The sequence below is a fragment of the Ochlerotatus camptorhynchus genome, unplaced genomic scaffold (assembly GCF_037179485.1).
Source record: "Ochlerotatus camptorhynchus isolate MF236.1 unplaced genomic scaffold, CSIRO-AGI_Acam_v1.1 ptg000361l, whole genome shotgun sequence".
Classification (NCBI taxonomy): domain Eukaryota; kingdom Metazoa; phylum Arthropoda; class Insecta; order Diptera; family Culicidae; genus Ochlerotatus; species Ochlerotatus camptorhynchus.
In genome coordinates this window covers 13,143,452-13,284,624 of record NW_027040849.1, presented here as the reverse complement: position 1 = coordinate 13,284,624, position 141,173 = coordinate 13,143,452, and the positions used below count along the sequence as shown (strand labels likewise).

General features: G+C 40.7%; 3 protein-coding genes across 3 annotated transcripts; 1 reads left to right on the top strand and 2 right to left on the bottom strand.

The window, feature by feature from the left end:
- The first annotated feature begins 28,392 nt into the window (after positions 1 to 28,392).
- LOC135709469 (serine/threonine-protein kinase meng-po) lies at positions 28,393 to 101,815 on the top strand. Its single transcript, XM_065231826.1, has 6 exons — positions 28,393 to 29,423; positions 87,395 to 87,797; positions 87,859 to 87,958; positions 99,839 to 100,021; positions 100,082 to 100,189; positions 100,253 to 101,815. The coding sequence occupies exons 2-6, from the start codon at positions 87,473 to 87,475 to the stop codon at positions 101,364 to 101,366; spliced, it is 1,830 nt and encodes a 609-aa protein (XP_065087898.1). The 5' UTR covers positions 28,393 to 29,423; positions 87,395 to 87,472; the 3' UTR covers positions 101,367 to 101,815.
- Positions 44,635 to 87,082, bottom strand: Ir93a (Ionotropic receptor 93a). Its single transcript, XM_065231800.1, has 17 exons — positions 86,944 to 87,082; positions 86,727 to 86,879; positions 86,537 to 86,673; positions 86,330 to 86,450; positions 59,840 to 60,001; positions 59,724 to 59,785; positions 59,340 to 59,663; positions 59,191 to 59,284; positions 58,972 to 59,132; positions 58,733 to 58,909; positions 58,604 to 58,675; positions 58,426 to 58,535; positions 58,315 to 58,360; positions 58,079 to 58,241; positions 46,352 to 46,411; positions 46,130 to 46,290; positions 44,635 to 46,072 (listed from the first exon to the last, which is right to left on the bottom strand). Exons 1-17 carry the CDS (start codon positions 87,047 to 87,049, stop codon positions 45,560 to 45,562), a joined length of 2,622 nt encoding a protein of 873 aa, XP_065087872.1. The 5' UTR covers positions 87,050 to 87,082; the 3' UTR covers positions 44,635 to 45,559.
- A 25,982-nt stretch (positions 101,816 to 127,797) lies between the features above and the next one.
- LOC135709608 (uncharacterized) lies at positions 127,798 to 134,690 on the bottom strand. The gene is made up of 5 exons (XM_065231993.1): positions 134,553 to 134,690; positions 134,306 to 134,488; positions 131,796 to 133,000; positions 128,364 to 128,424; positions 127,798 to 128,081 (listed from the first exon to the last, which is right to left on the bottom strand). Exons 1-5 carry the CDS (start codon positions 134,647 to 134,649, stop codon positions 127,798 to 127,800), a joined length of 1,830 nt encoding a protein of 609 aa, XP_065088065.1. The 5' UTR covers positions 134,650 to 134,690.
- Between the last annotated feature and the right edge of the window lie 6,483 nt (positions 134,691 to 141,173).

Sequence of the window (141,173 nt, the reverse complement as noted above, 5' to 3'; positions counted from 1 at the left end):
ATCTTCGTTTTAAGGATTTACGTCTGTTTTTATTTTTTTTAACGCTATGTTTAAAGGGGTGTATCTTGCAGGTTAGCAAGTATCAGCAGCTGATCTCAACGTTATTTTGTTCAGAAACTTATTCCCTACTGTTGCTTGTACAATTTATAGGGGGATCCTATGGGATGCCTAATGAATTTTCAAATAAAGCACCTCAATGTTTTGCTACGTTGTGCTGTTTTCATGACAATTCTTCCAAGTATTTACATTATGGTGGGTTCCTCACTGCTCTTTCAATGCTTATTCAGGTCTCCAACAACTATAATCTTATAATCTCGATTTGCGGGAGAATTTAAAATTTTGTATTGGAAATGTTTGGGAAACGGAACGACCCTATTCATTTGCTTATTAAAAATCCAAATATTGCACAAATTTCGCCAAAACTGACTTAGATTGAAAATATACCAAACAACTTTGTCGGAGCTACAAACCGTTATCATGTACATACTTGGATCCCCTATGAATTGAATATGAAACAGTAGAGCAAATTTCGTTCATTTCGTTGATATTAGCTTCTAATATCTGCTAACCTGCCAGATACACCCCCTTAAATATAGTATTAAAACATTATAAATAGGACTGTAACGTCTTTAAATGCAGAGATAGTGATTTGTTTCCTTCAGCAAAAATGTGCAAATTCAAATAAAAAGTATTGGTAAAAAACGGTTTTCAATGGAGTAATACGTTTGTACTACATTTTCACCCTTTATCTTCGTCCACTTGAGAGATGGGAAATTTTAGTCTTGCACAAAGTTTCTTGAAATGACTTTGTCTACAATGCTTTCAAAGATGTTCATCAACTTCAAGAGACCTTGTTTTTTTCTGAGTGTCTACCCCTGCTAATCAAAAATGTTTAACACTCAAATAAAGTACACCAAAAATGAAGCTTTATTTTAGAAGACTCCAAAACGCTAAACTCAATAGTTTCGTCGCAAAAGGCCATGTTTCATTTTTTTTTGTTTCGACAAACTGTGTGCCGGTGTACCATTGATAGTCAGATTCTAAACTTAAATAAATTCGCTAAGAATTATCGTATCCCTCTTTCGTACACGGAAACAAATCCGATTCCATTTTCATGAATAAAAAATCATGAAATGAAAAAAACTTGCCATCCCATGAAATCGTAACAATAATTCATGATTTCATAATGCAGTGGAATCAAGACCGCTACAAGCGTTACACGTACTTGGAAAACCTGTTCATAAACCACACTACATATGTATCTCTTATACGCCTTTTGTCTTCCATTTTATACAAGTACTGATAGTCTAGTGGTCAAAGTATGGGTTACATGATCCCAAGGTTCATGGTTCGAATCCAGTCTGATGCACATTTTTTGGTTAAAAGTTAAACCCATGAATTTAGCTCATGATTTCAACTCGGATGATTCATGATTTTGGGAATGTTTGCTGCGTTACGCAAAAGTTGCTCACGATATCATGAATATTATTCATGGTGTATTTTCATAACATGAAAATACGCTTTGTTCATGAAATCATGAGTCATATTTCTCATTTCGGAGATCGAATTTTTTTCCCGTGTATCAATCACGGAACTACATGTTGTTCATTTAATATTCGCGATTCGGCAGGTTCTGCAGAAATTCCGGGAATACAACTTGCTTACGCACCATTTGTTCATCGATTTCAAATCCGCATACGACACAATCGATCGTGATCAGCTATGGCAGATTATGCACGAGTATGGATTTCCGGATAAACTGACGCGATTGGTCAAGGCGACGATGGATCGAGTGATGTGCGTTGTTCGAGTATCGGGGCCACTCTCGAGTCCCTTTGAATCTAGAAGGGGGTTACGGCAAGGTGATGGACTTTCGTGTCTGCTATTTAACATCGCGTTAGAAGGTGTGATCAGAAGAGCTGGGATAGACACGAGTGGCACGATATTCAGGAAGTCCATCCAGCTATTTGGTTTCGCCGATGACATCGACATCATGGCACGGAACTTTGAGACGATGGCGGAAATGTACATCAGACTTAAGGCTGAAGCTACGTGAATTGGACTTGCCACCAACGCATTGAAGACAAAATGCATGAAAGAAAGAGGTTCTAGGGAAGACAATGCTAGCCTCCCACCCCGAGTTCAGATTGACGGTGACGAAATCGAGGTGGTCGATGAGTTCGTGTATTTGGGCTCACTAGTGACCGCCGAAAATGATACCAGCAGAGAAATGCAAAGCCAGGGCAGGGAATCGTGCCTACTTTGGACTCCAGAGGACGCTCCGGTCGAATAAAATTCGCCACGAAGCTGACTATCTAAAAAGACGTTGATTAGACCGGTGGTCCTCTACAGCCGCGAGACCGTGACTATGCTCGTGGAGGACAAACGCACCCTTGATGTGTTTGAACGGAAGGTGTTGCGTACCATCTACGGTGGAGTGCAGATAGATGACGGAACGTGAAGGAGGCGAATGAACCACGAATTGCACCAGCTGCTGGGAGAACCATCCATTATCCACATTGCGAAAATTGGGAGACTCCAGTTGGCTGGGCATGTCATAAGAATATCGCACGACGATCCAGTGAAAATGGTTCTCGAAATCGACCCAACAGGAACAAGAAGAAGAGGCGCGCATCGGGCAAGGTGGATCGACCAAGCAGAAGGCGACCTGCGGACCCTTCGCAGACTACGAGGCTGGCGAACTGTGGCCATGGATCGAGTAGTGTGGAGACGACTTCTTCGGACAGTAGAGGACAACAAGGCCTTAGCCCGTTGCAAGCAAGCAAGCCATAAAATTGATCCAAGAACGAAAAAACCGTGGAACTGTGATATAAGAATGAATTTGGGGTCTTAACATAAACGTGGACAGTCCTTCGGAAGATCCGTAAAAGTGGTCCATCCATGAAACTGTTTCTAAAGCTCCGTACTTTTGTCTAAAATACTTCGAACTGTGATAAATGAAAGAATTAAGGGTTGAGAAGTCAACATGAATCTGGATGGCCATTGGACCGTCCACCAGAAGATCCGGATCATCCGTAAAGTTGATCATCGATGAAACTGTGAAAAAATCGTGCTTTTTGAAGATAGAATTTAGGGTCGTGACATTAACATGGATCCAGATGGCCATAGGACTGTCCACCAAAAGATCCGGAACATCCGTAAATTTGTTATACTGTGAAACTGATCCTAGAGCTCTGCAGTTATTTTTTAAACAGTGTGGTATAAGAAACCACTGGATCACTTTTACGGATTTTCTGTATTTTTCGGAGAACGGCCATCCAGGTCCAAGTTTTGGTCACGACCACAAAATCTGTCTTATATCACGGTTCCTAATGTTTTTGGAAACAACTGTGGAGCTCTAGGATCAGTTTCATTGATTGACCTCTTTTACGGATGTTCTGTACTTACCAGAGGATGGCCTCACGGCCATTTGGGTTCATGTTTATTCTTTCTTATATTGCAGTTTCAAATGCTTTCGAAAAAAAAACCGTAGAACTCTAGGATCAGTTTCGAGGATTGACGATTTTTAAAGATGTTCTAGATCTTGCAGGTCCCATGGTCTTCTAGGTACATGTTTATATCACGACCGCAAATTAATTTATATATGACAATTCCAAGTATTTCTAAAAAAAAACCGTGGAGCTCTAGGATCAGTACCATACATTGACACCTTTTACGGATTTTTCGGATCTTCCGGAGGACGGTTCGATGGCCATTTGGGTTCATGTTTATGTCACGATCCCAAATTCATTCTAATATCACAGTTACTAAAGGTTTTCAAGAAAACCACGGAGATCTAGGATCAGTTTCGTGAATTTTCTACTTTCACGGATGTTCCGGATCTTGCGGAGGATGGTCTCATGGCCATCAAGGTCCATGTTTATGTCACGACCCAGAATTCATTCTATCATCTCAGTTCTTAATGTTTTTCAAAAACTGCACAGCTCTAGGATCATTTTCATGGGTTGCTCACTTTTACGGATGTTCCGGATCTTCCGAAGGTCGGTCCCATGGCCATCCAGGTACATGTTTGTGTCACGACCCCAAGTTTTTTTTTAATCACATTTCCTAATGTTTTAAAAAAAAAACCGCAGAGCTCTAGGTTCAGGTTAATGGATTGACCACTTTTACGGATGTTCCGGAATTTTTTAGGACCGTTCCGTTGTCTGCAGGATCCATAAAAAGGAACCTTGACTGTATTCTGGGTAATTGTGAACGTTTGTGCCTATTAATCTAAATAACAGATCGTGCGCCACTTGCAAAACCCTGCAAACACACCTTTAAAAAAAAACGTGTAACAACTCTTTTCGCTTTTTAAAAAAGTAGACGTCTCTATTTTCAATCTTTTTACAATCAAAATCATCTAAAAACCCTAGAAATACCATTGAAAACTTGCCGTTACACGGTTTTCGGAGGCTTCGTAGTCGGCGTAAAGTTTTTCACCCACCGTATTCGGAGAGTTAAAAAAGTGATACTCTCTATACGCTTGATCCTCATCATGTGAAGTAACGTTTAATTAGACATTATTGAACGATTATTCAACTGTGGGAAAATTAACCTGAAAATAAGAGGGGCCAAGGACAGGGAAGAGTGGGGTGTGTTTCTTAAGTGATTGTTTTCATTATTTCTGACGTGGCTCACACCACACAGATATTAGAAAATTTATAAATTAAACATTTATTTACATGTCGTCAGTGATGCAAAATATCACGACACTCACGTGACACTCGTCTTCGCATCAACCGACTATCGCTGACAGATCGTTTTGTTACGCAGTGAGAGTTAGAGCCATGGCAAATTACAATCACCAGTAATGGTCGCTGCTCACAGGCAAAACGTTACACTCTGCTGATAATGAAAAGCACAACGAAAACAGTGAAGACTTCTGCAGTACGATCATGAGAAAAAGCGAAACGACAGAAGAAAATGAATACAGTGCCTACGCATTCTAAGTTCGTCTCGACAGGCGCGAGTGTGTGAGTTACAAACAGAGCCGGCAACATTAAACGGAAGCTGTTGGGCTCCTCACCAACACACTCACATAAGCAAGCAAAGCAGCGACTGCTTCAAAACGAGCACAGATGAGTGTCGTGATTGTCAGGAATGACCAGATCGGTGATGGATCACAACAGAAGACGACATTCACCAGTTGCTTAATACTTCTGTCGTCAACTTTATGGATGGTTATGGAGAGAGTTTCGACGAGCACATTGATAGGAATGAACAAAGCGTTACTACCATCAGCTGTTTGATGATGGTGATTGTGATAGGTCGTAACTCTGCATGTCGTTGCATGGGATTCGAACCATGTATCTTCCGATCATCTCAATATCAATAATCAATAAAAGCTTGCTTGAAAGTAAATACCTATCAGATCTCCCGATCGCAACTCTAGCTCCTCCAATGCCCTGTGGGAATGATTAATTCATTCATCGTTGTTTTAAATGAGACCAATGTTACCTCTTCACCTCTCCAAGTCGAAAGAAAGGATGCTCGGTTGTATTTTAAACTAGATCAATGCATTCATTATCGTGAGTCATGTGATCGATGATTACTATTTAAATTAATTAGACGTAGAACACAAATAAAAAAAGGGTTGAGCTTGGGATTGAACTCAAAACCTTCTACTTGGAAAGGGGAAACGGTAACCACCCAAGTAACAATTTTAGTTTTATGAGGGTTCTGTAGACCATGATTCAGACTTGTAGAATGCTATAAAACCTTTATGAAACCAGCAATGTTACTTGGGTACTACTCTACTGATTTCGTCTTGTTTTTAGCCTAAACCAGTGTTATCGAATAATGAATCTAATACTTTGTTTATAAAGCATTAACAAATCATGTGATTACAACAAGGACGCATAGTGGTATAAGAGCTATTATGCTGACTGTATTCACCTTTATTCAGCAATATTCTAAAGCAATCCAATTAAATCTTATAATGGAGCTAGAGAACATTTATTAGACGTTTAATAAAGCATGTTATTAAATCAATTGAAAACAGTCGAACAGTCAAATTTCACGTATTCAGTTTGTTATTAGATCAAACTTCTGGCGTTGAATTGGGAAGACACTTAACGCTTTTACAGCTTTTAATAAGTAAATTAATCAGATGAGTGGAATAAATGTGCATTCATCGATCTCAATGAGTTTTTTCAGCCCATAATTCGACAACTCGTTTTATTCAGCATTATACACAGTTTAACAGCATTTATTCAATATATATATGCTTATTTGTGACTCTGAATTGTTTGTTGTGTCCTTCTATCATTGTATGTGATACAAAACACCCATCCAATTTACTTTCATTTATTTTAGATAATCATAGGTCAAAAATTATCCAATGTACAGTTTGAAACCATGGGTACGTGATTGTTACTTCGAACAATTGGACATGATTGGTTCTCATTTTCTAAAGGTGGGGCATGGTAAGGATAGGTACTCTATTTTGAAATCTTTGAAAGGCATTCTAGTATCATGTAGAACAAAACGTCCAATGTAACAATCGTTGATTATGTCATTGAGAAATCGTCCAATGTAACATGTCCGATGTACAACTTGACTAGTCAAAACGTCCTATGTGTTTTTTTTTCTATATTGTAGCATGAAATTTAAAGTAAAATTGTGATTTTACCGTTTTTACTGAATTGTCACCGTTATTATTCACTGATGTAGTATTGCAAAATGTGTTGTTTCTAAACAGTTAAAATAATAATCTTCAACTTCGATTTTCTCAAAATGGTAGATATATTACATTGGTCTATTTGAAAAGTGACGCGAGAAATGGTAGTTGCATTACATGGCATGGATCAAAGTAATGTGACATGCAGGTAATTCAATACACTGATGGTAGTCATAATAATTTCACATGAAAAATACACTTTAATTAAATTAATTTTAATCTGAAAACAAAACTTGTGCATATTGCTTAGGCCTTTAGATACCTATGAGAACACGAGAATGATTGTTTAATAAAATTTTGTATTAAATCTCTGTTGTAGCTTTGAAGCATCCCCCGTACTGTTTATAAAATACATTAGCTACGTTTTTTTAACACAAAAGGCTGAAAACCGTGTATCCGACAAAAAAGAAAAGAGTGAACTAAATTGTTAACACAGTATATTTTTTTCCAGAATTCGAAGAAAAAGAACAGATAAATAATGTAATAAAATTATTTATTGAAACATAATTTTGTATGACTGCATTTCACTCGTTCCGATGACGACGAAATTGGAGGTGGCAATTGCTTCACACTGTCGTACGACTGATCTGTCGTTCTAAGAGAGCTGAATGTTATGAAATTACCAAAGACAAACAAAGTCTTGTAAACGATGTAACTCAAAAAATAGAACCTCAGTACTGACATCTCTCGAGCTTCTCGCGGAAAACAAACTTGTCTGCTAAATAGCTAACAATTTAGCATGCAAGGTAAACAGAATATATAGAAGAAAAAAAAACAACGTGAAACGATGACAGCCCTGCGGTAGGTAGTTCGCGGAAATGATAACATTCAATTCAATCGCTTAAGGCGTGAATGATGATCGAGACTGAAGAGTTACGTCTGTTTGTCTGTGGGTAATTAGGTTATCATAATTACTTCTTCGAGAAGCGTTGTGAATTGGCCACTCCCAGCAGCGCGCTGAGCTGTTCCTTATCCAAGTAGAGACAGTACGGCTGGTGCTTGTCCTTGATGGGTCGGGCATTTTTACCATTGTAGATCAAACCCACTCCGTCCGAGAGATCGCTCCAATTCATCAGCAATGAATAAATGGTGAATACGTGTTTATATTCGTCTCTTTCGTGTGGACGACCCAAACTGAGCATTCTGACAATATTCGTTGATAGAAAGATGCTACCAGGGTTGTTATTTTTTTCCCGGATCGCATGCTGCACCAACCGAGCAACAACGGGAAATCTTATCGCTTCGGAGAATGCCACAACAAACGGAGCAACATGCCTCCTTATGATGTCAAAGCGCAAGTTTCTGTCAAACATTTGGGTGAGTTTTTTCAACGAGCTACCGAGTATGTTGATATCCAGTCTAGTATCCACGCCCGCCGGTAAAATGTTTTCGTAGCTGAGTTTGGGGATAGACACAACGCTGATGTTACCGATCACATCCGTCCACGTAGCTGGAACCCGTTTATTCTTATCGTTGTATTCTTCCTCATCCATGTAGAAAACTGACCCGACGACGATTCCAACAATATACATATCTCGGTTGCGGTAAATGAAATCGACCATGGTATTGCCATCTTTGATTCTCACCATGATAATGCCATCTTTACGCTTCGTAACCTTGGTATTGCCGTAGGTTTCACCCGGCTCGGTAAACACCGTCGTCAGCTCCTTGATGAATTTCAGATAGGCATCATTGCTGGACCGGAACTGCTCCAAATCACCAGTCACTGACGGATTTTTCATTGCGTTGAGCTAGTACGTCCTAACGATGGAACAGTGTTGACAAAACTAAAGCCGATTATTTGGTTGCAAAGCGTTTTATAGAATGAGACTTATCGTGCGATGACTAATATTGGCGACACGACGTGACTAGAATAACCCGCACACTGACTGATATGAAATTTCGGCGAATTTTTTCAGCAAATGTTATGTCGGGGTGCGCTGGATTATTGACTTTGATTTGCTTTCATTATCTTTACTGTAAATAATCGCATTTCAGCTTCATCTTATCTTCATTTCCTATTCATATGGGACGGTTATGCGATTATGGAACAATGCAAAATCGACATTTCGCGGTGGCGTCGTGTTCCGACAAATATGTGAAGCTTCACTAAATGCCGTTGCAATTTGCAATTGACTTCTTGCCGCAAGATTTCACCAAAACAACGTTGCTAATGTAGCCGTGTAAAATCGATTTGTTTATTATTTTCAACCACGAAATCAGCTGTCAAAGTGTTCGATCTGACAGCGGTTTATTTTTTTTTATTTTCAACCAGTAAAACGCTTGTATTATTGAAACTGCTCACTAATACTAACGGTGGTAGATAACTCTATACGAAGGGTTAGTGGTTCTTTCGGTGGGTGAGTGTTGATGTTTTTGTCGATACTGAATATCATTGTTAATTTCCGATCGATCGATGATGTTAATGAAGCTCAATTTTTCGGAGAACGAATTAAGCTTGGTGGAGCAAAATCGATATTCTGAACCGCTGAGGCATAACATTTCTGATCACGCCTTCCTTCGGAAGGGAAGTAAAGCCATTGGTCCCCGGTTCATGAGTTGATGGGTCGATAGGTAGGGTCCAGGTGTGGGAGCTGTCTTCCTGGCGTCGGTAGTATTGGTGCACGGAAAACAAGATCGACGGGAAACAAACCAAAGGAAAAAAATCTGAACCACCCTAATATGCTTCTTCTTCTTCTTCTTCTTCTTCTTCTTCTTCTTCTTCGCATTTCAAGCTAATTAATTAATTTATCTTTATTAGGGAGGCTTTCAGCCTTGGGCTGGTTCGCTTCCAACGTTTCAAGCTAATTAGCTTATTGCCTGCTCTCAACTTAGTGTGCTAAACGCACTTCCACAGTTATTAATTGAGAGCTTCCCGCATAAACGCGAACCATAAATTGACCTTACCTAAAATGGTTAAAAATTGTTTATAATCCCTGCTAAACTTTAACTGAAATGGTTATGGAACTTTACATGAACGTTTAATGATAAAGTTTCAACCTTATGTATTATGGTTTTTTGGAACTGGACCTTACAAATAATGGGTTGTTAAGAACCATTACCATTCCAAATTCTTGTTTTCTCCATACATTTTCAGAAAGGGAACTATATAAGAACGTTTTTACTTATGATTTGAGAACATTAATGGTAATGGTTATGGTAGTCAGTAAGGTCCATTGATGGTTTTGTATTATCGCTCAACTTTACGTGGAATATATCGTGAATTGGTAATCAGTAAATTGCAGGCAACCAATTCGCGATATATTCCACATAAAGTTAATCGATGTTACAAAACCATTCGTGGACCTTACTGACTACCATTTTAGGTAAGGTCAATTTATGGTTCGCGTTTATGCGGGTTTCGATGCCAATACCAATGATTTTTTATTTTTTTCCTTTGGTTTGTTTTTTCCGTCGATCTTGTTTTCCATGCTGAGCACCAATGCTACCGACGTGCCAGGAAGGCAGCTCCCACACCTGGACCCTACCTATCGACCCATCAACTCATGAACCGGGGACCAACGGCTTTACTTCCCATCCGAAGGAAGGCGTGATCAGAGATGTTATGCCTCAGAACATCCCGGCGGCGCCGACTGGGATTGAACCCAGGCCTGCTGGGGTAATACCAATGATTGAATTTGTATATTGTGTGGCAACCACAATGATACTCTATGCCCAGGGAAGTCGAGAAAATTTCCAACTCGAAAGATTTCCTCGACCGGATTCGAACCCGCCGCCTCCGGCTTAGTAATACCATAGAGGTAACTCTAAGACTAGAAGGTCCCAAAATAACGTGCTCAACTTTTTGGCTCAGCTGTGGTACTCTCTTCCGTCCCAAGCTAATCGATTCACCCCTCGAAACATAGGAAAAACCAATAACCCCTCATTTTATCTGTCAAACTTTCATAGCGAATCAAAACAAACATTGCGTAGTAGTAGAATTTCAACTAGAATAGGGTACGTTAATCGTTTGCTTGGGACCAATAGGCTAGTCAAGTAGTGAGCCAATTTAAAATCGTAAGTTTCGTATTGATTGTTGGTAATGCCGTGCCTTTACTGAATAGGCTATAAGGCCCCTGCAGTAATTCAAGTTTATTATAGTACGTTCAGACTATAGCTGTTATCATGTAATATAGACTACACAGCAAAAAAAAAAATGTAATATCGATCAACGTAATTCAAGCTGATGTATGAAATAATGCTGTAATAGCAAAAAGCAGATACAATATTACATCAATGGATGTAATTTTGTTCGCAAAATCGATGTACATCGTACAATGTGATATTACACAACCGATGGATTGACCTGGTTGCAGCAGTTTCGATGTAATATTCAACAACTTTTTTTGCTGTGTATCTTGCAATGAGCACTCATACATAAGATTTCCAGTGAAAACAAGATGTATGAGTGCTCATTGCAAGATAGTCTATATTACACGGTATTAAAATATTCCCCAAATTTGGGTAGAATCCACCCAGATCGGTCTAAAGTGAACCTACCCAAAAATGCGTAAACATTGTTGGAAGTGACAAGTTGACAAATAAACAACATTGACATGAATCCGTTCGACGTTGTTCATTTGTCAACTTGTCACTCCGAACACAGTTTACGCATTTTTGGGTAGGTTCAGTTTTGACCTATCAGGGTGGATTCTACCAAAATTTGGGTAGTTTTGAAATAACGTGTACATACATTATCGGAGCGAAACCGAACTTTTTGTCAGTGCGAACCTCAGCCTGAGGTACAGGGTTAGAAAAAAGTAACCAAAATTAAGTTCTTTTCACTCATCTCGACACTATAGTGCAGGAACCCAAAAGTAGGTAAACCCTAATAAAAAATAACCATAAACGAACGATAACCCAAATCATTGAACTATTCCACAAATGGTTTGGATGATACCCAGAACACGTCGTTAAGCAAATTAACCATACAATTTTTATTAGGGAAGCGGGTCAAAGTAATTTTCATTTACTTGTGTGCAGTTCGTATGGAATTTTCCACTGGCTTTTTAACCAAAAGTAAGTTAGTTGTACCCAACAGTAGGTAAATATGATTATACTCAACGTTGGGTTCCCACACTTTACTACCCCTGTTGGGTGATAAGGTATACAATTTCTCAGTGTGTACTCGATGTATTTTGTTTTTAACGCCCAATGCTATTTTTTTTTTCTTTTGCGCGCCAAGCGCTGTTTTCATTCATTCCAAATTCAGATCTCTGTAAGATAAGACACGAATAAAGTACGCGGTTTAGAATTCGTTAATTCCGGTGTTTTTATTCTCCGAAAGTAGTCCGCCCAATAGGTTATGGGCCCAGGAACGATTCCTGGTTGTGTTTTGGTCGAGTGAAGTGTTTTTCGGTCGTAAGTGCGGAAAAATGAGCTTGGAACGGGAGGAAACCATTCGTGTCGCCATTTTCGACGGGTCGAACTTTGTCGCGTGGAAATTCCGGATGCTCACCTTGCTGGAAGAGCATGAGTTGGTGGAGTGCATCGAAACGGAAGTGGGCGATGTGGCGGAGCTCAAGGTCGAGCCGGGCGATTCGGCGGAGGTTAGACTCACGAAATCCAAGGCATTGGAAAAGCGCCAGAAGCGGGATCGAAAATGCAAATCGTTGATAGTATCACGTATACACGATGACCAGCTGGAGCACCTTCAAGGACGTGAAACTCCCAAGCAGATGTGGGATGCGCTGGTGAGGATTTTTGAGCGGAAGAGCGTTGCGAAGCGGCTACACTTGAATCGCGAGATGCACGATCTTCGGTACACGGGAGGTTTGTTGCAGGATCATTTCATCAGATTCGATCGTTTGATTCGTCTGTATCGTAACGCTGGTGGCACGATGGATGATATTGATGTTGTTTGCCGACTGCTGTTGTCGTTGGGATCCGAGTACGAATCGGTGGTGACCTCGATCGAGTCGCAGCCGGAGGAGCATCTTACAATGGACTTTGTGAAGTGCCGGCTGCTCGACGAGGAAATTAAACGGAAGAGCACAACGGCGACAAGTGGCGGTGTTAATGGCAATGTGAAAAGTGAAGCGGCTTTCTCTGGCGGTGCGCAGCGGAGACCAGCGAAGAAGAAGAAGATCTTCAAATGCTTCAGCTGTCAGAAGGAAGGCCACAAGGCGAGTGACTGCCCGGATAAGAAGAAGACCGAGAAGAAGTATTCCGGAAAAGCGCAGGTGGCTGAAAAGGACGATGACGGTGTGATGTTTCTGACCAGTGACAAAATGTCAAGCAACCAGAGCAAGATCCAGTGGTTCATCGACTCCGGTGCCACGGAGCACATTTGCAATGATCGGCGATTATTTTCGAAGCTCGTTCCGTTGAAGCAGCCGATGCGGATCGCCGTTGCAAAGAGTGGAGAGTGGGTAACTGCGAAGTACGCTGGTGATGTTCCGGTGTTGGCGGTGGTTGGTGGAAAAACTGTCAAAGCGACGGTTGCAGGAGCGGTTTTTATCCCGGAAGCGCGCTGTAATTTGTTTTCCATTAGCAAGATCGAAGCTGCAGGTATGCGAGTCGTGTTCGAGGACGGTAGAGTTGAAATCCAGCGAGGGTCGAAGGTAGTTGCCACCGGCCAGAGGCGTGATAAGCTCTACGAACTCAACTTTTACGCAGCAAAAGGTGAGTGCAGTTCCGTTTATTTCTCGGGTCAGATTAGTAAAGCGACAGAGTTGTGGCATCGTCGTTATGGACACCTCGGGGAGCGCAATTTGTCGTGCCTCATCAAGAATGGAATTGTGAATAACCTGAAAGAAAGCGGTAGCGATAAATTTATGGTGATTTGTGAGGCGTGCGTAGCAGCTAAACAAACGAGAAATCCGTTCACGCTGCAAGAAGAGCGGTGGTCGAGTCGGGTACTGGAGCTCGTACACTCCGACGTCTGCGGGCCAGTTACGCCGACAGGAAGGAATGGCCATAAGTATTTCGTCACTTTCATCGACGATTGGTCCAGGTTCACGGTGGTATATCTAATCCATTCGAAAGACGAGGTGGTTCGGCGGTTTGAGGAATACGAAGCGCAGATGACAGCGAAGTTTGGTGCGAAAATTTCCCGTTTTCGTTCCGACAACGGCGGGGAGTATACCTGCAAGGAAATGCGATCGTTTTGCCAGCGAAAGGGTATCAAAATGGAATTCACTGTGCCCTACTGCCCTGAGCAAAACGGCACTAGCGAACGGATGAACCGTACGTTAGTTGAGAAGGCTCGTTCAATGATGTTCGATTCCGGAATCAACCGCGATTTCTGGGGAGAGGCGGTCCAAACTGCTGCGTTCTTGGCGAATAGGAGTCCGGCCAGCGCTATCGGTCAGAAACTGACACCGTATGAACTGTTCGAGGGAAGAAAGCCTGATGTGTCAAAGTTGCGAGTGTTTGGATCCATGGCCTACTGCCACATTCCAAAAGAAAAGCGACGAAAGCTCGACGAGAAGAGTTGGAAAGGTGTCTTCGTGGGATATGGAACGAACGGATATCGAGTTTGGAATCCCGAGGAGCAGAGAATCGTGACTGTTCGGGATGTGATTATTGACGAGATATCGAAAATGAGGGCAAGTGTTTTTATGAAAGACATTAAGTGGACTGAAAGAGTCATCGGCCCCTCAGTGATTGCGGACGTTGAGGATGAAGGGGACTCCGACGAAGAAGGTGTAAATGGACATGGACAACAAGAAGTGTGTAAAAACGAACAATGTGAGAACGAGTTTGATCGGGAAGAAGCGTCCGAAGTGTTTGATTCATGCGATGAAACTCTGGCGGAAGAAGGTGATGATACTCTTGAGGAAGCAAGTGGTGGTGAGACAACTGGTGTGACATCTTCGGGGCGCATCTCGAAGCCCCCAGTGTGGGCGAAGGACTACGACATGATGTTTGCTGGTGTGGCTCTAGGTGCAATGGAGTATGTCGAGAACATACCGGGAAGCATCGCGGAATTGAAGAAGAGGCCGGATTGGCTGAAGTGGCAAGCGGCAATACAGGACGAGATGGATTCTTTGCAGCGGAATAAAACCTGGACACTGGTGAAGCTACCGAAAGGTCGAGTGCCGATTTCGTGCAAGTGGGTGTTCCGGGTAAAGCCAGGCGAAGGAGGTGGTCCAGATCGATATAAGGCTCGGCTTGTTGCGAGGGGTTTCAGCCAGCGGTATGGTTTTGATTACACGGAAACCTACTCACCGGTAGTTAAACTGGACACGTTGCGAACTATGTTGGCTGTGGCTAATCAAGAGCGAATGTTCGTTCACCAAATGGACGTTCGCACGGCCTTCCTCAATGGCGATCTGAGTGAGGAAATCTACATGTCACAACCGGAGGGTTTTGCGGAAGGAGCAGATTTGGTCTGTCGGCTACATAAGTCACTGTACGGCCTCAAGCAGGCGTCGAAAGCTTGGAATGATCGCTTCCATCGATTCATTGCTAGGCTAGGGTTCAAGAGGAGCAGCAGTGACCAGTGTCTGTATTGGCGAGGTGAGAAGGAGCGGAAGATCTACCTGATCCTATACGTGGATGACATTCTGGTCATTGGAAGCAACCTGAAGGAGATTCAAATCGTCAAAGCTTGTCTTTCTAAGGAGTTTGACATGACCGATATTGGCGAAGTTTCCAGTTTCTTGGGTATGCGGATTGAAAGAGACGTCGAAAAGCGGATCATGTGCATTAGTCAGCGCAGGTACCTCGAAGGTTTGTTGAATCGATTCAACATGGCAGATTGCAAACCAAGCAAGGTACCGATGGAGTGTCGCCTGAAACTCCAGAAAGGAGAAGAGTCTTAGTGTGGTTTTAGAGCAAATTGTAAACAAACTCGGTCGCTGTCCCATACAAAAATCCAACATGGCTGAATCATGAATTTGACACATGACATGACACATTTGTGTGTGTGTGTATGTATATATATATATATGTGTGTGTGTGTGTGTGTGTGTTTGTGTGTGTGTGTGTGTGTGTGTGTGTGTGTGTGTGTGTGTGTGTGTGTGTGTGTGTGTGTGTGTGTGTGTGTGTGTGTGCATGTGTGTGTGTGTGTGTGTGTGTGTGTGTGTGTGTGTGTGTGTGTGTGTGTGTGTGTGTGTGTGTGTGTGTGTGTGTGTGTGTGTGTGTGTGTGTGTGTGTGTGTGTGTGTGTGTGTGTGTGTGTGTGTGTGTGTGTGTGTGTGTGTGTGTGTGTTAGTGTGTGTTAGTGTGTGCACAATCTAACCCCCACTGTCCGGCAGTGTTATTATGGAAGAAAACTGCTTTTTAATTTCATTAAATTAGAGCAGGTTTAGCCCGGGAGTTAGAAGGTGTTAGCTCTATTGCAGCTCCAGTGACCCATTTCAGAATGCTTGGTAGTTCACGACCACTCTGACAACGACGATGATTTTGGTCAATGTCTGACATTTACCACTTTTTCAATAGTTTCCTGTTGAAAATCAACAGTCGGGAGCATTGCATAGAAATATTTCTGATCGATTGGTGATGAAATTAGTCAAATTGGTCCAGGGGCAGATGAGTTGTTAACGTTCAAAATCTTTCATAATTTCGTTACATGTTCCATTTTCGGTTTTCACAAAGTGTACCTCCATATAGAAATCACAGACGTAGTCCTACGTAAAAAAAAACATTGGTAGAAATAAAAGTTTGCATTGGTTCTTTTTGGAAGAAATCATTTTCCTTTCAAAATAAAAGTCAGCCAACTGTCAAGTCAAAAGTTTCCCAGCTGCAACTTTTAAAATTTTAAACATTCAAAATGAATTGTACTACTGTCAAACGAAAAGCATGGCAGTGTTGAAATTCAAATCAAACTCTTGGAATGAAAGTGTTGTACAGTTGAAATAACAATTGAAGAATCAAATATTTTAAATTTAAAAATATTCATTTTCACTTTCATTTCAAAGCTACATTTATTATACATTTTGAACAATAACACTAGTTTACAGCATTTTTGAACTCGGTAAGGTTATGATCATTTCCAATGCAAAATCCTACGCTGAATTCAATGCCGTGGTCAGAAAAAAATAAAGTAGAGCCATTTTTGAGATAAACAAAAATTTTGATTTGTTTAATTTTGGACAAAAGTACGATTACTAAAATGTCAATATCTTTGGAACTAGTCCACCAATTTTAAATCTTTTTTTATGAAAATGAAGTCAAATAAATTTTCTATCGTTCACTAGAATATTATGTCTTTATTAAAAATTCAATTTTGAAGTCATTTAAAAATTTACAGCATTTTTTTTTATTTTTCCTGCGAATTTTCCATAAAAATCTTGTTTTAATCAACATTTTTAATGGGATATAAAGATTCAAAAAATCATTCCATAATTTATTCTTCAAGTCCATTCAAAACCGGAGAAAATGAGCCTTTAATGGATGAAATCGGTTGGAAATTGTCGAAGTTATGAGCATTTTTGTAAAACACTCAAAAATGTTGCTGAAATACAACAGCTTTAGAGTTCCTTTTCTAGGTGTCGTTGTAAGCATCCAAATCGCATGTAAAGTTTTCATGGGAGATTCTTTTCTCTACATATCAATTTGATAAGGGCATATCAGGATTTAAAACCGAGTTGATACAAAAGAAATTTATTTAGGTTTTATTAAAAATGATTGAGAATCGAATGACTTTGTCTTCGATGTTTTGAACTTGTTTCTCGAATCAGAAACCAACAATAGTCACCCATCATTGCTTCATCCCAAAACCCTTGGTAACGACGTTCCATCATTTTCATTTGTTGGTGAAAACGTTCGCCGTGCTCATCACTCTCGTCACCAAGATTTTCCGGGAAAAAATCCATGTCAGAATGTAGGAAATGTATCTTCAAAGACATATTCACACCTGTGTTCAGTGAAATAAAAGGATTTGAAATTAATTATATGTAACAAACACAATATTTATACCTATTTTCTCATAATTTTTGAGCAATTCATCGACGGCTTCCTCATAATCTGGGCTTCTGAAATTTCCTAAAAAGGTTGTGACAACACGCTGGAACGATTTCCACGCTTCTTCCTCATCTGGTGTCAAAACTGTATTGAATGCGGAATCATTGAGCAGTTTTTTGATCTGTGGGCCAACAAATACACCTTCCTTTATCTTTGCGTCAGATAAATTTGGAAATACTGATTTCAAGTACTGGAATGCCGGCCCTTCTTTTTGCAACGCTTTGACGACATTTTTGAATAGCCCAAGTTTTATATGTAGTGGTGGAAGTATTATGCGTTCTTTTACCACAAGAGGATCATTTTTAACGTTGTCTTTACCAATTGTGAAATTATCCCGTTTTGGCCAATCTTTTCGGACGTAGTGTTCCTTACGAGCTCAACAGTCCCATTTACACAAAAAAACACATATATTTTGTGTATCCCTGTTGCAATCCAGTCAACATGGCAACCACTTTAAGATCGGAACAAATTTTCCAATTGTGTTGATTGTAATTTATCAAATTGAGCAATAGAGCCATTGATTCATACCTTTCCTTCATATTAACGGCATGAGCTAATGGAATAGAAGGTTTCTCATTCCCTTGGCTTTCAAGCTCAACTTGCTGCTATCGATGAATAAACGCCATTCAGCTGGATCATATGGCTCACCAAACTCTTCAAACAAGCCGTTTACGTCATGGCAAAAACATGCCTTGTCCTTTGTAGAATAATATTTGTCAAATTTCTTGTGACGATTCCTGTGACAAGAAATTTTGACCTCCTTGCTCAGCATGTTGTGTTCTTTCAAGCGTGATGCCAGCAATTCGGATTTCTCCTTCGATAAGTCGAGATCTCGCACCAAATCATTAAATTCGGATTGTGTAAACAGTTTTGGGTTTCTTTCCAATTCCACCTCGAAGTCTTCCTCGCATTCCTCCTTGAATTCCTCCTCACTTTTTGAAACGGTCGATTCAACAGAGGGCGCTCGTTTCCGCTTTGGATAAACAGGATACGGGACCGAACTTGAATGTGGAACAGGTTTTGTCACAGAAGCCACTTGTGGATACTCAACTGTTTGGTGACGTCCTTGTTGCTTAACTTTTGTCAAGAAGAAATAACAATCCGTTGCATGACAAAACGGTCGACGCCATATGGTGGGCATGTCAAAGGACAAATAGCGACTGACAGATAACAAATAAGTGAGTTAGTAAGTAAGACCTTAACACTTATCAAAAATAGATGAAGTAAGATAATGTCGATCAGGAAAGAACAAAGCACTACCATGCTGTACATAAATTGTTTATATGAAAGTTATTCAAAAAATCAATTTACCTTGCGCCTGACATCCACCTAGCCAAGCACGTTTTGCACGAACTACATAATACTTTTGGAATCCACGGTTCGTCAAAGTCTCCAGGATCAATTTTAAAATAAAGCCTGTATGCAGTTTGCAACGAAGCAGTGAAATTGACCGATTTTGTAAATATATAGTTGCCACACGCGTAACAAAACTTTTGAGGATCATTTTTACACTTGAATTCACGTTAAGTCGTATACATCGTTAAGCAATGTTAAAGAAAGAAAGCTGTCAAATTGAGTTGGTTGCGTTAGGTTCTCGCCGAGCGGTCTCACAAACACTAGCGTAAATTATATTGTTGAAAATATCCCATTTAATTTTGCGTGACAGCTGGTAGTGTTAGTGAAATGCACCGTATGCGTACACGTCCGCAGAAAGGCTTACTGGAAGTGGTGCATGAACCTAGGAGCGGGACAACGGCCAATCTTGGAACATTCAATTTCCATGATTTTACAAAAAATTTCATAACTTCGACAATTTCCAACCGATTTCATCCATTAAAGGCTCATTTTCTCCAGTTTTTAATGGACTTTAAGAATAAATTATGGAATGATTTTTTGAATCTTTTTATCCCATTAAAAATGTTGATTAAAACAAGATTTTTATGGAAAATTCGCAGGAAAAATAAAAAAAATGCTGTAAATTTTTAAATGACTTCAAAATTGAATTTTTAATAAAGACATAATATTCTAGTGAACGATAGAAAATTTAATTAGCTTCATTTTCATAAAAAAAAGATTACAAATTGGTGGACTAGTTCCAAAGATATTGACATTTTAGTAATCGTACTTTTGTCCAAAATTCAAAAAATCATATATTTTTTATATCTCAAAAATGGCTCTACTTTAATTTTTTCTGACCACGGCATTGAATTCAGCGTAGAATTTTGCATTAGAAACGTTGGTCAACCACTAAAGTTCACACTTTTTATGTTGTTTTGTAAACTAGTGTAATAGAACAACCTGCACGTAAACGATCCACATAAATATTTGCCTCAATAGAACGTCCTGGCCCTGAACATTGTAATCTTCACCCAACATATCCCGTCATCTGATCCGGTCAAGTCGTTCCTCTGAAACAATGAAGCCACCCGTTTCGTTATCTTCTCGGTGGACCGTATGACCAATGATCAATGACTCCTCCACCGGTGGATTACCAATCCCTGTATGTGGTCCGGTTCCATCTGGGAGAGACATTTATCGTCGAAATTCACGCTACAATAGTGAAATTGGATTTCCACCAAACGGCAATCACAGCTTTTGACCGGTGACCAGATAGTCTTAGAACAACAGGTAAAAGTCTACATCTTAATCCCGCACCATAGATCATTCCGGCGAGTACCTTGTTGGAGACGGAAAGGTTGTTGATGTGGTTACGGTAGTGTCCGCTACCGGCGAAAATTTCGGTGATTTCCTGCTACTTGCGTTGCAACGATGAGTGAAACGATAGGTGCCGGTTCATTCCCGGTTTCCCGGTGATCCCGACGGTGTCGTTGCAGCGTGACCGAGACCGCGACAAACACTAAAAGTGACGGGAGTAATAATCACCTGAAAAATAATGGATTATTTAGTTATTCTACACTATTATCAATCTTACCTTCTACAAAGTCGCCAACAAGCAAAGAAGAGATACAGTAATCAATTCCCGTCGAGGTTCCCTTCGAGGTTCCCGTCGAGGTGCCTGTCGAGGTGCCTGTCAAGCTCACCACGGCGGCTTCCGTTGCATTGAATTCCTTCTTCTTTTTCCTGCTCACTTTGAAAACTCCAAAATGTGGGCCTGTGGTTTTCTTGACAATGTTTTTAAATTTGCTTCCAAGAGGAAATTTTGACAGCAAAAAAATTTTGTTTTGAAAATATGCGCTTTCTCAATTTTGAGTTGATAATGTGTGTGTGTGTGTGTGTGTGTGTGTGTGTGTGTGTGTGTGTGTGTGTTGTGTGTGTGTGTGTGTGTGTGTGTCATCCTCTATCCCTCACCCAGCCGGGGGCGTTTGGCAAGTAGAACTGCGAATAATTTGATCAAATCTCATGCTTCGTAATGGTGTCCTTTATGTTGTGAAGACTAGTACTTCAAAAAGGGTAACTTTTGAGGCAAGACAGGGTGTCCTCAACAAGTTAAGGGAACAGGATGCACTAGATGTCCACAACAGGTACAGCAAAACATCACATAGACGCCCTTATTCACACTTACTACTCAGGGGGTAGAAGAGAAACCGCCGCCAACTAAAGCTTGAACCGGGTACCTGGGACTCCCACGATATACCCGCGGCAATAGTCAGCAGACGATGCCCTGTGCGTATTTAGTAAGTTATATGTTTTATTTTGATATACACAATTTTTGGAGCCATGTTGCTCTTAATTTAATTCTATTGCTAATTCATCATGCTAATTTTATTATTATTTTTTTTTAATTACCCAGTCCATAGTACCCAATGATATTTAAATAATTGATTGTTTCAATTGCTTCACTGCTTCATGGCTCCAAAAATTAATAAGTACTTTTTTTTTTTTCTTTTTACTTACCAACAAACTTGATGAAGTGCACTTTTTCCCTTAACGTAAATCCGTCTGGTTAGCTCAATCATTCCTCAACTCATTCTTGTTTCTGGCTACCTGAATATTATTTTCAATTTTTCTCTTCATCTATTTATCATGGCTTCATTACCTTTAGATTAATTTTTCGTACTACGCTTTTCGTTTTCTTATTGTTTGGAAAAAAATTTCCTCATCGTCTTCGCTACAATACACTTTATAAATTTCTTCCGCTTTTCTTTTTAGACATTCCTTTTCCTCTGCTAACTCGTTCCATTTTCCTATTTCCACTTCCGGTAATTTTTCCATATCCTTCTTAATTGTATCGTTCCACGTGAACGCCGGTCTTCCTAGTTTCCTTCTACCGGTTCTTAGGTTCATTGCTCTTTTCAGTGGATGATCCTCTGGTCTCCTTTGTATATGTCCCCAATAGCAGATACGTTGTACTCTCGCTCTTTTGACTGCAGTTTGTCCTTCTAAAAGATTTGCAACGCATATTTCTTTTGGTGGTTTATTCCTTGCATATTCCCATATATCTCGCACTATTTGGTGTTCATATCTTGCTATTGAAAACCTGTTCTTTTTCAAAATTGTTGCCGTTTTTGTTCCATACGTAATTGCAGGAGAGATGACATTTTTATATATCAATTTGCCTAAGCTCCATGGAGGATTGTGTCGCTTCATAAACTCTATTACCACCCTTGCAGTTTTCATCGTGTCCTTGCATCTTTGTCTCGTAGTCATCGATCTATCCAAACATTGCGTCAAATGAATTCCCAGGTACTTTATACTTGTCCTCACCGGAAATTGCTCGTTGTTTAGTTCTATTTGTTTCGGTATATTTCGATCACTCATCGGTTCTCTGATTATGATGCAGCTTTTTTCTGCATTTATTTCAAGACCTACTTTTGCTAGAGCTTCTTTCAGATATTTTAATATAATTTCAAGTTCTTTTTTGGAGGTAGCTTGTATTAAAATATCATCCGCAAAAGCCAGTAATATCGGAAGCTTCAAATGTTTCTCCTCCAATAGATTCAAGTTTTTCACTTTTTCCTTAACTTCTTTTAAGACATCTTGGATAACTAAAGTGAAAATAAACGGAGACATTGGGCACCCTTGCTTGATCCCCATTCCTTTACACTTTTCAGTTGTGCTTACTCCTTCCCATATGATTTTGGTTTTCTCTAAGTTGATAGCATTACAAACCCTTTGGATAAGATGATGAGGAACCTTCAAGTTTTGCAGAATCCTGTTAATACATTTTATATCGACCCTATCAAATGCTTTCTTCAAATCAATCGATGCTACGAAAGACATTTTTCCTTCATTCCATCGTTCTTCAGTCACTCTCCTTGCTATGAATATTTGGTCATCCGTCGATCTTCCCGGGGTGAAGGCTGCCTGGTGCATTCCCGGTTCTCCTGTGTATCGTTTCAATCGCTCTCTCAACCAAGTTGCATATATTTTGTAGCCTATGTTGCATAATGTGATTCGTCGGAATTCAGCAGCCACTTTAGCCCCTTTTTTCTTAGGTATTGGTACTTGAATTGTTCTTTTCCATTCATCTGGTATCTTATTAATTTCCCATACTTTTTTTACAATTTTCCACATCTCTTCTATAGTTTCATCATTAGCATACCTTAGAAATTCATGTTTTGTTGAATCAGTTCCCGTTGCTTTTTCATTTGCTAGATTTTGTATTATCATGCTGATTTCTTCCTTTGTTGGTCCTGTTTCCGTTTCTTCTCTATCTTCTTCAATGATTAGTTCGTCTCCTATGGTATCATCAAGCTCCTTCTCCCATTGCGCCATTGTTATAGTAGGTTGTGTCAATCTTCCATTTGTTTTCACAAACTTTTTCAGGTATTGATGTGTTCTCTTTATCCGTTCTCCTGGTTCATACACTGACAAGTTATTAAAGAAATTCATAATTTCTTTTTCTCTGTGATCCCTTACTGCCAGCCTATACTCTTGTCGTCTTATATTGATATTAGTTCTTGCAATTTTTATGTCCATCCCTCGTTCTTTTGCGATTCTAGTACTCTTCTGCGCCTTTCTCAATCTTTTCAGTGCTGTCTTTCTTTTAGGAGTTGTTGGTATTCCTGTTCTTCTCAATACACTGTTTGCAGTGGACTTTAATTTATTTACTAGCTGATTGTATGCCTCATTGATCCCTATTTCTTCTACTGACACGTTGCCTTTTTTTACTAATTCTTCATGATATCTTTTCTTTGTTTCTTTAAACTGTAAGTTTGATGCGCTGATTATCGATGTAACCTTTTTTTCTGGTTTTTCAATTTCTTCAATCAATTTGATACCACAGCACGATCATCGACTCTTTCTAACGGTTGCCTGACACGTAGTTTCCCAATCTTGAGAAGAAAACATTGCTTCTAGTGTTTGGTGCATGCACTGTTGTAATCATGAATTCAGCCTGTGTTCCTTCCCATCCTACTATTGCCGATAATATGTTCGTATCTATGGTCCTAATATCTCTTATTCTGATCCCAGAGTATTTATTTATTAGGATGGCCAGTCCTCGAGCTCTGTTTGCATTACATCTATTGGATATATACCACTCATACGACTTAGTATTCACTATACTTGCTGTCAGATTTACCTCTTGGAGGGCTGCAACTTTTATATGATACGAATCCAAGCACTCGTCTATCTCGTTTCTCTTCTTTAATGTACAGCATCCTCTCACGTTCAATGTGGCTATCTTGATGGTTTCCTTTTCTTTATCCTTTTCATCTGTACATTTTTCTGGAACCTCCTTGTTTAGACCTTTTTCATTCGTCCACTTATCATTCTCCACTTCCGATTGTATACACAAACTGTCATATTTAATTACCCGGTGCTCGGAGGTGAGGCCGGCAGCTCAAAATGTTAGAGTCATACTGTACTGGACATATTTCAGCATGTAAGATGAACAACAAAAATGAGCTGTGTTTGTTCACATCGACTGATACTGAGTGGTTGCGGTACAAGCACATATCGTCGATAATAGACGATTGTTGTGTATCAAAGAACGCTTGCGCAAAAAGACTAGGGTGGGGAACGGATTCGAAACTCAAATGTCATTAGCCAAATACATCCGTAGACCATAGGTCCACCGTTGTATAATTGGCAATGCACCCGTGTACTGAATGGGAATTGTGGGTTCGAATCCCACCGGTGCCCTTAGATTTTTTCGCAAATTTTCTCACACACACGTCTCTTACCGATTATATGTGCTTACCTCTCAGTATGTTCAAACTTTCCTATAAACAATTAAATTGACTGCAAAGTCGCTAAACCGTGAATCAAAAAGTAAAAGTAATATTTAATTACATCATTTGTTACATTTCTTATTATGTTACAAGATCTATTCCTGTAACTACTATCTCTTGGATTAACTGTGTAGATTACTCCTTCATTGTTCCAAATGTTGATTACACTATCCGTAATGTTAGCTATTATTTTGATGGTTTCCATATTTCCAATGGTATTGTCACTCATTGGGGATTGTCCTGTGCTTTCGAGATAACTATTGACGTCTTTCCTTAATGCTTTTGGAAGTTCTTGGAATTCTACACTCTCAGGCGGTATTCCACTAATTTGGTGACTGATGGCCGCATATAGACAGTCTTGGTTGTTTGGCATCCTTTGAATAGTATTTTTTTTTTCCCTTTCATTGTATCGGCTACCATCTCTGAGTTCTGTATCTGTTTTCCTTGCTCTTTAGCTTTTTCGTTTTGATGATACTTCCAATTGTGTTTTCCTCATTATTTTCGTAAATCATGATTGAACTAGTATTACTCTTTATGTTATGTTTAATTATTGTTGTCTCCTTGTTGTTATAAAATATTATCGCTCTCCTTCCAATCCTTTCAGTCAACTTAGATATTATCTCTATTGTATCCTTTGCCTCTCCTTTTCTCTTATCAAATCCAATTGCTGCTTCCATTTCCTCCCTACATCTCCATATGTCCACTTTAAGTTTTTCAATTTGGTCCCATAATACATGGCTCATATCTTTCATAGACATCATTCTTTCCGTTAACCGTTTCCATCCTCGTCTCCTGTAAACTTTATAATTGGACAATCTTCTTGATAGACCCAAATATCCCTTTTCAGTATCCTAGCTGCTCCAGCAATGCATTCTGAGGATACCATTTGCTTATCTTTTTTTATCGATTCCAAGTACTGCTGCCATCTATCCGGTGAAGTATCCAACCATATTCCGCACTCCTCAATATTTTGTTCCAAGTAGTTAACTATTTGCTGCCTCAAACTCTTCGCTTTTTCTACAATTGCCTTCTTGTTCTCTGTCTTCAGCATTTGATGTGCCAATGCATAAAAAAAAACAGTTTCCGTCTCCTTCCACTTTTTGGATAGCAATTTCCACCGCCGGTTGTTTTATTGTCTTCTGAATAATTTTTTCCATCCTGTTTTTTTTTCTTCTTTTTATTTCTTTATTGACTTCCTATTACTGTTGCACTATTTATTTACGTGAATGGAACCATAGCATACATACTAGCTAATAATTAGAAAAAAGAAAGAGATATAGAGCAAAAAACAAATATTTCTTATTACTCTGCACTACCTTGTTCTAAACCATTATTGATTATTATCATACTATCAGTCTACCACAGACAAGCATACATAACACTCAAATGTTGTTCATAGAACTAGCATTTAACGATCAATTCAAAAGTTGGTAGTACTGTCACCTGTGGCGCGCATAGTCAATTCCTTTACTTACTACCCACCACACTGCACCCAACCTATGGCTGTAATGCTTTAGGAACGATGCCCTACAATGAGAAACATTCAATGTGTTTTGTCTGTTTGTCTGTGAGTCTACTATTATAAGCTTTTCTTTATTTAATATTTAAGGTGAAATAATGTATTGTGTAATATGAGGTTCACCTTAATGATTATAAATCATTAATAACCCCATTTTTTAAATTTGATACACCCCATTAAAACACTACTCTTAGAGTAATAATTAGTTTTCTTTTACATATTGCTGTTCAACAAAATTAAACTTCCTCAATCAGTTTAACCCTCCAAACAACACGCCCACGGTAAAACATGTGAATGCAGACCATCAACGCCTGAAAATTCACACGAAGAGTCAATAAAGAAATATATATATATATATATATATATATATATATATATAAATTTTGAGTTGATAATGAAAGCAAAACTTTTAAACCAATAAAATTGCTTTCATTTTGAATATTTTAGAGGTTAAAACTACGAAATAATGCTCTCAATATCATGCGTAAATTTAAATGTTTGAAGCTGTTACTTGCTGTAAAATTACGTGTTCAATTTCATTACATGCTCGATTTATTATCGTTTGTAATAGATTACGTCGCAATTACTTTTCATTACTTTTTAGCGTGTAGATTAACTGAAAACTCAATTGGACTTAACGTTAGCTTTCTATATTGAAAAGTAATGAACAATGCTCCAACGAGCGATCTATCCCTGCCTTTCTGAGGTGAATGACATTCTACGGAAAGTTCATGTGCATTTTAAAAATAATTGTGGTAGGAAACATCACCGTTACTTGGGAGAATGATAAAACAAAATAGAAATAGAATCTTAATATGAATTTAAGTGGCACTGGTGGTGTAGTGGTAAGCGTGATTGCCTATCACCCCAAAAGGACTGGGTTCAATCCCAGTCGGCGCCGCCGGGATTTTCTGAGGCATAAGATCTCTGATCATGGGAAGTAAAGCCGTTGGTCCCCGGTCTTATGAGTTGTGATGGGTCGATAGGTATGGTCCAGGTGTGTGAGCTGTCTCCCTGGGAAGCATTGGTACACAGTATGGAAAACAAGATCGACGGAAAACAAATCAAAAGAAAAAAAAAATATTACGAATTTAGATAGGGGAAAAGTTGGCTTCGGCAATACCTTAACCTATTATCGTCAGGGGGTAAACAAAGTCCTAGAGCACTCAAATTTGGCCAATAGTTGCTCTGAAACACAATGTATCCACATGCCAAAATTGAGCTCTCAAGGACGTTGTTTACCCCCTGACGATAATAGGTTAAGGTATTGCCGAAGCCAACTTTTGCCCTAAATTATTAAAGCAGTGCTTCGTGATCTGAGGAATTTCTTAACTGATGAATGATTATTCATCGATTAGTTCATTTCGAATGATTATGACTAATGATGATTAAATTATGTGAGGCATATGTTCAAGATTAATGATTAGTAATCTCTAAAAAAAATAATGATTAGTGATTATGATTAATCTTTAATCTTAATCATTAATCACTAATGCTCTGGTGCATGGTCGGTCATGGAGGCATGGAGTTATCCATGTATCATGTGGACAGTTTAGTAGGAGTAGGTGATTGATTTCTGTCCGCAATTTGTAGGGTGAGGAAGGTCTAAAAACTCTCAGAAGCTGCTGAAGTAAATAGACAAATTAAGTGACACATTTTATGAAAATGTATTTTTTTTAGATCCTCCATCTCTGATACTTCACTCCTCAAGTATAACAATACATTTTGAGAACATCAACATATGCTAGCAAAAATGCAAAACACACCTAAAACATGCCTCCACATTTATCCTTCTTCATTCGTAGACACCGGGTAGCACTATGAATGTTTATCTAACGAACCCGTTCCCCAACCCGTCAGCAACGAAATTAATCATCATGCCAGCCTGTGTCAATTACACGCTTTCCTCCACAACACACAACATCGGCAAGTGTTTGGATATTATCGCTTAAAAATAGACCTCATTTTTTCTTATTTGCCTCCGAAAAGAGCACCACAATGAGAGAAAATTCTGAGTGATCACGATCGCCATTCACACTGCGCAGTACATCACCCAGCTGTGGGAACTCACGATCACCATCTTCTCGCAGCCGCAGCAGCGTTTTGAGCCGATCTCATCCCACAGCTTCGCAGTCTAGATTTTCCTTTCATCCCATTCGAGTCGGTTTCGTCCGCTTGGAGATCGATCTCTTTTTTTTCTCTTCTTGAGCTGTGGAAAAATTTTCCGCTCTAGTGAAACCGCGACATTTCCGAACCGTCTGGAGCTAAGAGGTGGTGTCTGCTGATAAAGTTCGATATTCGTTGCCAGAGTGATAAGCCCTAGGAGTTTGAATTGAGAGCAAAAATTCGAAGAATGTGGCATGCGAAGCCAAAGCCAATGCCAGCTCAGTGAGGAAAATTTCCCATGCCCATATAATTTTAGAATCGCTTCAAGCTCCACCAGATCTACCGAGAGTGCACGCCAAGCACTGAAATGAGACGACAAACCGCGGTTACATATCTACGTATACACATTTCGAGTCTGCATAGTTAGTCGGGACAGTACGTGAAAGTTAATTAACGGCGCTTTGGGCAGGGAGCAGTGGATTTTAAAATTCCCGTCGCGGTGGCTGATGATAGATTTGTGAGGCTGCACTGAACAGCTGAAGCTAAGAAGAATTCGTTAGAAAAAAAAGAAATGGAAACCTGATCTTCAAAACCGCAATAATATTTTGTTCCAAATATAAAGTGCTTTGTGGAGACCCGCCCGTTCCTGCAGGAGGTGATAAATTCAACCAAGGAAAATAATCAAAAGCGTTAACGATTTTGCTTCGCGGGTACGAAACAAGGAAACCGACACTGTTTATTCAGCAAATAATATTCATGTTCGGCGGAAAATTCGATCGCCGTTTTGACAGGGACCGTGCCATAAAGTAAAAGGCGGTGTGAAAATCGGCAGTGATCGCATCGATGACGTCGTCCTACTAGCACACGTTTGCGACTTACTACATACGATTTGGACAAGAATAAGACGACGAAGAAAGTGAGTGAGTGCCTTGGGTGACTGTTAGTGTGAACATTCACCGAAACACTGCAGTCGAGAGTCGAGAAGCTGCTGGTGGGGGAAATTCTTGCCCCCCCTATCGGTGTTCGGGAAATTACGGGGAAAACAACACGCTCGGACAGTTTGTAAACAGGTAGGTTTTTGTGTATAATTTGAACATACGAAGTCAGCAGATTATTAATTTCACTTTTCACATCGTATCCGAGTCCGACACCGAAGCCGGTTGTCAGGGGGTTAGAGTTGGTTCTGGAAAATTTCTCACCGCGGGTGTTTATGGTGTTTGTTGATTTGTCGGGATAAGTGCAATAACTTCGAAACGGACTTGCATCTGCAACGAAAGTTAGATCTGCGGTAACAATAAACAAAGCAAACGATATACCTACCTTTGAATAAATATTACATCAATGATGATGAATTTCCATAGTGGTGATACATTTTTATTTTAGACGGAACCAGCGCTTGATCAATAAAAATCAATTAACATAGTAGGTAGTTGCCCCGAAATGGATAGTAATAGTGATGACGGGGGGACTTCCCTTTCGGCCGTTCCCACTGACGATTAGCAGTCCGATGTGGAAATGAAATCCCATGTGACAAAAAAGAACACCGGAACCATCCCAAATGTTAAACCTTCACCATCCACACCTTCTTCCCTCCTTCTACCCCGTCTAACCCGCCACCAACCAACACCGGCTATCCCTGTAGAACTAACACAAGCTGCCCCCCGCCACAAGGCATACCCAGACGCCTCGAAAGGTCCATGGGTTGTTTTCTTCCGGCCCAAGCAAATAGCTCTAAATGTTAACCGCATCGAAAAGGATCTTTTCAATCGTTTCTCGTCCGTGGCCGACGTTTTGAAGGTGCGGCCAGACAAACTGCGCGTCACTGTTGCTGGTCAAAAGCAGGCGTACGAGAATGTTGCCTGCGAGCTCTTTACTTTAGAGTATCGAGTTTATATCCCATGTCACGATGTGGAAATCGATGGAGTATGATCAGCGACGCCTTCCTGAAGAGGGGGGTTGGGGTTTTCAAGAGCCCCACTCTTCCTGAAGTAAACATTCTGGACTGAATTCAAATGCAGTCAGCGTTCTTGGATGGGACGAAAAAAAACCTACTTCCATATCAGACTTGTTTCGGGTGACCTTCTCCGGATCGGTACTGCCAGATTACGTCAGGTTTGGAAGGGTTCGACTTCCTGTGTGGTTGTTTGTACCGAGGGTGATGAAGTGCACAAAGTGTAAACAATTTGGCCACACCACTGCCTTTTGCGGCAACAGCGAGGGGCAATAAAGTATCCCACGATTTCAGTTGTTCTTCCGTAATATTCGATCTCATAATGAGGGAGTAAATTCAAGGAATACCAGAGCCCCATCGTCCCCATCCATCTTCGCGAACAAAAATACCGCCACGTCAATGCCGAGAAGAGATTTTTCACTGATGGGTCCACAATAAATGCGGCCACTGGTTTTGGTGTATTCAATGATCTTCATAGTGCCTCATATCAGCATCAAAAACCATGTTCGGTATACGTTGCGGAACAAGAAGCTATATTATATGCGTTAGAGCAGATTTCCTCACTTCCCCTGATCACTATTAATTTTTTTCGGATAGTCTAAGTTCTCTGGAGGCTATGCGTTCAATGAGGCCGATGAAGCACTTGACGTAATTCCTGAACGAAATACGATCGTCACTGAGTGCTTTATCAAACAGCTCACATATCATCACCTTAGCATGGGTCTCTTCTCATTGCTCTATTCCGGGCAATGAGAAAGCGGACTCGCTGGCTAATGTGGGCGCTGTGGAAGGCGACATTTACGAGCGACAAACCGCCTACCATAAATTTTTCACATTCGCTCGTCAGCAAGTCCTCATCAACTGGCAACACAAGTTGAATCATGGTAATCTGGGAAGATGGTTACATTCGATCCTCCCAAAGGTGTCGATCAAACCCTGGTTCAAGGGATTGGACGTGGATCGCGATTTTATCCGGGTAATGTCCAGGCTCATGTCCAATCACTTCTCGTTAAACGCACACCTCTACCGCTAGAGCTTGTAGACAGCAGTTTATGTGCCTGTGGAAACGGCTATCACGACATCAAGCATGTTGTCTGGTCCTGCATTCGAACTACTTGATTCCTTCAGAGCCCGAGGAAAACAACCTAATACACCAATTGGAAACGTTCTGGCTTACCGTGATCTCGATTTTTTTTAGATTAATTCACGAATTCTTAAAAACTACTGATTTGTGCATTTAGTAGTATTTTGTGTTTGAATTTCCTTATCACTATCCCAACCCAAGTCCCCTCTTGTATCATTACAGCTGTGCTTTCAATGCTTCGAGATCCATAGCACATGTCCGCCAATAAAGTCTTTCATCCACAATCATCCGTTGAAAGAAGCAGAAAGAAGAAGATTTACCAATATCCCTTTCCCTTTGTGCCCTTTCAATCTTCTAAATACATGTAATTATTAGTCTCGAGTAAACCACGAGTATTCGGCCCTCATTCCACTAACATAAGTTGTAAGAAATGATTATCTAAAGTTACATATAAAGTAATTTGGCTCCGCAAAGCTACCACATTTGAGCCTTGACAAATAAATGGATCATAAAAAAATGTGAACTAGGGGAAATGGATGCAATGTCGGCCTAAATGTTCCTAATTTGGGCCCGTACATAAATTCAGCAATCGACTAAATTTTCAATAGCGACCAAAACTAGTCATAGTACCGTCCCAATTACTCGTTCATCTTAATAGCAGCATCTAAATAGCAGATTTTTTGCGATTTTTTAGAAATTATCCTTTACAGATCTTTAAACTTCCTTAAATGTCTGGACTTTCCAGAAGTTATTGGGGCTGCCCCTAAGATTCCTGAGCTTGTCTGAAAATCTCCAGGTCTAGCTTGTCTGAGGTTCTTGAAATTTATTTAAAGTATCCACAAGTTCTTTGGATATCTCCGAAGTTAACTTGACTTCCCTGATGATCTTAGAACTTCTTAAAAGTTCCTGCAGATTTCATGAAGCTGATGGAACCACCTTGAAGTTCTCAAAGCTTTCCTGAAGTACCCAAAATGTTATAGAAGTTTTCAGATTTTACTTTATTATCCCGCAGTTCCATGAAATTATTTACCCGGAAATCTCAAATATTTCCTTTCATTCCTCAAATGTTTTAAAAATTTATAAAAAATGTGTGAACCACTCTGAAGTTCTCTAATCCATCCCTAAGCTCTTATGTTCTCTGAAAAATCTTTAATTTTTTTAAATTCTTGAAATTCATCGTTATTTTTCTAATTCTTTACTCTTTATTCTTTATTAGGAGCAGGGAAAAGCCCATTTGAGTGCTTTTTTTTCTCAAATGGGCATAAACCTCCTCATCTTTTCGCATCAACAGAACAGTACATTCCAAATGATAGGGTAGAGCGCTACTTCGTCTTAATCGCCCATTTCCGTTCTATCAATCAGAAAAGATCAATAATATCAATGACTTCACCGTCTACAAATCAAAAATAGGTTTGTTTCGATGCGTTAGTTCACTAGTTACAACATAAATCCTGTTAGAGCGCATTGCATGAATATTTACGCTCATTGTTATCAAAACAAAAGAAGCGCTCCTAGCGAATCCCCTTTTTCTACGTTCATGCGTAGGACGAAGAAAATCTAATGGTGTTTCAATGCGTTTGGACGGAATTGAAACTCGTAGAACGAATTTAGAATCAAGAAGCAGTATTAGATTTTAAACAATATCTCAACAATTTGTGGCTCTTTATCAAATCCAACGGTACGTATGGAAAGGTGAATAAATTTAGAAGTCATCTTTGACAGAAATATTCCATTTTTAATTAAAACTCGTCCAGAAATGAGAGGTAAAGTGCGCGTTGTGCTTAGTAGGACAGAAATTAGATCAAAAACCCTACATTATTAGCTTAAGACTAAACAAAATACGACCTTATTCTATTTCTTACTACTACCTATAATTTACTAACTGAGCACTTCACGGAACCTATTTTTATTAATGGAACGTGACAGATGAAAGTCGAAGACATGGTAACAACGGTTGAACACACGACATATACTACTAAAAGGCTCATTATAGCCATAATTAGTAGGGAATGTCGATATGCGCATAAATTGATGAGAACGGAGAGTATGACGACGAATATCAAAATTCAACTCACGTAACACTGTAGGACAATCTATGTGAGATTGAACAACATTAGATATAAAACAAGCCTTAGTGACATTCCTACTAACCTCCAGAAGGTCAAGGTCAAATAATTTACAACGATCTTCATATCTAGGTAGATTAGATGGATCATTCCAAGGCAAACGTCGAAGAGCAAAGCAAATAAACTTATGTTGGATAGCTTTTACTTGCTGTACGCTGTTCTGATAGTAAGGAGCCCAGACCACAACTGCATAGTCCAATGTAGAGCGAACTAAAGAACAATACAGGGTCTTCAAACAGTGAATTTCCGAGAATTCTTTTGCAGCACGAAAAATAAAGCCCATGCATTTAGAAGCTTTGGAGGTTATATATCCTACATGATCTTTAAAAGTAAGTTTCGAATCTAAGAGAACACCCAAATCCTTAACAGTAGATTCTCTCTTTAAATATATTCCGGCAATGGTGTAATCAAATGAAATGACAGAACGTTTACGTCCAAAGGAAATTACTGAGCATTTGTTGGCATTCAAGCTCATACGATTAGTTGCGCACCATTTGGAAAAAAGGTTAAGTTCTTTCTGAAGGAAATGTGCATCTTCTTCACCGGTAATTACATAATAGAGTTTGAAGTCATCGGCATACGAGAGCTTAAAACATTTGTGCACTAGGTTGACGTCATTCAGGTACAGCAAGAATAAGAATGGTCCAATATGACTGCCGTGTGGAGCACCAGATGTGACATGGAATGGTTCTGATATAGTATTACCAATTTTGACCGACATTGAACGACCAACCAGGTAAGAGTTTAGCCAATCTAGCAACGAACCAGAGAAACCAAGACGGTCAAGCTTTGCGATCAAGATTTCATGGTTGATTTTATCGAAAGCAGCTGAAAAATCAGTATAAATGGCATCGATCTGCTTGTGAGCTTCTATAGTCTTGATGATAAAGGACGTGTATGGAACCAGATTGGTGCAGGTGGATCTCTTCGGCTTGAACCCATGTTGTGTCGCGGAAACGTAGTTGAGACAATGATGCTTGAGGAAGTCGAGGACAATCAGCTCAATAGTTTAGCCGTAGCACATAGTGCAGCGATTCCTCTGTAGTTTGAAACCTCTCGTTTATCGCCTTTTTTGTACACGGGAAAAAAGAATGATATCTTCCATGCTTTAAGAAAAGATCCGGATGAGAGCGAGCGGTTGAAAATAATAGCTAGAGGATACGAGAGAGCAGAACTACACTTCTTCAAGATGATAGATGGTATTCCGTCCGGACCGGGGTTTGGTGAGCATTTCAACCGAGTGCAAGCTGATTCAACAGTATTATGTGATATCCGTGGATGAGGACCAATGGCAGAGCGGGGAGGTACATTACCTGTAGCATCAGTCACCAGTTGTAGGTCAAATGATTCGTCAGTAAATACTGCTGAGAATTGTTCTTTGAAAAGGTCAGTTATGGCCGGAAGAGAAGAAGCTTCTTTATGGCCGAGTTACATGGTTGAAGGTAGTCCTATTTCCTTCCACTGTTCGTCGATATATGACCAGAACTTCTAAGGATTTGCTAACTGCTAATGCTAACTGCCTTAAAATTCCCTAAATATAATTACGGGATCAGGGCCGCGTTCGGGATTTAAAAAAAAAACACTTAGCACTGCATTAACTACTTATATTTAGGAAAAAGATGCACTTCTTACTTCACTAACGTCCGAAAAGTAAAAAAGGGAGTGCATCGCTTCGATACTTCCTTTTGTAGACTATAGTTGCTGACTCGGATGATCGGCAACTCTCCGGGTCGATGCCTAGAACTATTGCTGACTCCTACAGATTCATATGGTAGGTGGATGGCTATGTTGCACCCGATGTTGCTAAGGGCGGTGATTGCGGTCGATGTAACTATATATTTGAAGCTCTCAAAAATTTGCTGAAGTTGCCGTTATCTTCCTGTTATTCATAATACTATTTTGAAGTTCTCAGAACAGTCACAAAGTTCACGTAGCATTCCTTAAAATCTTTAAACTAAATTGAAGTCATCTAAAATTTTTAAACTTCTTCTGAAATTTTCCCGAATTTAGTGGAACAGTTCCTTAAATTTTCCTGAAATTTATCGAAAAACCTTGAGACCATTGGAACCTAATAATTAAAACATTTTCGTAGTTCTGGAAGTTTTTGAAGTTTTCAGAGCTATCCTGAAGTTATGAGAAGTTCCTTGAAATTATCGGAATAATCATGAAATTCTCAAAACTATGATTCACGCAACTTTTCTGATGTTAATAAAATGTTTAAAGAGCCTAAAAAACAGCGTTTTGTTTTTTTTTTTTTTTTGAGTATTATACTATATTTAATAAGCAACGGTTTTATTATTTTTTAAAGGAAATTTACGAGTAAAAACATTTTCTCTGTGTCATAAAAGCATATAATTGGACTTAAATTCCACTAAAATCAACCTGTCGATTTGGTTTAGAGTCAAAATATTTTTCATGACAAGATTGAAAACATGTTTTTGCTTGTAATTTTTTTCTCTTTTGAATACCTACAATCTGAAAAAAAGCAAAAAAAACTCTAAAGAATGTATGTGGTTTTTAAGCCTAAATTATTCAATTAAATCAAATTTTAACAAGTAAATTAAAAAAAAAACTGATGGTTTTAGATTTTTGATAATTGACCACAACAAACAAGTATGCAAAGTTTCATTCAATTCAGAGAAGCTCGCTTCAGATCGATTCGTCATTTGGTGTGGTACTGCTCTGCACGGCGAAAGAGAACGACCCAAATTTGAGTGTAGTTATGAAAGATTTTGAACATTAATAACTCAGCTGCTTCTGGACCAATTTCAATAATTTTATCACCAATCGATCAAAAATCATCCGACGCATTTATAACTTTGCTTTCGCATGATGATTTTTAACGTGAAAGTATTAAAAAAGTGGTAATGTCAAGCATTGTCCAATGTACAAATAAAAAGTTATAATGTTATCACTGTTTTCATGACATAAACGTTCTTCCCAAACCCAGTCCTCATAATCGAGTACCATTTGGTAGCACATCATTCTGCTTTAACCTGAAAAGATATAAAATAGCGCTGATGTATGGCATTAGCTCATTTTCGCTTAGGACGGCGTGGTGAGCAGCAATAGCACCAGTAGGAAGGTGGTGGCTAGTCCACTCTTTCACACCCAACAAGCAACAATTGACTGGTCGTGGCAAAGGAGGAAAAGGTCTCGTAAAGGAGGTGCCAAAGTTCTTCAAAATAACCACCATCCGTCGTCTGGCACGCCGTGGCGGTGTCAAACGTATCTCCGGCTACGAGGTGTGCTGAAGGTGTTCTTGGAAAATGAGGTCCGTGATGCTGTCACCTACACTAAACACGCCAAGCGTAAGCGGTCATGGATGTCATCTACACTTTGAAGCGACAGAGACGCACTCTGTACGGTTTCGGAGGTTAAATCATCACCAACTTTGGCAACAAAACGGTGCTTTTCAGGGCCACCAAGCTTATTACAGTAAAGAGTAGGAATAGAATTCATCTGCCTGTTTGTCCATATTCAGAACCACACGCCTTACCCACCACACAAAATGCTCATGTAACCAAACTTGGAAGCAGGGAAACAAATGATGTTGATATGTTTTCTTCATCAACTTTCTCTTTGAATCGCCACGGCCGGATATTTTCGATGGAAGAAGCAACAATCAAGCTTCTTATTCGACGAAGACGGCAGGAAACATTGTTGAAGCCAAGTTATTTACGAAAGAGTGAGAATCGATGAAGAGAATCGATCAATGTAGATAGAACTTATTGAAAAGCGACGTGAGATTTGTTTTCCGTGCTGAGCACCAATGCTACCGACACGCCAGGAAGGCAGCTCCCACACCTGGACCCTACCTATCGACCCATCAACTCATGAACCGGGGACCAACGGCTTTACTTCCCTTCCGAAGGAAGACGTGATCAGAGATGTTATGCCTTAGAACATGCCGGTGGCGCCAACTGAGATTGGACCCAGGCCTGCTGGGGTGAGAGGTAATCACGCTAACCACTACACCACCGGCGCCGATATCTTTCAAGGTGATATCATGGCGAATTATAACGACCCAAATTTGAGTTTAGTCAACTCATAAATCCAATAAAGTGCAGGAACTCAGCGATAAGTAAATTTGCCTCATGTTTTCCCAGGTTTTTCTAGGATTTTCCAGGTCAAAAATCCTGAATTTGAGAAAAGTAAAGATTGGATTCACTCAGTCTATTGATACTACTCCGATACTGAATAAAATTTTCGTCAATTTCCTCATTTTCTGGCAGATTTTTTAGGTTTTCCACAGGAAACCATGAGACAAATTTACTCATCGCTGAGCTCCTGCACTTTTGGCGATCATGAGTGAACTAAACTCAAATGTCGGTCGTTCTCATTTGCCATGTACGCAAAAAGAAAAGAGCCAGTGTCGCTACTTGATAGCAAACTAATCATAATGGGAGGAGTCTTTGTAGCTTTTATACCACTTGGTTGCACATCACTCTGCTTTAACCTGAAAAGATATAAAAGAGCCCTGCTGTATGGCATTAGCTCATCATTCGCTGATTCGCATTCATTGTTGAGCAGTTCAGTCGATTTTTATTCTCTCTCGTTTCGTTCGTTCGCTCGTTCGCAAATCGAATTAGCTCCGCGTTATGTAGTGACGCTCTCGCTGACCCAGCCATGGGTAAGGAATCGCGCGGTAACGCGAGTGCCGGTTTACCGAGAAAACAGTCTCTCCCAGACGACGGCGCAACCACCAAGCCAGCATAGAGGAAGCAGAAGAAAACCCCATTGCCCGTCCCGACGGGCGTTGCGGACCCGCAGCCGGGGCCTCCTGGAACTAAACGACCCAGACCTGAAGACAGCAACGCCACCGCATCGGCAGCAAAAAGCTGCTGAGCAACAATCCGTTCTCCGACCTGCAGAACGGAGCCCAGCCGCAGTCGGACCCTGAGACGGTGCCGAAAAAAGTGAAGTTGCCACCCTTCTATGTGAAGGGCTTTCCTCCCGGGCTATGGGAGCAGCTGGATTTCTACATTAAGCAGAGCCTTCGTTGCACCATTCAACGGTGCACGGAAGGTCCCGGCCGAAAAACACTACAACGCAGTCCAGGCCCTCTTGGACAGGATGAAGCTGGAGTACTTCTCCCACGACGTCGAGGCCACCAAGCCGCTGAAAGTGGTGCTGGACACCTTAATGGACAAGATGAAGGCGAACGGCCTCAAGCCGGTCGAAATCCACAAGATGACCCGCAGCAAGGCCATCAAGTATCGTGACCAGCTCTACCTGGTCCATCTGGAGAAGAACTCCACAACCGTGAAGGATCTCCAGACGACACGCACACTGTTCCACATCGTAGTGAAGTGGGAGCGGTATAAACCCACCCACCGTGGCGTCACTCAGTGCTCGAACTGCCTATTGTTCGGGCACGGCACCAGGAACTGCCGCATGGCCAGCCGCTGCATCAAATGCGGCAAAAACCACAAGATCGACGACTGCGACAGCATCGAGGAAACCGCTCCCACATGCGCCAACTGCGGTGCCGCCCACAAGGCCACGAGTAAGGCCTGTCCAAAGCGGGCCGAATACGCCGAGATCCGGAAGAAGGCCTCGTCCAACAACCAGCCCGGTCGCAAGAAGGTTCCGGAAAAAAAAACGCGCAGAACTTTCCTCCGTTATCACTGGTACAACCACGGCCAATTCCAGTGTTGCCGCCGCTCCCACTCAACCAACAGTTGGCTGCTGCCCAGTCGGCTGCCGCCCAGTCGGCTGCCGCTGCAGTACCCGGTCAAGCCTCCGGGCCATCGACGGATCCCCCTGCTCCGGGATTGGCCGGTACAACCGGCGAAGCTAACGATGATTCTCCGCTGTCAACGGATGAGATCGTCACACTGTTGGCCCAGGCCATCATCATCAAGCGCACCTGCGCTACAAGAACACAACAGCTCTAAGCTATCATCTCCTTCGTCGCTAATTATGGACCGTGAAGCCATTAAGATCACCAACTGGAACGCTCGCTCCGTAGGGGCGAAAAACATTGAGCTTGCAGACTTCCTCCGCAAGCACGACATCGACGTGGGCCTTCTCACCGAGACCCACCTCAAGACCGGTGACAACTTCTGGCTGCCCGACCACAGCATTGTCCGGCTTGATCGCACCAGCTCCAGGGGGGGGGGGCGGTGTCGTGGTCATCATCAAGAAAGGCATCAAGTACTGCACCCTACCCCACTACCACACTTCCATCATCGAGGCCGTCGGCGTAGAGGTGGAAACATCGACCGGAAACATCCGGTTCATCGCCGCCTACTGCCCCCGGTAATGTACCATTAGCAATGGTACAGCACATCAGTTCAAGAACGACCTTGCCATCATAACCCACACCAATGCCCGCTTCGTAATCGGAGGGGACCTGAACGCCCGGCACGAGGCCTGGCGAAACTACCAGCAAAACCAGAACGTCCGCCTACTATTCGACCATTCCCAGCATGGTCTCTATTCCGTCTGGTTTCCGGACGAACCAACCTTCACATCACCGGTGGGCAACCCATCGACGCTGGACCTGTTCTTGGCAAACACCGGATTAGCCAAGCCGGTTGCCGTCAACGACCTGAGTTCGGACCACCAACCGGTGCTGACCGAGCTGGGCTGCAACGTGGCCTCTGCACCGTTCCTGCGGAAGGACTACCATCGCGAGTCAACTGGGTCCAGTTTCAGCGCGTGGTCGACCGCCACATCGTTGACAACCCACCGCTCGACACAGTGGAGGACATCGACCGGGCCCTGGAGGGTCTCCATCAAGCCATATCCGTGGCTGATGAAGAGTGCGTTCGACGAGTTCCTGTGAGGAGTAAGTTTCAAGCAATTGATTCCCACACCAAACTCTTGATTCGGCTCAGAAATGTTCGTAGACGCCAGTTTCAGCGGACTGGGGATCTGCAGCGTAAATACGAAATGGTCGATCTGAATCGGCAGATCGCTTCCAGAATGGTCTCAATCTGGAACGAGAGTTTCGGGCGGCTCGTTCAGAACCTGAACGACCGTTCCAGACCATTCTGGAAGGTTTCCAAGGTGCTGAAGTCTCACCCCAAGCCCATTCCACCACTTAGAGTCAATGACGAACGGCTTATCACCAACGAAGAGAAGGCCAATGCGATTGGGAAGCACATTGCCCAGTCGCATTTGCTTGGCTCTACAATCCCAAGTCCACTCGAGAACCAGGTTGTGCAGTGCGTCCAGACGTTAGATGCCTCCCCTTGTGCCGTCCCTCCAGAAGAACGGATTACAGAGGAACAAATTTGCTCAGCGCTGAAACACAGTACGAACATGAAGGCTCCCGGGTTTGACGGAATATTCAACCTAGAGTTGAAAAATCTCAGCGCGAGGGTGCACTCGCTGCTGGCTGCCATCCTCAACAGATGCTTGGAGCTGCACTACTTTCCAAGCATCTGGAAGGTGGCAAAAATCATCCCGATCCGCAAACCTGGGAAAGACCCTTCACTACCGTCAAGCTACAGACCGATTAGCCTGCTCTCAGCGCTGAGCAAGCTGTTCGAAAAATTGATCCTCAGCCGACTAAACAAGTTTGTGGAGGAACATGACATTCTTCTTCCGGAACAGTTCGGGTTCCGCAAGGGGCATTCCACCAATCATCAGCTAGTGCGGGTGATGAATAACATCCGAAGTAACAAAGCTGTATCCAAGTCCACAGCCATGGCCTTGTTAGACGTCGAAAAGGCGTTTGACAATGTCTGGCACGACGGACTTATATACAAGCTTTGTAACTCCAACTTTCCGCCATACCTTGTGAAAATCACCCGTAACTATCTCCAGCAAAGGTCGTTCAGGGTGTCGTTGAATAGTTCCCTTTCGGGACAATTTCCGATCCCAGCAGGTGTTCCGCAAGGGAGTCTGCTGGGACCACTGCTTTACAGCATCTACACGTCGGACATCCCTCCTCTAGGAGACGGTTGCGTGTTCTTTCTGTTCGCAGATGACACCGCGATAGCCGTCAAGGGTAGGATGCCTCGTAAAATTACGAACAAGCTCCAACGATGCCTTGACACCTTTACTGATTATGCCACCACGTGGAAAATCAAAATCAACGCCTCGAAAACCCAAACGATCATGTTCCTTCACAGACAATCGCCAAAACTTAAACCGTCTCCCTCCTGTACCGTAATAATGGATGGTACAAGGGTCGAGTGGTCCACTGATGTTACTTATCTCGGGATGTTGTTCGATGAGAAGCTCCTGTTCCGCTCGCACATAGAGAAAACCCTAGTTAAGTGCTCCGCCTTGGTTAGGTGTTTGTATCCGCTCATTTGCCGCAGATCCCGCCTCTCAAGGCAAAACAAACTGGCTGTCTACAAACAGATCATAGCCCCCGCGATCTTCTATGCCACCTCGGTGTGGGAATCGTGCGCCCAGACCCACAGGAACAAAATCCAGGTTGCACAGAATAGAGTGTTGAGGATGATCCTAGATCGTCCATTCGACACAAGATTAGCAGACCTCCATCAAGAGGCAGAAATTCCCAAAGTAGATTCCAAAATTGATGATATGACAACTAAATTTATTCAAAAATGCAATCTTTCTGAACATGCTTTAATAAGCAATTTGTACATAGTAGGTTAAGTGTATATAGTAGAAAAGGTTAGTTTTAAGTTGTAAATAGTAGTATTAAGTAGTTTCTCTTCAAATTCTAAAAATAAAACGAACCAATCCCACCAAGGTGGTGGACCGTGTACTAAGTCTAGGACTAATTCTGTCAAACAAATTTTGAATTTTGCCCATACCTAAAGATGAAGAAAGCAATTAAATCACTTGAAAAAATGTATATGGTAATCATCCAAGTTGAACTGAAATAAAGATCATTTAAAGTAAAAAAAAAAATGCATTAGCTCATTTTAGCTTCGGACGGCGTGGTGAGAAGCAATAGCAGCAGTAGGAAGGTGGTGGCTTGTCCACTCCTTTACATCCAACAAGCAACAATTGACTGGTCGTGGCAAATGAGGAAAGGGTCTGGTAAAGGAGGTGCCAAGCGTCATCGCAAAGTTCTTCAAGATAACCACCATCCGTCGTCTGGCTCGCCGTGGCGGTGTCAAACGTATCTCCGGTCTGATCTACGAGGTGGACTGAAGGTGTTCCTGGAAAATGAGGTCCGTGGTGCTGTCACCTACACTAAACACGCCAAGCGTAAGTGGCCATGGATGTCCTCTACAATAAAACGGCCCTTTTCAATGCCATCAAGCTTACATCAGTAAAGAGTTGGAATATAATTTATCTGTGAACAAACAACATATTCAGAACCACAAGCCCCCAACGACCACACAAAATGCTCTCCAGAGTTGTAATCTTGTAACCAAACTTGGAAGCAGGAGTGCGAGTGATTTTGATTGATTCTCTTAATCAACTTTCGCTTTGAAAAAAATACTACAAATTTGGTACGCCTGCAATCCAAAAAGGAAAAGAGTTGAGATAAAAGATAATTGATCAATTAAAAGAACTAAATGCTCTTCACATTTATTCCGCCCACTAGCGGTCCTACGTCAAGCTTCCGTTCGTGCCCCTAGGCACAGACCCTTCTACTTTTTTTTGGGATTCTTGACCCCCCGTCCCGCCCCCTGCGTAGACAATTGTCCATACAAAATTTTAAAATTTGTATGGGCCGTGGATAGTTGTCAACCCCCCCTAAACTGTCCCCTAAGGCCATTTTCTCGTAAACCGAAACCTACATTCGCGAACCGAAAACACAACCGGGTACAGGAGAATTCCCCCTATCTGTACATTATGTTGGTTTGTCTTGGCGGACTCGGTTCGCGACAAAATGGCCTCACAAGGTTTGTTTACAAAATTGAGTTAAGGCCTTTTTAATTGTTGGTCTTGACATAATATACGAGCAATTTGACAGCAAAATTTGTTCGCGTTCGTTTTGAAGCAGAGCACACACACTTCGATGTCGTTTCTTTATTTTTGGCGATTATGAGTGAACTAAACTCAAATTTTTGTCATTATCATTGGCCGTGTATTCAAACTTACGGGGTTCTACGACTCTACAAAGAACTGGACCCGGTACAGCAGGGCTTGTTCTTGTATAATTTCCACAGTGAAAGTTCAACAATTTATAATTGACTCAATTCAATTCAATTCTGTGCTCTCACCCTAACAAGCTCTCGATTCAATCCCAGCCGAAGTCGTTGGGATATGTTGTAGAGTATAATCTATGATCGCCTCTTACTTCGGAAGAAATACGGAAGAAATGTTTGTCTGTGGTATAGCAGTTGTGCCCGGTCCATGTGCTGATGGGTTCGTTTTTGATGCCCCCTCCTTGACTTCGATGATAAGCATTTAAGTGCGGCCCGATGGCAAATAACCAAAACAAAAACAATTTATCTTCCACTTGGTTGAAATATAGATGTCCTTCAATTTCACAAAAATTACGTGATGCAAGGCTAGGGACACCGCGTTTTTTTTCTGTTGATCTCATCACTCACGGAAATCTTCATTCGCTTCGCATGTCTCCCATCGAGTGTCGTATAAATCACGAACCGCACTAAAATTATCGCTCCGATGCTTATTTCGATATCACCTACTCACCCCCAAACACCGAGTTTTGTGAAGCAAAAACAGCCCATTGTAAACAAAACTCTGGTTGAAGGAATTTTAAGCAGGGCACAGGTCATCGCTCAACCTTCGGAAATGAATCGACTCTGGTGATGTTTTGCATTGTGTGATTCTGTATTTCAATTTTCCGCCACCGAAATGACAGCTGTGAATCATTAAAGTATGGCAATCATGTGACGCTAATATAGATCCTAAACGGAATAATAGAATTCCTCAATGGCTAACAAGTAGTGTGCAATATGCAATCTCTGTGGTTTGTCTTAAAATAATCCCATTAGACACAACAGATCTTCGGTGAGATTTTCTTGGCTGAAATGACAGCTTTTTTTTCCCTCAAATAACAATAATTCTTGCTTTTCATTTTTTTTTCTGACTCATTTCTAGCTTCAAGGTGGCCACCGGCCAATCATGTTTCCGACGCTTTCGTGTCGCTTCGGGTTGAGCTGTAACAGAAGCGATTTTTAAACGTTTGTTTTCACTCTTTAATGCGCTTTTCCTCCAATGAATGGGTTGGTTGTTCGAATGTGGGTTTAGCTACTCTCGTGGAAGAGATTTCAGTAAGTGTCCTTGGGATAGTTTTGCGTTTTTCTTGGAGCTGACTATTGACTAGGTTACGACCGATAATCGTTACTCGACCTGAGTTTGGGTGGATGACTATGAGTTTAAGAAAAATGTTGCGGTAGTTTAACGTGACACGTGATGACGTCTTACTTTGAGGACAACTTTAGCAATTCACAAAATGTATGTAAATTGATTCATTTCCACACAGCAAAACATAACGGTGGAGCTCGTCTGATGCAACTGACGTCAAATTCAGCGAGCTATAATTGTGCATGCTTGCCTTTTCGATTAGAAAATAATTTTAATTGTGCATCTACACTTTCCTGGAGTGGGTGTTGCCATCAGCTGTCCCTAACGGTTGTCTACCATTCGTTCTCAAATACTATGAAGATCCTCCACCAATTATGTCATCGTCACAACGACACCCGGTCGCATGGGAAATCTCCAGCTCCGACCGGCCGGTATTACGCAGGGCGTCACAGAATGACGTATTCCGCTATTGCTCAACAGGTGACAGAATCTCCCAGTGAGTGCTAGGTGAATATCATTCCGACTATTTTCGTCGTTCACTTTCCCAACCGCTGCTGACGCATTCACAATGTTAATGCACCCTACTTGCTTGCTTTGCCCGGCTGGGTCTAATGGACTGGTTAACTGAGTTTTCACTTTCTTGATTTAAACCACCTTCGGTTTCGCTATGAACGGGGTAAGACTATCTTATAGCCTAACTTTGAAAGCTGTCAATTTCGACTTTTATGCGTGACACGTGATGACCATTCATGAATTTTCTAGAACCTCCTACAACATCGCTACTACAATCGTTTTACAGTAAAGCACTACCACTATCAAGATGACAGTCAACTTTAAATATTTTCCCATTCTCACCCTGCACATCCCATCCTTCTGATCCTCTCAATTGGTGAACGGTTGCAAAGTCTGTTCCTTCGATCGCTTATACCAACGCCACCCATACTCCACCACAAACATAAACATCCCCAGGGAAAACCCAATCAACAGCACATAGTACGAGCCAGCCATATCGTCGTTGTTCACCGTATGGTTCTCCACCTCGGTGCTTCTTCTAGCACTCGAGCACTTGTCCTCACTCGGCATGTAGCTCGACAGCCACCGCTGAATGAACCCAAACTGGTGCATCTTGATTAACTCCTCGTTGATCACATCCAAATAGGGACTGTTTTTCGGCATGGCCAGTGCAATCTGTTCGTCCAGAAATTCATCCATGCTCAGGACAAAATCGCAACGATCGCTCTTCAGAAACTCCTTCTTCATCAGATACTTCAAGTTGGTTCTCCAATCGATGTGCACGTGATGGCCGGAACGGATCTTATCCACCATCTGTTCCGATTCCTCGCTGACGTACGCGGCGTAATTGTGTAGCTTGACGTACTTCGGGTCATCCGTTTCCTGCAATATGGAAGGGCTTATGATTTAATTCCAACAAGGGTTTGAAGCAACGGGTACCTGAAGGAACTGTTCCAGAAAAGTTCCCCTACGGATGCTCCACGAAACACCCTGCTGATTCCGGATCAAATGGTTAATTGTGGTAATGGGGATGGCAATCTTGGGGAAGGTTAGAAAGGCAACCAGATTTCCACAGTAAGTTGTGACAATTACGAGAACGACTGTGGGCAAAACAAATGGGTTACATGGGCTTAGCAGTTCCTTGAAAGATCGGTTTCTTACCTAACCACCAAGTTCCGATGATGATGCGACCGCTGTCAGCGTAGGGGAGATACAAACCACCTGTGGGAAGTTTCATACTTTCAGTTTAAATGGAAATGTTGCTTTCAATCAGTGCTCGGAAAATCATTCTCAAATCTCAAAAATAATGCCAGCTTAAAACTCCACTCAAACGTCAATATTGATAGCATGCTCATGCAAGCTCAGTGCCGGATTTGTGGGGGAGCAATGGGGACAATTATCCCGGGCCCCACGGGGGAGACTGTACTCGATCACGTCGCGATCGATTGGACGAAGGATCACCCATTACTACATCTGCTGGGATTCGCTCGGGATCTACCTGAAATGATTGTATCGGCAAATCAGTTGTGACCTTTTTCATGACCAGGAACTCTAGTTTGAAAAAGGCATCGGACATGAAGGTAGACCGGATCGTTGCTCTGACCTTGTTCTTGAGTATTTGTGGTCTCCCAAAAACACCTACAACACAGACGTTTACATTTGATCTCGGTAGCTTCAACCCATTCACAATATTTGAGGTGATCAAATTGTGCATTGACCCCAACTCGGGGGCAGCTTGACAACTCCAGTATATTACCATTGTACCCCAAAAATTTGGTGCTGGTGGTTCAGTCAAACTCACAAATTTCAAAAGTGTTATCTGAATAGGGCGAATTCGGAGCAGTACAGAACCAGAAGCATATGATTTGTAAAACGAAAATGAATGATTGTCATCGTCAAATTGTTTCGCTTCCAATGTCTCACGGCATAAATTTCTGCTCACAACACTCTTCACACGTTCTCCTATTCACCACGAGTGATTAAATCAATCGCTAAGTTTCTATTAAAAAGGCGTATAAAAACAATTTTGTAACTTTTTTTTGGATAGAATTCTTAATGCCTCCAAAATTTTTGGCATGCTCCTCAAGCCAGCGTTTTAAATATAAGTCTATGCACATTACCTGAACTCCAAGAAAGGCTCTGATAAGTTTACAGATCTGTAGAAAATATCATACGGCATTAGGAAAGTTCTTAGCACGCACTTCAGGGCAGAAACCTGAGGGAAGTTCCAAAAGTTTTAGGAAATTCCAACGAATTTCAAGAAAATCTCAACGCATTTCAAGAATATACCAATGGGTTTCAAGGAAATTCGACCGAAGTTTAAGGATATTCCAACAAAGTTTAAGAAATTCCTATGAATTTCAAGGGAACTCCTACGAATTTCAAGAAAAATCCTATAATTTTCAAAGAATGTCAAAAATTTAAAAAAAAAATTTCAACGAATTTCAAGAAAATACAAACGAATTTCAAGAAACTTCCAATGAGTTTCAAGGTATTTGCAATGAATTCAATGAAATTCTAACATATTCAACCCAATTCCAACAATTTCAAGGAAATTTCAAGAATTTCACGAAAATTCATATGAATTTCAAGAAAACTTCATTGAATTTCAAGAAAATTCCCCAAACTTTATAGAAAATAACTAAGAATTTGAACAAAATTCAATCAAATGTTATGGAAGTTCGATCAATTTTCAAAGAAATTTCAACGAACCTCAAGGAAATTCTTAAGAATTTTAAGGAAATTTCATGGCTTTTCAGCCAATTTCTAACGAATAACAAGAAAATTCAAACAATTTCAACGGAAATTCTTTTGAAATTCAAGGAAATTCCAACGAATTTCAAGAAGATTCCTATGCATACGAATTTCGAGGAAATTCATTTAAATTTCAAGGAAATTCCAGCAGTTTAATAGAAATTCCAACAAATTCAACGAAATTCCAAAGAACTCAACGAAATTCCAACGAATTAAATGAAATTGCAACAATTTAAAGGAAATTACATCAATCTCATGAAAATTCATACGACTTTCAAGAAAATTTTACCGAATTTCAAATATATTCCAATTTAATGCAAATTCCTACGAATTTCAACAAAATTCTATCAAATTTTAAGGAATTTCCATTGAATTTTAACGATCTTCAAGGAAATTCCAAAGAATTTTAAAGGAAATTCCTAAGAATTTCACGAAAGTCCGAAGAATTTTAAGGAAATTTCTATGAATTTTAAGGAATATCCTTCTAATTTAGAAAAAAAATCCAATGAATTCAATGAAATTTTAACATATTCTACCACATTCCAACAATTTCAAGGGCATCCCAACAAATTCAAGGAAATTTCAAAAATTTCAAAAAAATTCATACGAATTTTTAGAAAATCACACCGAATGTCAAGGGTATTCCATAAAATTTAAAGATAATTCTTAAGAATTTCCAGAAATTCAAAGTTCTATCAAATTTCAATGAAATTCCGAAGAACTCCAAGGAAATTCATAAGAGTTTTAATGAAATGTTCAAGGAAATGGAAATTCCTACGAATTTCAAGGACATTCCTGCAAATTTCAAGGAAATTCATATGAATTTCAAAAAATCCTACGAATTTCAAGTAAATTCCTATGAATTTCAAGGAAATGTATATGAACTTCAATGAATTTCCTACAAATTTCATGGAAATTTCACGAATTGTAAGCAAATTCCATAAAATTCCAAGGAATTCCTACAATTTGACAATTGAAGCTCAAAATCCTTACGAGTGCGAGCATCTAGGCGAGTGCAGGTCAAGTGGATTAAAAATTGAACCGATAATGGTTCAAGCTTCAATTCGAGATTGGCTAACGGTCGAATATTCCGAGTGACATCATTTAGCAGACATCGCAATGCAGAACCAGACTCGCGAACAATGGGCTAGTGGAACGACGCTTAACGAAGGCACAAAACTGATTTTTGAAGCTAATCCAATCTTCTAGCTGGCTGTTGAATCGAGGAAAAGGAATTTCTGGCAGTTTGGGATGTGATGTTTGAGAAGTAGAAGCCACAACTTGTGCTGGAACCGGCGGATCAATTTCTCGAAGCTTGTTCCAAATTAGACAACGCGTTTCATCGAACATCTCCTCCAACTTTGCACTCGTCGTTTGCCACGATTCAACCTGATCTTCCTTGATCACCCCATAAAGCTTGACCTCTGTCTCATGGAGGAATGAACGCATTTCTTTAACTGACTGAAGCTTATCTTCGAGAAGAGATTTCACGTAGTTCTGGATTATTTTCCCAGTACGATTTCGGTTCTAGTGATGAAGAGGACAAGGACAAACCTGAACTAAGTAACCGACACTATGCGACAGCCCGGAAGCAACGATAACATACTGATTTCGATTCGGAGGATTCCGTGGAGAGTAACAGTCACTCAGACAGAGGACATTCGAGGCCGGTGCCAAATCGCCGACACCGTCACAATGATCGACGAGAGCATGGCGTCAGGGATCATCTCAACCGAGTGGAAAAATCAGGTTTCCCGGAGATTCCAGATCAGTTAGCGTAGAGAAATTCCCATACCAATTGGACAAGATTGCGGAACGAGAGGACGTTTCTAAGCGGCAATTGCTGAGGGACATTCATCTACTCTTGGACGGGCTGGCATCCGATTTGTTTTTTTTAACCATTGTGTACAAGCATGCTTGGCATACACAGTTGTACACACCAACTACTCATTTGTTAATAACTTTTCACTCAGTTGTTGAAATTTGTTTTTCTTTAAAGTAATTGATAGATTAGGATCATAGTTTACTATAGATATGCAAATAGTAGGTAAATCTTAACATTTGAATCAACACCAATGATTTTTTACACTTAAAGTACGAGATGTGCAGCGAGCATTTCTCACTTCATTTTTACAACGCAAAAACAAAAACAGTTTATTACTAGACTTAAAATCTACTCGTTTTTACGTATCTATAACAAGCTTAAACTCTATTCTATCTACTGCTTCAAACAGAACTATGTTACGTCAACTGTGTGCGAAGTTATTAGCAAATGAGCAGTTGGTGTGTACAACTGTGTATGCCAAGCATGTGTACAAGTTCTAGGATTGGTCAACGTTCGAGAGACTCATCAAGTATCGATTCGAAAATCCTAACCACACACTTAGAAATAACTAATTTTACACCTGACGGAATCCGTCTTTGACATTAAAGATGAGACGTAAACAAACATGTCATGTTATTTTAAGTGCTCCGAGACTGAAAAGTTCGTTGCTCGACAAAAAGTACGTTTTATTGAGCTATATATCGCGTCTGACGTTGACGCTCGTAAATGTCACTTTCAGAGCACCTAAATTTACATGATTTTTTCTAAGTGTGCAGGATCAGGGAATCCCTCAAAAGATCCAGATCGTCACCGAGATAGAGAAACTGAACCGAATGTGATCGAAGCCACTGTTAAGAACGCAGAAATTCGAAGTGATCTGGGACAACATGAGCTAGCATTATCGCTCGAAGACAAATTTTGACCCTCCAATGAAAATACACCACATTATGGTAAGCTAAGGGGGCCTCCCTTAGCTCAGTCCGTAAAGGCGCAGTTACAAAGCAAGACCATGCTGGAGATGGCTGGGTTCGATTCCCGGTCCGGTCTAGGGATTTTTCGGGTTGTAAAACTTCTCGACCTCCCCGGGGTATAGAGTATGATTGGACTTGCCACACAATTATACTAATGCAACAATGGTACATGCATCGAAAGCTCTCAATTACTAACTGTGGAAGTGCATCTAGAACTTTAAGTTGAGAGCACGCAATAAGCTAATGTGCGATCAGCAAGAAGGTTGAAATGCGAAGAAGAAGAAGAAGAAGAAGAAGAAGAAGAAGAAGAAGAAGAAGTCTTAGTACAGCAGAGGAACATTTTCGACTCCTCGGAATAGTAGACGAACGATTGAGGAAGGGTAAATTAACCATATCGTTGGAGAAATCCAGGTTTTGCAGAAAACATGTGATGAATCTGGGGTATTTGCTGACCGAGCGAGGCGTCTTCATTGACCGTTCAAGGATTCAACCAATCCTGGACTACGCTCGTCCAAAGTCGGTGAAGGACATTCGAAGACTGATGGGTCTTGCTGGGTTCTAACAGGTGTTCAATAAAAAATTGGAATGATTTTGACCAGGGCCCCTTCTCCAGTATTCATTGACGTTTTTTTAAGAATAAACATTATGTTTTTAATAAAAAATACTGAATTCGTTGAAAAAAAAAAAATTTACAAGGTATGGCTGAAAAAAATCTCATTTTTTATTGAACACCCGTTAGCAGAGGTTTATCAAAAATTACAGCCAACTCTCGACTCCAATAACGGATTTCCTGAAGAAGGACTAGAAGAAGTTTACCTGGTTGGCTCTGAACGAACTAAAATCAGTGCTCACATCGGCACTGGTTTTAGCCAATTCGGATTACACGAAACCATCAGATGCCTCGGATAATGCTGAGGGAGCTGCACTGGTTCATCCATATATAGGAATACGGTTCAAGGTGGTGACGCATGCGAGGAGTTTGCTATGGCTCTTCAAGATCGGAGCAGAACCGGGAAATTCGAAACTTTTACGATGGTCTCTTCGAGTTCAATCCTACGATATTGAACTCGAGTACCACAAAGGGAAGAACAACATCACTGCAAATTGTCGGATCTAGCGACAAACATCCAAGCGGACCCCGTGTGGTATGGCGAGTATCGCGTGATAAACGGTAAAATCTACAAAATCATATCCTACCTGTCACTTAGAACGAGATTGTAGAATCGCTTCGCGAGTCTTGCATTCTCAAAAATAGGATATGTGGTGTTCACCTAGGGGCACGCAATAACATTTAACTCCGACGCAGGCAACGGCTGTAATTAATTTAATTCCATTAACTACTGCTTTAATTACAACATTAACTACTTTTTAATTTCATTAACTACAGTTCAAATTTCGTAATTAAAGTACATTAATTACATGTTCAAAACATTTAATAACATTAATTACGGATAGATAATTTTATTTACTTTAAGTACTTTTGATTGCATTTTAACTTCAAGGTACCAGTTCTTTGTAATGCGTGCCCCTCGGTTTTCACTAAAATTTGAAATTTCCTATAATCTTCCTTCAAGTCGTTGTTTGCGTGAGAGGCATCACTACAATTCATGGCAGGCATGTAGCATTTTTTTTGTTCCGTTACCCTTGGAAGTAAAGGCACTGGGTGAGGTTTCGGAAATTTCCTCCAGTCTTTCTTCAGGCTAGCTTTTTCTAAGGCCTTAAGGTTCTTTAGTTCACTCGACTTGAAGTGATTTAAATAAAAATCATTAGAACTCCAATTAATTTTGTCAATTCATCTTTGATCTGATACAGGGATTCACCACTGGGTAGACCATTCAAGACAACCTTGAACAGACCATCAGTTTTGGTGTCGTGAGTGAAATATTTGTGTTGCTTCTCAGTAAGATACTTGAGAAGACGTTTGAATCCGTCCAAGGTCTCCGCCAATACACGGCATTCACCCCGACGGCCAATTTGAAGTGAAAACTTGAATTTAACGAAGTTCAAAAGATCCGTCCGAAGAGCATGGAAATTGGAGGTGGTTATCACAATGGGGGGGGGACCTTTTCCTTCTTGGCATTAGGCTGGAAAAGTTTAGAGGAATTTTAACTGGATGATGGACCATTTTCATCATTAGTGAGTATATAAAATCGACTGCTCAAATAAATGTCATCAGAAGGGGGATCAAGAGTTTGCCCTTTTCTTTTGCGTTTAGGTGGCAGTAAAACGTTTCTCCAAATCGATTCCCAAGCAGATTACTATAAGAATCCGAAGGATCGGAGAGGAATTTTTCAAATCGATATCCAAGCAGTATTACCTCGGGTAGGGTCCAAACATGGATCGAAGAGAAATAAGGGTCGATCAAAGTAGAAAATGCGCAGGTAATATTGAGCACAGAGAAAAGCTTTTTAAAATTGTCGCAACTTTAGGTAGCAGTAACACTTCTTTCAGCAAACAGCAAATAAACCAATCGGCAAGGCAGTGCGATGCGGACTGGCCAAAAAGCCATCATTTTACGTTCCCTACTTTATAATATTTACATTTTAGCAAGTAAATCGATTTGAAGCATGTGGATACATTCTACAATGATACATTTACGATTTTCATAGACATGGGTGATTGAAAATTAAATATAACGTTACCAAAATTATATAAATAATGGAGCAATGTCAACCCTTATTGGGGGGAGATATTTTGCCTAAAACATATATTTGATTTAAATATCTTAGGAGTACACTTAGATACACGGCAAATGAGAACAACCCAAATTTGAGTTGAGTTCACTCATAATCGCCAAAAAAGCAGGAACTCAGCGATGAGTAAATTTGTCTCATGGTTTTCTGTGGAAAATCTTAAAAATCTGCCGGATAATGAGAAAATTGCCAAAATCTTTATTCAGTCTCGGAGTAGCACCAAAAGACTGAGTGAATCCAATCTTTACTTTTTTCAAATTCAGGAATTTTTCCCTGCAAAATTCTGGAAAACCTGGGAAAACATGAGACAAATTTTACTCATCGCTGAGTTCCTGCACTTTTGGCGATTATGAGTGAACTAAACTCAAATTTGGGTCGTTCTCATTCGCCGTGTATGATCATAATGTAATTCGTTACTCAAATCCAGTGATGGAAAAAATCAAGAAAATACAAAATCAGGAACGGTCGAAAATCACTGCTGACCTTGAGATCAGCTAAATCACAAACATAAAATCACGGCGGATTTTATCTAAGCTGATCTTGAGAGTAGCAAAATGACAAGGCAGAAAATCAAGGCTGATTTTAACCTTAGCTGATTTTGTGGCAACAAAAACCAAACGGAAAATCAATAGATTGGTATTACAGTCAAAATAAAAATCCGACATCCACCGCCATTTTGGAATTCAAGATGGCGGACCAAAATCCAATATGGCGGCCCCGAACAGGGCATATTCATCTAAACCCATGCAATATGGGCATCTACGGAATGGGCTCGATGAGGGGGAGTGAAAAATTGACATCCGCCGCCATTTTGGAATCCAATATGGCGGACCAAAATCCAATATGGTGGCCTCCGGACTAGGAATATGCATTTAAACCCATGCAATATGGGTATCTACAGAATGAACTCGATGAGTGGAAGTGGAAAATTTACATCCGCCACCATTTTGGAATCTAATATGGTGGCCCCTGGACAGGGAATATTCATCTAAGCCCATGCAATATGTGTATCTATGGAATGGGCTTGATGAGGGGAAGTGGAAAATTAACATCCGCCGCCATTTTTGAATCCAGGATGTCAGACCAAAATCCAATATGGTGGCGCCCGGACTGAGAATATGCATATATGTTTAGATGCATATCCCCTGTTCGGGGATATGTACAAAATGGCGGCTGATGCCAATTTTCCCCTTCCCCTCATCGAGCCCATTCCGTAGATACCCATATTGCATGGGTTTAGATGCATATTCCCTGTCCAGGGGCCGCCATATTGGATTTTGGTCCGCCATCTTGGATTTGTGGGGGCCATCTTGGGTTGAAATCCACCATTTTAATTTCATCCGGAATGTTGACTTGAATTTCGGAATTGCCCAAACTCTAGAATTTCACATATCTTCTAATCCTATGATTTTCGATGATTTTGATCTTGGTTGATATTGATGCTGGTTGATTTTGAGAATCGAAAATCACGGCTGATATTGGTGGAAAATCACGTGTGATTTTCGTGGTGATGATGGCTTGTGATATTGGTGACAGTGATTTTAGGTGATCTTGATCTTGAAGATTGCTGATTTAGATTTTCTGATCTTGATTTTAGCCAACACTGCTCACATCTATCGACGCAAAAATGTGCTCAAATATTGGTTTTCCTGTGGACAACACTAGTCAAATAACTCGTTAATTTTCTGCACGTCTTTCTCTAAGAGTTGAAGCAACTTATTCTTGTGATTATTTTAAAATATTTGCAGTAGTAAACATTTTTCATTTATGGCCCATTGTCATTTCCAGGCCCAATGTCACTCTGACTGGTGATAGTCTGCGAATATATTTGAGAATAATGGTCACTAATTTTCCAGGAGAAAGATCTTTTAGAAAAATAACTTTGATTTAATGCAAATTGAGGTAATTGTTTGCACTGGCCATTGAACTTGTTTTGTTTATTGCACATAAAAGTGACAATTTGGGTTTTATGAAGGTTCTGTAGAGCATGATTTGGACTTGTAGAATGCTTTAAAACCTTGATAAAACTTGCAATGCTACTTGGGTAAGGAGCTTGATTTTCATGTAGACGTGAATGCTTTATGTGTGGGTTTAAATGTACCATAACTTTCTTTGATTTTCTTTTAATTAATTAAAACTAGCTTCAATATTTTTAACCTAAAAATTGTAATTGTTAAATATAACCGTACATTTAAAATTCAAACATCTAAAGCAGTTAACTGTTTGGACCAAAAACTGAAAATGAAGTTGATTTTTTTTTCAAATGATGTTTCTCTAATTCCACTTTATAATGTTTTTTTATGTCGGTGGATGGAAATTTAGTAGTTCAGTTGTTTACGCTTCCTATTTTTCATCACACCGCAGAATCCAAATTATTTTTTTTAGCAAAAGTTTCTAGTGCCCATCCCCATTTTAAGTAGTTCAATTAAAAATTAGCTATAAACCATTCTATTAGTTATTTAAAAACAAAAAGTGTGAAACATATGTATGGGGTAATCAATCAGTCCCAGGTAACAAATTGATGCTTAACAAGTGTTGTTTAATCGATTTTAATTAAGCCTTAGTTTGAATAATTGCTGTATATAGACCACGTTACCCTTTGTTCAGCTTTTAAACATCTAAATCTGGTGATTTTAATCAGCCAAAAGCTTAACAGTAATAAACATTATAACAGTCTCTTTCAACCCTTGTTCAGCCCTCTAGTTTTATTTCAAAAATAATAATGGAAGACCGCTTCGTATCTTATGCATTTATATGAAACTGCTTTAACTTGTTGCTGACTTATTGGATTTACATATTTGTATTGTTAATATAAGTCTAAATATTACCTTTGCATTTTGGGATTCGAACCGGCAGTCGCTGATTCACAAGCGTCTACCATACCTACTGGACCATTTGAGCATATGTGTGGCAAAACCCTAGTAGCACACATGTCACTGAACAGTTGTGGTTACTAGTATGTGACTTATTTCAGTCACAATCAAGTTGTAGCAACTTATTATGATGGACTTGTGTTGCCTGGGAAGGTATGAGCATTAACTTGAAGCACGTCAAATTTAAGTTGAATAACAGTGAAAATTTCCTCTCATTTTTAAGTGCAGTTAACACAATGTGGACACAAGTGCGTAATTGATTTCGATGGCCATTTGGATGCTATTTTAGTGCCATAATTGAGTAATTTTTTTTTGGAATGCGGTCTGAAACTTCACTGCAATATAACAGACAAAACACAGGTTACAAATGTATACGTCCGACGTGGTCGCATTTTTTTTTTAATTCTTTATTAAAGAGATCGTCGTCACAGCCCACATCTACCTGTAGCTATTCCTAAAAATCTCCTTTTCCTTGTCTCTACTGCTGCCACTGCTTGTAATTAGAAAGATTGAATTTAGTAGAACTAAAATGCCGGACATGCAACGAGTGACACAGACACTGACGACATTTAATAAATCAAACTGTCAAAATATGTGTAACGCATTGCTGATTTATGGAGTTGTGTTAAGCTTAAATAAGCCTTGTTCAATCTTAGGGTCAGCTAACTTATTGAGGTTGGATTATGGGGATACAATTCGCTTCATGCACTACTAATCAACTATATATTCAGCCTGATGTTAATCAGCTTTGTACACCTTAAATCAACCAGTAATCAGCTTCTGTTCTTAATGTTCAGCTTAAACTGTTACTTGGGTACCGATGCCCAGGAGGCAGCTCTCACAGCTGGACCCAACCTAGCGACCCATCAACTCATGAACCGGCTTTACTTCGCTTCGAAAGGAAGGCATGGTCAGAGATGTTATGCCTCATAAAATCCCGGCGGTGACGACTGAGATTGAACCCAGACCCTTTGGGGTGAGAGGTTATCATGCTTACCACTGCACAACCAGCGCCACTAGCGTTCTGGAAAAATTACCCGCTTCCACAAATAATACCCATCATTCGTGCACTTGAATACAAGTGGCCTTGGACTTCATTTATGCTTGTACTGTTTGCCTCTAGGGTCGCAGCGTCCATTTTCACCACCTCTTCATGCAGCGCCACAATCATTTCCACTGTTGCCATAATGATGCTGTCCATCTATACACCTCCAGCCATCCCATCCTGCTTTTGATCGTCGTCCACTTGCTTTTCTTGCTGCTTCGGGAAAGAATTCATCAGGTCTCCCTCAACCTTGCATAAGAAACATTTGTTTTTAATGCCGTCCTATAATGTGCTCCACGTCCAATTGAGTCCATGCATACGCCCTTGTACGCCTGGATGCAAGTCGATGCCCAACTCAACAGCTGAATTTCTTTTTTAGAACAACGCGTCATCTAGACAATACCAACGGATACTTTTGGTTGCTAGTTGAAGATTGGCAAAAAAAAGCTATCCTTCGAAATGCATGTATGGAAGCACTATAAGGGACACTTCGGCTAACATTAGGAACGTTAACCTTATATGTATAAATGTGACGATAGGGTAACTAATTTAGCTGTGCTACACAGAAAAAAAACTCTGAATTTTAACCAACGCGTAAATATCCTCTTTCCTGAAACTGTTTACAACCTTGCATACAAAATTGCACGAAATATCATGTAAATTTAGCTATCGTAGAAATTAACATGAATTTTTCATAAGGTGTACAATATTGTGCTTTGCTTCTTACCTTGCTGCAAAAGAGCTCCGTAAATATACCAGAAGCAGTTGTATAGCTTGCCCAATCCGATTGTATTGGATCTTCCATGATGCTCGTAGAACGGACTCAACCGATTTACCACGTACAGGAAAGGTCCCATGAGAATTACCGTTGCTGTTAAGCATAACCAGGTCTGGAAATTATTCGAAATTTGCATTAGCTTAGCTCCATTGCATTAACCTGCTTAGAGGAATAATTCATCTTACGTCAACAGTAAATGGTGATAGAAATAGAAAGACTCGACTCAATTCCCTGCAAAACAAATATCAAATTTGTGTGAACAAATTTACAACCTAAACAGAAAAAAGAAAACCTACTTCGGCCGCGATACGATAAAGCTATACGTTTGAATGCTGATGGGTGTAGTAAAGTTGATGTACTTCTTCTGCTTAGGACTTACGCTTGCACCAATGGCTGCCAAAAGAATCTGCGAAATGTTGGCAACATTTTTGAAAATATTGGTTCCAATCTTCAATCGCAATTTCGTTCCCTTACCTTATTATCAATGAGTGATCTCAAGATCTCCGAAGGAATATCGGTCGTCATCGAATGAACGTCTCTGCCAATCTGTGATGCGATACTTTGAAATCAAAATACCATCGACAAACAATCAAGTTAACTCACCGTATTGTTAGCATCCTCGGTTCCATTCAAAACGTAATCCAAATTGGTCTGGGCGATCATGACCGTAAACGTAAAGTTCAACTTGCTCGACAGCTCGGTTAGAATGTCCATCACTACTCCGCGGGACAGAACAAGATGGCCACTCTCATTGTAGGACACAAACTGCCACGGTGGGTTCTACACACGACCGATAAACTATAAACTATGCCAAACTAAGTAGCTAAACCAAGGTCACTCACATGATAGCTGTAGAAATTCAAATGAATTCCTCGGAATCCATTTGCCACGTGAGGAAAGAGAAAATCCTGCATTACGATACCATCCTGTGGGGTCCAGTAGCCAACGTCCAGCAGGGAGATCTTCCGCTTGTGAATACTCACGGCCTCCGCCAGTAGTTCATCTTGTACAAACGAAGCTTGGTTGATTTTAAGAAATTGCAGAACCATCTTGAAACTTACCAGCAGAAGACTGATACGTGTAGCCCCAGGTTTCGCCAGCTTCAACCTTCCACATGGAGCATTCGTTGCAGCTGTCCTTTCCGATGAGGTCACTCTGAAAATTAATCATTCAACGTCAGGTTCCACAAAAGTAGACTCCTTAAGCATACTCTCATGATCTTCAGTATCTCATCCTTCCGTTCGGCCTTGGTCATCCGGATTACTTCCCACTCTTCATCGGCAATCTGCCCGTAGACAGCTTTCTCCTCCCGAATCAGCTTCGACAGTCCATGCACCAACGAAGTGACCATATTCTCCACGTAGCAAAGAATGTGCGACTCGCAGGACTGAGCATTTCTCCGGAGATTGTAGACGAACGCAATGTTGTCCCCCTCGGAGATGATTGGGTGCACTCCGGAGATGTTGTTCTTCTCGGCTGAGGTATCCGATACGATGTACAGCCACTGGGACAAGGGGTTCACCATTTGCAGTTCCTACCGTGAATTGAATTTAACCTTAATCGTACATCATTATGTCTTTTGAACAATCCATACCTTAGCGATCTCCATGATCAATTCCATGGTATGTGTTGTGACAATTGCTATGAAGTTGGTTCCTGTCGATGAGAGTTGTAAGTAATTTGCGGGAATTTTAGGGTCAACTCGGTTACCAATGTATCTGGTAGGTAGATCAACCAGGACCTTGCGGATTGCCTTGCGCCTCTCCCACATGTGGGTGTGAGTCTCGATCCGGAACAGCGACAACGAAAGGGGCTTGACATCTTTGGATTCCTTAGATAGGGCGAGTACACTGTGGGCTATGATGTCACGATCTTTAGGAAAGATGTGCAACAGTAAGTGAGATGTTACTTTAAATAATTTAGAATTTGAAATTCGTTAAGGCTTTCTTTTTATTGAATTTGTGTATCACAATTTACTCCAAATTTGGCCAGCTAAAACTGGAATTCTAAAGCAAACAACCCTAGTAATTAGCAAGCCCGATATGATATTGCTATAAGGGCAATTTGCGGAAAATTAACGGGCTTGGTGGCTAATTTGGGTACGGTTTAGGGATGCCAGATTATAACACATGACTTCATTATGAAGACATAGGGGAAATGGCTCTAATGTTGGCCTATGTATCTAAGATTGGGCCCATCGCTAAAAATCTGCTATTTATCAATTTTATCTAGCTGAATGGTGTCATTGGGACGGTACTTATGGATATTTTTGGTTGCTATTGAAAATTTAGTCGATTGCTGAACTTATGTATGGGCCCAAATTAGGGACACTTAGGCCGACATTACATACATTTTCCCTATATGAAATTCAGATAATACCGAAACTCGCTGCATTACAAAGGACCAGGTAATAGACGCCACTAATTTACTATGCGAGGAAATTAATCTCTAACATATACTGACTTCTTCTTCCTCTTAGTCTTCTTATTCTTTTTCGTCTTCTCCTTCTTATTCTTCTTCTTCTTCTTCTACACATTTCAAGCTTATTGCTTATCACATATTAGCTTATCCCGTGCTCCCAACTTAGTATTTTAGATGCACTTCAACAGTTATTCACTGAGAGCTTTCGATGCCTGTACAATTTTTGCATTCGTATAAAGACTGTAACTCGAAAAAAAAAAATCAACAGACAAAAGTTATCACTAAAATTCATTTTAAGTCGGATATTTTTGAAACTCACAGGGCAGGGTTGACCTAAATGCTCCTAGTTCGGGCACATACATAAATTCAGCAATCGAATAAATTTTCAATAGTGACCAAAAATATCCATAAGTACCGTCCCAATGACGCGATCATCTAGATAAAATTGATAAATAGCAGATTTTAAGCGATGGACCCAATCTTAGATCCATAGGCCATGGTTCTAATTGCCCTATTAGCTATATTTTTGCAAAGTTGTTTTATTCAACCTCCTCTCCTTGCGCCATCTTTCGTACACACTTTCATCCACTCTTTCTTCAAATCCTTGTCGTTTTTGAAAATCTTCCCTGTTTTCCGGAGCTTGTCCTTCATAATCGCCCAGAACTTTTTTATAGGGCGAAGTTCTGGTGAGTTTGGCGGATTTGCCTCCATCGGCACAAAAACAACGTCGTTGGCTTCGTACCACTCCATCACCGGTTTCGCTTAATGGCACGATGCCAGATCCGGCCAAAACAGAGGGTCACCTTCGTGGAACCGGAGGAAGGACAGCAGGCGCTTCTGGAGGCATTCCTTTATACATATATTTAGCCGTTGATGGTGTCGGTCGTTATGTACAGCTTGCTGAATTTGCCGCACCCACAGATCGCCTGCCACACTAAGTACTTCTTGGCAAATTTGTCGACCTACTTCTTGCCGAACTTCTTCGGAACATCCAGCCGAAAAACTCCAGGCCGGGGATCTGCTTGGCGTCTGCTTTAATGTACATCTCATCGTCCATTACGACGCATTTCGGCTGCACCAACCACTCTTCCTAGATTCCTAGCTTCCTAGCGCGGGATTTGGTCACCTTATTATGCTTATCGGTTCGGGTAGGCGCCTTCCTTAACTTGAAGACACGAAGTCCTGCCCGCTTCATTGCCTGCTGGACGAACGAGACGGAAGAATTGACCTTCTTGGCCTTGTCCGGAATCGAAAGGTTCGGATTGCGCTTTAAGTAATCGCTCACCTTCCTTGCGTTCACGGGGTCGGTCGTCTTCGCTTTTCTTCCGCTGCCAGCTCGCCGCTGGGTCATCTGGGTCTCCTTGAACGATTTTCGAGTACAATCTTTAGTAGGTTGGGGTTTCGTCTCAAGTTAGTTTGCACTAGGATTGGGCGATCTTCAGAGAAAGATCGATCTTGACGGATCGATCTTATATTTGGCTCTAGAATCGATCCACTGATTAAATCGGTACCAAAGAATCGATCTTTGGTAGATCGATCTTTTATTTTTTTTTAATACGCTTGTTTACGTTGGTACCCAAGAAATTATTTCCTCTATAATATTCAATTGAATCATCGGCCAGAAATTTTTCTTTGAATAAAATACACGCAAAGCAACGAGAAAACGAAAACAAAGAGGAAATGAACGTCACAATTGCTCACTGTCAATGTGTGTATCAATTCAGATCGGTTGCCAGCAAAGTACACGGAGAAACCGATGGGCGATCAACTTCATAAATCAGCTGAATTGTAAATACACACTTCGGAAAATACACAAATAATACGTAAATGTGTACACACTGAAACTAAAATACCCTAATTTTTACTCAAAAATACCTCGAAAATACTTCGTACACGAAAAATACATTTCATAATGAATTTAATACACTTTAATACAAAAATACACAAAACTTAAAAATACATAAATATGAAAAAATACAAAATACACCTTTTCAAATCAGGTAGATGAATCGAAAATACTCAAGTTGATAGCCCCTCGGGAGAAACATAATGATACACTGATGATTCAAGTTGAATCATTTTCAAGAAAAACGGATCGAAGAAAAACAACTCATAATGAAAAATGCATGTTTAACAATTTTTGAGCAGTTTTTAGTCATGAATGATTAATCAATTAAAATGTATTATTCTGTTTCTCCGTGTAGACAAAATGTGATGGCAAGGAGCAATGAGTACAGGAGGGAGATAGCAAAAACCTTGAAATATTGCTGTATTCGTAAATATTGAAAACGCAAATAGTGTCGTCATTGTAGTTCAGCTAATGACACCGACGAACCGACGTGATGCGCTCATGCATTTGAATTAAGAATTCTTGCGTTAAACACTACCGTCATCTACTCATTCGATCACGTCATATCATGAACAAGGACACGAACACACGTAGAATTTTATATAACCTTGGTTTGCGTCTCACCTCGTTTGAAAGACCTGATCGCCCGTTTGACAGATAGAATTGCTCGTTTGACAAATCGAATTGTGGACAAACTGCGGCATATCGGTTCGTCGGTGCTAATTACATAGGGAGTGATGCTGATGTTGAGGTATGTTCGTTAAATTTACCCCGCAGTCTGCACTGAACCAAAACAGCGGCAATACTTCGAATGATTATTGCATTGCTCGAGCCCTTTATCAATATGCATTTGAATTTCGGATGATATTCTTATGGTTGAATTCGTCGTCTGATGATGAACACCCATATGACTGTCATCCAAATACAGGATGATTTTCGTTTGAAAATTAGCTTTGAAACATACGGCACTCAGAGGACAAACATTTAATAATAGTGTGACATGAAAGTGCTTTTAATTAGATTTATAATTTGATTATCTACAATTCCATACTGAATAGCCAAAATAAGCCATTCCATTATGGATACAAAAAAATTTCGTGGTGGAGAAAACCTCCTCCACCAAGAAATAGCCAAACATTGGTTTTCATCTTTTACTTATGTTCCTAACAGCTCTGATATCGATGCATATGCTTCCATCTCGTTTGTCAACTCAGATCAGCAAATGACGTTCGATAGAATTATTTACATCATCGTTTTGAATGATTTGCGTTATGGGGCTAAACCAATACCATATGCATTTCCATTTAGTATGACAGTCATTCTGCAGAGAGTATTACGTATTTCAACTGAAGGCCCTATCCCTTCTCATAACAAGTTTCATCCTGTATTGGAGAGGAAAATCATCTGATTTCAAGACAACCGTCATCCGGTTGCAGCTATCATTCGAAAAAGCGATTTCGGTGTTTTGTTTTGAATGGTAAATCGTTTTTTGATGTAAATACACTCAAAAAATTTAACACCATTTTTTTTTGAAGATCGAAAATATCGAAAGAAAAAATCGATTTTTTCAATCTTTTCGTGGACAAAGAATCGATCAAAAAAAAATCGGAAATCGGGATTAAAAAGATCGATCGATCCAAGATCTCCCAATCCTAGTTTGCACACATAAAACGTACGATGTGTAGAGCGAAAAGATAAGCTTACGGCACTTGTTACACGTCAAGTGAAAGCTACGTTTATTATCCAGAGAACGATATCGCCGTAATCTACATTGCGAAGCATTTCGATTGCGTTTTAGTTTTCGTAGCAATGCAGTGCTCCAGGTAGGTCGACGAATCGGTACATTTGCATCCATCCAATCATTTAGTATAACACACAACGTTTCACGCATTTCATGAGCATTCATTCTATCGAAAAGAATATCCCAGTCGATACTCGATACGGAAATCCAATAAAGCATCGAAACCTAACTTGTTGTAATCTAACGCAATTTCATCACTGTCATTCGCATCATGCAGCTGTACACCATTGTCAGTGCAGAAATGGTAAACAGACAACAAGCGGTGGATGATGAAGGTCTACTGACAAAAGCTGTGACACATATCTTGAGATTTCCATAGCAAAATCCGTAGGACAAAAGAGTAAATCGAGAATGCGTCCCAACTGGTTGCGCTCGAGATTCATCTGATGGAAATTGAGGAAATCAATGCCATCAATCAGAAGTGAGCAAGCAATTGGTAATGACACAGAGTTCACAAATTTCACCGTCAGATCAGTTCCAAAACACACCACGTTGATTAGAGTCACCGCAGACCAGCATGCATTCGTTGTCAGCTATCCAGAAATCTTTTCAGAAATATTGTTCCATACTAGGATTTCAGCACACTTTAAAATTATCCAGTTTATAGAAAAATGTTCTATATTCAGTCCATAATCTCTGCAAAATTTTCAAAGTTAAAGAACTCCATATTTCTACCCTGCAACTCAACGTATCATAAAACATTTTAATATAATTCTACTGTCTCTGAGTCGGAGTCGGAGTCAACAGACATATGTTTGAGGAGTCAGAGTTAGAGTCGGAGTCAGAAAATTGTTCACCGACTTCACTGCCATGCCTGGATGGTAGAAATAGTTTAAAAATAAAATAAACCCTTTTGGAAGTTCACAACAATTTAAAAAAAAACCTCAAAAGCCTATTCCAGCCTCAGGTCAGAAACTTGCTAAGCAATTCGAGAGATTCCATAATTTCAGTTTGGGTCTTTTGTCTGTTCGGGACATAAAACTACTGCGACAGTAATTTGATCTATTGTAGTATATCCCGTATCCTTAGTTTAGTGCATGTCGTATTACTCCATCACTATTGAGAAATGATGAAGTATTCGTTTTTGATACAGTTGTCATTCTTGCCTTCATCGCAAGGAATCGATTCTAATTGAAAGGTCCCGCTATTTATACCCTTCGGTGTGTTGGAACACTCTCCAAAGGCGCGCCCCTTTGTCAGTCAAAATAGGATTCCTTAGCAACAAAATTAAGGAACGACACCGATAGTGACCATGCATCTGAACCCTAGTCTTAACCACTTCAAACTAGGGAACAACGAATAGAAGATTAGGAATCACATAGATGAAGACTAACTAACTCATATTTTCCTTGTTTCAAGATCATTCTCGGTCCAGGCAACCCGATGACTTATCACTATCAACAAGGCTTAAAAAGTAACAAGGACTAAGATGTGTTCCTTTGATTACAGAAAAATCCTGTTCCCCTAGTTTGAAGTAGTCAAGACTGAGAATCGGTGGTAGATCTTACATCCCGTAACGTACCACGAAAAGGTAATCTACCCACGTTACGGGGCCAGTTTGGGTCTTACAAGTCCTATTAAAATTAGGTTGCTCGGCATTATCTGAATACTCTTGGGAAAATATGTTTGATGATTCCTGGGGCTGGGAGACAGATTTCAACGAAGTAAGATCTATAACTAAAAAGGTTGAAAATGTGATAGCTCCAGGTGATGATGGAATTTTCTATATCCGCAACAAAAAACTTCCAAAGAGTGGAGGAAATGGCTCTAATGTTGGCTAATGGATCTAAGATTGGTCCCATTGCTAAAAATCTGCTATTTATCAATTTTATCTATTATTATTATTATTATTATTATTATTATTATTATTATTATTATTATTATTATTATTATTATTATTATTATTATTATTATTATTTTTTGATATAATTCATCTGACACTTTTTTGTCTTAATAAATAACATAATGTAGGGTTCATACAATGAACGCGTCATTGGATATTTTTGGTCGCTATTGAAAATTTAATCGATTGCTCCATTTATGTATGGGCCCAAATTAAGGGCATTTAGGCCGACATTAAATCCATTACCGCTACCTTGTCTTTATTGGTTAAATTATTTAATAGATATTTTCGTTTGGCATACTTTCCTGTTAAACGTAAAAATGCAAGAGCTGTTCCGTCTATCATTTCTATATGGGGGTACACTTTGTGAAAACCGAAAATTTAACAGGTAACAAAATTATGGGGCCTCCCTTAGCTCAGTCGGTAAAGGCGCAGCTAAGAAGCAAGACCATGCTGGAGGTGGCTGGGTTCAATTCCCGGTCCGGTCTAGGAATTTTTCGGGTTGGAAAATTTCTCGACTTCCCTGGGCATAGAAGTATGATTGGACTTGCCACACAATTATACCAATGCAAAAATGGTACAGGCATCGAAAGCTCTCAATTAATAACTGTGGAAGTGCATCTAGAACACTAAGTAGAGAGCACGCAATAAGCTAATATGCGCTAAGCAATAAGCTTGAAATGCGAAGAAGAAGAAGAAGAAGGAGAAGAAGAAGAAGAAGAAGAAAATTATGAAAGATTTTGAACGTTAATAACTCAGCTGCCCCTGGACCAATTTCAATGAATTTATCACCAATCGACCAGAAATATTTCCACGCATCTGTTGAGTTTAAGACTTAATCATCTGTTGCTACGATAGTTGAAATTACCACCGATTGCCTGTGAAAAGCGATAGCCCTAACACAGATTTCAAAGTTGAATTCCGTCCGGTCTCACCACGTGGTGAGTGGTGGTGTTCTCCAGTAAACAATGAAAGGCTTCCTGCAAGCAGCGAGCTGCAGCCCACATGAGCATCCATTGAAGGAAGAAGAAGCCACACCGCTATTGATCGGAATCAGTAGCTCTTCGTGAGTCGCTGTGGACCATCTATGTCAAGCGCGTCATACTAATTCCGCGGATACACTTGGATGACAAACTATGAGCATGAGCATTATTTGTATTATAAATTGTGAGCGCATTCATGGTCACCCTTGAATTGTTTGTGTATAGTTGTTGTATAATGTTCATAATTATTAAATTAATAATGCTCTTGCTCATGGTAGGTCATACAAGTGTATCCGCCAAGAGTATAAACAGAGAGAACCCCGGTCAAATTCCTATACCTACACAAAACGCTTCTGTTGCAGTTAACAAATAAGATTTATTATATAAAACCACGTAGTCCTACATCAGCATTGCGTACAACCACACAGGTTCCTAGTAGTTTTTTTTTTCAATAAAGTAAACTATTTGAAAAAAATAATCAATGGGGTATGTATCCCTAACCTCCCTAGCCTAATCCCCAATTAATCTCACCATTTTAACATGAAAACCTTCCAGGTACGTGGATGTTATGTTGATCTACTGTACTCAAATTGGGTCTATAAATGGATGCAACTTTGTCCTATCGAAGATGAACCTCGATCTACAAAGGATCGGCATGTGGAATTGCGTTTCTTTTTCACTCTTTATCATTCATGTTTAACCGCATTGTTGACGTGATGATGATGATGGTCCCACCTCTTACCCCTACAAAGGTTTGAGCTGGACGATTTATCTTTAAGATAATTGAATATGACATTTTAACCAGGTTGGCAAACAAAATCGAACTGGTTTCAGTTACAGATATAGATTCCCTCTAAAGTTTACAATTGCTTCACAGCGATATAAATGTGGAAAAGCTCAGGCGTCCACCTCTTAGTTCGCCTTTTTGTCCACCTAAAATATTCATAAGCATTACAAGCAATCAAGAGTTAATGAACAATCAACAAAGCATCCTATTACACTAGTAACCCCGCAATCTGATGCTATCATAATTTTCAGCAATGTCAGGAATGCTCACGAACCCCCAACATTTGCCAGAAAACTTACTACTAACTCATAGTATCCAAATAAGCTTCAAAATTGCATTTTTTTTATCAAATGTTAAATTCAGTCCTCTATATCCGTAATAATTAATTAATTAATTTAGCTTTATTTAGGAGGCTTTCAGCCTTAGGCTGGTTCGCCTCCGACTTATATCCGTAATACGCGCGCAAGGCTCAAACCTTTGTAGACTACTTTTTTTTTTTTAATTAATCTACTATAAAATCATATATTAAAAATCCATCATCACCCTCGTGGCGAACAGAAATAGTTTTTGCAGTGCTACAATAATTATTAAAAAGTCGTTATGACAGCTATCCATATAAAATAATCCGTTAGAGATAACTTCGTCAAGATACATAATTTGTCAATTCATAAAAAAATCACTGGATAACTGTTCAAAAGACAGTTTTAACGTGTGAAATGCAGTGTCTTTTAAATTCTGTAAGTGTTGCTAATCGTTTGATATGTCTAGGCATCGAATTGAAAACATTTATTCCTTTATAATATAATGAATTTTGTGAAGCACAAGTCAAGAAATGTGGTGTTCTTATTTCAACCGCGTTTCTAGTATTATATCTATGAAAGTCACTTCCTCTTTCAATTCGATCACACAAATATCGAGGCAGCAAACCGTTAACTACTTTAAAAATGAACACCATAGTCAAATATACAATTCTTTGCTTCACCGACAACCATTGTAAGGCGTCTAACATCAAAGTTGAGGAAGTGAATATATTACATCTCAAAATCAAACGCATTATTTTATTCTGCAAGCGCTGTAATCTCGATATTTGTGTTGCATTGGCCAGAAATAAAATGGAAGGGCAAAAGTCAAGATGAGGAGAGATGATTGATTTGTATAGCTGTATTTTACTGGCAATAGTTAAGTCGTTTTTCAGTCGAAATAGAATTCCATACTTCTTGGTAATTTTCTTGATGACATTGTCAATGTGAGAGTTGAACTTAAGTGTGTCATCAATAATCACGCCAAGATATTTAATCTCCCGAACGCGATCAATAGTCTCATCATCAATTACAACAGAGACGTTCTCATTTACTCGATTCCGCGAAATTACCATAAATTTAGTTTTACTTGTATTCAATTTTAACTGCTTATACTTCAACCATCTACTTAGAGAACGCAAATCTTCATTCAAGTGTAAAACGGCATCATCTAAATCCTTAGCTGCAATGAATAACACAGTATCATCTGCAAAAAGATTAATGTCGCAAAATCGTAAAACACGTCGCAAGTCCTGAATATACATAATAAATAACAGGAGCCCTAATACACTTCCCTGGGGCACTCCAAGGTTATTCCCCACGGGACTGGAAACAGAATCATTAAAAACAGTCCGTTGAGTTCTGTCAGACAAATAGCTTTCAAACCATTTATATGCAGTACTCGTAATTCCAAAGCGCTTGATTGATCTTAACAATAAGGGCCTAGAAATTGTTTCAAAAGCGCGTTTAAGATCCAAAAAAACAGCAACAATCGTATCTTTACACTCCAAGTTATTTTTCCACTTCGCTAATACCAAATTCAACGCGGTTTCACAAGAATGACCTTCCCGATATCCCGATTGTTCTGGTATCAACAAACTATTACTATTTAAATACTCCAACAGCTGGCCTTTAACAACAAGTTCTAAAATTGTCTTTAATGTGTGCAACATGTTGATGGGACGAAAGTCTTCGGCTTTAATCGTTCCAGCAACTTTTTGAATAGGGACCACTAAGGATTCCTTCCAAATTTGTGGCACATGTCCAGTTTGTAATGATTCATTAATAAGGTCCAGCAAGATGTGGCCAATGACATGAAAGCAATCTTGAATAACTCTAGCATTAACATTATCTACTCCAGCCGATTTTCCTAATGAAAAACAAATAACTCTAAGTTCATCTAATGTGATTGGGTGAAAAACTTCAAATCTACAACTACTATTAACTGGCTGTTTTATTTCGTCAGGTTCATCGACCAATTCAATAGATTGATTAATCAATGAAACGCTATCTACGAAATAATCATTAAACTTAGCTGCAATTACTTGTTCTGACTGTTCTAATGTGCCATTAAAAGTTATGGACCGCGGTTTGCAATTACTAGGTTTTAATAAAGATTTCAAAATTTTCCATAACTCTTTGCTGTTGTTTTGATGCTGATCAATCTTCCTTTGAACATATTCACAACGAGTTTTCTTTATCGATACACTTTCACTTCTCGCGTAAAGCTGATGAGGATGCAAGAGATAGTGTTTTCCATTGATCTAGATAACATAAATCACGAGTCAAATAGATCATCTCACGACCACACATATCTAGATAGAGCTGGAATTAGGGCGTAACAGCTTTTGTAAACAATGGCTTCTCTCGATGATTTCTCGAATGACATGACTCTCCCTGGCAAATCAACATTACCATCGAATAGGGGAAGACTTCTCCTACCCGATGGATATGTTGATTTGTGTAGGCATGCCTTTACTTTCTTGAAATCAACGAGAGAAGTCATTGTTTACAAAAGCTGTTACGCTCTAATTCCAGCTCTATCTAGATATAACGAACTGTAAAGTCAAGTGATAGCATGCCGAGCAATGCATTAGCTCCTAAGTAACATTGACAGATTCTCTTAGTAGATTTTTTCTTTGCATCCCCACGGCCATGTATAGATACTTCCAGCTATTTCCAACATATAGTTCGATAAACGAAGCTATTATCTAGCTTCTAATACGGCAAACTCGGCAAGAAACGGATTGTTAGCCAAGTTATTAACGAAAGAGAAAGTGGACGAGGAGAATCGATCAATGTTACTCAGGACCTAATGCATTGTTCGGCTTGATAGTTTTTCGAAGCGCCTATACGGTAAATGAATATAACTCATATTTGAATCCCGATCACTCAAATTCGCAAAAACGTGTAAATGTTTACTCAAATATGATTTAACGTCACTCAAATATGAGTGACATTTAATCAGATTTGATAAAAATTTCTCATCTTACGAGTGATCTACGCTTTTGCGAGTATGTGTGAACGGTACTCAAATATGAGTCAGTCTCATTTGTCGAGAAGTTTGTTTTGACGGGAGAATTGACTGTACGCTATTTCTAAACAACCCAAATTCAAGGTTGCAAAAACTCATTTCAGCTAAAATAATGTTTTTTTGAATAATAAAACCAAAGGATGGTATGATTACATGTTTTACCTGTAACTTACAAGAAGATGTTACACAGTATGCGTTTGAAACATAAAACCTATAAATATTGCTTTTTATGAGTCACAATCAGCGATTTGATGATCGCTGAGTGAGTGAGTGAGTGAGTGAGTGAGTGAGTGAGTGTGTAAAAAATCGCTGATTGTGACTCTCATGAAGTGAAATAAACAGGTTTTAACCGTTAAATGCATGATTTTTTATTTTGGAATGATTTTTTTCTTGTGATATATATTGCGCTTACCATTAAAATGTTGTTTCACTATGTTTAAAGACAAACATAGGTATGTTGCCAATTGGCAACACTATACATTTAAGGGTTATATGTCAAACACATTCTTTGCAACCTCTACTTGTATCTTAGCTATTCAAAATATTATCATAGTATCTAATTATTTCATAATTTAAAAAAAAACATTGTTTTAACTAAAATGAGTATTTGCAACCATGCCCAAATTTTAGTAGGACCTAATCATATCCGTCAAAAGTATGGCTACCGAAAATTGAGCAAACAAAGTTTCAACTGACAAGATGACAAATGAATGACATCGTTTGGATTCGGGTTGTTGTTTTCCATTCGTCATCTTGTTAGTTTATTCAATTTGGTGTACCCTACTTTTGACGAATATGAGTAGATCCATCTCAAATTGTGTCGACCCCTCCTTTCATGCAAAGATTAACATTTTGCCTGAAATGTCCAATTTTCCCAACTAATCGATTACTTTTTATTGATAGTAATCGACATCATATAATCGATTAATTGAAATAATCGATTAATTTTAATACTCTCTGATAACAAAGAAAACCAACGACTTCAAGAAAGAGTTTTAACTAGATGTTGATTATTCATCCTGTAAATTATTGTTTCGAGATATAACAATTCAATAAAATACACTTCAACTCTTTTTAGTGCAAGAAAAGACAACTTGCATCTTTATGACGAATTGATTTTTACTTAGAACTGCAATCTCATTGCCTGAAAAAAAAAACATTTACTCGAACCAAACATCTTCTCCAACAGATTGTAGGAATAGTATCATGTTGAGATGAGAGCCAGATAAACGGTTTCTTAGCTTTTTTATTGTCTGCCCTGCATGCTTTACAGAATAGACGTTCTGAACTTTAAGTTGGGATGGAACATAGTTTAATCGATGCAGAGCTGCAGAGTCGTCGTTAACGCGAATGGTTTCACAAATACCAAAACAAAGTTATCAAATAAAGTTCGTAGGCCATCAAAATTACGTCCCTAATGTTTGGTCCATAGATATAAAGTGCTAAAAGTGTTAAGGTGATTCCTTGTAGAGTCCACAAATGGCCACCACGAAATGTAACATGCCCTTCCACTTCGAATTTTCAATTATACAAATCTCGAAAGTCGGTATTCTATTTCACCTGAAATTGCTACTTCATATATGCTGCAGTGCAGCAAACGTGGAGTAACAATTCGAATTTTGCACGTGACGTAGAAGCTGATATTTGTGCTCTTAAAGACTCGAAGTGGTTCCGAGAATAAGGGTGTCACAGCGATTCACCCTTTTATATTAGCAGGAAGAGTGAAATGCGTGATATCAAAAACCAACAAAATTGCTATTTGGACTTTTTACTAACGAATATTTATGAAGATTTCTGTGTGACCGAATCATTAAATCCACTGTGGAAAAATGAAGCGTTTCACACAGCAATCGAATATTCTTTATTTATGCATGAAAACCAAAGACCCAACGACTGCGAATACGAAGAAGTCTTTGAATACAAATTAGCAGACTACGAAAAAATAAAATTTAAATTAAACAGTGTCAATTGGCAATTAATTTTAAGGAATGTAGGAAATGTCGAAATTGGTATAGACGTGTTCTACAAAATTTTAACAGAAATAATTTCGGAAGAAATTCCTTTGAAGAAAAAAAGACGCAACAGAAACACACAAAATCCAGTCTGGTTTAACAGACAAATAAAAAACTTGAAAAATCGGAAGCAAAAAGCACGTAAAATTTATAAAAAACACAATAGTAGTAATAATTTATTAATTTATTTGGATCTATGCGATCAACTGAATTTAGCTATCAGTACTGCATTTGAAGAATATAATGCAAAAACTGAACGTGAAATAAAGTCCTGTCCGAAGAACTTCTTTAATTACGTAAAAACGAAATTAAAATCTGACAATTTTCCTTCAATAATGCATCTAGACGAAAATGTCGGTGATAGTTCGGAAAAAAACTGTAATCTATTCGCAAAATTTTTTCAAGAAATTTATACGACATTTTCTGAAGAAGATCGTGACCGCGATTATTTTGCATTTTATCCAGAATTTTCAAGGGACATTGGCCTCAATCAACTTCAAGTGCAGGACATTTTGCAGGCTTTAAAAAATTTAGATGCCTCAAAAAGTCCTGGACCTGACGGAATTCCTCGAGTATTTATTAAATGTCTAGCAATGGAACTCACTGCTCCATTGTTTTGGCTTTTTAATATGTCCCTGGAATCCGGAATCTTCCCTAAAATTTGGAAAAGCTCATTTCTAGTACCTATCTTTAAATCTGGTCGAAAATCTGACGTACGTAATTATCGTGGTATAGCCATTATCTCTTGCATTCCTAAGCTTTTCGAGTCAATTATCAACGAAAAATTATTTCTCCAAATCAAAAATAGAATTACTGACATGCAACACGGCTTTTTCAAGGGTCGTTCGACCTCGACCAACTTACTTGAATTTATAGACTATTCATTGAATGCAATGGATAATGGAAACCACGTAGAAGCTCTCTATACAGACTTTAGCAAGGCATTTGACCGCATTGACATACCAATGTTACTCTTTAAATTGCAAAAAATTGGAATTAAGTCAGGGCTCCTTAAATGGCTTGAATCATATTTAACTAACCGCCAACAAATAATTAAATTCAACGGAAAGAAATCGAGTCCAATTCAAGTCACTTCAGGCGTCCCCCAAGGCTCTCATTTGGGACCTCTCCTTTTTATTCTATACGTAAACGACATATCTTACATTCTCAAAAAACTTAAATTGCTTATTTATGCCGACGACATGAAGCTCTTTTTGGAAATAAGAAATGAAGAAGACATCAATATATTCCGAAATGAAATACACATATTCTACATATGGTGGAAAAAAAGTCTACTAGAATTGAATGTAAAAAAATGTAACTTAACATCATTTAGTAGAAAAAGAACAACTTCAAATATTTCAATTGCATTAGGAAATCAAACTGTAGACAAATGTGAACGAGTTAGGGATTTAGGAATTATTTTAGACTCTAAGCTAACTTTCATAGACCATTACAATACAATTATTCACAGGGCAAATAACATGCTAGGCTTTATCAAGCGCTTTTGCTATAACTTTCAGGACCCTTACACAATTAAAACACTATATATTGCCTATGTGAGGTCAATACTGGAATATTGCAGTATTGTATGGTCTCCATTTTCAATCACGCACGAAGAAAGATTAGAATCAGTACAAAAACAATTTCTATTATACGCTCTTCGTAAATTAGGTAGGACTTCATTTCCTCTTCCATCATATGAAGCACGCTGCATGCTTATAAACATACAAACATTAAAAGAGCGTCGTGAATATGCAATGGTTTCATTTGTAAATGATATCGTTTCGCAGCGAATTGACTCAACAGAACTTTTATCAAAATTAAACTTCCATGCACCCACTCGGCAACTTCGAAATCGAAATTTATTTGCCATAAAACATCATCGCACAAATTATGCAAAATATGGGCCATTAAACCGCATGATGGCCTCTTACAATAAACACTGCGAAACCATTGACTTTACAATGTCTCGGCATAAACTAAAGCAATATTTTTATTCCATAAGAAATAACAACTCATAAAAGAAAAGACAAGAAAGCTGACACTACTTTTTCATATAAATATATATTTAAGAAAACAAAACTGTATTAATTGTACTAGTCTACGTTGGTTGACGAAATAAATAAATAAATTCATTTATGATTCAAGCATGTTACAAAAAGGTAAGTCCTTTCAATTCATGAAATTGTCATGTTTTTTCATGACCACAGCTCTGTACACGGTAAGAAAAGAGTACCCAACAGCCAGTTAACTTTTACCTACTTTTGACTAGTTTGTCTCCTTTTCTCCTTCTAATGTTGTCAAAAACGGAGGAGCAAGCCACCCAACAGGGTTAGTAAAGTGTGGGAATAGACTGGCCCACAAAAATAAAAGTTTTAATTTTCCACGGGCCAACCTCTAGATTTGTGACTTTAGGTGAGAAAACCATTCTCTGAATGTTTTAGCTAATTTGGTTGTTGGATGAGCGCTTTTAGTTTGAATTTTGTATGGGGATTTTGCATAAAATAAATGAAAAAATGACACTTCTACACACTATAGATCATTAAAAAGTTTCCTTATTCTCGATTTGATTCAGATTTTCTAAACTTGTAGTTCAAACAATAAGTATCAACTTTGCTGAACACCGCAATGAATCCGGTTAGTTTTATTGAGATAGTCGATTCATATGAGCATTTTGTATACGAAAATTTTAACCAAATCTCCTATATGAACATTAATTCAAAAGCGCCAGCTCGTGTAACGTCAAAAATAACTGAAACATTAAGAGAGTGGTTATCAAATCTCATCGCTGACAGGAGTCTGGATGTTGAAGTGTGAAAAATATGAACTTTTATTATTTTAGTGGTATATATATAATATTAACTTGAGTCATGATGCTGTCTTCAACAAAGTTGTTTCTCATAGAAAAAGCTACATGTGCTGAAACTCTGAGCTTAAAAGATTTTGCTGAACCAGTTTTATGCACGAAAGAGTGAAGAGATGTTAATTCTCCATACATTTCGAAAAAAATCCCCATATAAACTTTAAGTCAAATACATCCGAATGAGCTGAAAATTTTAAAGGGTGATTTTCTCGCCTAATGGCACAAATCTGGAGGTTGGCTGGTTGAAAAAAAGAAACGATATAGAAAATCTCCCATAAAATGTGGGCAAGTCTAGGGTGGGAACCCAACCTTGAGTATAATCATAGTTACTACTTTTGGGTACAACTAACTTACTTTTGGATAGAAAGCTAGTGGTAAATTCCGTACGAATGGCACACAAGTATATGAAAACTACTTTGACCCGCTTTACCTACTTTAGGATTCCTGTTCCTGGGTTCCTATAGAGCCTAGATGAGTGAAAATGACTTACTTTTGGGTACTTCTTTCTTTCCGTGTAGATTTTTGTTAGTGTAGTACTACGGCTAGATCATGGCGCCTAGAAATCGGAAATTAAGTAAATCTCGCTAAACAAAATTTGTCCCAAAACTTGGTAATTAATTTACGGATTACAATTTTACAGCAGATGCGGTATTATTTTTTCATTACTATTGTGTATTATTGCTGAATTAATGAGTTATTTACTTGATAGGTCGAAGTGAGGGCCTAAACTGACATTGCATCCCTTACTCAATTTTTGCAGATTAACAGTTTGGATTTCACCACTGCTCATCGACTCTTAAGAGTTATCAATTTAATTCGTTCAAACAAATCTGAAGGCCACTCAACTGGAGTTGCTCTTCAAGACATAGAAAAAGCATTCGACAGTGTTTGGCATGAAGGTTTGATTGCTAAATTGAAAAAGTTTAATGTTCCACTTTACATTATGAAATTAGTTCAAAATTATTTAACTGACAGAACTCTGCAGGTAAATTATCAAAATTCCAAATCTAATCGACTACCTGTTAGAGCAGGAGTTCCTCAGGGTAGCATTCTTGGGCCTATATTGTATAACATTTTCACTTCGGACCTCCCTGATTTGCCTCAGGGTAGCCACAAATCTTTGTTCGCTGATGACACAGGCTTTTCCGCTAAAGGAAGAAGTCTTCGTGTTATTTGCTGCAGACTGCAGAAAAGTTGAGATATTTTCTCTTCTTATTTACAAAAATGGAAGATTTCTCCCAACGCTTCCAAAACTCAACTTATTATATTTCCGCATAAGCCTAGAGCTTCCTATTTGAAACCTAGAAGTAGTCACATAGTCACTATGAACGGAGTTCCAATTTCCAGTTCAAACCAAGTAAAATATCTTGAATTAGTACTTGACCAAAAATTAAGTTTTAAATACTACATTCAAGCCAAATGTAACAAATATATAAAATGTTTGTATCCTCTTATAAACAGGAAATCCAAACTTTGCCTGACGAATAAACTTCTAATATTTAAACAAATTTTTAGACCGGCTATATACGCTGTGCCAATATTCCAGTTGTTGCACTACCAGGAAAAACACTTCAAAGAGTTCCAAACAAAGTTCTGAAGATGATTCTGAAGTTGCCTACCGAGGTATTTAGAATTTAGAAAGTTGAGACTTTAGAACAAATGTTCAACAAAATAATTAATAATTTCATTAAAAAATCGTTGCAATCCTCAACTGCAACGATTAAATACCTTTATATTTAGATAAGATTGTGTTTTAGTTTGAAGTTTGAATAGGACAATAATTGTTATACTGACATGGAGGTTTAGAAAACCTGTTTAAAATACTGAATTGCCAAAGCAGAAACAATGTTAACACACATGAATATATAGATGCAACACCTAGATTAAAATGGTACAATGAATTATCGGCTCCGTAAAGCTAACGCGATTGAAACTTCCGAATTAATGAACGGGTTAAAAAAAAAGATTAAAATGAAAAAAAAAAGAATAAAATAACGTGAATGTCATAGAAGAAAAAATAAATGAGATTTTGAGAAAGATTCATGTACAAATCTATTCAACCGGTGACGATGACAAACATAGTTTTGTAACTATGGCGTGCAATCTTGAATTGCCAATGACAGAGTTTAGTACATCTCAGACGACAGAGAACATTCAACGATACACCAAATATATTATGTTGACTACGCCCCGTCGGTAAAGAGTGTCGGTGCCCCCATTCGACGCTGCATCACTGCGCGCCACACCTGGCGCTGGCGAAGGGATCGGCTGCGATACCAAGGATAAACAATACGTGAACGAAAAAAGAAGATAATCGTAAACAAATAGCCATCGCGGAAGGTGAAAGGTTTCAGATTAAATTAAATTCTATTGCTTCAAAAGTGAAATTAAAATACTTATACTAGTTTAATTCCTATGAGCTAAAGTGAATTTATTCTTAAACCTAATTTAACTTAGTGCCTCTCGATAAAGCTTAATCTAGGTGAGATTTTAGGTAATGAGAGATGAGTGAAAATTATATGTTATTCTACTTCGTATTCTACTTTGTCTGGACGAAAAGGTGGAGGAAAACCTATGAGAACAGTCCACGTTAATGGAGGAGGAGTAAAAAAAGAGGACAAGTAGGACATTAGAACAATTGTTGCGCGAGAAAACTACGAGACTAGAAACGCTAATAGTAAGGTAAAAATAACAAAAATGTTAACATTGTTTATAAGAGTTTCTTTCGCAGGAATTTTATAATTGTTTCCATCAATACGGAATAAATTCATAGAATTTGGTTTCAAGTTTCGCCGTCTTCGCAACACTTTATAAAATTCTATTATAATGTCGAAGAAGTCATCTAGCCCTGCTGGTAGCGCCCTCGAAACGCCAACACCAGGGATGGTTGGAGAAACTGGAGGAGATTTCGTCGCAGAAACCGCGACGAAAAAGGCAGGTCCACCCGTTGTCATCGTTTCCCCTCCTAGCACCGAAGGCCAGGTAAATGTTGACGTTGCCAAAAATAAAAATCCCCATCCAACTGGGTCAACAGTATCTAACGCTGTCAATGTCGGAAATACCGCCACCGGTACTGCGATCAGAGTCAGGCGCAATCCAATCCGCGGCGCTCGAAAAAACCGGGATTACCAGTGTCAGTTGTGTGAAGAGCGTGATAATGAAGAAATGGTGCAGTGTGATGGTTGCGATCGGTGGTTCCACTTCTTCTGTGTGGAAGTTTCTGAAGAAATTGCCAATGTCAGTTGGGTCTGTCCGAACTGTAAGGTCCCACGCATTCCCCCCACTAGTTTCACCAATACTACGACCGCACAACAGCAAGTAAATCCACCCCCGAAGAAAACTACATCGCTACGGTCAAAGAGCAAGGTCAGCTCCAGCACAAGTGGATCGAGAAGGATGAAGGAACTCGAGTTGAAGAAACTCGAGGAGGAGTTCGAGTTGGAAAGGCGATTCCTCGAACGGAAGTACCACCTACTGACGGCTTATGGAAGCGAGACATCTACGGAGGCTGATGACGTCGAAGACAACATGTCCAAGATCGAGCAGTGGCTAGTCGAAACCGAACTCCACGGTGAAGATTCCGGATTAGCAGTAGAGGAGGCAGATGGGCAAACACCGAACACATCGGAGAGACCCGAGGAGCACCGAGCTCCGGATGTCGTCCAGCGTCAGCGAAATCCATCAATTCTTCGCAATGTTCAGCTCGGTCAGCCCCACCAGAGTGGTCTGTCACAGTCTGTACGACATACGAAGCAGCCGTTCATGCAACCGTTGGATCTAGGTGCTCAGTGCAACCGCTTCTGGCAAAGCTCCCAGCATCCTATTGGACAACCACAATCCATTTCGACCGCGCCAAGGATTCAGTTTGAGCAATTTTCATCGAATGAACGTCGTGCTTCACATCCTCAGGACGGTACAGTGTTCATGCCAGGAACGATACCGGATATGTGCCATCGCCAGCGTCGTCAAGAGATTCGGGAACCAGTAGCTGGTGCAAGATCTTCCTACGTTCCGGAATTAAATCCAAGCACACGAAGTGATGACCCGCGCCATGACTTGTACTACCGCCAACAGATGCAGCCACAGAGCCATGCCAGACCATCTTTCGTCCCTTCGATGAATTTGGGTACCCTGGAGGAAGCCAACCAGTTCGTTCCTGGCCAGCGCTCGACACCGATTCGATCAGGCAATCCGAGACCAGGCACACCAGTAACAATTCCAGAGGAGCCGGTCTGTATTCTAAATCGGAGCCAAATTGCAGCTCGACAGGCGGTGTCTAAGGATCTACCTGAATTCAGTGGAACGTTGGAAGAGTGGCCTCTATTCTACTCCGTGTTTACGTCGTCCACGCAGATGTGTGGATTCACAAATGAGGAGAACATGCTGAGACTACGAAAGTGTTTGAAAGGAAAAGCGCTGGAGGCAGTGAGGTGCGAGCTACTTTTTCCTTCGAACGTAGCAGACGTATTGGGAACGCTAAAGATGCTCTACGGGCGTCCAGAAGCGATAGTACAGTCGATCGTCAAGAAGATCAGGAACCTGCCTCCACCAAACACGGAAAAGCTTGAGACAGTGGTGAATTTTGCGTTAACGGTGAAGAATATGGTCGCAACAATCAGAGCATGTGAGGTCGACGACTTTATCTTCAACGCATCTCTCCGATACGAGCTAGTAGAGCGGCTGCCGTCATCTTTAAAGCTAGACTGGGCGAGGTATGCTCGTAACAACCCTAACCCGAATCTCGCCACGTTCAGTGCTTGGTTGTATGCAGTAGCCGAAGATGCAAGTGCTGTTATGGTGGATACAGGACGCGATCAACAAAGGCGGAGTACCAAGAAGGATGGGTTCCTGAACTTCCACTCCGAGCCAGAAACGAGTGCCGCAAAACCAATCGAAACGTATAGCAAGCCAAAGCCGTCGACTCCAAAGGATCCGATCAAGGAGCAGTGCGCGGTTTGCAAAGGGAGCTGTCCGTCAGTTGCAAAATGTACCAGGTTCGAGGGATTGAGCTACGATTCGAAGTGGGCGACGGTGAAAGAGTGCAAGCTTTGCCGCAAGTGTCTGCGAAAGCATAACGGAACATGCAAGCAGCAGAAAAAGTGCGGTACTAACGGATGTACATTCCTGCATCATCCTCTGCTCCACAATCTGGAAAAGCACCACGAGCCTAAGCCATCAACGTCGCAATCATCTACGATCTCTCCGTCTGGACCGAAAGGACCGGACCCGAGCTGCAACGTCCACCAAGGTCAGTCAACAGTGTTATTCCGCATCGTTCCTGTCGTACTATACGGACCGGAAAAGGCAGTGCAGACCTACGCGTTCATTGACGATGGATCCGAGCTAACCCTGATGGAGCAAGACTTAGCCAATGAACTAGGCGTCGAGGGGCCGAGAAAATCGCTGTGCCTTAAATGGACCGGCGGAACCCGTAGGGTGGAAAACGAGTCGCAGCAAGTGAATCTGAAAATATCCGGTGTGCGAAGCTCGAAGAAGTACGACCTGTCGGGAGTGTACACCATGTCTTCCCTTCAAATTCGTCCGCAAACGCTGCTGCTGGCCGAGATGCAGAACAAATATCCACACCTGGCTGGACTACCGCTCGAAGCGTACGAAGATATCAGTCCTCGAATCCTCATCGGTTTAAATCACGCCAAACTCGGACATGGAATCAAGAGCCGGGAGGGAAAGCAGAATGAGCCAATCGCAGTGAAGTCTCGCTTAGGCTGGATGGTGTACGGCAACTGTACCGGAAAGGAAGAGGCGGCCGGATATCTGAACTACCACAGTGTCCAAACCTGCGATTGCAATCGGGAGAATGATGATGATCTCCACAAAGCGATGAAATCGTACTTCGCGCTTGATAGCCTCGGGGTTGTCAAACCAAACAAGCTACTGCTGTCGCAGGAAGAACAGCGAGCTCGATCCCTGTTGGATTCTCTAACCCGCTTAGGAGATAACCGTTATGAATGTGGTCTTCTATGGAAGTACGAGAATGTCCGACTCCCGGACAGTAAAGCGATGGCCCTACGGCGGTGGAAGTGTCTGGAAAATCGGATGATAAAGGATCCAGCCTTAGCAGACGCGCTGAAGACGAAGATGCGGGAACATATCAGCAAGGGCTATGTTAGGAAGCTGACTGCTGAAGAACTCCACGAGCCACATCCACGGGTCTGGTACCTTCCGATATTCGTCGTAGAAAACCCTAACAAACCTGGAAAGATACGCATGGTATGGGATGCTGCAGCCAAGGTTCACGGCGTTTCTCTCAACTCGGTCCTTCTAAAGGGTCCCGATGAGCTGGCATCGCTTCTGTCCGTATTAATCCGCTTCAGAGAGTTCAAGGTGGCCGTATGTGGGGATATCAGAGAGATGTTCCATCAGATTCTGATGCGGTATATGGATCAACAGTGCCAACGCTTCTTCTGGTTAGAGGAAAACGAAATAGAACCCAGCTTGTACGTCGTTCAGGTAATGACCTTCGGAGCCTGCTGTTCACCGAGCATCGCGCAACACGTCAAGAACACTAATGCGAAGCGTTTTGAACAGGACCACCCGGAAGCAGTCGACGCCATCATCAAGCGACACTACGTCGATGACATGCTGGTAAGCACGGAAACGGAACAAGAAGCTGTGAAACTGGCACAAGAGGTGAAGAAAATTCATGAGCGTGGCGGATTCGAGATACGAAACTGGATTTCGAACTCCAAAAGGGTTCAGGCAACGCTTAAAGGTGAAGCAACGGAGGAGAAAAACCTGAACATCGGTGAGGAAGCTACAACGGAGAAGGTGCTAGGGATGTGGTGGAACACCATGACAGATCGTTACACTTACAAAGTATCATCCCGATACGACCAAGCCTTTTTAACCGGAAGCCGTCGACCAACAAAGCGAGAAGTTCTTCGAATGCTGATGATGGTCTACGATCCGTTGGGATTTATCTCACATCTGCTGATGTTCCTGAAGGTGCTGCTGCAGGAGATTTGGAGGACTGCAATCGGCTGGGATGATCCAATTCAAGATACGCAGTTCGAAAAATGGTTGACATGGCTGGCAGTGTTTCCACAGATGAGTTCCGTCGAGGTTCCCCGATGCTACCGATCCTTGACATCCGTTGAAGCAGAGATTGAGATGCATACGTTCGTCGACGCCAGTGAGAATGGGTTTGCAGCGGTCGTCTACCTTCGATTCACTGAGGGAGACACGATCGAATGTGCCTTGGCGGGAGCTAAAACTAGGGTAGCTCCACTGAAGTTCCTGTCAATCCCGCGATCTGAGCTCCAAGCGGCTCTTCTTGGTGCGCGACTTGCAGACACAATACTGTTGTCTCTGTCCATCAAGGTCTCGAAGCGGTTTTTCTGGACGGACTCCAAGGACGTGCTCTGCTGGTTAGGATCTGACCATCGGCGATACAGCCAATTTGTCGCCTTCCGGGTCAGCGAGATCCTAGAGTCGACGGAGATTAGTGAATGGCGGTGGGTTCCAACGAAGCTGAACGTGGCCGATGATGGAACAAAGTGGGCACGAACTCCAGATTTATCTGCAGACAGTCGCTGGTTCAGGGGGCCAGAATTCCTTTGGCGAGAACAACAGGAGTGGCCTGTCTCACCAGGCTTCGGAAAAACTACCGACGAAGAGCTGCGCCCACACTTGCTATTCCACGAATCAACAACAAAACCAGTTATCGATCCACAATACTTCTCTCGCTGGAGTCCACTCCTTCGTCGCACAACGTACGTCCTCCGGTACGTTCACAACCTGAAGCGGTCCACAAGAAAGGAACAACGTGTCAATGGGTCGCTGACTCAGCAGGAACTGGCTAGAGCTGAAAACTACTTGTTCCGCCTAGCACAGTCCGAAGGTTACGCGGACGAGATCGCCACGCTGGCAGCGGGATATCACCAAACGAGCACCAAAGGAAGGATCATTCGAAACAACCCACTCTTTCGTACCGCTTTCTTGGACGAAAACGGAGTTGCCCGATTCCGAGGTCGAACGAAGGCGTGCGCATTCGTCGATCGTGATGCTGCTGAACCCATTATTCTTCCTCGTCATCATCAAGTCACCCGACTAATCATAGCTGAGGCCCACGAGCGGTTCAACCACCAGAACCACGCAACGATTGTCAACGAGCTCCTGCAACGGTACCGCATTCCTCGGCTGAAAGCGACCTACAACGCTGTTCGGAAAGACTGTCAGCAGTGCAAGAATGACCTAGCGAAACCACGTCCTCCGATGATGGGCGATCTTCCGCAGTCACGCCTGGCTGCATTCAGTCGTCCTTTCACCTACATGGGGGTGGATTATTTTGGTCCAATATTAGTATCGGTGGGCCGACATTCTGAAAAACGGTGGGGGGTTCTCGCGACCTGTCTGACCACACGCGCCATCCACTTGCAGATCGCTCACACACTGACCACCGACTCCTGCGTAATGGCAATCCGAAACGTCATGGCTAGGAGAGGAGTTCCTGCTGTGATCTACAGCGACCGTGGGACCAACTTCCAGGCCACCAGCAAGGAACTAAAGGTGGCAATCGAGCTACTCGATCAAAACAGACTGGCCAGCGAATTCACTACGAGTCGTACCCAGTGGACATTTATTCCACCGGTTTCACCACACATGGGTGGAGCATGGGAAAGGCTGATCCGTAGCGTGAAGCAAAACCTTGCTAAGGTACAACCTAGCAGACTACCGACCGACGAAGTGTTGCAGAATGCGATGGTGGAGGTTGAAAACATCGTCAACTCTCGACCATTAACGGACCTTCCCGTAGACGATGACGAGTCACCCGTTTTGACACCCAACCACTTCCTGCTAGGGTCAGCAAACGGCCTCAGATCATGGGTTCCGTTCAACGATAATCCCATCCTACGGAGGAACTGCTGGATCCAGTCACAAGTTATGGCTGACAAGTTCTGGAAGCAGTGGGTACGAGACTATCTACCCTGTCTTACGCGAAGAACGAAGTGGTTCACTCCAGCGACTCCAATTACTGTCGGTGATACTGTGGTGATCGTTGACGCGAAGCTATCCAGAAACTGCTGGCCTAAGGGAAGAGTTATCGCTACGCATCAGGCTCCAGACGGACAGGTACGGTCGGCGACAGTACAAACAGCGTCTGGTGGAATATACGAGCGCCCGGCCATTTCATTGGCTGTGCTCGACGTAGGCGTTAGGACGAATACGCTACCAGATGATCCTTCGCGCATTCCGGGGGGAGTGTTGACTACGCCCCGTCGGTAAAGAGTGTCGGTGCCCCCATTCGACGCTGCATCACTGCGCGCCACACCTGGCGCTGGCGAAGGGATCGGCTGCGATACCAAGGATAAACAATACGTGAACGAAAAAAGAAGATAATCGTAAACAAATAGCCATCGCGGAAGGTGAAAGGTTTCAGATTAAATTAAATTCTATTGCTTCAAAAGTGAAATTAAAATACTTATACTAGTTTAATTCCTATGAGCTAAAGTGAATTTATTCTTAAACCTAATTTAACTTAGTGCCTCTCGATAAAGCTTAATCTAGGTGAGATTTTAGGTAATGAGAGATGAGTGAAAATTATATGTTATTCTACTTCGTATTCTACTTTGTCTGGACGAAAAGGTGGAGGAAAACCTATGAGAACAGTCCACGTTAATGGAGGAGGAGTAAAAAAAGAGGACAAGTAGGACATTAGAACAATTGTTGCGCGAGAAAACTACGAGACTAGAAACGCTAATAGTAAGGTAAAAATAACAAAAATGTTAACATTGTTTATAAGAGTTTCTTTCGCAGGAATTTTATAATTGTTTCCATCAATACGGAATAAATTCATAGAATTTGGTTTCAAGTTTCGCCGTCTTCGCAACATATTATATTAACAATATGATCCACTCTTTAACTTAGCTGGCGAACCGAATTTTTAGCGATGAAAGCACCTCTGTGGCCAAAAAGGCTACCAATATATTTGTTTATCGTCACGAGGGGTAAACCAAATGAAAATTTGTTTTATAATTAAAATGAATATATTTCAGCATTTTATTTTATTTCATGACAACAGTGACATGTCAGAAAAATTTTAAAGTAATATACACAATGTAATTAATGAAAATAATTTGACTCTTACTTTTGTAATAAGTGCTATATTCGCACCCCTCGATTGTAATTGAATGATTGTTGCTGACCTTTCTCAACGGTAGATGGTGCGTGAAGCAATATTTTGCGGGTCGCCATTGCAACATTTGGAAAAGGCATGAATGGATCATATTGTTAATATGATATATTTGGATACACGCAATCGTGCAAAATTATCACTCAACTTACCAAAGCTGTCATCGTACAGCAAAATGGCAGACTTCCAGTCGAATGCCTTCATGGCTTTCATATCCATAATCACCTGCGGAAGCTCCTCAAAAGAGCCGGTCGATGGAATCGTTTTCGGAATCTATGATTGCGTAATAATCAATTGGTTGGATGTTTTAGTCATTAAAATGAGCCATTTTCCAGCCCTTCCCAATTGCTGAAACTCACCATGATCGCATTGTTCTGCGGCAACCGTAAACAATCGGAATCCGTAATACTCATGATGACCAAGTTTTCCTTGACCGAATTCCCGTACACATCCCAGGTGTTTTCGCAATTTGAAACGGAAAGCACCGCTGTGAAATCTGTTGCGAATAAATGAATGCAATTTTCAAACCAAGGATTAAGCTATAAATACCTCTTCTCAGATTGATACTGGTCCAGGAAAAGTACTTCACAATGAGACCACCATTTCTAAAGTTGTCGCGTAGAATCCTTTCGAACAACCGTTTGGTGCCTTCCAGTATTTCCTCGTACTGATTATCCAGGTAGTCCCGATCCAAAATCACCGCTGCAAATAATTGCAATGCCATTAAAGCGTTCAAGTTGAAACTAGGTAAATTAATCGGACACACCAATCGATGCATTTGCGGAAATCAGCGAAGGAAAGTCATCCCCACGGGAGGAACCGGCTTTGCACAACACCAAAATCAGCACCAGTAATTTGAGTCTAGGCAGCATTTTCCTTTCGCACACAGTTTCACAACCGACACAACGTGGTGTAAGACGGAATCCGAGACTGCGACTTGGCATTTATACCCATCGACAAGCTCCGTTGCAGGTGTTCCCGGCAGCTCGAGCGTTTGGCATGCATTGGATGAAATAGTGATGAAAACATGAAACTTTCATGCAAAAGGGCACCTCAGCTCGCGTGAGTGAATATTTGATCACTTTCCGTAGATTGGTCGGGCAATCGGGAAACAGCTGATTATTTGTGGTGGTCTGTAATTGTATTTTGGGTGGTGAATGGGAAAAATTGTCAGATAGTATTATTCTAACACTCCCCCATTATTGGTCTTCTTTCAGGAATGCGCACACCGCCAATACAGCTGAGATAGACGATTCTGCCAAACTCCCATCGGCACCTCAACCAATGCCGCAACTATGTCCTCCAGCCGGAAATCCAGCGGGAACATCCACAAGATACGGGAGTTCGAACTCGACAAGGTCACCCTGTCGGATGAGTTCGACATCCTGCAGATCGTCGGCGAGGGATGGTTCGGCAAGATCCTCCTAGTCGAGCATCGTGCCACCGACACGGAGATGGTACTCAAGCTGCTGCCGAAACCGTTCGTATCGCTGAACGATTTCTACAAAGAATTCCACTTTAGCTTACACCTGGGCGCGCACAAGAACATCGTCACCACGTACGATGTGGCGTTTGAGACCGCCGGGTTCTACGTATTCACCCAGGAATATGCCCCCCTGGGTGAGTGCCGCATCTAAAGTCCAATAATCTACATTCGATAAGATTGTGACCTTCTTTTCAGGCGATTTGACGTCCAACGTGTCGGACAGCGGGATTGGCGAGTTGCACACCAAACGGGTCGCCCGGCAGTTGGCTTCTGCCATCGATTATTTGCATCAAAAGTGAGTGAATGTTCCGCTTAGGTTTGAGGGTAATTAACATCATTTGAGCAACGGCATTTAGAGAATGAAGCGTAGCGAAATTACGTTGTTAAAGTGAATTTGGGCAATAAAGCCGAGAGGGGGTATCATATTTACTTTGATATACCGAAGCCATGCGACGGGAAAGTGACGAGATTTCGGCAGACCGTAATTCACTTGCTGGAGCTAAAATTAAATCACCATTTACAAGTGTACGGCAGATGATGCTATCTGGGGCGGAAAGAATATTAATCATATTCCAATACGGTGTGGTACTCAGCTGGGAATTTTATGATGCGCAAAACGGTGGTTGGTGTGCTAGTTACTATTCATAATTTTAAACCGGTGAACCAGTGAAGTGGCACATTTGTTCCAATCCATATATTTTGATGAACTGGTGTGACTTTGTAGCTCCTTGTTCTACCATTTCATTAAATGTCGGTGACATGAACTATCTTTTCGGGGCCTCATAGCCTAGTCAGTAAAGGCACGGTATTACCAAGTCAGAGGCGGCGACTTCGATTCCTGGTCCGGTCGAGGGAATCTTTCGTGTTGGGAATTTTCTCGACTTCCCTGGGCATAGAGTATCATTGTGCTTGCCACACAATATACAAATTCATGCATTGGTATTGGCATCGAAAACTCTCAATTAATAACTAAAATTAAATAATTTAGTAAACACTAAGTTGAGAGCACGCAATAAGCTAATATGCACTAAGCAATTAGCTTGAAATGCGAAGAAGAAGAAGAAGAAGAAGAAGAAGAAGAAGAAGAAGAAGAAGAAGGAGAAGAATAAGAAGAAGAAGATAAACTATCTTAAACAAAATAAAAATAAATTAAGAAATTTTAGAAGACATTATTATGTAGGGCCATCACTGGTAATTTTATGTTTCGTTTTACCAACCCAATCTTGAAACAAGCAGTTAAATTTGTCAACAAAGAATAAAAGATTCTTAAGGACATAAATTTGGAGCGACAACAGTTTTTTTTTGCCGGCCACTAGTTCATCTCTAAAGAGGCGGGACAAAAGCTACTGCCGCTCATGGCAAGTCCGTCCCATAGCACAAATCAGCAAGCCGAGAAAAATGCGTTTTGAGATTGCATAGCACCATACCTTCTTATGTAATGGTTTGGTGTTTTGGTGTTTTTCCTTTTTTTTTCAGATTAAAGTTGGTGAGTTCATCCAGTATCATGAAAATATGAGTGATTTTCGGCCATTTTCATTGAAAAAATCAGTTTTGATTAAAACGCAAATAGGACCGACTTGCGATGAGCGGCAGAGCAGTGCTGTTATGGTAAAGTTGGAACTGGTTACTCACAGACTTTTCACAAATGTGCGCCCCTTTAAGGAGCGCGATCTTACTAAAACTAGCCTTGCTGAAGATCCCAATCCCTGGATCAAAACTTTGACGATTATAAAATTGTAACACTTTTTCTGAAGACTCTGAGGAAGAAACAAAGTGACTAATTATTCAAGACCATTACAACTTCCCCAAAAGTCCAGACTTTTCTGAAGTTTTCGGAGCTTCTGTAAAGAAACTGGCGCTGCTCCAAAGATCTCTGAACTTTAACAATCCCCCTTATTATACGAGTCACATGACTATCTGTCACCGTGCTAATCAAATGGAGAGTCACCTTACCGGTGAGAGAGAGTCACGTGCCTCGCAGAATAGGGGGAATGTTTTCTAGATCTGGATTTCTCACCAAATTTTAAAAGTTGCTGCAATATTCCTGAAGATAATTGAGCTGCCCTGAAGTTTTTTAATCTATCCTGAAACTCGAGCAGATTTTATGATCCTTTCTTAAAGCTCATGGAACTTCAATTAAAATCTCTTAACTTCCCTGAAATTTCCTAAATTTTCAAGAAGCTTCCGAATTTTCATTTACGTTTCCTAATTTTTCAAGTAGTTCTCGGAACCAGAGCGTAAAATTAATGACTGCTTAGGCTGAGTGTGAAAGCGCTGCGCTATTCATTTCATTGCTCTGTCCATCGGGGCCCCACAAAGTCACTCTCAATTGAAAATCGTCAAGCGACGATGAAGCTGTCAACCATCACTTTCAATTGAAAGTCATTCTGTCTTCTCTTCGAGCAGATCCCCGTCAACATCAACATAACCACTTTCGATCAGTTTTCATGCTGTTTGTTTTAACTTGACTAGTGCTCATTTCTTCTTTCAATGTCAAATGAACTTACTTTTGCATATAAGCGAAGCTGTATAATCCAAATTCACGCAGTTTTTATGACTTTTGTTGATTTAAGTGTATGCGCATAGATCTGTGAACGTGGATGTCAAATTTATCATTGTCGGTTGGTTTGTTTACCCATCAATAAAGGTATTTTTCAATCGGGATGACGTCTAGAAATCGAAAGTTGATATGCGACGCCATTTTGAAATCTAAGATGGTGGCTTCCAGTTTAAGAAAAAGTGGGAAATGCTGTCAAATACTTATCAATAAAGGTATTTTTGGAATCGGGATGATGTCTAGAGGATGACAATCGATGTCCGACGCCATTTAGAAATCCATCATGGCGGCATCCGATTTCAGATTAAGTGGGAAATACTGTCAAATACCCATCAATATAGGTATTTTTTAAATGGGGATGGCATCTAGAGGCCGGAAATCGATATCCGACGCCATTTTGAAATCTAATATGGCGGCTTCCTATCTCAGAGACAATGGGAACTGCTGGAATCGGGGTGACGTCTGGAGATTGGAAATAAATATCCGACGCCATTTTGAAATCCATGATGGTGGCTTGCGGTTTGAGAAAAAGTTGTAAATTCTATCAAATACCCAAACAAACGGTTTTTTTAGAATCAGGGTAACATCTAGAAGCCGGATATCGATATCCGGCGCCATTTTGTAATTCAAGACGGTGGCTTCCGATTTGCGGAAAAGTGTCAAATATCCTAAAATGTGGTTATTTTCAGAATGGAGATGAGACGTAGATACCGAAAATTGATGTCACGCCGTCTTTAAATCGAAAATGACGGCTTTGGTTCAGAAAAAAAAAACTGTGAAATACTGTCAAATACCGATCAATATGGGTTTTTTGAAATCGAGCTGACATCTCGAAGAAAGAAATCGATGTCCGACGCCACCTTGAAATTCAAAATGGTGGCTTCCGATTTCAGAAGAAGTGTCAAATAGCCTACAAAAGGCATCGAATATCGATTTTCAGCATCTACGCGTCGTCCTCGTTCCGAAAATGCCCAGCTCTTAGGGTATTTGACCCTTTTTTTTGAAACTCGATGGCCACCATATTGCATTCCAAAATGGCATCGGATATTGATTTTCGGTATCCACACGTTGTCTCCATTCCGGAAATACCCATATTGTAGGGTATTTGACACTTTCTGAACCCTGATGGCCGCCATATTGGATTCCAAAATGGCATCGGATATTGATTTTTGGCATCTACGCGTTGTCTCTGTTCCGAAAATACCCATATCTTAGGGTATTTGACGCTTCATAAAACCAATGGCCACTATCTTGAATTCCAAAATGGCGTCGGGTATCGATTTTCTGCATCTACGCGGCATCCCCGTTCTGCAAATACCCTATTGTAGGGTATTTCTCAGGGTATTTGACACCTTGAAATTCAAAATGGTGGCTTCCGATTTCAGAAGAAGTGTCAAATAGCCTACAAAAGGCATCGAATATTGGTTTTCTGCACCTTTGCGTCGTCCTCGTTCCGAAAATACCCATATTGTAGGGTATTTGAGACTTTCCCTGACCTCGATGGCTGCCATCTTGGACACCAGAATGGCCTCGTTAATTTAATTTTCGATTAATATAAAATAATATATTATTACGAATATAATCCCCATCCCTATCGGCAACCGATATTGTGCGGATACTATCCGGATACTATGTTTTGATGCCTGCGTCGTCGGGTAGGGACAAGTCGAATGAGCCACGAATTGAAGTGAAAGTGGAAAAAAAGAAGGAAGCAGTTTTCGAGTCATTCATTGCGTCAATTGAAATAAGTATTTGCTTCAAATGAAATGAACTGAAGCACTTGATGAACGAAACAAGTGATAGTCCAGTCATGTTTGAAAAGAGAAATGTTCATCGTGACTCGATAACAAGAAACACGATGACTTACACGAAAATGATATTGCTCTAAATGAAGCGATTCTGCGGAGAGTTCATTTTCTTTTCTTTGTTTCGAAAATGCAGAACCCTGCTGTCCATACCATTTGTACCAAACGGTTAACGACGAAGCAATGAAAGTCAGTCACTCACGAACAGGCGACTCACATCGCTTGCCTTCGCTCACACAGCATGTAATTGACGCATTTTTTCCATATAAAATGTACGCTCAGTCATTCAAAACAGGGATTGGGTACCATCACAGAAGAATAAACGTGCTGACTGAGCTACTAACTGAGTGCTCGGCTGTCAGTGACTCGTTTTCTTCTCAATAATTCGGACTCTCACGGGGCAGTGAATGATGAGACAGATGGCAGTTTATATTCATATGAAAATGTTTTGCGCACTGCTCGGAACTTCGCTACCTACAATTTTCCTGATATTCGTGGAACTTTCCTGAAGACCCTGCATGTTTACAGAAGTTTTCTGAATATTCCAGAAATTCTTGAAATATTCTGTAATTCTCGGAACTGTTTTTAAATATCCTGGAATTTATTAGTGGAACTGCTTTGAAGTTCTCAGATCTTTCTCGAAATACTTGAGCCATCCCTGATTTTTTTCCTTGATTTGTTTTCCGTCAATCTTGTTTTCCATACTGAGTACCAATGCTACCGACGCCAGGAAAGCAACTCCTACCCTGGATCCTACCTATTGACTCATCAACTCATGAACCGGGGACCAAAGGCTTTACTTCCTGGAATGTGTGATCAGAGATTTTATGCCTCAGAAAATCCCAGCGCGCCGACTGGGATTGAACCAAGGCCTTTTGGGATCATAGGCAATCACGCTTACCATTACACACCACCGGCTTCCCTGAAAATGCTGAAACTGCCATTCGTCACATCCTTGACGATGACATCCCAAGTTTACATCGAAGAATGACTGAAAAAGCGTGTAAAGGGTGTCCACGATGAAATTGCCACACTATGAAATTGCTCTAACTTTTTAACAGTTGGGTAGAATTTAATGAAAATTTGGGTGGATTTAGCTCATAGTGCATTATTTACATCCTACAAGTTTTAAAGTCCTGTGATCAAAACTCGCGGAAATGGAGTCGAAAGAACAGCTCGTGCGTGATAAAATCTTGCGCATTCATCACGAGAAAAAGGATCTCTCGCATCGTTCCATCGTTAAAACGTTGGGAATCGCGAATTCCACGGTGTCGCGAGTGATTAAGCGGTTCGAGGAACGGTTGACCACCGATCGGAAGCCCAGAAGTGAAGGAAAAAGTATTCCGTACAACACCAAAAATCACAACCGCGTAGTTGGGGCCTTCAACCGAAATCCGAACGCCTCCGTTAGGAATGTGGCTAAGAAGCTGCACCTAAGCCGAAGTTTTGTCCAGAAGGCCAAAACTAAGGCTGGGCTTCGAACGTTCAAGGTACAAAAGGCCCCTAATCGCGACGAGAAGCAGAACAAGTCCGCCAAAACCCGTGCCAGGAAGTTGTACCTCAACATGCTGACGAAAGTTGAATGCTGCATCATGGACGACGAAACATATGTGAAGGCCGACTTCAAATAGATCCCCGGCAACCTGTTTTTCACGGCCAAGGATAAGTTCAGCGTTCCGGAGCATGTCCGCACTCAGAAGATGTCCAAATTTGCGAAGAAATTCCTGGTTTGGCAAGCCATCTGCACGTGCGGGAAGCGGAGTGCACCTTTCGTGACCCAGGACACGATGAACGGACAGGTGTGCATAAAAGAGTGCCTCCAGAAGCGGCTGCTTCCTCTCCTGAAGGCCCACAACGTCCCAACAATCTTCTGGCTGGATTTGGCCTCATGCCACTACTCCAAGGGCGTGCTGAAGTGGTATGCGGACAATAAGGTCAATTTCGTGCCGAAAATGTTCAACCCTCCCAACACTCCGGAGCTCCGCCCCATCGAGAAGTACTGGGCGATTATGAAGCAGCACCTTCTTAAACGACCTAAGGTAGTGAAGACAGTCGAGGAACTGAAGAAAGTATGGGTTTACATGCAAAAAACGGTTGATTCACAGGTTGTGCAGAATCTTATGGCCGGGGTTAAGGCCAAGGTGCGGGCATTTGCGTATGGACTGTAAATAAAATACGAGTAAAATGGTAAAATGAAGTTTAATAGTTATTTCTCAATCCTTGAAAATTTGATGGCAATCGGATGAAAACTCGAATTTCGCGAATCAATTTTGTGTGTGGCAATTTCATCGTGGACACCCTTTATTGCAGTTGATCCGCTAGCACAAGGGCAAAGTCATTTTTTGGCCGGATTTCACCAGCTGCCACTACTCCAATGTGATTCTGGAGTGGTATGCAGTCAACAAGATCGATTTTGTCCCCAAACTAGAGAATCCTCCGAATTTCCCGGAATTTCGACCAATCGAAAAATACTGGGCAATTTCAAAGCAGCGACTTCGACGAAGCAGCGGGGCAGTCAAGGACATCCTGCAAATGCGGGCAAAATGGAAGAAATGCGCTGATTCCGTGTCCGTTTTCACTGTGCGGGCGCTGATGGGTGAGATTTCGGGAGGAAGGTTTGAGATTTCGTTCGAACTCGAGAAATGTAACCATCTAATGCTGCAACTTTGAAGTTTTAATAAAAGCACTGTAAAGCAACCATTAATGGACTTTTTAAACTTTTTGAATCACGACTTACAGGTCTTTTTGTGCGTACCAATTAACTTTTAGTCAGCCTATAGAGATACGGAATGCAAGACAAGATTATCAAGGACAGAATTAAACAAACTGACAGGAGCAGGTGGCAGAAAAGAGCGTGAAAACAAACTACAACCAACAAGTTTCGCAAGTTTCCCGAAATGTGCAGCCACTGGGGATCGTCGAAAACCTGGAGTATGGGGGTTTGATAAGATCCTCCATGTAACATGTAGCAAACACAAATAAGTTTAGTTCTTTTCGAGGGATCTATCATTTGATGTTGTGTTTATAGTCATGATTGTGTGTGTGCGTATGTGTTTTTTTTTTTCTTCTCTCCTCTGCTTGGATCCCCCCGGGACCACTGTGAACCCGAGCAAAGTCGGTTAACAAAATGAAAGCAAATCGATATTAAAGTGTGCAGTTCCTATCATAATGAAAACTCGTTTTGATTTCAAATGTTGCGACATAAGTCTGATATCATATTGTGCTTTCATTATGCAGTCAAGACGTTTTAAATGAAAGCAACTTAACTTGAAGTTCTGCTGTTTACGTCTTGTTTAAAATTTAATTGAAATTCATCTGTCGTTGAACTAATGATTATCGTTTATCTGATTTGTTTAACACATTTTAGGTCATTCGTGACTTGCCCGTGGTGAGATTGGAGCCTAAGTCTTTCAGCTTGAGAAACATGAATGGTAACCATTTACTCTAGGCCCGTATTCAGTTAAACATTATGAATGCAAAATCAGTAATCAAATTGATTTCATTGAAAGCAGGATTAGTTTTCCGTTTGCTTCAACAGTGTAAAATTTTGCTCTCATTTTTGCTGTGTTAACCGTTAAGTCAACCAAAATGAGATCAACTGGAGTATTCAAAATAAGTTACATCATAACAGCAAATTTTGATTTCAATTTGATCTTCAGCTTTGCTCGGGAAGTGACTACTTCAGGGGGTAGCTATGCTAATGAACTTTTCATACTCTCTCCATTTACGCTGCAGCTCCGACATAATCTGCGTGACTGCCCTGCTGACGGCATTCCAAGTGCCCTCCTCTCAACACATTTCATCGACGATATTTTCCACGTTAAGGACGGGCATCTCCCTTCGCACTGCTTCGAACCTTGGACAGTCGAAGACCACATGCTCCAGCGTTTCATCCACGGCCACACTCTGGACAGAAGGGTGACGCTGCGTGTCCGAACCGATGCAGGTACTTCCAGAAGCAGCCGTGGCCAAACAGGAACTGCGTTGGTGGAAGTTGACTTCTCCGTGTTTTATGTTCACCCAGGTCGAAAGAACTTTCCGTACTCTTGCGACTTCTCTCCGCCTGTAGCACTCGCTGTCCTGCAGGGTGATGCCGATAGGGATCATACCGGCGATAACATACTGCTTCCGACGAGATGGCTATATACACACTTACGACTCGCACGGCCATGAACCGGAACGTACTGCTCAGTTTCCTTTGGTTCTGCTTCGTTTACAGTGCTGCAACCCAGGTTGGACCTCCATACCTCAATATCGACGACGACACACTGACCAGAAGACGCCTCTTGCTACTGCTGGGACCTGTGTTTTTCGGTATGATTCTAGCTATCGCGTTGATGGCCTTCGAAGCCTTCTCACAGGCATATTCGACGTGGCTGTTGAAGTGGCGTGCTCCCCGACGGTGATTTCTGCCAGCTGTACCGCTTTACAGTTACTGACCAATAACACTTCCGTTTTGTGGTGGGCTATCTGCAGCTTCGCTCCTTGCATCCAGTTTCTAATCATGTCGATCGCCTCGGTCACCAACACTTCCACCTCTTCCAGCGTCTCGCCGATTACCATCAAGACGTCGTCGTCCGCAAAGTCAACGATCTCAACTCCTTTGAGCAGCTTCAGCGTTCCAGAGCGTTGGACTAAGGATGGAGCCATTTGGAACTCCCGCTGTGATCCTAATCGATCTCTGTCCCATGTCTGTCTCGTAGACCAGAACCCGGTTATGGAAATAACTCCTTTGGATCCTGTACAGGTAGTTAGGGACTCTCCTTCTATGCAGCGCTTCGGCGATGGCCTCCCAGCTGGCGCTGTTGAGCGCATTCTTGACGTCGATCGTTATCACGGCGCAATATCGATCTCCTCTCAGCTTCTGTTTGGACGCCATCTTAGCTCTTTCGACCACTGTCCGAATTGCATCCACCGTTGATCTCCCTTTCCGGAATCTAAGCTGCGTCGCTGACAGTCAGTGCTCATTCTCCTTGCATTTCGTCAGCCTGTTTAGGATGATCCTCTCCAAGAGTTTTCCGAGTGTATTCAGCCTGTACGATGCTGGATCCCCCGGTGGTTTTCCTGGTTTCTGCAGCATCATCCTGAACATGTCCGTGTCGTGTCACATGCTCTTACTAACGTTTCTGTCACCTGTCCGTGTTCAGATCTTCGGGGACCCTGTCCACACGGAGTGCTTCAATGAAAAGATCCTTCGTCTTCCACTTCCGGTCGCAAGTTCTCGTCCTCCGTACTGCCACAGTATTTCGTTGGCCGATGCCATATCGGATCTCCTGATGGTCGCTATGGGTATATTCAACACACTCTCCAATTCATGTTTGCCACCAGCGACGGACTGCAGAAAGTAACATCTCTGCGAAAAGTGCTGCTGGTGCCTTCGTTGCACAGCATAACTTCTAGTTTTGCCAGAGCTTCCAGCAGACTGTGCCCTCTTGTATTGGAACATCTGCTTCTCCACTCCACTGTCCAAGCATTGAAGTTTCCTCCGATGACTACATGTCGTCGTCCGATCAGCTCTTCGGTAAGTCCACCCAGCATCTCATGGAACTGCTCCATCGTCTATCTGGGGGGTGCGTAACAACTACATATGAAGATTCCGTTGATTTTGGCAATCACGAAACCTTCGTATGAGCTCGCATCCACTTCTTGAATGGGATACCTGCCCATAACCTGTTTAGCCACCATTCTAGCTCAATCCGCCACCCAGTTACCGTTATCGGGAGGGACTCGATACGGTTCCACAATGATTGCAACGTCGCACTTTGTTTCTGTTGTCGACTGCCACAACTGCCAGTTGCGGTGCAGTGTTCCAATGATTGAGGTTTATTTGGGTTACCGCCATTACTGTTGGCCGGTCATCGCCTTTTTGTATGCTAGGCATTTGAAGCTTCCCGTCGTTTGATCGTTTCCGTCCTCTTTTTTGCAGAGCATACACCTCGGTTGCTTCGTGCAGCCTCTTGCAATATGACCTTTTTCTCCGCATTTCCTGCACAGATCAGATCTGTCAGGGCCATTGCAGTTCCTCGCCTGGTGACCGGAACCCATGCACATGAAGCATCGCTCCAGTTGCTTGGTAACCCGAGGAGTGGCTTTCAGCGAGCACACTGACCAGCCAACCTTGACGTTGCCCGTCTCCAACTGTCCTAAACTATCTGCCCTACTGCCCTAAAAATCTTTAAACTTCTCTGAAAATCTCTGAGCTTCTGTGAAATTCCCACAATATGTCTCTACCCAAGTAACAATTTTGGTTTAATGAGGGTTCTGTAAACCATGATTTAGACATGTAGAATGCTTTAAAACCTCGAAAAAACATACAATGATACTTGAGGAGTTATCTAAAATTTTCAGCAGTTCTCCGGACGTCCATGAAATTCCTGGAACTTCCTACAGTTTCTCAAAATTTTGCTGACGTTCATGGTCCTATCCTGAATTAATTTCATCTAACGTTCACAGATGCCTAAGCTTGCCCGGAAGCTTGGACGTCGCTGAAGTTATTGTGACAATCTTAAGATCTCTGAGCTTCCCTAATAATTTTTAGTCCTATCTTTCTTGAGGTTCTTGGGAATTCTTTAAAGTTTCTTGAAATTTCGGAAGCTCTCTGCATATTCCTGAAGTTCCAAGAACTTCTTAAATTATCTGCATTTTCACTGAAGCTGTTGGGGCCACATTGAAGTTCTAGAAACTCCCCTGAACTGCCCGAAATTTTACAAAATATTCCTTACTCGGTAGTTCATTTCATTCCTCAGAACTTGTGATGACTGCGTTGAAGTTCTCGTTATTCTTCTGATGATGTTCTTATTCATATTTTCTACAGTACCGTGTCTTTTTTTCCTACTGTGAAGTTTCCGATATTGCTATGAATATTCTCTAGACGTTACCCTGATTCTAAAAAAAAACGTTTATATGGGGTTTTGATAGAATTTACAACTTTTTTTCAAACCGGAAGCCGCCATCATGGATTTCAAAATGGCGTCGGATATTGATTTCAAATCTCAAGACGGCACCCCGATTCCAATAATACCCATATTGATGAATGAATTTCAAAATGGCGTCGGATATGAATTTCCAGCCTCTAGAAGCCATCCTGATTCCAAAAATACCTATATTTCTCATTTGTTCTGAAATCGGAAATCGCCATCTTGGATTTCTAAATGGCATCGCATATCAATTTTCGATCTGTAGACTTCATACCAATATTGATGCGTATTTGACTGTATTTCCACTTTTTCGATCTCTAGGCTTCACCCCGATTAAAAAAAATACCCATATTGATGAGTAAACAAACCACCCGACAATGACAAATTTAACATCCACGTGTACAGATCTATGCACATAATCAACAAAAGTCATAAAACTTGCGCGAATTTGGATCGAACAGCTTCGCTTCAATGCAAAAAAAAGTTCATTTGACAATGAAGGAAGAAATGAACACGAGTCAAGCCAAAACAAACAGCATGAAAACTGATCGAAAATGGTTCTGCTGATGTTGATAGGGATCTGCTCGAAGAGAAGACAAAATGACTTTCAATTGAAAGTGATGGTTGACAGCTTCATCGTCACTTGACGATTTTCGATTGAAAGTGACTTTGTGGGGCCCTGGTTTCAACACTCCGAAGGGTATAAATAGTGGGAACTTTCGATTAGAGTCGGATGCAAGAATGACAACTGTAAAAAAATCGAATACTTCACCATTTCTCAATAGTGATGGAGTAATACGACATGCACTAAACTAAGGACACGGGATATACTACAAGATATCAAATTACTGGTCGCAGTGGTCTTAGGTTACTAACTTACGGCAACTTCATTGCAGAGAGCTCATCCACCGGGACATCAAGCTGGACAATGTCCTTGTCTTCCGGTCAGACTTTGCCCGCATCAAGCTGTGTGACTTTGGTGAATCACGCCGCATCGGGGAGGAAGTGCTCCGCCGGAACGAGTGGCTCCCGTATAGCCCACCGGAGGTGCTGACGGTGAAAACCGATGATAAATACAAGTAAGCTGTAGTTCTCTAGTATGCATTCTAGAAAATATAATCAAACTTGAGCCATTCCAGGACTGATACCGCACACGACGTTTGGCAATTTGGTATTGTATGTTTCGTATGCTTGACGGGATGTCTACCGTGGCAAAAGGCCTCCGTAGATGATCCCCGGTTCAACAGGTTCGTCACATCTCATAAACCTCCCGAAGTTGTTTAGAACTCATGTCATTTCTCCCTTTGTAGATTTCAACTGTGGCACAACGCAACGCTCACATTTCCAATGAAGCGCTGTCCGAAGCTGTTCAAGCTGCTTTCGGCGAGGGCGTGCAAAATTTTCAAAAAATTCCTCGATCCCCGACCGGACCGAAGACTGAAGACCTTGAGTGACGTGCAGAAGTATCTGGACGACCGATGGCTTGCCAAGAGTGCCGAGAAGGAAATGGCCGCGAACGAACCGGACGAACTGTGCCCCTCGATGTATTCCTTCCACAGCAGCGTGGATGAGAAGAATCGCCTCCTCTCGACGTTGGCTCAGTGCGGCATCGAGACGACGGTCGATCGAGCGGCGAAAAAGAACCGCATTCGAGACTGGATCCAATCGTCGGTGATCATGGAGGAAGAGGAAGAGGACGATTCAGGATCCGCAACACCAACGTCGACGGCGTCCCGGACGGCAGTTCCTGGACATGTCTCGTCGGTAGCGGCCATGGAGTTGGAAGAGAAGAAGATCAATTCAACGGTTAAGGATGCGTCGCAGAAGCACTTCGATCCCCGAACTGGTACCGTTCAGCTGAGTCCTAGCGAGATGGGCTCCAGGAGCGCCAACAAAATGGAGTATTCCAAAAGCGATAGGAATAATAACCAGAACGCTTCCAATAAAGCCCAAGCAAATGGCAATAAGTTCAATTCAGCACGGTTTTACGACGAATCGGTACCGATCAACCCGTTAACTCCGAACAACAGCGCCTCATCGACGTACGGTTTTATGAAGGCTTTGAACTCGGTAGCGGCCATCACGGTCCCGGAAATCAATGGACGCAACAAGGTTCCAGCTTCCAAGTACCAGGAGTCAGCCGTCCGGGACAGCGGCTATGGAGGTTCCGTCGACAGTCGTCAGAAGATGGCGCAAGGTGGAATGATCAAACGATCGCCGGTGCTTTCCAAACGGTCCGCTATGATCAAGTCCAACAACAAAACCCACGAGGAGGACGAAGAACTGGGAGAGGACCGGGAGTTTTCTAATGACTTCGAAGATCTCGAGTTAGATCGCGGCTCCTACGAGGGGCTCAACAAAACCAACGGGAAGCAAACGGCCAAAGACAGCCCATACGATAGGTTTTTCTTTAGAAGGAAGTGAATCGGTGTACTTTAGTGAAGCATGAATTTTTACAGTTACTCGCGCGCACCGTTTGAATGCACCTCGTTGTTTTTTTTTAATATACAAAAGAAGACATTTTTACAGTAGTGTTGTCGTGTTTTGTCCAATTTGTCGCACTGATGATGTTCGCGTTACGAGCACACTGTAGCACAGAATTTGTACTGACTTATTTAAATTGTAGATAGATTTATACACCGATTTGAGCTAAGGCGAGTAGAACCAGTTCTTCAAAGCGAGTTTTCTTCGTTTTCGGAAACGGATTTATTTAGATAGGTAAACATGTGAATCAGCCCAAGAGGCCGGCGAAATTAGTAGATAAGCAATATGACCAAATCGGATTTTGACTATCTGTGTCAGGCTGCTGAATATGTAAACTGTACTACACCACTTGAATTAAGTGATAACAATAAATCAACTGGACAGAAGAAGACTACATCTGTTGAGTGTATTTGTCAACCGAAATGCTGGGAAGTTCAAATAAGATTACGTTTTGTGGTCTGGATGGATAGCTTATCTCCCAAATGCGGTTGACTCTATCTCCAGGGCCTCCAGTCGCCATCAGGCTGAACTATCTTCATCACTCAAGAGAAATTTTATATTAGAAAAAAAAACAGCTATAGGGTGGGTGAGCCAGTAGGGGAGGAACTAATTCGACTTATTTATTAAAAATATAATATAATTTGTATACGTTAATTTATACCTTTTAATCTTTATTTTGCTAGATTAAACTGTATACAGGTTTTGAAGAGACGTCCTCTATTAAAAGGAACACTATTCCAGTAGTTGTTGTAGTAGCTAATTTTGGTTCCTATAATAGTGGAACGCATAAGTTTATAATTGATTTCACAACACTACCGTAACGGTAGGTGTAAAAGAGTCAAAATCTTCAAACAAAAATTAATTGTTTTTCGTCATTGTTTTTCCTTAATTTATTTTCCGTCGATCTTGTTTTCCGTGCTAAGTACCAATGATACCGACGCCAGGGAGGCAGTTCCCACACCTGGACCCTACCCTATCGACCCATCAACTCATGAACCGGGGACCAACGGCTTTACTTCCCGTGATCAGAGATGTTATGCCTCGGAACTTCCCGGCAGCGCCGACTGGGATTGAACCCAGGCCTGCTGGGGTGAGAGGCAATCACGCTTACCACTACATCACCGGTACCGCTAAACCATGTTTACTCCTTTGTAATCAAAACGTCGGTATTTTATATGAGAAAAACAGAGCCGTACTCAGGATTATTGTTTACGTGGTGAAGTTTTGCGTCCCTTCCCTGGCTATTTTACTTCTGCGATGAACTCATCACATTCCAGAAGGGTAGCGTAAAGGAGAAAGACAAATCACAACAAATTCTCACTATTATACTTGTTTTCTCTGACTTGAAGTGGGATTAATCCAGCCCAGAGATACCAGGTGTATTTAGAAAAAAAAACTTCAAAGAAATCAACGAGATGTCTTCACCGATACTTTTGAAATTTTTGGGCGGGGGAAGGCGCTCAATATTTCAAATTTATAAAACTGAGTCTTCCCATAAGCTCGGGATTATTCTTAGAAGTAAGTAGAAATTCGTAAGAAATAAGAGGACTTCCTAGAAGCTCTGAGCACTTCTTAATTCATAGATTTTCAACAAACATCGTGAAACTTGCGTGATAATATTTGCACCATCGTTCAAATAAGGTTCCCGTTTCACCTGTGCATACAATGTCTTGGTTTTCTTGGCATGCACGTAACCTATAGTTCATATCGTAGTAGGCTGTGTATAAAAGAAATTATTTACTTAGTTTGACAGTTGCACCATGACGAAGTGGCAGCGTATTCGTGATTTGTCCCACGCGCAAATGTCGCAAAAAGACATTTCAATCGACGTGGGAATGTCCCTGTGGACCGTCAAAAGGGTTTTACATCGAGAAAAGAAAGGACAACTATTCGCGAAGGTGGCCACAGATAGTCCGAGGGTAATCGCTGCTTTCAAAAGGAAGATTTGGGTGAATTCAGTGCGTTCCAGGGGGAACGACACTTCAGGATTATCCCATTTTTACCCAAATCACTCCAAAAAATTTTCAACGTGCGCAAAATTTCAATCCATCCTATCTATTCTTTCTATTCCCAACTTATCCCTTCTGCATGCACACAAATCATCAAGCAAGCCGTGCAGTTTTCAGGTCGACCGCGAAGCACTGTCAGTTTTAAACGATTTGTTAGCTGACATTTCAGCAAAATATAATTGTTATCTGAGTCTGGGCAATTGTTTTACTGAATCTCAGCAAAATTTATTGCAGAACTGCTTGGCTGTTGGAATCTCGGCGAAAAAAATTAAGTTGGATTTATATGTATACATACCACAGTTTAACCTAAAACTAATGTTGAATCTTCATATCATTGGTGAAGTACAAAAAAAAATAAATAAGTATTATGTAGATCAGTTGATTGAAGGAAAGTATAAGAAGTTGAATAAATAAAAGAAAGTGTTCGCTTTGTAGGGTCATCTTATGATATTAAACAAAATATGTATAGTCTTTATCAAATCTAAAATAACAAAATAAAAATAAAACTAATATAGGAAAAAATCTCACTTAAAACCAATTTAAATAAAAAAGGAACAAAATTTAAAACAAAATATTAACACGCTGAACGTAATACTAATTTAGAAATAAGGAAACATAACATCAAACATAATTACAAAATAAAGACACATTTCATTCAACTTTTTTACTCTCATGCTCATTATTTACATTTAATACATTTACATAATTATTTACATTTCATATTTCTTATATACGATGCTGTTTCATCGATGTAGTAGAATAACGCCAACTTGACCGAAGGAATTTTCAAATGTGATACGTAGTATTCAATATCTATTATCTGACTATTAGTTTCCCACTCTAAGATGTAGTTGATTCCGATACCTTTGGGTTGTACATCTTTTGGAGGTACTACAGGCACAGATACCAGTGCACATGTAGTATTTTTACTTTTCAAGAACTTGAAGGCAAAAACTTTACATACATATAAGCAGTTCCCGCATAAACACAAAGCATAATAGAAGGATATGCATTGCCGTTTTAAACGATTTACTATGATTACACTACGTCAACCAGAATCATCCGAAAAACGATAAACGTCTCATGCCATAGATAGTTTTCATGATTCAGTATATAGTAACTGGCAAATGTACCATATGGGGAAAGGGCGGTTAAGTATAGTTACTATACGAAAACGACGATTTTCGGCAACAAGTTTTTGGCAAAATAGCAAGGGGAATGGTTACATTTTCATCCTTTAAACCTAAGGAAAAAGGCATGCCTTGTCATTTGCGAACAATTGGATGATAAGAATAAAATTGACCGTCGTATTGTGTATCTATCATTGCTCAATCATAATATTATAAATTGATCTACTTTACTTTCAAGTAAGTTAAAAGCCATTCAAAAATTTAATTTCAATGTATTTTTATTCACTGAACTGTTGATTTCTACTTACTTTTGATTTTCATTTTGGATTTATTAGATCCGGCTCCATTTTGTGTTCATTAATCCGTAGCCTCTCAGGGCAGTGAAGAGGTATTGGTCATCCGGTCCGGAATGATGTTTGAGATTACGCGCACCACCGTTGAAAAAGGATGGGTGGTGAGGCTGGCTAAGAAAACCGTGTCGATTTTATTTCTTGACCGTAGATATTTTTTTTTTTGTTTACGTCACTGTTCCGATACCGAAGACTGGATGTGATTCCGGAATGAATTTGGGTTGTGATTCCGGACGAATACACGTGAAAATTGGATCCGAGAGTCATAGAAAATATTGCAGCTTGGGAGAAATCAAACTAGCGTTGTATTTATTGGGCATACATTTTCAAACCAGCAACTGGATACAGTTCCGGGCTGAATTGAGATGTTATAAACGACACTAGAATTAAACGGTCATAAAACGCGCTGCTTGCAAATGATCATTTTTCTATGAATCACATTCACGGTGTATACTATACCTATAAATACTTTCTGGGCGCAACAAGAAGGGTGTGAATTTGATTCCTTTCGTACTGCGATGTGCTTGCTGAGCTCCATGATCCAATTTCTTTACGGATTCGTCCGGAGTCGTTGTCACGGTTCAGATGTGAATCGTTTCCTGTTTGCGTTTCGTTCCTCGGAATTATGGTCCGGTTTTGCTCCGCTGGACTGGCTGTCCTTCGTTGGTGGTGTGCGGGAGTGTTCGAAAAAGAACTTGGAGGATCGTCATCGTTTCGCTGATCTGGGAGTGTGGTTATTGTTTTGGGTAAGGTTGTCCGGTCTACTATTTAAGATCAGTGCACCAACGGGGATGAGGTAAAATTTGGCTGTGCTTTGACAGCGGAAGACTATTTTATTAGTGTATGCCAGGGCTTGTTGTCCCCTGGTAGTCTAAACCTTCTGATCAAGCATCTGAAAGATTTTTTGTGGAAAGCTTAATTTCATTTTCATTTTTCATTTTATGATGTACAAGGGGGTCAGGGGCCATGTCACCGATGTGAATATTCACACCATCCATAATACACCAGGGAAGGGGAGAGGAGTGAGCAACACAGCATCTTTACCCATGGGGGTTAAAAAAGTTCTGCGAGGTATACTTATGGTAAACCAGCTGCTCAGGGATTGTAGAAAGGAAAGGGTTGGGTAGGTTTTGTATGAAAAGCGAATAAGTTATTATCGTATCGTTGAAAAATGACCTCGATTACATCACACCGTCAATGAAAAAGAAATTAAAAGAGATCGAAAGAGATTATTAGTGAGTTTTAGACTGTTACCTATTAGAGATACATTTGTAAAATTATCTCCCTGTACTGAACAGCCATCTCTCTCGTCCTCCCGCCGGCCGCCTAAACGTCTGAAGGAGTGTGACGTCAAACTCCGTCATCCTTTCAATCAGCCGGAGAACGAAACCCAACAAACAATTTGTGCTGATTAAAGGCAGATTAAGCAATTTTTTAGCTGAAGAAGCATATTATTGCCTGAATAAGCTCTTATTCTGCTTGCAATGTTTGTTGGGAAGAGCGTGCAATGAGCGTCAGCGACCCTAATAAAAAGTGGGGGGAACACCATACATGAACGATACCACAAATCGTGCCACCATACCACATATTGTTGGGATGATAACTGGAATAGGTTGTTAGGCACTCCTTATGGTTATCGTTCATGCGGGTGTTTCAAAGAAATGTACATCTTATCAACCCTCTGTGCCAGGCATGGAAAATCATTTACATTCATTTCATACATTCATTTACATTCATTTGCTTCTAACTTTTTGCATCAACAGTATTCCGCAAAACGATGCATACAGCTTTTGTAGGTTTTGTTATTAGCTACAACTTTGCTCATAACTCAAATCTGTATCTCTTATGCATCAAGAACTAGAGCGGGCAGAACTTATCACTGTTTTTCAGTGAATGTAAAACACATTCACTGAAAAACAGTAGTGGCTTCTGTTCGCTCTGGTTCGTCATGCATAAGAGATACGGATTTGGTTTGTTAACAAAAGTTGTAGCTCATAACAAAACCTACAAAAGCTATATGCATCATTTTGCAGAATACTGTTGAAAAAAATAGATAGAGGCAAATGAATGTAAATGAATGCACGAAATGAATGCAAATGATTTTCCATGCCTGCTCTGTGCGACCCAACCCGTGCAATGTATTTAATGTTGCGAGCCTTGTGTGCTTTATCATGAGTGGTCACGGATCCGGCAATCTTCACATGACTATGCGTCCCGGTGACGACGCTTACAATCTAGCCGGTTTACAATAGGTTTTATACAAGAGTACTAGAATAGATCGGAGTATACTTACAGTTTCAACGTTCCCATGAACTCCTTGTTTACCTTCAATCCTACTTCCTTCTCTTGTTGTATTGTGTTTTTGGATATGCCACTTCCATCATCCCTCTGAAATAAGATAATGGATCCTCGCTCCGGAATGTCTTCAAAACTGGGGGGGGGGGGGTATTAAAATCGCTCCTCGTACACAATCCTTCCAGATTACCGAAAGAGCGCCCGGTGCGATTGGTCTCACCCGATATTCTTGAAATGCTTGACATTTTGAATAAAACATTGCCATTTCCAGACTTCGTGTTGTTAGTTTTCTTGAAGGTCTTGTGCTTAATGCTTGATTTGTCATTCGCTTCGTGTATCTAAGGCTGTGAACCATTTGCCGAGTTAAATTTAACTCGTGGTTAAAAGTGACATTTCGAAAGTTATTTTCTATGTTCGAAAATCCCAATGCTGTCGATCGACCGGTTTTCGAGCCACGGTTGTCAAAATTTAACTTCTAGTCTGTCAGAAATAACCATGCTCGGATAGCAGGGTTAATCGATAACTTTTCATCTGTCAAATTTTAACCAAAAGTTAAAATAATCCACCAAATGGTTCAGAGCCTAAGAATTGACTCTATAAATAGATAAAAAAAAACAAAAACAAACACAACGCTTCCCGCCCACAAGCTGAAGACCGAGTGCAGAATCTTTGTGATGATACTTTCCAAACGTGCATATCCATAGAAATAAATCCAATTCAATAAAGGATTGATTTCCACTGCGACTAAATCCAGCATTCCTACTAAAACATCAAATGCTGTGCTTAATCATTTATTATTAGTACAGAGCAATAAACAATGTACGGTGATGATTAATCTGTTAATATACTTTTATAAGCGGGTTCAAATGCACTTTTGGTAAGCATCAACACTGATCTGGCAACACTAGTGTGCATCTTTCCAATGTGGTAAAGATCCAGATCAGCCCTGGGACCTGGTAGCCTAATTAAACTACCTCAAGGTTTTGCCAAAGCCCAGGGATTTTTTGTGGAAAGCTTAATTATAGATATATTGTTTTATTTAAATATTTCCTAGAAAACTTACAAAAAATGAGTGAAGTATACACTAGATCATTATTACTTGTCTGATCGTTCAATTCAAGTTTTTAACGTTCATGGACTCAGAATTGCCATACACGGATTATAAACGAATATTATGCAACAGTATGCTGTATAATCATCACATGATACATCATCCTTGTACAATTATTTGTCGTACGCTTTTGGTGGAGTTTTATATTATTTGTATAAAATGAGGACTGTCCCAATAATAACGCTACTGCATATGTCGTCAGTAAAATTACTATTATAGTGCAAATAGTTTTTAATTATGCGGGTTATCAATGCTCATTAATACATATTCACCAATAGTAATGCTTTCACAAATTTCGTTTGCGTGTTTAGAATTAAAGGTTTTTGCAGTTTCGTCGTGGAATCGATACATTCTATCAGTAGAGGGCTTTTGTAATCCAGCTGTCACCATCCAAACAAAGGCGCTTTTCTTAACGTTGATTATTTTGTTATTTTTGCTCCTTATTTTAAAAACGTTCGCATAATTTGTTGAATTACGCAATTGAAGTTCTACTCCGACATTATTAAACAATTCTGTTGAATTATACACCCCTACTTCGTCTTCCATGAATTCGTCAGAAACTAACTCTTCTGGGACTGATACAAATTCGAAACTATTCAGCATTTCGCCAGCTTTTGGTTCCGGATACTTTAAAATTATACTTTGCTGGAATGATATTTCAGTCTCTTCTAGACCCAGGGTAAGCTGGGTAAGCATGACATATCGGCCGAAGATAGATCTTTTAATCTTGGGAATACCAAGGAGTTTTGGTTCCGATGCATGATATCTCTCTTTGCCTGGATTTTATTTAGTCTTGATTCAAATGCTTGCATGGTGAAGTTGACTACTGTTGAGTTTGTTGAAGTGAATGAGCGTGCATCTCTGAAGATAGCTTCACATGCCTGACTGTGAAGGAGAGTTGGAGTAAATTGATGTTTTGCTTCCCGGAAATAGACGACGTAGTTGATAAGTGCATGAGCGTTGATTTCTAAACCCCAATACGTGTTAGTGGTGACACAATGTTGAATATTTTTGAATTTAACCATGCACCAATTGCGCCACGCTCGTATGAAAAATAGTGAGTACCTGAAATAAATGAAGGACACTAATTTTGATTTTCGTCACAATATTTAGGCTGTTATTCGGGCTAATTTTTCTACATAGTCTGTTAAAAGAAAGTATTATTAAGCGTATTGGATGATAAGAACAGCTGATCATTGCCGTGCCGCTGCTTGTGGGATATATGGTGGGTAAAATAATCATTTTACCCACCATATATCACACAATCATGTTTTTGGAGTTGTGTTATTAACGAAAGAGAGAGTCGATGAAGAGAATCGATGAATGTAGATTGGTCTATTTGAAAGGTGACGCGAGAATTCGCGCTATTCGCGTTGACGGGTAATCGCCATCAGTTGCCATACAGACAATTTGAATTCCTTCTTCTTGGAAAATTGCATGGGCATAATTCCATTTTTTGTAACGTCCTCGGTGTTAAAATGATTATCTGTGCAATAATAATTGACACAAAACGGTGATGCTCCAGCCAACAATGGTTGTATCATAGTCAACTGAACGTTGCGACCGACCGGACATTTGTTCATGTGGTTTAATACTTGTCGCGGTGAAGAGCAATCAAAAACTGATGTCATGGACATTCCTGTCGTTGCATCCAGTGGTGCTACTAGTCCTGTCAACTGGTCTGAAGAAACATTGTATTCAACGCCACCAGTGATCCGTGTAGCGTCTTCGCTCCAGCAAACGACTGATGGGTAACCGTTAGTGACTAAATATTTTTTTAGTTCAGCTACCATCAACCTTCTTGAAAATTCTCTGCTTGTTTTTTATATAGCGTTGGATAGTCCGAACGTGCGGCGAAGGGGAATTCACTCGGTCAAATTCGTAGAGCTCTTTACCTCCTTGAAAAAATCTATAACAAATGCACAACCATTAGTAAAGGTAATTAGATAAATCTTTTTTTTTTTTTATTCTAGTCATTTTAACGCTCTTGAGTCATTCGTGACTTGTCCGGGGGTGAGATTTGAACTCGTGGCGTGAGAGGTATGGATGCTAACCACTACGCCGGGGTCGCCCCCAATCAAATTTAAATAACCTGTAGGCGAAGAATTCTTTTTCCAGAGACTTATACCTCATACCATGAGCGTTGGCTCCAGTGAAACGGTTTGATACATTCGACATTATCTTTAGAGAGTTAGTTACGATCTCGGCCGTAGATTCATTTGTGGTGCTATGGTTGGCCTCATCGTTGGCCTAGATGTTTAACTCTTCCTCAATAATGTCATCTTCGTTGAAGTTGCCAACCATTTGCTCAGCTTGGTCTGCTTCGTTGTATGACTGCTGTTCCTGTTGCTGTTGGTGATATAGTGGGTCAGTATCTTCCTGGTTATAGAGTTGCGACTGGTGATTATTTTCGATCTCGGTCGAGTGTGTCATTGGTTGCTCGTGCTAAAGCTATAAATTCAATTTATAAAATAATGATGAATCACAGAGATCTTACCATATATTGTTTGAAATTTTCATCTTCAAGCTGTTGATCGCCGAATGATCCATTCAGAAGCTAAAAGTTAAAAACAAGTTTTTAAAATAGTAATCGAGAAGAGAATACATTCAAGAGGAGGAGGTGACTTAATCAGATCATACCAATTTCTGCATAGAAGCATCTTCGAACTGCTCAAACAGTACAGTCTCATATTCTTCAAGAACTTCTTCGCTCAAATTCGATTCGTTCGTTGCTAACTCTAATGTAGGGTCGAGTTCAGTGTCGAAACAGCCGCGTTTTGGGATATTAGCGTTTGAGTCAGCAAATACATCTAATTTTGATACTGATCCGTCATGTTTGTAACTTACGTCACCCATGATGTTTGTGTTTAGGTTCGTTGGTGTTCTTTCCAATATCATTCCAATCGGGCGCTTTTGACTTTGAGTTGAAATTGCAATTGTGTACATTTTTCAGATGTGCCACAACGTTCGAAATCTTCCAGTGTCCTAATCTTTCCTGGTAGCACTTAATACAATTTTGTTTTGGCATGCAGAAAAAACATTGAATTTTCGCAATCCGGATGCCATCTTCGTTACACACTGTAACACGGAGTTTGCTTATAGCTTCAAGCAGCACAGCTTGTTCTGAACAGGCTTGCAATTGCTCATTACAGCTAAAATGCTATTTTTCGTTTTTATGAAACAATGGGATACTATGATGAGAATTTTTATTTGTAAGATGCAAGAAGAGGTGGTAAAGATTGTATATGACATATAAAATTTGTCAATTTTGCTTTTAGAAGGTCACAACTAGTGATTAGCTGTAACGATGAGCAACGCGATGAGCGAGCAATCGGCGATCATAAGATCGCTAGTTGTGACCTTCTGAAAGCAAAATTGACAAATTTTATGTGTCACAAACAATCTTTACCACCTCTTCTTGCATCTTCAAATAAAAATTATCATTATAGTATCTCATTGTTTGATTATAACGAAAAATAGCATTTTAGCTGTAATGAGCAATTGCAAGCTTGGTTCCGAAGATCCATCAAATCTGAAAGACATTTTTTTATTCTGTATCATAGTATTCTATTCTGTTCTGTAATAATATGCTACAAAGCTCTTCTGATAATATCCTGTTATTTTGTTGTACAGGTCCTCTTTATCTACGTTGGATCCAGAGACATTTTCGACAGTGTTCTGTCTCGTGCCCACGGGTTTTAGTTCGTTTAAAATAATGGTTAAATCCTCGACGCTTAACTGCAGCTGCTATCAGTTTTAGGATAGCTCGCTCTCCAGCCAAAAATCGAAACTCAGCAGGGTCGTTTCCAAACTTTGTAAAGCATTTTTGAAGATTCGGCGGAGCGGTTGAGAATGAAACCCGGCGTATGTCTGATTCAATTTCAGCGATTTCATTTACTCTTAACTCTCCCAGTGCTGCATTCACGTATTCCGTATACTCGAGAACCGTTCTTACACCTTCAGGTACCGTTCCAGTATCTTTGCTCAACGCTGCCCAGAATTCATCCTTATAAGGATTAATTAAATTGTATATGTGTATCAATTACTTAACCTTCTCCAAGCTATTTCGACCGATCAAAAATATGATTCTCTTATTCGTCATTGTAATAAATTACTCTGAGCTCGTCTTGATAGCGCATGGGAGCCATTTTGGGTTTTTGATCTCCTTCCCGCAAAAAAATCCGTTTCCATATTCGTGAACGAGAGCCGTGAACTAGTTCACTATGTACATTTATTTCTACGCGTGGTCGTTAATCGATGGTGCACGGCTGCCGTTCACGAATATGGGAACGATTTTTTTCCGAGCTCTTTACCGCACAATTAGATTCTAATTTAACTTTTTACTTACCATTTTCGCTTGAGAATTAACAATTTACACTAACAACATTCATGGATTTGGATCCGGTAAGAAACAAACGAGATTATTTTTTCACTGAGCATTGACTAAAATGGCTACTTCGATGTTTTTCTTTCGTACTGTTTCATTTCAGTTGCACGCATCCCCATGACAATTTAAAGCACCCTCGCATCCAATGCAATCCCATTAGGAATCCCATATTTTTTTTTAATCCTTACTTTTACTTCGTCAAGACGACAAACTCAAAAAACTCTCTTCAATTACATTATGTTTACAGGCAAGCATGGTAAAATAAAATGCATCAGAATGAGTGTCGTTCCCCCTGGTGCGTTCAATAAGGAAAATGGCAAAGGAACACGGGATCAGTGACTTTACGGCACGGAAGACCGTAAAGGAAGATTGCGGGGCGAAGTCGATGGCACGGAACAAAAACTCTCATGATTACCAACCGCATCCGGGAGCTACGAGTCGAACGATGCAAGAAAATCTTGAACTTCCTTAAGCGAAAAAATCCGGTAATCCTGTTCACCGACGAGAGCATGTTTACCGTCGATCCCATATCAAATTCCAGAACTGATCGGTATTTTAGTTCTTTTCCGGTAAAAGACGTGGCCGACGAGCACAAGAACGTGTATCTGACCAAGAATCCTGCTATCGTTATGGTGTTTGGATTGGTGGCTTCCGATGGCAAAACAAATGGACCCGGTGTTCATTCCAGAAGGCGACAAGGTCAACACGGAGGTCCGCATCGGAATTTTAAGTAAGTATGTTCTTCCGTGGATCAAAGCCAAGCTCGAAGCCAAATGTTGTATTTCAACAAGATGGGGCTCCGTGCCACACCTCGAACCGTACTCAGAAGTGGTTGCAGGAACATCTTCCGTTCTGGGCGAAGGATATGTGGCCGCCATCCAGCCCCGATTTTAATCCGCTGGATTACTCAATATGTCGCGTCATGAAGGCCAAGACCTGTTCTAAACGCCATCCGAGAACAGCCAGCCTCAGAAAAACATTGACCCGTACCTGGAGAGAAATGGATCCAGACTACATTATTAGAACCTGCCGTGTATTACGGAAGCGTGTGGAAGCCGTAGTTGCTTTTTGATGATTAACATAGTTTAAGACTCTGAGAAACATCCCCTCTTTTAATAAATAAAAAAAAAAATCGAAAACGAAATTTTTGGAGATTTTTTTTAAAATTTCGACATTGCTTAATGGTGCAAACATTATCACGCATACGGTACATCCCTCTGTTTCCCACTGATCTTTAAATGGATATTTACATCCCCAACAACTGTGCAAAATGTTAATGAATTTTGATATAATCTCGATTAGCTGGAGAATATTATATTTTGTATGAGAAAAGGTATGAGAAACGGAATGATCCTATTAATGTGCATACCAATCCAAATATTGATCAAATTTTCCCAAATGTTGAATTTAGATTGAGAATGTTGAGAATGAATACATTGTTCGACTCTTATTCCTCTTCGTGCCTTGTTTGGACCCTACCCGAGGTAACCCTGCTTGGATATCGATTTGGAAAATTCCTCTTCGATCCTTCAGATTCTTATAGTAATCTGCTTGGAAGTCGATTTGGAGAAACGTTTTACTGCTGACATGGTACCTAAACGTTAAAGAAAAGTGCAATCTCTTGATCCCCCTTCTGATGAAATTTATTTGAGCAGTCGATTTGATAGACTCACTAATGATGAGAATTGTGCGGTATACAGTCATGAGCTTAAGAAAGTGTGAAATGAGCTGTATTAATGATTCGGTAGAAATGTATACGGAACTAAAGTCGACGTACACTGTATGTCGATTTGATTAATGTAGGCTATGCAGCGTATATTTGAAAACCCAGAACTAGTGGCTTTTCATTCCCAGGAGCTCCAAGAGGTAAGTAATAATTTAGCTGCAAGCTACAGCGTTGAGCGATTCCAGTTTGAACCAGGTGGAAATTCACATTGGCGATCCTGCCAGGTCATTTTTAATTAAAAAAAGTTTAAGATTTTATTTTTTATTCTTCAACATTTCGGAACGTTCAGATATAAAAAAGAAAGGGAATCCCCCAGGAAAACGTATGTGAGACAAGTAGTTTGAGGTAACGTGCCACCAGAGCTTCGTTTTAGAGCAAGATGGTATGCTCTGAAAGAGCATAAAGTACCCCTAGGCTACCGGAACGATGACAGCGAGACGGGATGTCCGCCTTTGAAATACCGGCAGTGAGACAGGATGTCCGCTTTTAAAATGCCGACGGCGAGACGGGATGTCCGCAAAGTTGAATTTCATGAAGAGTTGTCATGGAAAATGCGAAACAAATATCCGCAAAAATTAAATATCGTAATAGCGAGACGGGATGTCCGCAAAAGACAATTAGCGAAGAGGCTCAAGTTGGCTATAGCGAGACGGGATGTCCGCAAGAAAAAATCAAAGTTAGAATGACCAAGAATTTAAGCGAGACGGGACGTCCGCAAAAGTTACATTATCCTATCACGTGAATAGCGAGACGGAGTGTCCGCACGCGAGACAAGGTGTCCTTTTATTGAATCAGTAAAAAATCAATATCAATATCAATAAAAAAAATCAATTGTGAAGTTAATTTCATTTCATCTGATGGTGGTTATTTCACGAAAAGCATTCTGCGTGAGAAACATTGCGGCTTGGGCTTGCTAGTCCATTGACCGGCGCTTCAACAAGCATTCGCAGGGACAACATGAAGCTTCCCCAGTGGACTTCCGGCCAACAAGTTGTGGGAAATACATAAAAAAAAATTGAGATTGCAGCAGCGCTTAGCAACGCAAACAATCCCGTTCAAAGATCGCAATTACTATTCTTTTCCATTGGAAATGAACTGCAGGGTATCGTGAGAGCCGCGAAGTTGAGACCCGATCTGACCAACGTAAATTGCTGCCAAGTCTTCGTGTCAAATATTGAAAATTATGTTCAATCAATGACAGGCAGGAGAAAGCTGAATCCGCTATGGCTGTCCATGCCCGATTAATGGGAAAAGTCAGGTTGTGTAGTTATAGTCCAACCGATCAGGATCGGTTTGTGCGGACACAGCTTATAAAGGGACTAAAGAAAAAGGACCTCGCTAAAACAGCTAGAACGTTCGGATATGACATCAACTTTATCGTGCAAGCAGCAACCCGTGATGAAGCTTTCGAAGCGGAAGTAGGCGAAGGAGAAGAACAGAAAGTGTACGCAATCAATCGGGGAAACTTTCAGTCTACACGTGTCGAAGCTTACAGGAAACGCACAGGACCAGACGTCTGGAACAACAGGGCGTTGACGAAGCGACCTCGGAGCAATCCTAAACACGTACCTCGACGATTACACCTTCTAGAGCGATGTTGAAGAGTAGACATGAGAGTCTATCACCTTGTCGCAGTCCCCGGCGAGATTCGAATGAACTGGATAGTTTACCCGAAACCCTTACGCAGTTTTGCTTTGATCAGTCTGATCAGCTTCCCAGGAAAGCCGTTCTCGTCCATGATTTTCCATAGCTGTCGTATGCCGCCTTAAAGTCGATGAACAAATGATGCGTTGGGACCTGGTATTCACGGCATTTATGGAGGATTTGCCGTACGGTGAAGATCTGGTCCGTTTTTGATCGGCCGTCAATGAAGCCGGCTTGATAACTTCCCACGAACTCGGTCATTTTAGGTGATAGACGACGGAAGATGATCTGGGATAGCACTTTGTAGGCGGCATTCAAAATGGTGATCGCTCTGAAGTCCACACATTCCAAATGGTCGCCTTTCTTGTGAATGGGGCAGATTACCCCCTCCTTCCACTCCTCCGGTAGCTGTTCTGTTTCCCAGATCCTGACTATCATCCGGTGCAGGCAGGTGGCCAACTTTTCTGAGCCCATCTTGATGAGTTCGGCTGCGATACCATCCTTACCAGCTGCTTTGTTGTTTTTGAGCTGCTGAATGGCATCCTTAACTTCCCTCAGCGTGGGAGTTGGGTCAGTTCCGTCCTCTGCTGCACCAACGTAGACGTTTCCTCCATTGCGCTGGTCTCCCGTGCCTACGTTCTCCTCGCCATTCAGGTGCGCATCGAAGTGCTGCTTCCATCTTTCAATCACCTCACGTCCGTCCGTCAAGAAGCTCCCGTCCTTATCCTTGCACATTTCGGTTCGCTGCACGAAGCCGTTGCGGGATGCGTTGAGCTTCTGGTAGAACTTCCTTGGGAACGGTACAGCAGTTCCATTTCCTCGCACTCCGGTTCTTCCAGGCGGCGTTTTTTCTCCCGAAAGATGCGGGTCTGCTGTTTCCGCTTCTGTTTATACCGTTCCACGATCTGTCGGGTTCCATGATGCAGCATTACCGCCCGGGCTGCGTTCTTCTCCTCCAAAATCGCTCTGCACTCCTCGTTGAACCATTCATTCCGTCGACTTCTTTCCACGTACCCGATGGTGCTCTCGGCTGCGTCGGTGATGGCTGCTTTTACTGTACTCCAGCAGTCCTCTAGAGGGGGCACATCGAGCTCGCCCTCCTCTGGCAACGCTGCCTCGAGATTCTGCACGTATGCTAAGGCGACATCCGGTTACTTCAGTCGCTCTAGGTTGTACCGTGGCGGGCATCGGTACCGTACATTGTTGATGACGGCAAGTTTTGGACGCAGTTTGACCATCACCAGGTAGTGGTCAGAGTCGATGTTAGCGCCACGATAGGTCCTGACGTCGATAATGTCGGAGATGTGCCGTCCATCAATCAGAACGTGGTCGATTTGCGATTCCGTCTGCTGTGGTGATCTCCAGGTGTAACGATAAGGGAGGCTGTGTTGGAAAAAGGTGCTACGTATGGCCATGTTCTTGGAGGCCGCGAAATCGATGAGTCGTAGGCACATGGAAACACAATGTCCGTTTCATTAAAGAGGACGACAGTAATCCGTTTTACATTTCATATAACGGATTTCTATAAAATTTGTTTCAAAATAACGATTTTTTAAGATTAATTCGAGTCGTAATGAATAGTAACATGCACCTGCCGATATTATCCGATTTCATACAAAATTTATCTATAATCTTGGATGTTATAGAATTATCGAGCATTCTTCTGATGTTGCTTTTAGTGTGTTTTGTGATGTGAACTGTCACTTTCTTGAGCACTTGCTTTTGTGATTGTTGCATGTTCAAACTCTGGAAGCAACGATATTTGCCCGGAGATTTGGCAACATAATTGATGGCCAAACGTGACCAAACCCAAGACAAAACGATAGATGCCATCGATGCTCATCTTCACCGTATGCCTGAGATTAGGGATGTAATGACCTTGGGGATATCCGAGAATTCCCAGTCGTGACATATGCGTTTCCGCACTTCCTAAAATGTGTGTAATGCGCTATACTCAACATTTCAAGAGCACAGCTGCCACAAAATATACAACAATGAAACTGGAACTTCACATTTGATGCAGCATACAGGGAGCTCCAATTTCATGAGTGATGTCACCACTGTGCCCGAAATGTGTGCTCTAGAAGTGATAGGGTATATCAGCCATCATCAGGCAAGTTGTAGACTCTTCAAGGAATCACCATAAATGAACAGATTTATCAACCAACAATACTAAAGGGTGAATCAGTAAACTTGTAATGACCTTATCATGTAAACTGAAGCACGCCTAAGCAAACCAATTACACCATAGGATAGGAGAAATTTTTTCCTAGCCGACGGTGTTGTTGATTTGGCAAGGTGAGCTTCGATTTGCGAGAAAAGAGCATTACAAGATTTGATTACTAAAGCTGATCCACCTTTTTGAATTGTTGGTTGAGATTTCACAACGTTCCTTTCTTACCGGGACGGGACTTGACAATCGAGCTTCTCACTCTTCTTAATGTTTTTGAAGAATACCCTTCGGAAAGTTGTGCGTGGTGTTTGACGGAGTTGAGCAATGATGCCAGGAATGTAAAATAATATTTTATGTTTTTTTGTTAACAAAGTAGGCGTTGGATTGCTGTCTTGAACACTCCAATCAATTTTCTAGCGTTATTCCATATCAAGACACTGAAGAGAGCAGTCATACCAAGATAACTTTATCGTTAATAAAACTTGTTCATTGTTAAGTGTTGTCCTGGTTATTTCCTGTCCGCCCCATCCGCACCGTATTCCTTTAGGTTATGGGCTCGTCTACGAAGGAAGGCTCTGGAATTCCGCAGCTAAACGGTTCGAACTTTGAGAACTGGCGTTTTCGCGTTCAACAGATCGGAAAGCGAAGTCACTACTGGTCGGATTCCTTTCCGATGAATGTCTTGGCATAGTACGGGACAAGGAGACGGCTCGCGATATGTGGAAGGTGTAGTGCTTCCAAAATTCCCAAATAAAACTCTGATTTCAATTAACTTTCATTGCTCCTTTATTCCGCACGGTTTTTATCTCCTCGTTTTTCACCAACGCTTTCTCTTCCGCTCCCTGTCACTCTACTCCCCTCCAGGGTTGCCAATCTCACCGCTCATCAGTTGAATACCGTTTTTCCTAGGGACAACCCACATTACGCTAAGGTAGAACCCTACAACCCCCCCTTACCTTATTTGATTAAAATGGCACGTAATCCTCGAAATGTCGTGGTTCTCGACACGTTCTTTTACGTGACCCTACAGTTGTATTTGAAGGCTCTACACTATGAGGCATCTCCAAGGGTTGCACCGATTCCGGATCCACTCCATTGTCTGTCTCCTCTACACCTTGCTCCTTATCGCCAAACACCAAGTCTGGTTCATCATCATGTTGCAGTCGCTTCAAATGTGCGACATTCCGGCGATATTCCTTCCCAGACAGCTTCGATTGTACTGTACAATCTGCTCCTTCTCTGCGCTTTACAATGAAGTCCTCATTCAGGAAATCTGCATCTAATTTATTTGTCTTCTTCATTCGTTTTACCAGCACACGATCTCCCACTGCTATCTCGCTAGAATGAGCCTTTCGTTTAGCATCGGAATATTCCTTCCCTTTTTCCTTCTGTAGTTTATCCTTATCACGCACTTCTTCGTCATCTTGTCGTGAAAATGGAACTGATTGTAATTTATTACGAATTCGCCGACCAAACATCAATTCAGAAGGCGCTTTCCCAGTCGTGGAATGATTTGTGGAGTGATACACCAGCAAATACTGACTAAGTGCATTTCTCCAGTCGTGTCCTAGTTCTTGTGCTATTCTAAGACGCTTAAGGATTGATCTGTTCTGCCTTTCTACCTCGCCATTCTGTTGTGGCCAATAGGGAATCGTATTGACAAGTCGGATTCCATTATCTCGACAAAAAGATTTGAACTCATCGCATTCTCCGCTAAACTGTGGTCCATTGTCTGCTCTGAGTGTTACTGGTAGCCCAAACAAAGCAAAAATAGCACTTAATTCCTGAATTGTAGCCTTTGCGTTTGTCAACATCATCTCTCGCACCTCTATATATCGACTATAATAGTCCACGACCACCAATAGATGCTGACCTTCAGGTAATGGGCCTAGGTAGTCTACAGCCACATCTTCCCACGGTCGCAACGGCATTTCTCTACGTTCCATTGGCTCCGGCGCTTCTGGGGCTGACACTAAAGAACATCCTCGACAGCACTTTACAAATCTGTCCACATCCTGATCTAACTTCGGCCACCACACGTTAGTGCGCAAGTGCGCTTTCATCATCCTGCTGCCAGGATGACCCTCATGAGCTAATTTTAGGACTGTTTCTCGTAGGCTTTTCGGTATAACTATACGATCTACGCGCAACAACACCTCTCCTACAGCACAGAGTTCATTTGCGATGACACGGTATGGAATGGGAAGCTCCATTGTTAATCCCGATTTAAGCAATTCTAATATCGTCTGAATTTCCTCGTCTTGCAAACTTACGCTCTCAATATCTTGCCACCTTAAAGCTATGGCATTTGCAGCCGATGTTGCTACTTCTCTAATGATCAACTCTTCGTTTACGTCGAAAGGTTCTGAATTTCCGGTTGCCAGACGCGATAACGCATCAGCGGCATTTTTCTCCCCCGCAATGTGCTTTACAGTATATTCAAATGCCTGTAAACGCAGGACCCATCGCTCAATGCGGGCGCAAGGACGTGATCGAGGAGTAAATAGGTATTGCAATGCTTTGCAGTCAGTGACTAATTCGAAAGGTCTTCCGATCAAATAAAATTGAAACCTTTCCACTGCCCAAACAAGTGAAAGTGCTTCTTTCTCCGTCTGACAATATCTTGTCTCTGTATCAGTGAGTGATTTTGATGCATAACTGACTACTCGTAATTGTTTATTTTGGTCATATTGCGCCAAAATTGCCCCCAATCCGACAGGACTGGCATCAGTTACAACCACCGTTCGATCGTTAACATCATAAAATCCAAGCTTCCCGGCTTTGTTCATGGCTCGTTTGATCGCTTCAAATGCTTTTGCATGTTCATCGTTCCACTCAAAATGAACACCCTTCTGAGTCAGCCGACGAAGCGGTTCATCAATAGTGGCTAGATCATAAATAAATTTGTTCATATAGTTAGCAAGCCCCAAGAAGCTCCGAACTTCAGCTTCATTTCGCGGTTGCCGAAACGATAGGATCGCGTCTGATTTAGTTTTTACAGGACAGATTCCATTGGAAGTAATAATATGTCCAAGAAACTCTAACTCTTTGACCTTAAACACACATTTCTCCCAATTAAGCTCCACTCCACGTTCTTTGAAACGTTGAAGAACCTAACATAGATAAAGAATTTGTATGTATAATCAGGTGTACAGTTATGATGTCAATTTTATTGATCGAATATTTATTATTAGTTTAAGTATATCGGGAAGTACAAAATCAAATTACCTTGTTTAATCTTTCGTCATGTTCAGTCAGCGTACCGCCTTCTACGATAACATCATCCAAGTACCAGTGTGTTCCATCACAACCGGTTAATATTTCATCCATTGTTCTTTGAAATGCCTCCGGAGCCGTCGCTAATCCGAAAGGCAGACGCTTGAATCGGAACAGGCCTTTGCTTGTGATGAAAGTTGTCACGTCGCGAGATTCTGGAGCCAGTTCTACTTGAAGAAATGCTTCACGTATGTCTAATTTGCTTCGAATCATATTTTTCCCTAGGCGTGCCAAATACTCCTCTACCACCGGCATTGGATGTCGCTCCCGTAAAACTGCTTCATTGACTCTTCGTAAATCCAAGCATAATCTAGGCTCTCCGTTCGACTTCCCAACAACAACTAGCGGTGATACCCATGTGGTCGGTCCAGTTTTCGCCTCAATGATATCCCGGGCAAGAAGCTGTTCGAGCTTCCGGTTCACTGCGCTCTCGAGTGGAATTGGCACTTTTCTCAGCGGTTGGAAAACAGGCTTCACATTAGGATCCATATGTATCATAACCTGTACCTCCGAGATTTTAGCAAATGGTTGTGTTTGTTCCGCGATATTGTGTACATCTAGCCCCACTTTAAGCACCCCTAGTTGCTTCGATGTCAGGTCTCCTAGGAGACACTGCTGACCGCCGTCAACAACAAAAAACTCGGCTGTAGTGCGCTTTTGACCAACCTGTATGTCAGCTATAAAACTGCCTAGAATCTTCAATGGGTTTTCGCTTCCGTACGCTTTCAGAATACGGCCACTTCGCTTATTCGATGAATGTACTTGAATGTTTTCTTCCTTCATCTTTTTCCACGCAATCGGTGTGATCAAGTTACAATCAGCACCTGAGTCCACTAAAAACTGCCATTCGATCTTTCCAACGCAACAACGGATAACGTTTTGTTTATTGCCCGAATAAAAAGCATAGTAGGCTTTTGCTTCAGACGACTTCCCAATGTTTGATGACAATTCTTCCAGTGCCTCCACCACTCGCACCTTCTTTGCTGGCGGCTGAAAAACGGAACGTGTCTTAGTTTTTCGACAAACTGACTTGAAGTGGCCCTTTCGTTTGCAGTTTCTGCATTCCTGGTTCCGTGCTGGACATTGCGGAGAACTGGAAAAATGTCCAGTCATGCCACAGTTGAAACATGAGATTCGATCACGCCCTGAATATCTACTGTCCGTCTTTAGATTCTGTCGAGGATTCTGTGTAACTTGGTAGGTTTTATTCTCCGGTTGCTGAGTGTTTGTTAAATTTCTCAACTGTTCTTCTACCCCCTCGAACATTGCTCCCAGGGCCTCAATTTCCTGTAGCGTTTGATCCTCTTTGAGAATCCTGCGTCGTAGCTCGTTGGAAGTACACCCTTCTGCAATCACGTCGATCAGTGTTATCTCCATCAAGACTTTTGAAACTTCCGGGTGATGCTTATCAAATCCGCAATCAGCAGCCTGTTGCCTCAACCGCAACACGTATTGTGCAAATCGCTCATCCTTCATTTGTTTCATTTCACGCAGACGATGTCGTTCCAATGTATCCTGCCGCATGGGCTGAAAAAAATCGTCCAATCTTTCCAGCGCCACATCGTACCACTTCTTCTCTAGAGCCACAAACGCAAACTTCTCGGTATCTGGAAGATTCGAGAACACACGCTGAAGTTGTGTGCCTCCAAGATACAACATTTTAGCTCTTTTTATCCTTTGATCTGTTATTTCATGAGCTTCAAAATAACATTCAAGTGTTCCTTTCCATGCCTTCCACTCCCTGGCTAACTTAGTACGCTCTATTTGTTCGCATAAGAACGGTGGTATAGGACGCATATCAGATTCCATCTGCAAATACATGTAAATTTTCCATCAGTGATTACTTCGTAACAGCAAATCAACCTATTTGATTTTGTTTCAATCACACAATTTAGGTACCAAGTTTTAACCAGTTACTCGTTCTATTTTAGCCCCGAGTGACACTTTTCCACTCCTCAATAATTACTTCTAACTTTCGGTTCAAACATTTGTCTCCCGACGAACAGTTGTACTACATCTCCTGGTAAAGTACACTTCCACCTCCCGGCAGACACACTTCTGTCTCCCGACACTTTTACTTCCCAGTAGATTTCAACCTCCCACCAGAAAAATCTTTTGTCTCCCGACCATCACTTCTACCTCCTGGTAGAAAACTTTCGTCTCCCGACGAACACTCTACCTCCCGGCAGATAAATTTTCGTCTCCCGACAACATTCTACCTTCGTCAGATTTTTTTTCCGACCAACACTCTACCTCCCGGCAGATACATTTCCGTCTCCCGACCACATTCTACCTCCCGGCAGAAAAGATCTTTGTCTCCCAACAAGCACCTCTACCTCCCGGTAGATATCCACCTCCAAGTCAAAAAAACATTTCTTTCGCCCAATCAATACAAAACATAACCTCTTAGTGCAACCGCTTTTCACACACATTTATCTTACTGCCATTTCAACAAAATTTGGTATTTTCTTCCCATTTTCACTACATAGTAACATTACGTACCTTTATCCGATCCTCGTCGCCAAGTTGTAGTGCTTCCAAAATTCCCAAATAAAACTCTGATTTCAATTAACTTTCATTGCTCCTTTATTCCGCACGGTTTTTATCTCCTCGTTTTTCACCAACGCTTTCTCTTCCGCTCCCTGTCACTCTACTCCCCTCCAGGGTTGCCAATCTCACCGCTCATCAGTTGAATACCGTTTTTCCTAGGGACAACCCACATTACGCTAAGGTAGAACCCTACAGAAGGCACTCGAAGACACCTTCGCGAAGAAGTCTGTGGCAAGTCAGACACTGTTACGGAAGCAACTGGCAAGACTTCGGATGAAGGAGGGTACTTCAATGCGGCATCATTTCCAGCAGTTCGACGACATCGTACGGCAGCTCAAGACCGCTGGTGCGAAATTGGAGGAGAACGATACGGTATCACAATTATTTTTGACCCTTCCCGACAGCTACGACTCCATTGTAACAGCTTTAGAGAATATAAACGAAAAGGACCTGACGTTGGAAACCGTGAAGCAACGATTGTTGGCGGAGGAATCCAAGCGGTCTGATCGGATGGAAGATTCTTGTGTAGATAGGAGTGCAGCGTTTGTCGGAGGACGAAATAAGAAGACCAAAAAGTTTACCGGAAAATGCCATCGTTGCGGAAAGGTGGGACATATGCAAAAAGATTGCTATGTTAAGAAGCCAGAAGGTAAGGTGAATGCGGCCGTTAACAGCAAATCAGTTTCATTCATGGTGAACAAGATGCCGACGAAGACGGAACATAAGAGGTCAGTTTTCGTTGTGGATTCTGGATGCAGCGACCATCTGGTGAACACTTTGGAATGCATGCAGTCGGTGAGGAAACTCAAACAACCGTTCGTGATCGATGTAGCCAAAGATGGTGTTTCAATTATCGGAAACTACGAAGGTGAAGTTACTGGACTATCAAGAGAAGGTGTGAAGTTTGAAATGAAAAATGTGATTTTCGTGCCCGAGCTGAGAGGAAACCTGCTATCCGTGAAGAAGATGTCCCAAGCGGGAATCGACGTACTAATCACAAGCCGTGGTGGAAAGCATCAAGCGATGATGAAAAAGAATGACTCAGTAATTGAAGTAGCGCATCTACGAGGTAATTTGTACGAATTGGATTTAAACTTGGACGTGTCAGGAGCTACCGCAAATCTATGCGCATCGGACGCTGGAAAACTCTGGCATCGTCGTTTGGGTCACGCCAGTCAGACCACGATGAACACGTTGGCCCGGTTTAGTGTGGCGGAAGGATTTGGTCCGAAGGTCAATGCTATCGGGTTCTGTGACACTTGCGTGCTCGGTAAGCAATGCAGAGAACCCTTCGACGGAACTCGTGAAAGAGCTAGTCGTCTACTAGAGCGGATTCACTCGGACGTGTGTGGACCAATCAATCCTCCGGCCTGGGATGGATCGAAGTATTTTGTTTCATTCATCGACGATTATAGTCACTTTGCGTGTATCTATGTGATAAAGAAGAAGTCCGAGGTTTTTGGTCGTTTTCAAGAATACGAAGCGATGGTGACCGCCCAGTTCGAAAAACGAATCAGCAAGCTAACCGTGGATCAAGGGCGTGAGTACGGCTCTAAGGAACAAGAAGCATTCTACAAGCGAAAGGGGATTCAAATCCAGCCAACCGTAGCATATTCTCCGCAACAGAACGGAGTTGCCGAGAGGTTCAATCGAACGCTAATTGAAAAGGTAAGGACAATGCTGATCGACTCGAATATGCCCAAGTACATGTGGTCGGAAGCAGTGCTTACCGGTACGTATATATTAAATCGTTGTTCTACTGCTGCTCTATCGGACAACCGTACGCCGCTGAGTATTGGACCGGTGTGAAACCTGATCTATCGAAATTGAGGATTTTCGGATGCAAAGCATTTGCATGGGTGCCAGGTCAACTCCGGAAAAAGCTGGACAACAAGAGTCGCGAGGCGGTGATGGTGGGCTATGCTCCCAACGGATACCGCCTTTGGGATAGAACGTCAAGAAAAATCCTCGTAGCCCGTGACATCAAATTTGACGAGAATTCATTACCGTACGCTTTTGAAGACAGTCAAGATTCGAGGGTACCGTTGGTGATTCCAATGCTGTATCCGGCCGTCGAAGATGACCAGCAAGCTGAATTGGAAGAGCAGCCAGATGACCAGCAAGTTGAGTTCGAAGACGCGATGCCTGTGCTAAGTGATGACGAGGATGAGGTTGAACTAGACGAACAACCTGAGGAGCAACTTGAAAAACCTGGGGCGCTCCCTTCACAATCAAGAGGTGAAGACTGTTCAGAGTCAAACACTAGGCGTGGTGAACGGGAGCGCAGGCTCCCAGGTAAGTTTCTTGACTTTCTAACTGGGTTCAGAGCAACGTCTGCTGGAAAAATTTCAACATTCCCAGATTTCCCGGATTCGTACGATGAAATCAACGCGCGGAATGACCAAAAACTGTGGCTGGATGCAATCGATGAAGAACTGAAATCCCTGGAGGCCAACAAGGTATGGGAATTGGTGCCATGCCCAACCGGCGTCAAACCGCTGCAGTCAAAGTGGATCTTCCGCACGAAAGAGGATGAAGAAGGAAACCCTGTGCGCTATAAAGCAAGGTTGTTCGTCAAAGGTTTCTTGCAGAAAGCCGGTTTGGACTACAACGAAACCTACGCACCTGTGGCGAAGCTGACGACAATCCGTATTGTGCTGGCTGTCGGTGTTCAAAAAGGGTTCCATTTCCACCAAATGGATGTGAAGACGGCGTTTCTTCACGGTGAGCTGCAAGAGAAAATATTCATGGCGGTTCCGAACGGCGTCAAGGCGAGAGCTGGCACGGTGTGCAAATTGAAAAAGAGTCTGTATGGCTTGAAGCAGTCCCCTCGCTGCTGGAACGAGAAGTTCAATCAAGCGCTGCTGAAGTTAGGTTTTATTCGTTCCAAGCACGATTATTGCCTGTACACCCGTACCGACGAGAGGGGGGAAGATGCCATTTTCGTCGTACTATATGTTGATGACCTTCTCATAGCGGGAGCGAAGCTGTCAACAATTTTGAAATTGAAGAACGAATCATCCCGGATGTTCGCCATGACCGACTGTGGAGAGCTTAGCCATTTCCTTGGCATGAAGATACGCTACAATCGACAAGACGGAAAGATGATGCTGTCTCAAGAAGCAAGCCTAGAAAAGATCTTCCAGAAGTTTGGCATGTTGGAATGCAATCCTACAAGGACCCCGATGGAGAAAGGGTTGCAGCTTTATCGTCAAATTTCCGAAGCTAATGGAGTACCGTACACAGTTCGAAAAAATCATGTAAATTTACGCTATTTTTAGCGCACATATAATTAACGCGACATTTCGCATAATTTTACGCGTGTTCTTAAATTTACATTCAACTTTTTTCGAATCATGTAAAATTACAAGTCGTCGCAGAATATTCAATGAAAGTGGAATCACGCTCCATTAACCTGAAATAAATGGTGTTTGCATAATTTTAATTTAACTTCTTCGGTTGATCTAACCTGCAAACATAGATAAGAATATATTTTTGCTGACGTGGTCAAAGGAGAATTCAATTAATAGAATGGATCAACGAAAAGCGTTGTAACGTGAGAGAATGTGTCATCAATTTTTGTTTGAAATAAACAACATTTTATTCATTTTACTTTATTGATTTGATTCTTAACTCATGTGATACTGATTTATTTTGCTCCTACTAATTTTACTTTTACCATGTTTGAAACATTGCAACGACTTCTATTTCTCTATACATTCAATTCAATTCAAAATGCGAAAGGGCTGTAATAACCCTTCTAACGACTCTTTGCTGATTCCCAACTCGATATGCATTTGATTTGGATCCTGAAGATGGAATTACTTTTAACAAATATTCCTGTAGCAGTTCCAAAAATTTAGAAAGTGGTTTAATGTACTTAAAATTATGTACAAAATGTACAGCCATAAGATCCTCGAAAGCACAGATTATATCCAATGTGCCTTCGGAGAGCCGAATTTGGTCAGCGTATACGTAATACATGTTCATTTCCTGACCCATGTCTGAAATTAATAAAGAGAGTTATACAAATATTATCACATGATGCATGAGTCTTCGTACACACTTAGATTTTTTTGCCGAGATGGGCACCACCGAGCAGCTCGGCATTTTATTTTGCTGGAAATTCAGCAAAAAATATGTTTGTTAGCTGAGATCTCGGCAAAATTCCCGTTTGTTAGCTGAATCTCGGCAAGTTTTTCACTGAGATCCAGCAAAATAAAATGCCGAGCTGCTCGGTGGTGCCCATCTCGGCGAAAAAATCTAAGTGTGTAGAAGTAACTTACCAACTGAAACCAGTAAGGGGCCTGACGAATCCATTTTTATATCGTCGAGTCGTGTTCCAATCTAGAATTTTAACAATATCAAGTAGTTATTATTATTAAAATTAATATTTTTATTACAGACGATCAACAAATATATTGAAATTTACTAATCAATTGCAGGTTGATCGGATTTTTGTAATTATTTGATATTTAAAAAAATATTTTTATAAGGTTCATTCGTTTATCGATAAAACACTATACTGAAAAGCATAGTTTATACCTTTCATATAATAGTAACAAAGGAGTAAAGACCCGTTCAAATATTACGTAACGCAATAAAGTGGATTTTTGAAAATTCACCCCCTTGGGTTGTACTTTTCCTATACCTAATTCACCTAATACTTCTCAGTATATGTCTCAATTTGCCAAAAACAATTAATTATATAACTAACAGTTAAGAACTACCTAGTACTACTTATACCTAATGCATGGTATGTGTATCTATTTTCAGACTGACTAAAGTCCTCTAAGTAAAAGTATGGACGTCTGTCAAACGTTGTTCCAATCGAACCGTCAAAATGCACTGCTTTGCTCGTTTGGAACAACTTTTTCATATTTGTGGTGACAGTAGTCCATAATTTTACTAGAGTGCTTTAAGACGAACCCCCACTAATTATTGTGTTACGTAATATTTGAACATGCCCTCACATCTTAATTGATCCAAACTACTTGCTGAACTCAGGGATACATTTCCAAATGAATCTATCTACACAGCAAAAAAAAATGTAATATCGATCAACGTAATTCAAGCTGATGTATGAAATAATGATGTAATAGCAAAAAGCAGATACAATATTACATCAATGGATGTAATTTTGTTCGGAAAATCGATGTACATCGTACAATGTGATATTACACAACCGATGGATTGACCTGGTTGCAGCAGTTTCGATGTAATATTCAACAACTTTTTTTGCTGTGTACTTTAAAAAACAAAGATTTAAACGCCAAAATGTCGAAACTCATAGCTCGCCCTCGAAAACTAACACTACCATAATATAGTGTAATTTTACCATATCTAATGCTGCTGCTATTCGGATAATAGTCCCATGTCATATCGAATTCCAATCTACATGAGACTGTTATGCGAATAGCGGCAGAATGGTGGTGTTACTTAGTGTGGGAAAACTAAGGGTTACAATACAAAGAATAATTGACGATTGAATTTGTTGTTATCCGACGAGGTTGCTATTTTCATTACAAAATTACAATTGAAATTGAACACTTGATGAAAAATTAAACATTGCCGGTGGAGGCGAATTTTAGGCGAAGATCAACGTTTTTACCTATCACCATATCAAATTAATAACGAGCCACACATGATGTCTCTTGCCGTCTAAACCCAGCATTATAGTGTCCTAATCCAAAAAAAAAACCTCCAGTTAACTCCTCACAATTCGTCGCTCAAGAAATCCGCTGGTTTGCCTCTCATTAATTCCAATCCCCTCTTTCGAAATGAATGGGTCCTTAGCACTTGTTTTACAAACTAGATAGACAGAAATATAGCGACTATATAGGTAGAATAGGCAGCAGAAAACGTTCCGAAAATTATGCGAGCCAAGTTTGGTAGAACTTTTTATTTTGAATTTTTGTTTACACTCGGTTAGCCTACAAAAATCCCTCGAAAAATGCGGTGGGTGGTGCAGTCTACCCACCGCTATTGCTAAACCATCCTCTAACCAATTGAACTGTTTTCATATATGATTTGTATCAACCATACACTAAACGCCTACAAAAAATGTGTTCAATTAATTGGAGGATAGCCGAGAAATAGCAGTGAGTGGACCGTTCCGCCCACCGCGCTATTTATGGGACTCCTGTATCGACAAAAAAATGACATCCGATACGCACTCCGAATAGGATTGCGCGATCTTGATCCAAATTATGGGAATCGATTTTTTGGATTTCTAAATCGATTCTCTTACTACAGTACATTCCCGTTTTTGGCAACACAACTTCATGGGTAATGATTCTCTTGTTTTGTTCCAATCCTTTCTAGGTGATTTTAATACAATGCTGACCTTCTCTGATCTATAAAGAAGGCTTTAGTAATGTCCGAAATTGGAATAAGTGATAAATAATTTTTATAGAAAGTGTAAAAACCAAGAAAAAAACAGGTAATGTAGTAAATTTCATCAAATTGAGTCGATTGATCCTGGTTTTGATTACACTACTATTAATAATAATAATATCGACAGTGAGCGTCCATAAGGGCCTAATTGCAATGATCGATTTTTTCATCGATTTTCGCTTTTGCTATTAACTCGCTTGGATTAAAATTTCTCGATGTATTTGCTGTTGCTTTTGATTGCCAGTCCTATACTTGTTAAAGTACTGAATTAGATAAATTTCAGAAAATTGTTTCGCTTAGCTGTAGCAATGTAAAAAGAAAATCGATTAAGAGAATCGATCATTGCAATCAGGCCTTATGAACGCTTACTATTGATATGCGTTTCCCCTTTAATGCCTTGTTCAGACTACAGAGTTATAACATGTCAGGCATAACATTTGATAACGGCACAAAAGCATTTGTAAACAAACTTTCTAAGGCCCTTTACACGCGAACCAAAGTACGCTCACGCAAACCAATACCACTTTCGGAAAGGTGATAGTTGCCCTTATCCGATGATGTTGTTGGTTTGCGTGGGCGTACTTTAATTCGCGTGTAAAGGGCTTTAGAAAGTTTGTTTATAAATGCTTTTGTGCCGTTATCAAATGTTATGCCTGATGTTATAGCGCTATCTTGATGGTGGATTCTGTGTTGCAATTATTTGACAACCGTTATAACATGTTACAACTCTGTAGTCTGAACGTAGTATAAGTTTGCACTTATAAACAAAAGTATGATCAAAAGTCATAAAAGCACAAAGTTCCGTCTGATCATCTTGGTATTTTCAGTGCATTTGTTTATCAAGAGCAGCGTACAATGCAATAGGATTTGATACGATGTGACAAAGTAACAGCTGAATCGTAAGCCTGTCAGATGTATCGCAACGTAACAAATCTAGCTGTGTTGTACCACCGACAAACCGACATGAATGAACATAGCAAAAACAATAAAATTTCTGACCAAAGCGCATTACTGACATCTGACTCCGTGTTCGCAGGAAATATTTAGCTAAGCCATGAACCCGCATGAAAAAGTTATGGATTAGCTCGTGTCTGATCTATTCTGGACAAATTATCTTAATCTATGTAGATCAAAAAATCCTATGGTTTTGACAGTTCGGATCACTGCACCTTTAAATCGGCAGTTAACGATTTTCGGGCATAAATCAGAATTAAGTGTCATGTCGGTTTGTCGGTGGTTGTACTATGCATTATTGAAGCAAAAAATATAAGTGCACCGATGCCACCAAGTCAATTTTAAGTGTCTATATGAGCAATACGTACCTCTTTCTTCAAAATTAGATCATCCAGGTTTTCTCCAACGATGCAAGCTAGAAATTTGAATACATCCAAATCAGGGGAATCCTTTGAGAGTTGTGGAAACTTTCGGTTCAAAGACCTAGAGTATTCGATGATTTTAGAACGTTTCTTGGAATAATATTTCCGCAAATCAATGATTTTAACTCCCGTCGCTTTCTCGAAATGAAAATTCATTAGTTTCCTTCTTCTAAATACTGGGAACTCCAAGAATAGTTGCCTTAGATCCTTTGTTTCGCTGAAACGGAATCTCACAAAAGCTTGCGATGCTGTAAGGAACTCGTCTATCAGAAGCTCAGGCTCATCCCGCCGAAGTTTTGACAGTACTTCTTTAACGCAATCTTTCGATGATTTCTGCCAATAACTTTTAAGGGTACCTGCTCGGACGTTTCGACCTTTGTTAGCAGCCGGAAGTTTTAGTTCGGACGGTTCTTTGAATCTGTTCAGATAGGTATTTCGGTTAATCATCTTCTGTTTGATGACAGCAAAACTCATTCCATTTCCGAAGCCATCGTCATCAGTAAATTCTAAACATGGATATTTCCGCATCACTTGTTTAGAGACCACCTCCATAGTATCTGCCTTGATACGGGAATCGATTGCTCTAAGTTGATCTACGATATTGTTCAGCAAGCTGCTCACATCACTTCGGCTCAAACGCAATGATCCTGGAACTGGATTTTCAGGGTTGTTGTTCTTGAATTCTTGTAGACTGGTAAGTCGAACTAGAACATTATCACTCACTTTGTTCCAATTTATTTCAAAACAACGAAATTTCATCTCGCATGAAGCGTGCTTTTTAGCACTTTTCTGAATATCAATGCTTTTATGGTCTGGACGCTTAGGATTTGAGTTTGGAGATTGATTTTCATTAGATTCTTCCATGGAACATTCATCATCGCATTGCTGTTTTTCAGGTGAATCAGGTGCATCGTCATCTTCTTGCTGTAATTCACCCGGTTGCTTTGAAACTGCTGTTTGATCATCTTCGACACTAGCCAATAATTGCATTGCAACTACATCAGTCGCTGGTTCGTGGTGATCGGGGAAAGTAACCACGTTTTGGTCGATTTTTAGACCTTCTAGTATAGCCGATGACACAACATTTGTGATATGTGGAACATGCTCAGCTTCAGATACAACACTCTGCTCGGTGATAATTTGCTGGAGACCTATAAATAATTTAAAAACAATTCGAACCAGTTTTAGAAATTTGGCAATGCAAAAAGGTATCATTTTGACAATTTTTTTGGACTTTTCCAATGTTGAGTAAGTATCCGTCCATTAATTGAACACTCGATAATTCAACGTTACTTGCGTTACGTTACGTTACAACGTTACGTTACGTTACTTCAACGTCTCTTGTAAGTCAGTTAATAACTCGGCTCCGAAACATGTTCAGCTGTTCTTATCATACAATTCGCTTAATAATACCAACAATCAATACGAAACTATCGTTTTGAAATTGGCTCACTACTTGACTTGCCTATTGGTCTCAAGCAAATGATTAACGTATCCCATTCTAGTCGGAATTCTAGTACTACACTATATTTGTTTTGATTCTCTATGAAAGTTTGACAGATAAAATGAGGGGTTCGTGGATTTTCCCATGTTTCGAGGGGTGCATCGAGTTGAGCACGTTTCTTCGGGACCTTCTTGTCTTAGAGTTACCTCTATGATAATACTTTCTTTTAACAGACTATGCAGATAAATTAGCCCGAAAGATGAATGTAGCCAAAGTTATTAACGAAAGAGAGAATCGATGAAGATAATCGATCAATGTAGTTAGGACCTTTTGGAAAATGACGTGAGATTTATGGTGGTAGGCTCCAACAGGTATTATCCTCGGATTTAATCCCCATCAAGAATGTCCGACTGCTTTGATGTCGATATCAGATTTATTCAACACGACTCTAAGAAGACATGTTGCAGATCATCCAACCAGGAACGGAATTAAACGTTAATCGGAGTTGGAGCTTACCACCATTAATATCAATCACAAAGCAGAATTCAAGCTGAACATTGTCTTAGGTCCTAGGTAAAATTGACAGATTTTCAAGAAACGGTTCTGTGCTCAAGTTATTAACAACGAGATTAACGAAAAAGAAAGCCGACAAAGAGAATCTGTTAATGTTACTTAAGACCTAATGCAATGTTCAGCTTGAAGTTATCAAAGAAAGAGAAAGTCGACGAAGAGAATCGATCCATGTTACTTAGGACGTAATGTAATGTTCAGCTTGATTTAATGTCATATAAACAACAAAAACAATCGTTGCGTATCTAGTGCCAGTATTATTGACGAAAATGTATCCAGCAGGTGCAACCTGTAGCAAATTACCATCACTATTGTGCAATTCTCGATCAGAAGAAATTGCTGACCTTCGCTGAAATATATTGAGACCGACACAGTATGAAAATGCGCTTTCAAGTAAGTCAGAACTTAGGAAAAATAAACACATCTTCGAAAACCAACGTACCTTCCTCATTTTCCAGTGTATGACTTTCAGTGGTGTACAAACCATCCGGCATCCATGTCTCTCCTGTCTCCAATAACATGAGCAGTTCTCTATTGAATGCACTTAAGGCCAAGTCACTGGATAGTTCGCATCCATCGTTTTCCAGTACTACGTGTGAAAATAGGCGATCGATAGTGTGGGATCCTAGAGATAATAAAATAGAAAAATGAGTCGATTTGAATTTGATTTATGAGTGATCAATACATACCATGTTCAAGCAAACTCTCAATACTTGTTGTAGCGATGATGATGTGTCTTTTACGGCGAGAGGAGTCACAAACTTTGTATGCAACTAATTGGTCCATAGTGCTTAGTTATTGTCCTTAATTGGAATTGGTGGTATGGAATGCTTGATAAACAGGTACTTTTTATGATTTTCTTCGAAAGAAGCAATCGGTGTTCGGTCAATGAAATCTTCAATTGGTTTGCAGAGTAACCTTGATGAGTCTTCGTCGTTGTTCTTTATCTCCAAAACACCTCGCTCGTGAATATGGTTTACTGCGAGTTCATTCCCAAAAACTACAATTGTTTTCGACGAACTGTTATAGATCAGTAACACGATATTCAGCACAAAAAAGTTTTCTCCGTATTCATCATGATTTAAGAACAAAAAATTGCCTGCACTATACGAGTATCCTAAGTATGAACTCTTTTCAGCGTACACAAATCGGTCATCATCCAATTTTAAATCACGAAGGGTGTCCTTCCATGAGCACGGAAGTTCCTCAAAATTTTCTACGAAACTTTCCAAAAGAAAATCGTTTTTAAAACGATTGGTTTGCAAGTTCAAAAGACCTTGGTAATATTGATGTTGCTCGCTGCAGAATTTTACGACATTTTTAAAGTTGAGCGTAGTACGCAAGCATCGCTTAAAAAAGCAATGTTTTCTTTCGCAGAATAAGGTACAGTAGGCCATTATAGGGCCCATATATAACATGTATCGAGGGTAGTGGAGTGTGAAGTGGTGTTTGGGTCTCAATGGTAACATAAAATGAGATCTCCTCAATTCCACATACTCATTCAAGTCTGCTGCCAGTATGTGTATTTGTACGTTTGAAATAACCGGAGCTGTTACAGCATCAGTGATTTTTTTAATCAAAAGCAGCATAATAATTTCTGGTTTGTTGTAATCAATGGATTTCTGAAGGAAAATTAAAGGAATTATCTGTACAAGATGCCACAAATCACAAGCTTTTCCCTTGAAATTGTTCGCCTTTCGAGAGAAGTTGAATTCAAGCTTTGTACTTATTTTGAGTTGCTTAAATAAACTGTTGGTTCTTCCCTGCAAGTAGCTTGCAGTAACAGTTCCTTCGGACACCAATCTTTTGAAGATGAGATACAGGTCATAATTTACCCACCCTTCAAATAAATCGTGCGCGACACAAGGTGCAGCACCCAAATCGAACATTTCAAAATATTGTAATTCATTTAAGATGCAGCCTGACTTAACCCCTCGATACGGAATTTGGGCAGAGTTATTTTGAATCACTTTAAGGTCCATCCTATTCGATTCAGGAGTTCGCGATGCTGCAAATCCAAGGGGGTCGTTCTGAAAGGTTCCGTAATCCATATAACAACTTCTACAGAAAAAAGAATTTCTGGAAAAACTTTCCGTTAATCCAGCAAGCTGATGGGCACCCAAGTTATCATTCATAGTAGTAAATACTGATCCGTATACCGTTTCTTCTTCACCACTACCGTGTACAACGATGCCTTCTTCTTCCAGTACTTTTACATCCTCTACGAATCTCCGGAGCACAGTATTTGTACCGAAATATGAAAAATCTTTGTTCTTGCAAAGTAGAACAAGGTGAACGTTTTCCGTGAGCCCACGCAAATGAGGATCTAAGTTGCCTAGTACCAAGTAAACACATAGTAATTTATAGCGTGAGGTAGCATTCCCAAGAGCATTGACCACAACTTCCGCGGCATCTTGGTAGACAATAAGATTAATTGTTTTTCGGTTGAAGAAGCTACTGCTCTTGAATTTTAAACCATCCGTATAGTCGCTCATGTAACCAGGAACATTATGTTTGTCACGAAACATAGCATTGTAAATATTGTTATCGTTTAACAGTCCTTTTAGGGTGTCGAGGATTGGCACATAATAATAGAAACAATCCGTGTGATCCTTATTTTTCTGCAATGGAATTTCTACTGGAGACACGTATGAAAAGTTTTCACTATAGAATTTTTTTCGTGTATACGCTGTACGAAAAATCCCAGTAGATCCAAACATTCTGCTCAACAGTAGACCTTCCCCGAGTTGTACAACAATAGCATGTTTTAAAGTAGAAGTTGTAATATTAAGCTGCTCCGCCATCGCGTCACATTTAGTTTTCAAAATTTGTTCCTGAACACGAGCAACTTCTCCAAAAGCTTCTACAATTTCCTGAATTGAACTGTTAGTAACATGGTGCTTGGAAAGTAACTTTAAAAATAGCGTTCCCATAATTTTCTCGATCACACTTATGGGATGCACTTCATCTTCTTTTTCTTCTTCTTTTCCTTTTCCACAATTTTCTTCTTCCTGTTCTGTTCCACCACCGGAAAATGCGATATCTTCTCCTGAACTGTTGCTATGCAAAGAATCCTCCGTTGATGAAGAAACGAGTGATTTTTGAAAGCCTCTTCTGTGCATGTACATTTTATGTATTCTTAAACTATTGCTTGTCGCAAACGGCTTTCTCGTTGGACATTTTAAAGGACAGTACACTGGTTGACCCGTTGAAATATGCTGCAAAGCATGTTTCATTATTTTTGAGAAATCATTATCCATAAAACTGCATGATGTAACAGAGCACTTTATTGGTGGCCTATCATTTCTGGTTTTGATATCTGAGTGCCGGTACCGGAGATGATGTCGGAATGACGAAAATGACCCGAAATTTTTATTGCATTCTTTGACCGAGCAATTAAATATTTTGAAGCCACGATGCACTTTTATATGAAGGCTGTATAATGTAACATCTGTAAACACAGTATCACATATATTGCACTTAATTTTCTTCTCCATTTCAACAAACCTTTTCGACGCTACCGACAAGCCAAACGCAACGCACTCTGAAAATGGCTGACTATTTTTTATCTGCCGTCTGGCAGTCTCGCGTCAAACTTGTTTACGCGAATGTCGTGTAAATTTCTAGGTGATGTCGCTGAATATTACTTGCACGGCGTATTGTTCTGATAAAAGTAGTTGAAATTTACCTCATGTCGTGTATTTTTCAACATTTTTTTATTATAATATTATGTGCGCGACTTCTTGCGTAAAATTAAACTAGATATTGAATTATGCGACTTTTTTTTCTGCTTGTTTATAAATTACGCTCTTGTTAATATTCATTATTTTTTGCTGTGTATCGTGAGCTACTGGGAAGTTTAATGTACGTGATGGTATCAACGAGATAAGACATTTGCTATCCTGTCGGGTACCTGGGGAGATTCCAAGCTCAACCCGGACAACAGCACTGGACCGCGCTCAAGCGAGTAGTGCGTTACCTGAGAGGGACGATGGATCATTGCTTGACTTTAACCCGGGATGTTCAAGCAAAACCACTAGTTGGGTTCGCGGATGCAGACTGGGCTACCGATACCGAGGACAGGAAGTCAGTGAGCGGATTTGTCTTCCAGGTGTTTGGATCGACTGTTGCCTGGTCTAGTAAAAAACAAACGACGGGCGCCACTTCATCAAGTGAAGCAGAGTATGTGGCGTTAAGCGCTGCAGCATCGGAAGCAATATGGTTGATTGGTGTCCTAGGCGATTTGGGTGAAAAGCAGATCGAGCCAGTTGCCATATATGAAGACAATCGTGGGTGCATCGGCATGGCTAAGAACGTGGAGAGCAAGAGAGTGAAGCATATTGATATCAAACATCATTTTCTTTGGGATCTTGTCACCGCTGGGAAGCTGCTGATAGAACCAATTGCAAGTGAGAACCAATTAGCTGACTTATTTACCAAGTCCTTGGACGCTGGCCGATTCGAGGAATTAAGGACGAAGCTAGGAGTATCCAAACGAGAGGGGGTGTTAACAAAGTAGGCGTTGGATTGCTGTCTTGAACACTCCAATCAATTTTCTAGCGTTATTCCATATCAAGACACTGAAGAGAGCAGTCATACCAAGATAACTTTATCGTTAATAAAACTTGTTCATTGTTAAGTGTTGTCCTGGTTATTTCCTGTCCGCCCCATCCGCACCGTATTCCTTTATTTTTATTTGGATTTTATTCGGAGTTTCCACCGCAGTTTATTAGCTTACAAACAACCATAAACAAACAACAATATCCAACGCTTAAAACACGCAGTGCACTCAATTGATCAACTTTCCTTTAGCAAATATAAACAATTAACAACGCCATTGACGTAAACATTGATACCGGCATCACTGCCAACCAGATTCATGCGATCCCTCTTTCCTTTTTATTCCACGATTGCTACTGTCAAACCGACCAATCAGAAACTGGCTCGTATTTGACAGCAAATTGGCTCGAAATCGCTACCCGATTGTCAAGTCCCGTCCCAGTTTTCTTATAAACAAACGGCTGTCATCGTTACCTGTCATGATACTTATAAGCAAACCCCACACGCATCAATATATTGACGCGAAGGGGAATTATTGACAATAATATTGATGATGTGAATTCATAAATATTGTCAATCTCGATATATTGACGTCAATATAGCATGTATTGACAATACGATTATTGTCAATAAAAGCAATCGTGTAGGGTTCACTATAGAGATGTGACCCGATATGAGAGATTCCAAGTAACAATTTCCAGTTGAAGAAACGCTTTCGTTTTGATTTTGTTCAGCTGCATGTTGAATAATAATTGCACAATGTGTTCACCACAACTTTTATAAAACCCTTGTTTACACTGGTTTGGAGAACCTATACAACTGCAACACAAAGGTGTTGTCTAACGTATTCAGTAAAACGTTTACCCAAAATAAATTTCTTGTTGAAGAAACGCTTCCATTGGGATTTTATTCAACTACATGCTGAAAATAACTGTACAATTTGTTTATTACAACTTCTGTAAAACTCTTGTTTACACTGGTTTGGAGAACCTGTTCAACTACAGTATTATATGTATACGCGGTATAGGAGTAGAAGCAACTTTTATACAACGTTTATAGATACATATTTAAACTCAAGCTTTATTATTTTGGTGAAAGCTCTTATACAACGTTTGTAGACACTTCTTGACAGCTGCTTTGAAATTTAGTAGAGAGTAAACCTGAGAGGCGTTTGTTGCACTCTTTTATGACTCCTAAATAATCATTGTACAGCAAGCGGTGAAAAGCGTTTATAGCACTTTTTAATGACTCCTTAATAACCGTTGTGTAAGTACTCACAATATTCACAGATTTAAATTAGTTTAACAATTGTCGTGGTACACCAAAATAATTGCTTGTACAGTTTTTATTAATTTCATTTATTTGTGCACATTGAAAAAATATTTAATTATACCATAATTCACATTCTGTGATCATGGAGGAAGTAGTAACAAGCATCTGTTTAATCTTTGATTGATATTTTTTTCAATTAATCTCTCTAATCATTAATTGAGAGAATTTATCTAGAAATGTTATCGTTGATTATATGATATATGTCTTAAATTAATGTTTGCATTTATTAATAACACCTATATATAATTTACCTCTACTCCACCGAGGGTTTCTCGAAGCAAGATTCGAACTCATGATCCCGGATTGCCAGCCGCTTCTGTTTCCATCTGCTCTATTCTTGAATACATATTTTGATCATATGAGAGAAGTATATGAAGCTCATCTTGAGTGACTTCTCTTGCAGTCGAATAATCATTGCCTTATGGTCATATAAACGTGCCTATCACTTGTGCTATTTTTAGCAACAAAATTGTGGTTGGTGGTTGGTCGAACGTAAACAATCATTTAAGAGTGCTCCAAGCAGGTTTTGTAGCTTTTAACCAAATGGCAATACAACTACATTGTTGTACAACTCTGCAAGCTATTATTCAATGTTTGATCAACTCAGGTGTTTTATAAGAGCTTCCAATGGTTTGTTTTGATGCGTTTATTTCACGTTCTATATAGCTCTTGTCAATCAGTTTAACAAAGGTGCTATAAAAGTTATCGTAGGTCTTATAAAGCATACAGGTAAACCGAACGTAAACAATCATTTAAGAGTGCTCTAAGCAGCTTTTGAAGCGTTTAACCAAAAAGGTAATACAACTACATTCTTGTACAACTCTGGAAGCTATTATTCAACGTTTGATCAACTCAGGTGTTTTATAAGAGCTCTCAATTGTTTGTTGCGATGTGACCGATAAAAATCTATATTATTTTTTGTTTAGAGACTAAAGCACGATTATATCGGATGAATTCGATAAAATGGATTTGTTCGACTATAAATCAATAAATCAAACGTTAGAGTGATTTTTTTTTGCAAAATTTGAATAAATCTGACACTTTTGTCCCCCTCGTTTTCATTCACTTTTTCATATCAGTCAAGTATCCAAACAAACCGTCAAATCGTATGAAAACGATTTAAATGCATCGCACGTGTAATTTGATTAAAGATGTAAAACAGTGTAACCAAATTAATTTTGAAATTTCCCCTTGATTACAAAAGTCTGTAAATATCTGTGAAGAAACTTAAAAGACTGCAAATTCACAGACATGTCTGTAAATCTGGCATCTCTGCTCATTACTGACTTGTAGAACATTTCGTAAATGTCACTGAATTCTAGCGTGTATTGGACACACACTGATGAGAGTGTTATCACACTCGGGAGATGGCTTAACCTATCTGCCCTGAGGTGGTGTATTATTAGCGGTTATAACTT

What these genes read in the sequence shown, in the direction of transcription:
- Ir93a (XM_065231800.1), bottom strand. Translation starts at nt 87,049, where the DNA reads ATGCTGCCTAGACTCAAATTACTGGTGCTGATTTTGGTGTTGTGCAAA. An exon ending in CACGTATCAGTCTTCTGCTG is followed by an intron (nt 59,133 to 59,190) that starts GTAAGTTTCAAG and finishes CGTTTGTACAAG; the next exon opens with ATGAACTACTGGCGGAGGCC. An exon ending in TTTATCGTATCGCGGCCGAA is followed by an intron (nt 58,361 to 58,425) that starts GTAGGTTTTCTT and finishes TTTGTTTTGCAG; the next exon opens with GGAATTGAGTCGAGTCTTTC.
- LOC135709469 (XM_065231826.1), top strand. Translation starts at nt 87,473, where the DNA reads ATGTCCTCCAGCCGGAAATCCAGCGGGAACATCCACAAGATACGGGAG. An exon ending in CCAGGAATATGCCCCCCTGG is followed by an intron (nt 87,798 to 87,858) that starts GTGAGTGCCGCA and finishes CCTTCTTTTCAG; the next exon opens with GCGATTTGACGTCCAACGTG. An exon ending in GATGATCCCCGGTTCAACAG is followed by an intron (nt 100,190 to 100,252) that starts GTTCGTCACATC and finishes CTCCCTTTGTAG; the next exon opens with ATTTCAACTGTGGCACAACG.
- LOC135709608 (XM_065231993.1), bottom strand. Translation starts at nt 134,649, where the DNA reads ATGGACCAATTAGTTGCATACAAAGTTTGTGACTCCTCTCGCCGTAAA. An exon ending in TGAGAGTTTGCTTGAACATG is followed by an intron (nt 134,489 to 134,552) that starts GTATGTATTGAT and finishes TATTATCTCTAG; the next exon opens with GATCCCACACTATCGATCGC. An exon ending in CCCCTTACTGGTTTCAGTTG is followed by an intron (nt 128,082 to 128,363) that starts GTAAGTTACTTC and finishes TATTAATTTCAG; the next exon opens with ACATGGGTCAGGAAATGAAC.